Genomic DNA, 144,179 nt, shown 5'->3' with positions numbered 1-144,179 from the left:
TTTTCTTAAAAATAGTATATTGCCTTGATAAATTATTGCCTGTTATGTATATGTAATTATGAAGTCATATACCTTCCCCACTCCTAGAAAATTATTATTAGGCTACTTTATATCCTTTTTTAAATGTCATTTTAAGGTTTTCTGTAAGTCTCTCATCTTAATTTGTATAAAAATAAATATATCTCATATTATTAATGTAAGCTCCATGATTAATTATAACTATATTTGAAGGCTTTCATAAATTTGGTAAAAATTTAGTATGTGTTAAATACAGAACCCTAATTTTGCTTACTAATTTTCTCTAAGATAACTTTGGTCAATGACATTGAAATGTATATTTACATAGAGTATGGTATCATACATGCAAATGGCTTCATGAAGGTAGCAGACACACCATGGAAGAAATATTAAAATACTAAAATAGAGGCAACATGCTGGACACAGACGGAGCTTCTCTTGGCTTTGTCATTTAAGAACTGTGTGAGATAGCATGGCACCCTCTGTCTCTCTGGAGAACAGCTTCTCATTAGTGGGATGACAGACTTAGATGATGCTTAACATTCTTTCTTGCAATAAAATTCTGTGAACCTCATTCTAAGCCTGAAGGTTAATTTCAATAACGTTTCCTGCTGGGTGAAATTTCCCAAGAAGTGACCCTTGATGCTTAAGCTTATAGAATATAAGGTCAGTGCACCAGTCAGGGTGAGGCCAGTCAAATGGAACCCATTCTAATTTGTTCATTAGAGGGCATTTAATATGAGAAAAAAAGTTTAAAAGATTTGAGAAGAGCAGAAGAGGCAATAATAAGATGCTACTCCCAGCTCCTGTGGTGGAAAGACAAAGGGAGAAGGTGGTGTTACCAGAATCCAACAGGAGGACTGTCAGAAAAAAGTTGGGATCCCCATGGTAGGAGCTTTGTTGAGCCAGTGCTGGAATCATGGTGGGAAGAGTCTCTTGAATGAGATGGACACATGTTGGCAGAACTCCATGAGTGAGCTTGAGCCAGAAAGAGATACAGCTAAAGCCAGAGATAAATCCTGTTGTAGAGCTACCAGAGAAATTATATGGCTTCTCCCCTCCTCTGCTCCATCTAATTCTTTTCCAGAGCCTCCTGTTGCTCAAATTTACCTGGAAGTTGGTAGAGAAAGAGTCCTCACTAATGTAGGTTACAGGGGTCAGTCCCCTGTAATGAAGAACATAAGAAAAGGTTTAACTGCTTAATGCAGTGAATACTTGGTGTCTATCACAGAATTGCTCACTTCTATTTTCAGTGAATTCCCTATCTTAAATGTCAGTCTGAAAGGTCATGTTCTTGTTTCTTAACCCCAACTTTGATGAATCATCTAAGGCAACTTTGGTGAATCATCTATGGCAATTGCACCTAAATATTCCTCCACAATTTCTATCATCATAATCACCTCCACGCCAAATAGTGATAGGATGGACAAACCCTTCATGAAGGGAGCCAGAATAAATAATTTGTTTTTGAGCCAGTCATCAAGAATGCGACTCTTTCTCTAGTGGGAAAAGGAGGGGTATGGGCCTTCTGTGGCAACAGGAGAAGCATATCATTTCACTTTCACAGGCGGAAGCAAGTGTAAGAAAAGGCAACTAGCCTTGACCCTGGTGGCGCGTCTGCACTGCGGGCACCAAGGAGGGCCTCCCACTGAAGGCTGCATTAGTAAGTAAACAGCAATAGTGCCTCATCTGAATCAGATCAAGGAGATTTCTTTCTTGTTCTAGTTTCTTACCAACCAGTAATAAGGTTCCATGGCACTGGACACTTGACATAATTTCCCAGATCATCTTTCTACTTTTGTCCACTTGAACCTAGTAGCATGATTCTCAACGGATTTAAGTTGATGGTTAAGCTTCTAGCCTAGATCTTCTCAATTTTAAAGCAGGAAAAAAACTCATGGGCGTGGACAACAGTGTGGTGATTGCCGGGGGACAGTACAGGGGACTAAAGGGTAATGGAAAACTACAATGAAGGTTAAATTTAAAAAGCATATACATATTTCCTGATATCTTCATAATTTACAAATTCTGATTCAATAGGTCTAAACTGCACTCGCAATTCTGGAGTTCTAGAAACCTCCCAGGTATTGTCAATGGTGTTAGCCCTGGAGCCTCACTAAGTTTCGTTGCCGTTGTTGAGATTAGTGGTCTAGGAAGTACTCCTCAGAATTGTACCCAGAGACCACATTCTATAAACCCACAGAGTAAATCCCGAAAGCAGCAACAGAGGCATATACTCATATGTCTGCGTGGGTGTGGGATCTAGACCACTGTCTCTGATCCTCTTATTCTACCTGAGGACCTGGAAATGGCAGGAAGGTTACATAACTCTGCTGAGACTAAATGATCCTGGTGTCCTTGCAGTAATAAATGAAGATGCTTCACTTTACTCTGTGGTTGCTCTGTTTTAATAACTAGCAAGGGGATATCCTTCTGGCAGAGCAAACAAGCTAGAAATAAACTGAGATGGGAGTAACTGAATGGGTCACAGCTAAGTCATGAACCATGTTGATTTCCTCAATTTACTGTCGCTTCTTTGGTGCCTATTAGGGCAGCCAGCTGGTTTTCCTCTCAGATACCATGAGCATATCCAACTTGGTTTTCTCTACTGCCACAGCTATTATGAGGATTGTCCCCACAAGGAAAAAAACTGAAAGATGAATGTCTTAAAATTGAAGATTCCTTCTTAACAACTGTAAGGAAATTTGACAGCTCTAGATTTCTGAAAATAAGATTATGTTATTTCTCAGGGAGTTAGTAACGGCTGATAGATTTGTGTTTTGATCTGTGCTGTCTCTACATTGAAAATCTAGCAATTTATCTTCTTATTTATTTTCATGGACTCTCCAGATATTTTAAAGGAAACAATGAAATTATTTTCTAGGGAGCAATAAAAGAGTGCTGTTTTTATTTCACATATAGACTGAAGTGAGTGATGAGTAAAACTGTTGGTATCAGTAAAAGAGAAAAAGTGGTGAAGTTCCTAAAGGAGAAACAAGCAAATGAGCAAACAAGCAAATGAAAAACAGTAATAAATTAGGAATTGGCTGAGGATGAAGAAGAGACTTAAGAAGAATGTCCGGGTGGCACACGAGGTTGGGACATCACCTGAACGCCCAAAGGTTGCAGGTGTGATTCTTAGTCGAGGTGTATATGGGAGGCGACCAATGTCTCTCATGTCTCTCTCTCTCTCTCTCTCTCTCTCTCTCTCTCTCTCTCTCTCTCTCTCTCTCTCTCTCTCTCTCTTCTCTCTTTCCCTCCCTGCCCCTCTTTCTAAAATCAACAAAAGCACATCCTCTGGTGAAGATTTTAAAAAAGACAGAGACTGTCAGGGCATTAAGCTTCTTTCCTCATAATTCTTAGTGATTTTGAGGTCCTTTGTTGACAATTAAAGGGATTATATATACAACTGATGATTTCATGACTGAATAGATTTTTTTTTTGTCTTTATCTGATTGGAATGTCATTATTGGAAAAGAGAAAGGAGACTCTGGCAAATAAACTTCAGTATTCTCACGTGGGAAGTCAGATAACATACCCCATTCTCGAGACAGCTTTACTAACTAACTATATAAAATGCTTAGCATTTTGACTTGCATAGAACAGAGCCTCAAGAATTTTCAATAATCCAAATGAGTAAGTTTCTATCTCTTCCTCTGCCTCATTTAATCCTAGAACATTTTTAAGAAGTAAGTCTTGATTCCTTTTGAAAACAAGTGCCTGTACTGAAGCTTAGAGAGGGGAGGTGGATTTGTTCAAGGTCACATAATTGGAAATTTACAGAATTAGGTTTAAACCTCAGTTCTCTGATTTCAAAACAATGCTCTATTCACTTCACCACTCTGCCTTACAGACACACGTTTTCAAGATGTGACTCTTGGAGGCCTCAGAGGAATATGAGAGAGTCCCCTTTAAGGATCTTGGAGCGTGGTGTTATATGGATGGTGGATGAACTTCTCTCCGTTATGCCTAGAGGTGTCTGATTATGTCCAAAGCCTTTAAAAAGAAATTTTATTTGGCTCATTTCTAGACCAGAGATCATCAATCTCATTAATATTTTGTCATCTGTTGGTAGACCTGTTGATTTCCCTTAACTGTTCCATAAGCAGTCACTTATTCTGCTTGTAATTTAGCAGGCTGCTCGATTGTTGCGGTTTTATCTTCCCTTCTGCACACTTTCCTTCTCTTCACCCTCACTGAACCTTAACACTTTTATGTGAGGACTAGTGAGGTTTGTTCCCTTTACCGCTTCACTTCTTCTGCTCCCTGCACCATGCAGGATTGATTACCTTTAGAGCTGGGTTGAGTTAACTCCGTTTTATTTATCTTTCGAGATGTGTCTTTAATTGCTAAAGGGACTGCCTGCTATTTCTTTTCAAATTGTACTGAAATCGCGGACTGAATTCCACTACAATTACCTGGAGGCAAATTTGATGGAAAATATTTCATGTTACTTCCTGAGGACCCTAACGAAACACACACTGTTTGTTTCAAACTACCAAAGCTGGCTTTGGTCCTAAATAAAGTTTCTGAAATTCTTTTCAAGCCACGCATTTAATTGTTCGTATTTTGGAAATTGCTGGCTTTTAAACAGCTAGGTTCTCCCAACTGTGCTTGTGAATTATTTGATCTCATTTAGAAGCAAATCACTCATGCCCTTTGTCAGGGGACTATTGTTGATACAATTAGGTCTCCTGCATCTGTCAGGTACTGTCTCAATTTTATGTGCAAAGATCTTAATACAATGGGTTAAGTGCATGCCCCTGCCTGGTTAAACACCATATTGCTCATTGTTTTCTGGGTGGCAGAGAAAAAACCCTCCATCTGCAATTACTCTTCCATTTTAGCCTGAAAGACCAAATACAATAAATACTGCCTTCAGGCTCTGCCACATACCTGTGGGTTGGACTTGGAATCTAAATACTCCCTTTACCCTCAGTTTTGTAAAAAGCTTAACCAAGGCAGACACTCAAGTGAAGCTGGTGTGAGATATACCTGGTGCTGCCTTGAGAGAGTGTCTGGAACTTGCCTTTTCCTGTGTGGCTGCAGTGGTGAATTCCCTGCTCACTGACACACGGTATCTGCTGTAGATACTCAGGTTGCCTTCTGGGATGTAGGTAATATTTGTGGCTTCTCATCGTTTTTTGAGGATGTGTTACAATCTGTGGCAAAGTGAGTGCCCAGATCCATCTGCAGATGTTGCCAATTAGGGCCAGTGCCATTTTCCACAGCTGTGGGCCTTAACTCTGCCACTGGCAGGCTTAGAACTCTAATTCTTGCATCAGTCAGAGCCTGTGCTGATGGAATATTTGCAGCTCCTTTCTTTCTGGATGAGTGAGCTCTAGAAAAGGTTTGTTTTTTTCCATGAGAGCTCAGTCTCGTGTCCCGACCTCGGCTTGTACTAATGGTATCTAGTTCCCATTCCAGTCACCTTCTGGGCCTGGCTTTGACTGGCAGTTAGGGACCCTAAATCCCTGGCCTGACTCTTGGACCCCAGGGATGCTGTTGATACTTCTCTTGAGCCATCGCCCCCCTCCCAGAGAGGGCGTGATTTCTACTTGCACTGAACACTTCTGCCAGTGAAGCCCTGCCCTGCCTTGCCCTGCATCCTGAGGGCAGATCTCTTGGACCTGAGACCTGACTCAGATTGAAATCAAGAGCGCTGCACCCTTTGGGCTTGGTGATCTATATTCTTGGCTCCCCTCTAGACTGAGCCAGCCACATATTTCCATCTGTTTTTCCCCATCTCCTTTTCATTCCAACTTTAGTATATGTGTTCTTAAAGTGAGCATTTCCCATCCCTTTTCAAAGCTGCCCTTGGCTCATGATTTCTTTTTGCCTGGGACCTCCAGCATACAACCTACTATTATATGTACTATTTAGTTGAATTAATAGCACCACACATAATGATAACAAAAAAGAAAAAAATATTTAGAGTTTTCTAATATCTTAATAATTTCTTTAAAATTTTTTTCTGGACCCCTCCCTGAGATTATCTTTAAGATTTTTCTGTTTTAAAACAAATATTTTTAAAATTTTCATCATTTTTTTATTGTTATTCTATTAGAGTTGTCCTAATTTTTCTCACTTTGTCTTCCCATTCTCAAGCTAATTCCCACACATGGACATCTGTGTGGGGACAAAAACAAATATTTTAGAATTAAATTTATTGGGGTAATGTTGGTGAACAAATAATAATATATAATGTTAAGGTGCACAACTTTATAATACATCTGTGTACTGTGTTTTATGCTCACCATGTGAAGTCTAGTCTCCTTCTGTCACCTTGCATTTGACCCCCTTTACCCGCTTTGTCCTCCCTGCACCCTCAAACAAATATTAACCAAGAACCTAATAGGTGGCAAATACTTCTGTGCATTTTCTTGTCTTGCAGCTAAGTAACTACATTTTGAGCTAGTATCTGTCCTCCTATTGGGATAGAAATAAACTGAGGCTTAGAGGGAGAAGCAATTTAGCCTCAATCACACACACACATGGTATACAAACATGGCATGATTTAATCCTAGGTGCTTGTAACTTACAAGCAATCATTCCCTCTTCTGAGCCAAATTCCTTAATTTTACAGTTATGGAGAATAATGCTCAGAGAATTAAGACACTTGTACCAGCTAATTGATTGCCTTATATATAGGTGTCCTGACTTCCAAACCGATGCCTTTATTAGACCACATGCCTTTTAGCTTAATTAGTTAAAGCTATTGAAGTAGATTATACTAACACCCATGTAGTGGTGGAACATCATCCTTTATTTTCTTTGCCCTTGACATACCCCCTACCACCTTCTATGGCCCTTGATTCATCCTTTGTATATTTTTTTCTGTTTATCTGAATATGCGCCCCCCGTACCCCCCATGTTTAGGGCTGGCAGCCTCAGGGGATATTTGAATTGCTTGGACCTGAACAAAGTTGCTGGGTTTTTGTTCATTGTTTTGCTTTTAAATAAAATCCTGACAGAATTAACTCCTACCAGGTTAGCCCTCTGGTCTCCCTATTTCTTATACCATGAAATTGTTGCTGTTTAAGCATCAAAAACCTCATCCTAAATCAGCCAAACAAATTAGTTAATGTCAATATCCTGAGGGTCTGAAAGAGTCAGTGAAGCATAGAATTTTTGAGCTAGAAGAGATTCTCAGTGTAGGTCTAATGGAATTTAAAAAGTGGTTCTATTGAAATTTTGGCATTGTGCCTAAAAGGAATCTGATAGATTCAGTGTCTGCTTTCAGTTACCCTTTGATTCCCTTTTACATGTGTCCATGCAGGTATAGACTTGTGCCCTCTCAATCCATTTCTGTGAAAAAGTGATAGAATAAGGTGTGAATGGCCTGGAGAGCAAATCATGGATCTGTTCTGTGTAGGTAATGCCAATGTATACTTCCAAACCAAATGCTTTTGAAAATTCTGTACTAGCAAGAATGATCCCTGTGACAGCTGTCTTTGTAGTCAGCTAAATAGAAAGGCTGACTTATGTAATTAGAAAGAAATGCATGGTGGAGCTCACCTTGGAAACCTTGGATCTGAATGGCAGCTATTGGTTTCTCTGCCTTCTTCACACTCCTAAATACCATTCAGCGCCAGTTTGTGCAAAACTCTTTGATTTTCTGAATTAAAGCCCAGCAAGCAACCTATGAACAATATGAGTGAAATGTTTTGCTACAGGACTGTGATACCAAAAGAATTCAAACAACCACACTATATACCGACATTTACCGGTTTGCACATCTGTGACTGTGTTGTCACCGTTTCGTAATGTCACTGTATTATGAGTCACGTATTTGAACAAGATGATAAGGGACTAAGTCTCCCAAGCATGTTTATTTTCAAATTATTTCTCATGACCCAAATTCATTGGGTTTACAGGACTCATAAATTGCACTGGCATTTAGAGAGGAGACATTATGCCCAGAAATAGTGTGTTTATGTTAGGTAAGCCCAAGGCTTAAAATATATTCAATATTGCTTTGGGTGAGCAGAGGCTACTGAGAGAGAATAATGTACTTTCCAGTCTCTTACCACATGAAGGAGAGAGACATCTTTGAACCACGGAGCTGAGCAAAGTCCACATGTATAAATGACCTCAATTTTGCAGCATCAGTAAGGCTTTCTTCTTTTCCTGGGGAACTTGAAGATAGGAGATGAGAAAAAGAAGTATCAAAACCTCTGTTAATTCTTTAAAGATATGTATCTATTGCATACCAACTACTTGCTGGGCTCTTTTTTAAGCACTTGGAGGTACTGGTGAAGAAAATTGACAAAAATTCCATGAAGCTTACATTTTAGTGGAAGGAAATTAGCCAGGAATACACTAAATAAAGCAAATCCATACCATGATAAAAGAAAAGAAGCAATGTGGGAAAAACTAGAGCAAGGTAAGGGGGCTAAAAGGGTTGCATATTTACATAGAATAATCTAGTATCTTTCTGAGAAGACAGCACTTAAATGAAATGCTGATGGAGGAGAAGTGAGCCCTGTGGATATCTGGGGGAAGGGAGTGTCAGGAAGAGGGAACTGCTTGCACAAAAGCCTGGAGGTGGGACTGAGCCTGGACAGTTCCAGAAATGGAGGAAAAGCTAAGTTATCTAATGGGAAGTAAGCAATGGGATAAGAACAGAAAGAAAACGTTTGGGTGTGGTGGGGAGTGAGAGAGGACTGATCTTGTGGCTCCGTAAGCTTTAATGCTGACTCTGATCTTCTGTAGTGCTTGGCGCAGAGGAGTAGCATGAACTGATTTTCAGTAGGAAAACACTGGCTGCTATGATGAGTGGAGTGGCATGGGGAAGTGTAGAGACAACATGATTAGTATTCTAGATGGTAATGCCAGGTTCACCTGCATACAAGAGTAATTGAATTTCTATACTGGCAGAGCAGCCAAAGTTGTTGCAACATAGATGTAAATGTGTCAGAAAGCAATAATTTACTTGAGTTTTAATGCAGAATTAATGCTAATGGAGACGGAGTGCTTGGGAGGACTAGCTCTTCCATTTTTCCATGATATGGGGCAATGTAAATAGAATTGCTCTTATTGTTAGAGACCAGGAAGTTTTTTGCCCAGAGTGATTTGAACTGTATCACATGGTCTTCAAACTGCTCCTCACTTCAGTCTGGTGAGATGAATAAAAGTATCATGTTTAGAAGCTGTTATTTCAATAGTGGCAAGAAATCATTCAACCATAGAGAGATACTTATATTCCAGCATGAAATAATAGAGTAAGCTGTTGAGGTCAGGGGTAGAACTCAAGAGACAGGACTTGGAAGTGAAGTTTTGGTGGGTGAGAGGGGGACGACTGTCTTGTGAGTTTCATTATAGACAGTTCTAAGCAACCCAGCACAAGGTAAGATCTTCTAGTTTTGGGAGGGGACAAGGCCACTGAGAGGGAATATGAGGAATTACCTTAAAAAAAGTTCACCCAAGTCGCACCCCAAGCACTAGAAAAAGCTGGCATCCATGTGTCTGGCAGCTGATCTACTTGATTTCATTGGGTGTGCTCTGCAATGCAAGGATGGAAACACTTGGGTGGAAAATTGCCTTAGCCTTTTATTTGGAAAGACACCTTTTGATGACAGTAACACTGATCTAATTTTGATAGTTGGACTAAAGAGAAGCGAGGAGAGATGATAAAATGAGAAAGAGTTTCCATGAGTGGAACTGAAATTTAAAAGAGCCGGGGAAGAGCAAAAGCCTTGGAGTGAGGCAGGAGGAGCTGGGGAATCTGGGCCCCATGAAGCAGCACAGCCTGAGGCTGACATTGTCACTATGGCCATGATCCACCAGACCCCCATATCCACGGCCACTTTGGAACATCCTCTTAATTTTGATTTTGTACTAAAATCTTGTTGAACCAAGTCCTTCTAAAAAGGTCTTTAAAACAAAATATATATGTATTTTTTCTGTATGACACTTTTCAACAAGTAACTAAGGCATGTAGGAATGGGAAGGGGACACACAGGAGATTTCCAGCCAAGATGGAGGACTAGACTGGCACACTCCATCTCCCTCCACAACTAAGAAGGAATACAACTACTGCAAAACCATAAATAACCAGAAGTTCCAGAAAATAAATGGAAGTCCAACGTATAAAGTTATAAAGAACTGGTGCTTGTCTGGATGGGTAGGAAGGGCAAAGCCGGAGCAGAGAGGTCAATCTGTGCTGGCAGCAGCAGCAGTGGTGATTACGGCAGGACAATGGTAAGCACAGACACCCATATTTAAGGGGAGGCGAGAAGCGCCTGAGGAGCACCCTCAGCTGCAGACCAGACTCATCAGCTCACAATTCCAATGCCGGGGAAGACAAATCCTCATTGCCTTGGAATGTGAGGCCAGGAGAGAGTGGGGATGGAGGAGGAGGCTCCTGGTCTCTCAGCATAGAATCCATCTTGGACCCCACCCACCCCGGAAAACGGCACAGCATGGTGAGAAGGGTCGCCCGGTTGTGACGAGTGCATGGAGCTCTGCCTCCTATAGCATAGGAGGTGTGACAGCCCTGCCCAGGAAGCAAAGGTAAACACAAAACTGTCAGGATGGCACAGATCATGATAGAGATCCCAGTGACACAGCCGACCAGACAGCAACTATCTAATCTAACAAAGAAGCAGATAAGAAATCTTTCTGAGACACAGTTCAGAACTTTGGTTATAAAAATGCTTACAGACCTAACAGCAGATCTTAAACAAGATGGGGAAGGAATGAAGGCTAGTCCTGCTGAAATGAACAAAAACACATATGACACTAGTGGTGAGGGAAAGAAAAACAGGGATCAAATCAAGAAATTGGAACATAGGGAAGGAGCAAACAGTCAACCCAAGCAGAAAGAGGAAACGAAAAATGAGGAAAATGAGGAGAGGCTTAGAAACCTATGGGACAGCTATAAGCAGGCCAAATCCAAATCATAGGGTTGCCAGAAAATGAAGAAGAAGAACTAGAAATTGAAAAATTATGTGAAAAAATAATGAAGCAGAACTTCCCGAACTTGGGGAAGGAAATAGACATATAGGTCCAGGAAGCACAGAGAGTTCCAGAAAAACTGGACCCAGGGAGAACCACACTAAGACACATTATGATCAAAATATCAAAAATTAAGGATGAAGAGATAATCTTAAAAGCAGCAAGAGAGAAGAGAATTACATACAAAAGGGTCCCAATAAGGCCATCAGCTGATTTCTTAAAAGAAATTCTGCAGGCAAGAAGAGACTGGCAAGAAATATTCAAAGGAATGAAAAGCAAAAACCTACAGCCACAATTACTCTATCCAGCGAAGCTGTCATTCAGACTATAAGGGCAGAGGAAGTGCTTCCAGGACAAAGTAAAACTGAAGGAGTTCATCAGATCCAAACCACTGTTATATGAAATGTTAAAAGGACTTGTTTAGGAGAAGGAGGATCAAAACTATGAACATTACAATGAAAACTCTATCACAACAACCAGCAACAGAAGCTAGGGAACTGAAACAAAGGCCAACTAAGTAGGCAACAAGAGTGTGAAAAGAATTGTAGGTATGGGGAACATTTTGTGGGGAGGTCAGCAGGGAAGAGGAAGGGGGAAAAGGAAGGGAGATGGTGCAGGAATTAAGAAGCATAGTAGGAGAGAGTGGAGTAGACAGGAAGATGTTGAGAGGAACTATATGCACAATCAATGGGCATGGACTAAGGGGCGGAGACAACTAGAAGGCAGGGGTCACTGGGTGGAGGGGAATAAAGGGAAAAGAAATTGGGACAACTGTAACAGCATAATCAACAAAGCATATTTTTAAAAAATGGGAAGGGAAAACTATACAGAATATGTTTTGTCTCAGGTGGATCTGTCACTAGCAGAAAAGGCTGGACCATTAGCTTCTTTAGTCTCTGGATCATAGGCCTATTTGATACCATTTCAGGGAAAAGTGGAAGGACCATTATATCCTCTCTTCCCTCAAATATTTTTTCTAGCTCTGTGTGGATTTCATAAAATATTTTAATAAGAGTAAATTCTTTCTATTTAAGAAAATAACTTAAGGAAATACATTTAGAAGAGAGAATATTGATATTCTATGATGACTAAGATAGCTTTCTCATTTCATCTTAAAGTATCACAGAATACCAGGCTAACAAGAAATGAAGAAAACTCTGCAGCAGGTGCAGAATCTTAAGCTGTTGTGTCGTGTGCAGGCTGATGGAAAGCTGTCCAACTAGGGTGATGAGATCTACCTTGTCTTTCACAGTTTCAGTTGCTGTGATAATCCCCTGCCTTATACTTTATATCTTTCTCTTCTCTGCCCTTTGCTTGATGTCTTTTTATTACTTATTATTGTAGTCTTGGCCTAGTCTTCAAAATTCACTAGTTTAATACAATAGGCAGTGTCACTTTTATGCAATAATTTTATCACATTGGTAAGAACTCCCCTTTGACTTTAAGGAATCACATAAAAGGCATTCAAGGTTACTACCTGAGAGCACCTGTCCATAAAGATGCCAGGAAGGACTGCAGCCTCTGAAGGAGACATTGGCTGCCACCTATCTAGAGTGTTAGTGCCAGGAAGAAGAAGGTGAGGGACCACGCTTTGTGGCATGTAGTTAAACGGGGGTTCAATGTGCACTCTCTGGCTATTCATTACCCAACAACCATTCTCTTTCTGCTTTTTTTCTCCCTCTGTTTTGGCTACACATTGAACAAATATAATGACAATTTTGTGATGAGGCTGAGAAACATAATATATTATATTTTCTTAAAAAACGGCCTTAACAAGACTTTTGGTCCTGCATACTCTCCTGGAACTTTGTCTTATCCCTGTTAGAAGGTGGAGTATATTTCTTCTTCCTTTTTGAAATTAGAGTACTATTTTGACTTCTTCAATAAATAGGATGTTGCAGAAATGATACCACCTGACTTCTGAGGCTCTGTCAAAACATGGACTATGGCTTCTGTGTGTGTCTCTCTCACCATGCTCACTCTCAGGACCCAGCCACCAGGTGTAAGGAAGCCCCACACTGAAGGAAGAGCTCACGTGTAGATATCCTGACAGTCAACCCCAGCTAAGGTCCCAGATAACAGTTGGCATCCAGTGCCAGATATCTGAGTGAATGAAATTTCACAGGAGTCTAATTCCTAGCCATTGGACGATGCCAGCTGGGGCCAAGTAGAGAAGAGGCGAGCCGTCACCGACAAGCTCTGCACAAATTACAGATTTGTAAGCAAGATAAATGGTGTTTAAGCCACTAAGTTTTGGGATTGGTACAAAGATGTAGATGATGGGTTCGGGAACCAAAACATGTATTTCAAAAAGAGGAAATCTTAGTCTATAATAATGACAGGTTTTTTTTCCCCCTTTAAGAAGCAATAATGATACAACATGATTATAGCAGGCATAGCTGCTTTGTCCTTTAAACTAATTTACCTACAATACTCCCCATAAAACATTTCTGACATTAAATCATGGGATAGTGAAGTAAAGAAAAATGTGTAACACTCTGCTAGGGTTTCTAACATAGACAAGGAAAAAAATGCATATATATAAATGTATAATTGAATATATATTACTATATATTAAAATACATATACATATCTATAAAAATACCCAGACACTACTGTGCTTTACCCCGAAGATGCAGCATTAGGGGTTCTGGCTTTATTTGGGAGTCCTCTAATCTAACACTTCCCACTGCAAGGATGGGCCCAGGCTTTTTTGTTTCCTGTCTCCCATTTCCTGTGTAGTTGTCAAAAATGAGACTCAGAGTCACCAGAGATTATCAGGTGCCTTCGAAGTAGCCAGAAGCTTTAGAGTTTGCTTAACTGTAGATTATTGCTTTCATTTAGCTTTTGGCCTTTGAGGCCATCCATTGCACTCTTATAAAGCAAACTTTTTTTTTTTTCTAATCTAGTATTTTTAGTTGTTTATAGCAGGAAGATTAATTACCGGTGTATGTGAGCATGGATGTACCAAAAATAAAAAATTGACATCTTTTTAAATGTTTATTTTAAGAATAAATAGTTTACATTGAGTAATTCAGACCCTCTTGTTTGTTTCCTCTTTGGTGTCATAGTATCATTTTTAAGTAACTTAATTGGGACAACAATTCCGTTAATAGTCAAAGCTTGAGGTTTATTTTCTGCATAATTCTTCAAATAATTAAGAGCTTGAAAATATATAGCTTCAACTTCTCATTTTTTCAAACTTCTTGAATCAAATGCACAACTGCATAAATTACCTCCCTGACTCAGCTTTCTTTGAACTTGATTTGAGGCCTAAACTTTATTGAAATCATTGTGGTTGTTTTTTTTCTTCATGGACTTGATCTTGAGTGTCATGATGACACTCTCAGGTATCAGCTGCACTTTAGGTTACTTTTTAAACCTATTCTATTTAGAAGCAGTTTCATAGCCCTGAAAACCAGAAGAATTAAGGCAGGTAGAAGCCAGCTGTTTAAACATCTTAAGTTTCTAAGGAATTCTATGATCCTTGCTAAAACCTATGGACCTTCTTGCACATAGTGTTAATGTGGTGCTTCCATTAGACAACATGTTCAGCTACAAGAGTGTAGAGAGAGATGCCAGCTAGAGCTGCTGCTGGATTTGACACTTTGTTAAAATTTTAAAGCTTGCACACTAGAGACAATTTCTTAAATGGCACTTTTTGCTTTTAAGGCAGAACAGACATTATCTCAAGTTAGCTCATTTGTGTTTGAGTCTCTGTGATTTTTAAGGGCATTTTTTTTAGCTTAAAGACTTAGAAAAATGAATGTCTTATCTTTTATGACTTGAAGGTCTCAATGAGCAAATCATAAATCAAGTGTCAACAGATGCTACATGAAGCACACCTGAAACTCAAAGGTTCAGAACTTTGAATGGTAATTTTGTCAGGAAATATATATAATTTCAATGAAAGAAACAAAAGTTATTCAGAGAAAAAAATGAACCAAATAGAAGGATTGACTTGAAGGAAGGTCATTCAAAGTAACATCTGTGTCGGAGGAGGTCTAATATGAAGTGAAATGTATTCACAACGATAATTAGAGATCTTTTGATTTTTTAAGTAACGCCAATTACCTGTACTAACTTGGAAATATGATAAAACTAATGTGTAAAACTTTAAAAGTCTTGATAATGGTGCAATTTTTCTGAAGTCAGATATCCTCCTCCAGGCTTATCAGGGTAATCTGGCTTACTGAAAACTGGAAGCATTGCTTTGAGAAATATGGGAGAATTGGAACTTTATTTTAAATGAATTATCTGTCTTTCCTCAAGTTGAACTTCATTTAAAATAAGCTTAAAAGTTTCCGACTTTTGACATTACAAAGTCCTATCAAAATAACAGTAAATCAAGAATAATTTAAATGCAAATCCTTAAAGTTTGTTAAATAAATAGAATTAACCAACTCTAAGAACACTTGATCCAAGTTTTATAACATACAATGCTGTGTATAAATGGCATTTGAAAGCAAGACACCTAAGGTACTTCATTAATTGGACCTATTCAAAAATTAGTACTCCAAGTAGAAGCATTTAGAGGTAACATTGAATTGTCAAAGCAAGCAGAAGTTGAGATATGCATTAACTATGTAAACATTTCAGGTAAATTGAACCTGTCCCTTATCCATAGCTGCCGAAAGATAAACCAAGAAACCCATTTCAGACAAGAGACTTCAAAATCAAGGTCTTGAGCAGTGGTAATTAAACTCAGAGCTTGAGAGCCATATGCTTGACCAGTGAGAGAGGAAGCAAGAACTAGGAGCAATAGAAAGATCATCCTGCTGCCCTTTTAACAATTCCCTCCTGGTTTAAATAGACTGAAACACAGCAAAGTAATTAACTGAACCCCTTTTTCAAAGGGTTTTGGGATTGACAATTCTACATAAATTCTTCCTCATTTATATCCATTCATTCTTGTTGCATTAATTCATTCAACAAACAGATGTATAATGGACACTGTTCTAGGTGACAGGGCCACTGAAGTGAACAGAATCAATGGTGTCTGAAGTCACGCACAAAATCTGTTGTCCTACACCTGTTGATTCTTTATTCACCACTCCAGTACTTATTCTGATTAAGCCAATGTATTTTCCCAACTATACTGAGATCCAGATTCTTGTCCATATCTGAGGCATTTATAATCTATAGGTAGATAAAAAACAACAGCTGCTATAAAGCGATGTTATGAGTGCCACCATACCACTGCCTCATATTGCTAGTGTCTGGGAAGGCTCCCTAGAACAGAGGATTCATGTCTTGAGGTTTGAAGGTGATTGCAAGTTAGTAAAAAAAGGAAGCAGGTAGATGTATAGAATGATCTAGGTTTTGTTAAAAAAGCATGTACAAAATTACAAATGAAGAATGTGGTTATAACACAGCTGGGAATGGGGATTCTGGTTAAGATGAGGGCAGAGAGGCAGATACACTCAGGGTAGTTTGAAGGGCAATGTTAAGAAGTTTGACTTGTCACCTGAGAGCTTTAGAGAACTAATGGAGGCTGTGTTTCTGGAAGAGACTGTGAGATTTTTGCATCCTTGGGACGTCATCCTGGCTTCAGGGTAGAGCCTATGCTCCAGCTGGATTATCTATAACTGAATTAGTTACTTGAATGTAGGTTCTGGCTGCCACGCTCTCTGTTTTGACTGTTCTGTCTATAAGAGTGCATTTTCTCATTTCATCTCTTCCTAATCACAGCTGTTTCTTGACGCCCAGTTAAATTCTCACTTCACCATTCTGCAAACTTCAAGAGATGTTACTGAGTACCTGTGATATCAAACAGACATGGTTCTTACCTTTGTGGAGAATTTTCTGTTTATGACAACTGCAAATAAATTCTCTTTAATTCACATTTCTGTAAGAGTTTGTTCATACCACTCATGCGACACTTATTAGGAATTCCATTTCTATTTCTGTCAGGAAACAGGCAACCCACTCAAATCGAGCAATTTGCAAAGAACTGAAGGATAGGACTATGTACAAACATGTAGGAATGTGCTCTGATCCATGTTGTTGTTTAACATCCCCTCAAACTTTGTGACATAAAATAATAAGCATTTATTATATCCATGAATTCTGTGGGTTAAGAATTAGCATAAAAAGAATGATTCTTTTCTGCTCCATGATGTCTGGAACTTCAGCTGGGAAGATTCAAAGCTGGCTGGGGTGAGATTCATTTGAAGGCATCTTCACTCAAATGTCTTCCACCTGGGCCAGTGCTGTTGAATGGAGCATGTATATATGGTCTTTCCATGTGGCTTGGCTGGGCTTCTTCACAATGTCATTGTCGTGGGACAGTGAGACTTTTTATATGGTATCCTGGTGCTCCAAGCAAGACAGAAGCAAAATGGCCCTTTATGAGATAGCCTCAGCAATCATAGTATACTGGTTCTGCTGCTGCATTCTATTAGTTATGAGTGAATCTCCAATCCAGTCCAAGTTCAAGTGAAAATGTCTTAGGCTCCATTGAGCAATGGAAGGAATATCAAAGGATTTGCATACATGTCTTAAAATGTCATAGCTGAGTTTATGGAAACTAACAAGGGATGGTGCATGACCTTAGGTCTAGAACTAGCAGTTACTGAATGTCTACTTCTACTGCAAAACAAGCAAAGGAAGGGAAAATTTACCAGAATCACAAGCTATAGGAGAGAACCACATAATGGTACAATGACCCCCAGTAGAAAGATATAGCTAAATGAGGGCGAGAAGAAAGAACGGTAGAAAGTGGAACTGAAAGGACAAATGGAAGATATCCAATGCATTCTTTTATTTTAGTTAAATACTCCCCACTTTCAAACACATATCCCTATCCTTCTTCCCCCATTTGACAATGCACAAACAGATAAGGTATGCTTTATATAGTAGGAGCTTAATACCTGTCTGTTGAGCAAAGAATGATTGATAGCTAATTCTATGAATAAGTGCACCGAAAATATTTTTATATCAGATTCCCTTTTTCATTCCATGTAGATTTAGAGATGATACTACTTATATACTGGATAGTAAATATGTTACATTATTTTCACTATATACATTTTTTTAAAACCTAAAACATAGGATTTACAACAGCTTTTATCAACAGCATTTAAAATGGAAGCAATAATGAACATGGATTCATTTATAATAAAGGAACCATATTCCTAACTTATAATGTGAGCCAAGAGGATAAGAGAATTTGGGGGCAGCTTAATTCTGTTGGTCATAGTGATCCAAGGTGTTATTGCCATTTCTGTGACATGAATATGGAATGTCTTTTTTTGTGTGTATGTGCGTGTCAGTTTTCTAATAGAGAAGGACATTAAGAAATTAAGGGAGAAAAGAAATTTACTGTTAAAATATGCATTAAACTCTAAGAAAACCAAGAAAAGTTGGGAGTTGGTGAGGCAGTATAGGTAAAAGATGTCATTTTGATAAACTGAGGTAAATGAACCCTGTTATGTACTTCTATTGGGGTGGTTGTCCACTGTTAATGAAGAAACTAAAGCAAGGGAGAAGGTGAGTGACTGTCACTAGGCACATTCCAGCTGAAGCCACAGGAAGGCTCAGAGCATGCATTATTCTTACTACTTACTAGTGTTGCATTATGGATTAAATATAATAATATGTATGAAAACTATATGGTACAACAGAAAGGTAAGTTCTTATTTCAAGATATTTAGGGCAATACTGGGGTAAAATCATAGCTGCTGGTTCAGGAAAAAGTTCTAAAAGTACTAACCAAAATCATCAAAAAGCATCTATTATGTACTTGACTCTCAGTGGCCTTCAGCTCTTCCAACTGGATTTTTATTGAATGATGTATATAAATGTGTCCTTCTGACCCCTAATAAACTTTGGCTGTGACAAAATAGCCCAAGTAAGTACCAGATCAAGGACAGAGATCGAGATTCTTAAGCTTCATTCTGTGGCCTTCCCCGTAATCATGCTACCTCCCAATTCATGAATAGGGAGTACATTAAAAAATGAAAGAAAATAATGTACTATGTCACTGGAAAGAGGTGCTTATTACATTTAGAATGTGCTCAGGGCACAAATTATATACATGAGACTTGGCTCTCAGTTTTTAAAACCATGCTTTTACAGGTTTCCTGAAAGGGCCTACAGTGGTACATTTATTGTAAGGAGAAATCCTACTCTGTCATATCAGTGTTAATGCTCCTTATACATTGATAAATGTATTGTATTTCTTCATCCCCTCCCCCAAAAAACTGCTGAGTATTTTGTGGGGAGAATAATTTTTTACATGAAGACTAAATTATGTTAGGTTGATCAATATGAATTCAGTATCTTGATTAGGAGTAGTATTGACATTTTTAAAATTCCAGTTCTATGGCATCTTCTAACATCTAATTATAGGTAAAAATGAGCTCTCAGGTGACTGATCAAAGGATAATTATTGTTTGGCTTGTAGAATTCAAATGCCAGCAAAGAAAGCAAAAAGCCTGGATGCATATTTTAGCTGGCAGAATACAGTTGATTCTTAAGTTCTTTTTTTCCCTAGCATCTCCTATCTTGACTATTACATATTGTGTCCCTATACTCCACACTGCATTTAATTTAATGGCACACAACTCTAATAAATCAGCATGTTCCATTCAAATTCAATAGTGATAATGTATATTTTTATTTTCATACAGCACTATGAAACAAAAACATTTCACAAAAATTTATTGCCTCATATGAACCAGAGGTAGCTTATGTGTTATAACAATAGTTTACTTTCTCTGCTGTCATTAATATATTGTGTTTCCAAAGTTGAGTTGAGGACAATTATTGTCAATTTAAAAAAGAAAAATAATCTTACCTAACTAGTGATATGCTATAATGTAGGATGAAATTATATACTATTGATTTCACTTGCAGAAGGAATAGTTATATGGTAGTGATTCTTATTATGATGTTGCTTTGTTCCAAAAAAAAAATCACTATACACATGTTTAACTCCCTTCAGTGAATAGTTTCCTAAACTTTTATGTTATATTTCAAATTAAACCTTCAAATTGAACAAACTCATATTAGAACACATCTTCTTCCTTCCCAAATCTGCATTTGCCATCCCTTGTACCTAATTTCCCTGATTCTGTCAATGGAATAGCGTTCTAGACTTAGATTAATTTTAAGCTGATTTCTTTTATTGACCACACTCTCTTTTTAATTAGTCATTACATCCTATCACCTTTCTTTCAAATATCCACTCATCTTTATATATTTTCTACTTTAGAATTCATGCTGTCATTATAATTGATGCCGAAGGTAACTTGAAGAATTTCCAGGAGGGTCGTCGTCGGCAGCCGTCTGTCTCGAGAGACGATGGCGTAGCTTCTCGAGAGTCTATCTGCACCGCCAAGAATGGCTGTGCAGTCCGATTCGGGAGTGACAATCCCTGCCGCACTTGGTACAGGTGAAGGCAGATGGCTGTTGTTGCTGCTGCTGACGCTGCTTCTGCCTCGATCTTTTCTGGACCACCTCCTCGTTGCGCGCAGCCTCTGCGCGTGACGTACCTTGCCTGACCGCGAGCCTCCAGGCTAGGCGGTCGTCTGCTTGAACTTCCCATGTGTTGAGATTGATGGAGCATTGTGTCATGTCCTTTTTGCAGATGTCTTTGAACCGCAGTTTTGGGCGCCCTGTCATCCTCTTGCCTTCTGCTAGCTCGCCGTAGAGGAGGTCTTTGGGGATACGGCCTGCATCCATTCTTTTGACATGGCCGAGCCACCTGAGGCATCTCTCGCTAAGAACTGCATGCAAACTGCTCATGTTGGCTCGCTTCAGCACCTCGGTGTTGGGGACCTTATCCTGCCAGGCGACATGCAGGACGCGTCGGAGGCACCTCATGTGGAAGCTGTTGAGTTTCCTTTCGTGCCTTGCGTAGGTGGTCCACGTCTCGCTGCCATAGAGGAGAGTGCTGAGTACGCAGGCTTGGTAGATGCGCAGTCTGGTTTTCTCAGTGAGGCTGGAATTGTTCCACGCTCGCCGGTTCAGTCTGGCCATAACTGTGGCTGCCCTGGCGATTCTCCGGTTGACCTCCAAGTCGACTGACAGAGAGCTCGAGATGGTGGACCCGAGGTAAGTGAAGTCGTTGACAACCTCCAGGGTGTATCCGTCGATGGTGATGCATGGGGGAGTCCCCGTGCCTTGAGCCATAACATTCGTCTTCGTCAGGCTGATGGCTAGTCCGAACTCCTTGCATGCGTGGGAAAGGCAAGTGACTAGCTGCTGGAGTCCCTCTTCGGAGTGTGATGTCAAAGCTGCGTCGTCGGCGAAGAGCATCTCACGGATGAGCACCTCTTTGACTTTGGTCTTGGCTCGTAGACGGGCCAGGTTGTAGAGCTTGCCATCGGATCTGGTGTGAATGAAGACACCCTCGCTGCAGTCCTTAAAGGCGTATTGGAGGAGCATGGAGAAGAAGATTCCGAACAGCGTAGGCGCGAGGACGCAGCCCTGCTTTACTCCGCTGCTGACTGGGAAGGCCTCAGAGGTTGCGCCGTTGTAGGACACCGTGCTGTGCATGTTGTCGTGAAAGGACATGACCACAGCAAGCAGATGTGGTGGACAGCCAATCTTCCGTAGCAAGCTGAAGAGTCCGCTTCGACTGACCAGATCAAACGCCTTCGTGAGGTCAATAAAGGCGAGGTAGAGTGGTTTATGCTGCTCGTGACACTTCTCCTGCAGCTGGCGTAGGGAGAAGATCATGTCCACTGTTGAGTGGCCAGCTCTGAAGCCACACTGGGACTCTGGGTAGACGCGGGAAGCAAGGGTCTACAGGCGGGCAAGAGCGACCCGGGCGAATACTTTGCCGACGACGCTGAGGAGAGAGATGCCCCGGTAGTTGTTGCAGTCGCTGCGGTCTCCTTTGTTCTTGTACATGGTGATAATGTTGGCATCTCTCATATCCTGGGGGATGTAACCCTCCTTCCAGCAGAGACAGAGTAGATGGTGGAGCGGCTGTAGCAGGACTGGTTTCCCGCTCTTTAGGATTTCTGGAGGGATTCCGTCGCTTCCTGGTGCTTTCCCACAAGCGAGGCAGTCGATGGCTTTGCCGAGCTCTGCCGCAGTAGGTGGGGTGTCTAGCTCCTCCATGACTGGTAGGTCTGGGATGGCGTTAAGAGCAGTGTCTGTTACGGTGTTCTTCGTTGCATACAGCTCAAGGTAGTGCTCGGTCCACCGCCGCATTTGCTGTTCCTGGTCAGTGATGACCTCACCTGTCTTGGACTTAAGGGGGGCGATCTTGGAGGGGATTGGGCCTGTTGCCTTCTTGATACCCTCATACATTCCTCGTGCGTTGCCTATATCGGCGGCTTCTTGAATGCTTCTGCACAGGTTTAGCCAATAGGTGTTGGCACAGTGGCGGGCGGTCTTCTGGACTTTGTTCCTGGCAGCCCGTAGAGCTTGAAGTGTACTGGGTGTGGGCGTGACCTTGTAAGCCAGTAGGGCCTTCCTCTTAGCCTCGATCACGGGTTCCATTTCTTCCCAGTGAGCCTCGTACCAGTCAGCGTTCTTCCGCTCTTTCTTCCCGTAAGCAATAATGGCGGAGTTGTATATGGCGTCGCGGAGACGTGGCCAATTGGATTCGATAATGTCATCTGCCGCCACTCCCTCACCGAGTGCATCTTCCATCCTGTTGATGAATTGCTGGGTCTTAACTGGGTTGCTGGCACAACTGGTGTTGATGCGTGGGCGACCCTTCATCTTGGAGTGGTGCAACCTCTTCGGCATTATGCGCACCTTGCTTACCACGAGGGCATGGTCCGTGTCGCAGTCTGCACTGTGGAAGCTGCGGGTGAGGAGGGTGCTGCCAATATCCGTTCTTCTGGTGATGACGAGGTCAAGCTGGTGCCAATGGCGGGAGCGGGGGTGCCTCCATGACACCTGGTGGATCTCTTTGCACTTGAAGAATGTGTTTGTCACGCACAGGCCGTGGTGACACAAAAGCTCAAGCAGTCGCTGACCATTCTCATTGATCTTTCCTCTCCCAAAGTTTCCAAGGCAGGTGGGCCAGGCCATGTGGTCGGCTCCTACTCTTGCGTTGAAGTCTCCAAGGAGATAGAGAGCGTTACTTCTGGGAATCTTGGATAACGCTTCGTCCAGTGCATGGTAGAACTGTTCTTTCTCTTCGGTGGTGGCGCAGAGGGTTGGGGCATACGCGCTAAGAATGCTGACTGGGCCGAAAGTTGTTGACAATCGGAGGGTAAGTAATCTCTCTGTGCCTCCTGTGGGTGGCTCTATGGAGTTAACAAGCGTGTTCTTCACAGCGAACCCAACACCGTGCTTCCAGGAGGGTGGGGCACCAATATTGGATGCTAGACAGCCAAGAATTACACAGCCACTGGAAACACTATCTATCTTGCAATCTTTATTTGAGCAAGGAAGCTGAAACTCAGCTAACTTGAGGGTTTTGCCCAAGGTCATAAAGTCAGTAACTGGCAGAGGTGGACTTAGAATTTCAGCTCTTATTTATTCCAGTCTGCTGCCAACCTACCTAAAGAAGAGGGACTTCTCTAATTATAATGCTTGATATTGCTTTGTGTGTGCAAGTTTCCCCAAGAAACCATAATTTCATCAGGACATTACTTAAATGCTTGTACAGTAAGCATAATTCTCTGTGAGTTAGAGGGAGATACAGAGGACATCAGGAGGAAAACAGAGAGATTTTGTTTACCAGATGGTAAAACTCTGCTCTCTGGGTATGATCGTGTGATCTATAATTGGGAGCTCAGTTTGTATTTAGTTGATGCAGAAAAGGGGTCATGTTAGATGCCACAGAGGAGTCTATCAGAAGGAATACCAAATTTTGGGTTACAGAAGAATCTGCAAGATGTTGGGGGCAGAGGGGTGGTATGTTATAGTACTTCAGCTAAATGTATTTGAAATAATGCTCTATGAATCTTTTCATCACCAAAGAAATGCATTGTAATTCTGAGTTATACTCTGAACTGAGACTTGTAAGTTTGTATTTACATAATTTTTTTACATTGGTTTTTGGGTTTAGAGTAACACTGTATACATAGAAAATATTTATCTAGCTTGTCTGGCAATATTTGAAAGTGTTCCTAAAAAGGTTAAAATCAAGTACTATTGCACAATCGAGTTATGCTCATTATTAAAAGTTTAATATAATGTTATAATATCTAGTTTTAAGCTCCTTTGTTCTCTGCAATGCAAGGCAGGTAATTATTCTACTAGTAATGGCATACTATACTTTCTTTATCAAGAGCTTAGCCAAACTCTACTTTGATCATTTATGTTCAATTAATTTCCTCTTTTGCTTAATTAGCTTGTTATTTTTTAAATACATCCTCTGCTATGGAAACACAGACAGCTTCTACTTCAGAAGTGGACCAAAAATGCCTCAGGTTATTATTTCTAGCTTCAGATTTCTCAGACTCTGTGGCTAGAACATCACAGGTTGTCTCATCAGGCTTCCTCGTTAAAGAACAACCACTCCATAAGCCATGAAATTATCTCTTCTTGTGGCTTGTCTAAGGTCAGTGATTTTTTCTGGGTTATTACTTTCTCAGATCTTTTGCTATTAAACATTTTTGATTTGCATAATTTCTTCGATGAAAATAAAGTAATTATTTTCCAAAAGTTTAATAGCATTTTCTGTCTTTTGTTTATATTTATAACTTTATATTTGGGTTTTGCAACTACTGTGTTTCCCCGAAAATAAGACAGTGTCTTATATCAATTTTTGCTCCTAAAGATGCGCTAGGTCTTATTTTCAGGGGAGGCCTTGTATTTCTAAGCTTGAAAAAAGTTGCACTAGGTCTTATTTTCGGGGGATGTCTTATTTTCAGGGGAACAGGATATGTAATTTTTTCAGTTAGTGGTTAATTTATCGGTTTAAAATCAGTTATTGATCCTTTGTATTAGATATTGTAATTATTATGCAGGTAGTTGTTAACAGTGTCTACCCTTAATGCCCTTAATGAGTTTATGATCTAGTAGAAATAAGAAATGTACACTCCTACTTTGGTATACATTGTTTTAATTCCAAGTCTGTCACATAGACACAAATATTGAATAAGCTATAAGATCATAGTCACATATTTCCTACTGTGGTCATTGTAGGCATTAAACAAGAAAATATATACAAATTACTTGAGGTAATAATGCAAAATTTACTATATGCTAATTTTTATATTTTCATTATACATGGTAGAATTATGTGTTATGGGAGACATCAAGTAGGTATTCTGAAAACTCCGCTGAATCACAATATCTCTTAGAGGACTGATACCATTCTAATTTTTTTAATTGGGTATATAATAGGGTGATAAATGTTAATCAGACTTCTGATAGGATATACTCCTTTTATCCTATACATTTTCCATGTTCTTGTGTAAATTTCTACTGGTTACAAACAAATGAAATAGGCAAAGAGAAAGTGAAAGATTGGAAAAGGGAAAACAAAAGAGGAAAAATAGACAAAATCAGGAAAATGACATAGAAAAAACAAAAATAAATGTGGGCAAAAGACTAAAAGTATCAGTAGGATGCAGAGCACTAGTGAGAGAGGAATAGTATTAAAAAAATTTCAACTGAGTAAAGTTTAAAGATATATTGGCTTAATCAATGATTTATGAATTGGACAGCATCGGATCTAGCAGGTAGAAAGGAGCTCTGAAGGGTGGTACAAAATAAAAGACTTCAGTAGGCAGAAGAGCAGGGGAATGAGGAAGTTGTGCCAGGCAAAAAGCAGGTTGGGTATGGAAGGTTTCTTTCCTTTAGGGGACAACAGGTATGTCTGGCTGATTACCTCATGAGTACAGGCGAGGCAATTCTCGATGGACTGACTTAATATTTCATTTCTGGGAGAAATAAAACTGTAATTAAGTATCAGTTTGGAGTTTTGGTGATGAAGAGTTTAGCATAAGTGACTCCATTTTGGGACTGTTGTCTTGTTTTTAACAACAGAAAAAGGAGAATGAGACTTACATATGAAAACAAGTAAGAGAAGTTATTATTAACTTACCTCCAGTGTATTTGCCTAAAATGAAGAAGAAAATCAACATTATTAATTTTAAAAAGTAGGGACTAAAATGGTGATTACTGTCTAAACATTTTCAAATTTTTGATTGTGGCAAAAGAGGTTTAATATCTCTTATTTATAAATCCACATTTACACATACTTATATATCACTTATTTTTTTATATATCACTTATTTTTTTAAGGTTAACCCTGGCTGGTTTGGCTCAGTGGATTGAGCGTCGGCCTGCGAGCTAAGTGTCGCTGGTTCGATCTTCCAGTCAGGGCACATCAGAGAAGGAAAACTCTGATTCCAAAAAACCTCCGCTGCCTTGCGGCATACCTCTTCAGGGGAAAGGCTAAGGGAGTAAACCCCGACAGAAAATCCGGAGCCGGAGTCCCTAAGGCGGTTTGACGTTGTAGTCAACACCGGCAACTCCTGCGGCGCACCTGAAGCCAAGCTGTATTGACTCCGTCTTTCCCTTGGATCCTTCAGCTGCGAAGAGAGGGGGGGTCTGCTGCATGGGCAACAGCAGATCCTCCATATCACCCTGCCCAGGCTCTGTAGCTTCAGCTTCACTGGAGAGGACACTCCAGCGTCATCGCAAGATGTCGATTCAACACGGGAGGAGACAGATACCGTGTCACTCCCGAGTCGGACTGCACAGCCATTCTCGGCGGTGCAGATAGACTCTTAAGAAGCTACACCATCGTCTCTCGAGACGGACGGCTGCCGACGATTTTTTTAAGGATAAAAACATCAATGGCAGAGAAGGGACATATATAAAAATGAAAGATTATAACTGATATTTATAATTGACAATTACTGCTGATTATCTACCTTTTTTTTTTCAGAACCCAACATTTTGGGGTATGGGTTGGCACTATTTTCAGGAAATGTTAGCCTTTAGACAATCCCACTTCTCCCCAGTGTTCTGATTTTGGGGAAATTTGGTCACTAAAAAAACCCTGGTGTTGTAGAATCTTAACTTTTAGAATTATATGAATTATTACACTTGAAATTCATAGCTGAAATTTCTTCACTTGGAAATTAGTTTTCTAAAAAAATAATGAATTTATAAAATTACTATAATTATGTATCTAAAAATACACAGATACATATATATATATGTATATATATATATGTATGGCTTAGCATTCAAGATCAGCTAACCTTTGTTTACCTTTGAACATACAAATTAATGAGTAGGTTATATAATTTGAAATCTATTAGAAATATAATTATATATTAAAAGCAGATAATAATTTGTTTACCTACATACACATAGACATTTTAGAACCAATTTGTCAATATCTAAAAAAATAAACATAACAAAAAAACCCAGCTTGTTGGCATTTTGATTGAGATTGCATTGAGTCTATAAAAAAGTTGTGAAAAACTAATACTTTAAAAATATTGGATATGGTTATTACCAGGGGGGAGAGCAATGAGAGCAGGTAGAAGAAGGTAAAGGAAAAATCAATGATGAAAGGAGACTAGATTATGGGTGGTGAACATACAATACACTGTACAGATGATGTATTACAGAGTTGTACCCTTGAAACCTATTTAATTGACCAATGTAACCCCAATAAATTCAATAAAAGTATATTTTTAAAATGAATAAAAATATTGGGTATTTCATCCTTGAACACAATAGAACTCTTCATTTATTTAGATCTACATTAATTTACTTTATTAATGGTATGCTGTGTTCATCATATAGATCATGCTCTATATTTGTATATATGAGGTCTGTCCAGAAGGTATTCAATCATGTAATATGAAAAATAGAGACATTTATTGAAGAAGATACAAGATATGAGAAACTTTGTACACAGGACAATGATGCCTCGATCCCCTTCAAAGTAGGCACCTTAGGACCTCACACATTTCTCCCAGTTGCCATCAGCTGCTCCATTGTAGTTTCCTGAATCTCATAGAAGGTCTGAAATCTCTTCCATTTCAAAGGTGATTTTAGTTTTGGGAAAAGCCAGAAGTCCCAGGGCACCAAATCTGGGCTGTAGAGGGGCCGAGTCACCTGGATGATTTGATATTTCACCAAAAAACTATGCATGAGTTGTGCTGTACAAGTGGGCATGTTGTCATGATGAATCTGCCAATCACCAGGTGCCATAGCTGCAAACTTCTGAGTCATCTGAATAGTTTTTGTGGGGGAATGTTCAATCTTCATACAAAAATTTGATGCAGATATATTGCTCTACTCACTCAGTCATTTTGAATGTGACAGCCACACAGTGCACATGCTCACTCAAAGGAGTCTACTGCCCCCACTGACTAGTACAGTGAAGCTGTCATTGTTCATGCATGTGCATTCTGGTCTACTCTCCTTGGCTGGCAGGTTACATCAATGTTGTGCAAACTGTTCTTATTATATTAACTATGGCTGGGCTTTTTTTGGACAGACCTCATATATATATCATTACTTTTTGGTGCTATTGAAAATGGTATTCTTTTTAAAATTTTAAATTGCGATTTTTAATTGCTGATAATAGGAATATGATTGGCTTGTATGTTGACCTTGTATACCACAATCTGTAAAGTGTAAATTTAATAATGTAAACTCATATGTTAATTTGCCCTACTTTTTTGTTTATTAAGGAAAAAGTTGGGTTATTGATTTAAGACCCATTTTCTTCTTTAATAGAAGAAATTAATGCTATTTTTTCTCAAGTATTGCATTAGACAAATCCAAAAACTTTTGATATATTATATTTTAACTTTTATTCAGTTCAAAATATTTAAATATATTTTTAATTATTCTTTTTAGACCTTTCACATTTAATATGATTATTGATATGATGAACTACTACTATTTTGCTAGCAGTTTCTTACCTGTTTCACCTATTTCGTTTCTGTGTTCCTCCTTTTTTTGTAGTACTTATTTATATAATTATATTTTGCGTATTGACTTACTAATTATAACTTATAATTTTACTATTTTCTCTAAGAAAAAAAATATAACAAGCCACAAGCCTATGGTGAAACACTATAGAATATATATTCATATGTATACACACTTATATGTGTGTGTATGTGTGTATATGTACATATGTATGTATATATATATGTGTGTGTGTATATATATACACACATAGAATATATGTTCTCCTCTTATTTTAGACTGTTACCTTTTAGCACAATTAATAATAAAAGTAATTTTAATTTTTTCTTTATTTGTTTAGTTTTCTGTGCTTTTTTTCTTTTTTCTTTGTATAGATTCAAGATTCAGTTTGGTATTACTTGTTTCTGTCTGAAAACTTTCCTTTAACAGTTCATGTGGAGAAGTTCTGTTGGTAATAAATTCCCTGTTTTTCTTTAGAAAATTTTCCTTTGCCTTGAAAGGAAAATTCCACTAGACACAAAGTTCTAGATTGATATTTTTTTCTTTCATCACTTAAATATTTCACTCAACTGCTTCTTGTTTGCATGGTTTCTGACAAGATGCAAGTTATCCACTGTAATGAACATTCTTGTTTCTTCATAGGCAACGTGTCTTTCCCACTCCTACCCAGTCTTCTCTGAAGATTTTCTTTGTTTTTGGTTTTCTGCCCTTTATATAAGATATGCTCAGGTATAGTTTTAGGGAGTACTTATGGATGTTTTGGGGGGAGGAGTTTGGATCTGTGGTTTGGAAAATTCTTGCCCATTACCACGGATACATTTCTTTTGTTCTTTCCTCTGGTTTTCCATTACAACTATGTTGCAGTTTTGAAATTGTCTGACAGTTCTTGAATGTTCTGTTTTTTTTTCTTATTTTCACTTTTTGTCTCTCTTTCGGTTTGAGTTTGAGAAGTTTCTGTTATACTAAAAATGTGTTCCTAGTCATTATCATTGATGAAATGGGATTATGTCTGCCTTGTAGGTAGATTGGGTATGTTAGACATTATGGAGAGCAGTTCAGATGTCTTTAGTCTGCTGCTTTAGGAGTCAAAGTCTTTTCACATTTTCTAAAACAGTGTCCATTAAATTCATGTTTTGAGGAGTTTTTTGAAAAATGAAACTAGTAAAACTTAAAATTCTAGCTAAAGAGAATGCAGGTACTTTAATATACTTACTAGACTGACACTCCTCATTTGGAACAGTCATTCTTAGAGAATTACAGTTTTGGAACTCATGGAAATGAAGAGTAAGTTTGGGAGAGTTGATGTCCATCTAATTGTCTTACTTAATTGACCCTATCTTGATGAAGATGGACAAATGTAGACAAATATTCTCAATTTTTAATTTTTTTTCTGAGGTGGAAAGGGAAGTAAAAACTAGCATGTTGGAGAAAGGGAGAGAGTCTCTTTTTGGAGATTTTATGGTAGGAGAAGATCTCCATGTATAGTATTGATGACATGGTGAACAGATTAATGGCATATTTTATTTTATCATTATTATTACTCCTATGAGTTATTTGAACAACTTAATTTTTTTTCCTTTCATGTTCTTCATTCTACTGCAGATATTTATAAATCACCTTTGATATGTAATGCATTCTTTATTTTACGCACTGGGATACAAAGATGAAAATATGAACTCTCCTGTTGGTCCAATCAGGTGATAGTATATACTTCATAACTAAAAATTCTTAATTTCTTCCTCTTAGGTTCTTATGTTTATCTATAGCCTGGAGCATTTTTTCAATATTATGGAACTTGGATTTTGGTGTTGACAGAATAAAAGTATCGCTTTAAGGCCTAACTCCAGGAAGTCTTACATTCTCTTTTTCTCTATTTCAATTTTGAATACCTTCAAGCTGAGCACTTAAATAAATATTAGCTACTACAGTTTGAGGATTTTACTTTGATCTATATATTTGATTTATTGATTGTTTTCAGTTTGTAGTAATATGTCACTGATTAAATTCACATTGTACAATTCAGTAGCTAAAGTTCTTAGATTAAAAACACATGTGACTCAAGAAAAACCATGTTTTATAGACATTTGGATACTCTGTTTTTTCATGGTTCAATAAAAACCTCAGCCTATTGAATTTCAACTCCAGTGCAAGGCTCATCTCTTTAGTTAAGCCTTTTTCAATCTGGCTATGAGCATCCTTTCTCTTTGAGAAACTGAAAGCTCAGCGTTTCTTTCATATGCTGTTTTATACCTAATGTGTTTCCAGTGGCAATAGTAAACACAACTATTATTATGAATTTTATATATAAATATGTATCTTAGAGTCTTCCAGAAACAGCAGCAACAATAACAGCAACAACAAACTCTAGTTTTAGATTCTTGCAGTGAGAAACACATATGTATTCAGTTATATCTACAAATTTTAAGAATGGTTATATTAAATTAATAATAATAACCTAAATATATATATGTATATATGTATATATATGTATGTGAATAGCTTGAGAGCAAAAGCATGAAAGCATAGAAAACTATAATATGTAAAAAACCAGGACATGGCTTTTCTATATATCTCTTAAAGAAAGAAAATAACAATGCGATTTACCATTTAACACTTTTTCTACCAAAGAATCTTCAGTCTCAAATACCTTTATTTCTCTGCAGATATGAGTATGTGTGTAATTGGTTCACCCTACTAAATGCTGCGTATTATGTTGTAGACTAAACTTGACCCAGCTCTCTCATTTGGGTCCAGTCCAATTGACTTTTAAACATCTTTTCCTTAATGTCTGGTATAGCTTAAATTCATCATGTCTAATACTGAATTCCTCCACGTGCCACTTGCTTGATCCTTTTTTATACCAAATAAATTAAAGCTTGAGACTCATGGAAGATTTTCCCCTTTTCCTACCTGCTCAAGACAGAAAGCTCTACCCTTTATATATGACCTATTCTATCAATTAAGTGGATTAAACAATACTCTGCACCTTACCACCACCGTCTGATTTTTGACTTTCAACATTTCTCATCTAAATTTCTGAAATACCCTCAAACTCATTCCTTTGGTTTAAAATAAGTTTTTCTGCAATCCATTTTTCAAATTTCTACCTTGCCTTCAGAATAAAATGTAAGCTTTTATACATAATATTCCAGAATTTTCATGACATGCTTTCACTGTATGCTTGTTTTTACTTGTTAGATTTAAAAAACTGGTCATTTATGAAGCAGCTTTTAATCTCATCCTCAAACTCTTTTCTGCCTCTTTCTTTCTTCTTTTTTTTTTTTTTTTTTTTTTGGTTTTTGCCCCTATTACCCTTTTAGCCAGTAATGTCTCCTATACCTTCACTAACTTTTCTAGCACTTAATTTGGGATTTTGTCCCTCAGATACACCATGATTTATATACTTCTACTGATCTGTGGACTCTATTCACTTCCATGTCTACTTTACATTATCTGATCATCAGAAGGATCACAACATGAAGCTCACCATCCTGAGATACAGCTCCTCCCTGAAGAGTCTTTCCTTCAGTCAACATCTTCACTGGCTTTCTATCCCAGTCCTTATTTGGTGTTTCATTTCTTTTTGTAGTGATTGCTGTTGGTCAAGATTTTAATAACTAAAGTTTTATCATCCCAGTAAACCCATTAATCTACATTTGCTCCTTTTCCCAGAGAGATTTCTACATTGGGTGGCATGCTAGACTCAAGGATCCCTAAGGTCCCTTTTCACTGAGATTTTTAGATTTTATTATTCTGAAGTCTTTTACTTTCTGTCTACAATATTGTAATGGAAAAAAAGATGCAGGGTTGTATACCCTGTAACCTGGAATTCTCTGTGTCACCTCACATTGTTTTTCTACACACATCCTCATAGCAGTCCTTGTTTTTTGTTTTTGACTCCCCTTAAATATGCTTCAGATTCCCCGCCTCTATTACAATCCCCAGGCTTTCCACCAACTCTACTCTTACCAGCTTATCAGGTAGTCGTATTTTAGGCCTTAGCCCTGAACTTAAAATAGTGCCAGTCTTTTCAGCTCATTATGAGTATATGCAAAGCAATGCTTAAGACATTCTTAACATGGACATTGAGAAATAGAAAGGCCTCAATAAATGTCACTTACTGTTTAACTCATTAAAATGTAATGTTCTTGTAAAACTGCAAGACCATGGTTCTGCATTGACGCTTATCTGTGGGGCGGGGCATATGTGTGTAAGTGTACAAAAAAGTAAATAAATAAAAGAAAGTGAGTATGAGACTGGGGGATGTGAACAAAACTGATAAACTGAGCTTTGACGTGTTTGATCTTCAGTGGTCTCAGAACTCTGTTTCAGATAATGTAAGATACAAAGATCTTGAGAGAAAACAAAGAGTCCTTTATTTAAGTGCTATAAAAATTCTGCTGCCTCTTGAACAATTATTGAGCCACTATAAGAATTAGTTTCCTTAAGATAAAGAACATATTATTTTATATGTTTAAACATATGGGTAAAAGGCAGTAAATGAGCTTTGTTCCCGAAAATGTTCCCGAGCTATAACTTTGATCACCATGGATCTGTGGTGTTATGGAGTATATTTGGAAGGAAACTCTCTAATCCTCATGACTCACAGAACCTGCCATTAACAGATATTGGGGGCTTACTTTGTATCTGTAATTCTACTACCAACTCTAATCAGAAAGGTGGAAGTATCTCTAATAAAAGCTCTTGTCCAAACAGGTAACCAAATTAAAGATATGCTCACTTAAATTGGTTTCTTTTCTATCTTATGTTTCTGTCTGCTTCTCTTTCTTGGTTTTCCTGGCTTGGCTTAGAAGTCTGGAGGTATAGGCTAGTTATTTACCCACTTCTCAATACTTTATATTATATTCAATTTTGTAACTGGTCCATACCTTAGACACTCAGTATGTACTCAGATTTGGATATCATGAGAAGTAATTATAGATTTCACTTTACCCATAATTTGAATATGGACCCTCTAAAACTAAGCCTTCCTATACTTCTAATACTGTCTTTCCAATCCTACTTGAGTAAAAAAACAGATCCATATAAAAAAATTGTAGCAAATTAAAAAGGATCTCTAACTGTAATTTAGAGCTACATGAATGTGTGGTAAATGGAGTAAGTTTAAAAGGAAAACTTCTAATGCCAATGACTTCTTCTAGAGCCTTCCATTAAAAATAATTTGGGGCTTACTTTTGTATATCTTTTTCTACCTCCCAATCTTACTTTGAAAGCTACCAGGGCCAGTGACATAAACTTCTACAATAAAGCCTAATTTTTTAGAACTGTTTTTCAGCTTGATCTTCATTCATTGTATGATGGCAGGAAAAACAAATCTCTCTTTTTCATCTCTAGGTATGTGTGTGTGTATAAGTGTATGAATTAAAAGAAATGTAGTAATATATGTGTTACTCAATACTTATTAGTTTATAATTATGATGAAATTATTACTATGAAAAAATTAATACATTAATTCCAATCTCTAGAACCACATTCTCAAAATCTCTTATTTCCTCCTTTTACAAACAAGAGGACAAGGATAAATGGAGGTAAATCAATTTGCTCAGGGCCATCAAGCCAGGAAATGTGAAAGCTAGTAGTCAAACCCAAACCTATATATATGATTCTTAATTTAGCATGTTCCATTTTAGTACATTGTTTTACTGAATCATGTAAATTGAACATGGAAGAGAGAAGCCTATCAAGGGTACAGATATTGGTGAATTTAATGTAATTCTTAGAAAATTTAGGGCTAAGGGAAGTGATTAGGAAGTGATTAGAAAATAATTGACTAAAATATATTTTGGACATTATTTCAATATTAACTAATTTTCTCCTTGGTCTTTGCTATCGTATAAGTGTTTTTTTCTTGTAACATAACTAACAGAGAGCGTGCAGGAGGATGACCTCTATGCTTATGGCCCCCACGAGGGATTAGGGGGTTACAGCTGGGAAACACTCTGTATGTATATGCAATACCTGAGGGATTTAGAGAGAGAACAAAGCAGTTACTCTCCCCTGCCTCTCCTTGTTGTTTAGTAACAGATTTCTTCTTGATATAGAGATAATTTTGATCAAGCACTAGAATCAAAGATAAATTTATAGACAAAATAAAGGAAAAGGTTGGATATTAGAGAATGATCTGAGACCTATACTTGGGAAGTGTTCAGTTTCTAATATTAGGCTACTGGAGAGAGCAAGAATAACAAATGTAGCTTGTCACTCACACTAGAAAGTATACTTCACCCAAATATTGTAGTTGCAAATAAAACAAGCAAAGTTATGTGCTCTGTGAAGGTAAAGGGTTAAATATTAGTAAAATTTTTACTAAAAGACTTTAAAAATAATTTTGTTAGAATGGATTCTAATCTGATTATAGGGAAGTTGTAATATGATTGGAAATTAAATTTAGATATTAGTTCTTATATTTGAACAAGTAAGTAGGGCTAAAATTTTTATAATGAAAAACATCATACTATAAAATCATAAAGCATTACAAAACTCAAGCAGGTATTTAATATCTATCTACACACTATCTAGGCACATTGTAATATTACTTCTGAAAAACAATGAGAACCAGAAAAATCTTAAAAACAGAAAAAAGAATTTAAAAGAAAAACTACCAAAGTTGATGCAAGTAAAAAACTTATCCTATGAACTTATGAAAAACATGTAAGTAAGAAGGATAAAACCTGCAGAAGAAAGTAGAAAAATAATTTCAAAATCTAGCAAGTGCAGGTTTTAGATATGAATTCCTAGCACCTTTAAGGCACAGTTTCCCAAACAGCTTGAGTGGCGTACTGCGATGTTTAGGTCAGTGTTCTGGCATCTTAGGGACTTAAGTCATTATTAAAAATTAATAAGATTCCCACCACCACGAAGATATTTTGTTTATGTGAATTATATCTATAAATATTTACTATTTTTGAAATTAAAAGTGAGAAATTTAAGAAGTATTTTACTGTATTTAGTGATGATACGTTAATATTAACACAAAACATATTTTGTTAAATGCAAAAAGTACCTTTTCCAAATAAGAGAACTCAGAGGAGTAGTGTCATTATTCTACATTTTAAAAAATCTCTCTACTCTCTGGTTTAATTGAGTGGAACTTGATTATCATATATGATTTTTAAAATTCAGTTTGTAGTAATATAGTGTTTAGATTGAAATGTGAAAAAAAAATTTGGCCTCACAAATATGTATTTGGAAAAGGAGACATATTTTAATATTTTTTTCACATATTGGAAATATTTTTGATACTACACCAAAACTTGACAGATGACAGTTTCTTAAAAGTTTCAATGTGGCATCTTAAACCTGTAAAAAACATTTCCACTCAGTTTAATTAAACTTAATTGGTCTAAGATGTCAAGTGAATATTTTATTCATGAGAGCTTTTTGATATAATACATTGATCAAATGGAAATGCCATCTTCTTGAGTTACACAGATCTTGCAAATGTTGATACTTTTCACAATACAATATAAAAATAACATTTGCTAAGATCACCGCTCCTGTCATGTGAAAAATCTTTAGCTCGTGAAAGATTCTTCCTTCGCTTTATTGTGCAGGATTCAAATTTCCAAAAATTTTATTTTTGCTTGAAAGCTTCCATTTCAGCATTGGCAACAAATGCTGTGAGTTTTTCTTAAAATGAAGTGCATACTTCATATATTTTTGAGAAAATATTTGCCAAACAACCTTGTCTGAATAACCGTATTTTGTCAGGTATTCCTTCTTGTAAAAATATATGCAATGAAAACAGCAAGTAATTCAGTCTGTAACTCAAAATGAAATCACAGAAAGCTTCTTTGAGATACCACTGTACTTTTGATATAAAGCAGACATGCTCTCTATATAAGTCCTACTTTGTCACACAGAATATTTTAAAAAATATATTCAAGTGCTGATATTTAATTAAATAGTATTTTTCTGATTGATCAATAATGTTTGTAAATGAACCTGGATGTTTCCTTTTTCCTTTGTGTGATGGTGAAAAATACAATGAATACAGGTACCGTTTGGTGTTACTGCTTTGCCTCATGCTAAGATGCCTGCAGTTTTGACCCATTGCTGTTTTTGCTTTTAGGAGTGCATAAAACCACAGAACAAAGGAGGCAAGTAACACTTTACAATTATTATGAAAATAGTTTTTACTTTCTGGACTTGTGAAAAGGTCTTGAGAATTGCTTAGGATCAACAGAACACATTTGGCATCTTTGGGTCTAGAGATAATGTTACAACTTTGGCAGTGATAGAAAACGGAAAATTATAAAAATAATTTAAAAGTAATAGATACAGCTTTACAAGATTGTAAACATTTTATAAAGCCTAGAATTCACAGATATGGAAACATGGCACAGCAAAGACATAATTTAGTGAATCAGATTGTAGATTCTCAGTCTTGAAAGAGTTTAAATATATTCTGGAATGAAATAAATGAAAAAATGGCATTTTAAGTGGAAGGAAAGATGGTTTATTCAGTCTATGGTGTTTTATAATTGGTCTTATGTTTGGTTGGAAAAAATATCACATATCAAATAAATTCTAGAGTGATTTAATAATAAAAAGTAAAATGAAAACTAGTCGAAAAGGAAATTAAGCCTGTATTTGTGAAACTTTTGAGGGTATCTTCCTAAATAAGGTTAAAAAACTATATATACAGAGGGGTGGGAGTTTGCCACAAAGTAAATAATAATGAATGCCGGAATGTCATAAAAATGATGTATATATCTTATACTTATTTTAATAAAAAAGACAAACTACCCAAAAGATCACTGAATTCTCTTAGAGGTTTTTCATGCTCCTGCTAGTTTTATTATTCTCCAATACTTAATATTCCTCATACTTTAAATGATGTCTCATATCTAATTGTTTTCCTAGCTGTGCGTTGCTAGTGTCAAATGTAAATGACTGTATAATAATTTTATATCTGGTTCTTTTTGCTAAGCTCTCCTATTATTACAATAATTGTTGATATTTTTCTACATGGAAACCTTAATTTATTTTTCTCTTATTGCATTGGCTTAGATCTTCAATAAAATGTGATAATACACATTTTTTTAAGTTCCTGATTTGAAAGGGAATAATTCTAACATTTAGATGGTACTTGCTATATGTTTGCATTTTTATATTTCCTTTTATTCATCACTTATTAAAAATTTTTTAAACATAAATGGATATTTAATGTTTTGAAATGTTTGCGGTATCTGCTGTGATGAATATACATTTTGTCTCTTTTAACAAATTAATTTTAAAATTTTCTAATATTAAAATTTTACCATTTACTTTATGAGTTCATTGAGATTATCTTTTTGCCTTAGTGGTCAATTTATATTCCTTCAGCTCATGAGAAGTAGATATATTCTCTGTTTTTTGAAGATTAATTATTATTATTTTAAACCAATGATATTAGGTCCTCTCTACTATTTTCTTCTGTATATGTCTTGTAAGAGAATGGTTAGAAAGATTATAATAAATACTTTTATACTTTTTCTTTTCTTTTTCTATTTCTTGTAGTCCAGGTTTTCTTTATATAGATGTTATCCATATTTGTTACATAAAGATTCATTTTCATTATGAATTATATTTTATATTGATAAACTATTACATTTATTTTGCTTAGACACAGGTTAACCTTATTTGATGGTAATTTTGTCGTGACTTTAAATTTTTTTATACAAACACATTCTTTAATGTTTTTAGAAGAATTCCCAGTGGGAAGAAAAAGCGGGACACCATCTAGGTGTTAATAAGGGGAATTACATAGGGGTAAAGTTAGTGGCACAGATCACACTGAGTTTTCATTAAGAATGCTAATACTTTTAGGTACTGGCAATGGTTTTTGTACAAATAACTGAACTTCTTTAAGTCTCAATATCTTCATTTTAAAATTGAAATAAAGATAATGTGTAACTCTTAAGCTGATGTGATGATTGAACATGCTAAGTTACCTAAATCATAGTGCTCGTATAGAGTATTATTACTATTATTATTAGCCTATCTACTGTATATTGGACTTCAAATAGGCACAGAGTTACATAAAGTAGATAGAAAAGAGATACTCTGGGAAGAGAAAACGGTCAGGACAAGGATTTTGATTTGTGAAACAAGCATATTTAGTAAACCTCTGCAGAAAAATCTGTATTCAGGACAGGGCGAAATAATATATAAATTAATCAGGAACTGTTGGCTGATATGCTGTTTGCTTTTTATTTTGTTATATTTATTTTAAAATATATTGACCTTTAAAATAATATCCTTGTAGTCTTGGCTGGTGTGGCTCAGTGGATTGAGTGCCGGCCTGTGAACCAAAGGGTCACCAGTTCAGTTCCCAGTCAGGGCACATGCCAGGGTTGCAGGCCAAGTTCCCTGTTGGGAGCACGTGAGAGGCACCCACATGTTGATGTTTCTCTCCCTCTCTTTCTCCCTTCCTTACCATCTCTCTAAAAATAGATAATTAAAATCTTTTAAAAAATGGTATCCTTGTATTATGGAATATGAGCATGGTGATGAAAATATATTTTTCACTACAGTTTATATTTTGACCACCTTTGTTTCCAGAAAATTTGTAAATGTTTCATGAAAGACTGCTTTTGGATGTGTATTTGTTTTATATTATCTGAGTATCTGGCTGCAGAGAAGCATTATCTATGTCCTAAATACTGAGTAATTGATAAACTTAAACCCTGTTTACTGAGTTGAAGTTAGAAATTGACCTTATGGGATCAATTATTAGCTGTCTGAAAAAGGAGCATTTAAGATAAGCAGGACAATGAATTAAAAGATTTTAAAATATTGACTTGTCAGTATGGGAAGCCAGGGTGCTTGGTGGTGGCAAATGTAGCTCAGCCCCAGAGTGGAAAACCACTGGGAGCGTGGTGGCACGCAGAACCCACTCCACACACAGGTTTTCCCGCAGGGAACCAGGCCTGTGTTTATATAATAGTTAAAAAGCTTGCTTTCTGCTCATCCTGGGCTGAGAACAACAGATATTCAGCGTGTAAACTTGAAACGGTCTCTTAGAGCCTATTCTGGGCTAGTTTCTAAGAACAGGATGTGGCTAGACAAGTTATCCTTATCATCCATGCATGTGTAACATTCTTTTCTCTAATATGTAAAAGTAATAATCATATAAGGCAATGATTGGCACTACGATTCACAATTTTCTTAGATGTAATCCCCCTAAGAAATCAATAAAAGCCTGTTAAGGCAGGGGCAAACCGCGCTGTTTCCTCTAGAAAGTGGCCAGTTCTGTCCCCTCTTCTCCACAGGATTCTTGCAGTCACTGTGCATTTATTCCTTCATCCACAATGCCGTGGACTCTGCTGGTCAGAGGTCCATGTCATGTCAGTACAATTTTAAAATCAGAAAAAATAATTCTAAGAAAGTATTTTTTAAACTAGAGACCAAGGATAATTGTATGTAAACACACACACACACACACACACACACACTACTTAGCTGAAATAACCTTGCCTCACAGTAAAATGTTTTTAGCATTTTAAGTCTAATATTTCTATTGTTGATTTTGATAGTGCTTATTAAATCACCATATTGGGAAAACTTTCTCTCCTTGTATATGTGAGGTTAATACAATAATTTATAGTATAATGGAAAAACTGAGCATGAAAATAGCACTATTCTTGTTGCAATAGCCATTGGGTTCTAGGCAATATAAAGTGACACTGAAGGTCAGTCTCTGGGTGGCAATCCTTCTATTGTCAGATTTGCAGACCTGTACCTCCAAGGGTCCACTGTGCTCTCCTTGTCTTCGCTTTTTGTGGGCAGGAAAACACATCAGTTATTTTGTACATGGCAGCATTTTAACATGATGAAGAATTTAAATGTTTTTCAATAAATTTTCTCACAAATAGTTTTAGAAATTCTCATGTCTTTCTAGCACCATATCTTAGACAATGTAAAACTCTGACACTCAAGTTTTACAGGAAAGATGTAAATATCTTAAAGACAGGCTTTTTTTCAAAGGTGTGTAAAATAAGATCAATAATGATGTGAATTGACAGTCACACAATTTAACAGGAAGTCATCTGACTGGTTGAATAAAAAAAGAAAATTTTTTTAGAGGACAATAGTTGTAAAAGTAAAAAAGTTTTCACTTTTTAACTCATCCAACTTATAGGCATTCATTCTATAGACGTACCTGGACAAACGTTTATGTGTAGAGATATGAATATAGACATGAATGCTCATTGTTGTCTGTTGTAGCAAAGACTAGAAATAATTGGATTGTACAGTATTAAAGGTTATGTGTTTAAATATATAAATGTAGCTATGTGGATACTGGTATATTTGTTGACATATTTTCCTATATTGCATTTGTATCACTATCCCATTAATGTTGCCTTCCAATAGGTGTAGGCCACGTGACAGTTATGACATCTGTCTCTGCCTGAACATGGGCAAACAAAACGTCGGCATCAAAATCTGCAAAATGGGTCTCAATAGGCTGGAAGAATTCAGAACTCTTTACGTCGGCAAAACAAGATGATGATGAACTGGGGTTGGAGAAGATAAGAAATTGAGATCTTTAGTAATATTCCTGAAACAAAAGTCAAAATACACTCTTAACACATAGTTGCTAAGCCAGCTTAAAAGCCCAGACCATTAATTTTTAGTTACTTAGGGGTTTGTTTAAGAAATACTTCATCAATAATGTTCTTGATAGCAGGGGCATAATATTATGCTGAAAAATCTGCACATGGCATATTTTACTAAGGCAAATCAGAGAATGCCTGCAATGAACAGAAGAGTTGTCATATATTGTCATTTTCCTGTCGCAAATACTTATGACCTTAATTTCACATAGCAAAATCGTTTTACTCCTTGCAATTTAATGTCACGCAGTGGTCTACTTCAGGTGGTATTCTTCGGAGCTCTCACAGCAGGCTGATCTTTTTCTTATGTAAATAGATGATTAAGCGCCTTTGTTTTATTGTCTAATTGTAAACCAACCATTCGATATGTATGGATTTCTTACATCAACGCTTTAGAGAATGAGGGCTTTTGCGTTAGTGGTGTTTGTGTATTACTGTTCAGAGCTAAGACTGTGTATTGATGAGCTATCGCCCTCTGCAGCTCTGATAACCTGCTGATGCCCCGTTCTTTGAAATAAACCAATGTTTTTCTCTATTAGCTCTTCGACCTTACAGTGGTTTCTGTTACATTTTCTTGTGGGTAAATAAGGCTATCTATCTGAATTAAATTTGATTTGCCTTCTTGCACTGATCCTGACACTCATTTTTATTTTTACATTTTAATATCTCTGGAACTGAGACATTTTTCATAGCTGATGATGCCTTATAATTGATGTCAACTAGGAAGATGTTGTGGTCAACACATGTGAAATTCTTCAGCACAAACAAGCAAGCACCAAACCATTTTAGATTGTATATAATGTAGTACTTATAAGCTTCTTAAATGTTTATCAAATTAAAATATGCACAGGGCTTAAAATAAAACAGGATAACAGACTATATTATGAGAAACATTATTTTTGACTTTATAGCTATATCTTTAAAAAGCACTTACCTGTTCTTTCTTGATTTATTAACTTATTGTCTATATACTCCTTGCTATAAATGAGAATTTTATTTTTTATACTCTCATCCTCATTTCAGTTTAGTTCCCCAATTTTCCTCCTACCCTCAGCTCCTTATTTCTATCATTTGTACTTCAACTCTTATATTGCCTAGGTTGACTGTATTATATTATATTTCATAGCTGTAAATAATGCATCAAATCCTTAACCCTAGATCAATTCTCTCTCACCGCCCCGCCCCCCAAACTTCAGAAAAATGTGTTTACATGATGGTAATAGAATAAATATTATCACTGCAAATCCTGAGTAGAACGCTCTCATTATGTTACTGAGCAAAGTGGGGCTTGTTCAGAGGGCACGTTGGTGAATTACCCAACACTTAATGTTGAGAAACACAGGTCTTTATTTACAATATTCCAACTTTGGTGGGTCTGGGAGCACTTCAGATCAGAGCTCTGTTCTCCCATGACACCCAGCACTTCCCTGGTTCACCAAAAGGCTATAACCAAAACCAAGCCCAATAGTTCCCCATTCCTTATCTATCAGCTCTCTCCTTCAGGATCTGAGGTACATCATCATCAACCTCCATATAATAGTCCAGGAAAGCATGTGCTGTGTTACACTGGATCATGGCGAAGCCCAGGAAAGGCACAAGTGCTAAGAGAGTGTCCTTTCCATGTGTCCTGAATTCCAAGAGTCTGGATAGTGTCCAGGTCTGCAAGGCAGAGTCCTTAGTGGCTTCGGAGTCAGCTAGAATGGGTACAATCAAAATAGCACCAGGCTGCATGGCCAAATCCTGACTACTAACTGCATAGCTGCTTGCTCTTTCTCACATAGCGGCTACAACATCCTCCTACATCATGGCACCCACTTCCATCATGCTTCTCCCACATGCTCCTTCTTGAGGCTATCCACCCTTTCTTTTGAAATCCTGAAAGTCACGTTCACCTTTTGCCCTGGGGCAGTAACACAGCTATTATCTAGCTCTCGGTTTGCCATAGATATGCAAGGTACCTTAAAAGCTATATTATCTTCTTCCTCCATCCTCCAAACCATGGACTGTGGGGAGTATCTGTATACTGTTTCAATTATATTTTATTTTCCTTTTCCACAAGTAAGATTTTTGTGCTATTCAAAAAATATTAGTATCAATTCTTTTTACTTGTATTTCACCCATGTTACTTCAAGTCGTGCCTTTCGTGCAAGTGTTAATTTTTTAAAAATTTAAGGGCTTTTAATTGCCATTCATTCTTCTTCTTGGGAGAAATATGCCTCTTTTCCCACACATGTGATATCTTTCACCCATTCAAATTTTGTTTGGACTTCACTCTATTCTTCTAGAAACTCACTGTTTTAACTTCGCACATTTGCTCTATACCATGATTTTCTTGCCCAACATTTAAAAAAGTTTCTTGAAATTTATAGCAGGCTTTATTCGTTGTTACACATCTTCATTATAACCTCAAATTTTTAATTATTCAATTTCATTTATGAAATCTCCCATCTATCGGTTGCCTTCCCATTTTGTTCTGGAGACTTTATGAAATTCTCTGTTTTTTCTTCTTTCTGAATTAGATTTTTACTAAGTCTTTTGCAAAGCTGTGACTTTGTGACTTGCATTCACCTATTTATTTTATCTCTTTATTATCATTTTTGTTTTATTTCAATGCATCTTCAAGCAATTTTGCAGGAGGCGATGTGTTAAAAGTTAAACTTCCTGATTTTTTCATGTTTGAAGAAGACTGCATTCACCTTTAATTGAAAGCAAGGTTGAATATAGAACTCAAATATTTTTTTCATGGATCTTTGAACATACTTTTTCATTGCCTTCTAGCAAACAATATTGTCACTGAAAAGTATCCTGCCAGTTCGATCCTTTTTTCTTGGTAGGTGGTCATTTTTCTTTCTTTCTCTAGATTTTAGTACCTCATATTATTCTTTGAGCTTAGAAATTTCACATTGAGGTTTTTAAGTGTGTTAATTTTCATTTCATGAGCCAGTTACTGTGGGTAATAGTAGTTAGAAGATTCCTGATTCCTGATTTCCTTCAGATCTGGGTCATATTCCCTATTACCACTGTTAAAAAAAAAAGATTAGTTCATTATCTGCAGTCTCTCATTGTTAGATAGCAAATATCAATTACTGAACCCATATTTTTACATAGAATGTTATTCTGCATTCTTGGAGATTTCTCTTTGACTTGATTATTGAATGATTCCTATAATCATTATTTTTGTCATTATAATTTCAGTTATTCAGAGTTCTTTCTTTTTTTCTCTTTGCTGTTTTCCTTTACTGTTATGGCTGCATTAACTGCTCAATATTTTTAAAAGCACTAACATTTTAAAGTTATTTTACCCAAATTATTTTTTATATATTTCCTTCTTTTTTCATCTATTATCTCTTTCTTTCTTTCTCTCTCTCTCTCTTTCTTTCTTTTTTCTTTTTTTCTTTCTTTCTTTCTTCTTTATTTTTGTGTAATAAAAATTTTAATAAATTTTAAATCATTGGCAGGCATATTTTCTTCTTATTTTCTCAATTTTAAAGCAAATTAATGAGTCTTTGTTGCAAAGGCACCAGGCAAAGTACATACAGTCACACACTCCTGGTAGGAGTGTAAATTTATAGTTTCTCTGGATGGGCACTTAGCAATACATTTCAAAAATCCTAAAAATTCTTTTGATCCAGAAATTTCACTTCTAGGAATTTATATTGATGAAATAATTAGAAAACTGGTTAAAGATTAATGTGTGAGATTATTCATTGCAATATAATTAACACAGGAAAAGACTAGAAACAATATAAAAGTCTTAAAATAGAAAATTAACTAAATTTTGGTTCATGGATACAATCGAATACTGTTACAGAGTGGGGGTCTCCAAAAATCCCCATAGCCTGCAGATTGGGGGATGGGGAAAAGGAAACAGCTTTTAAGATACCTTTGCATAACTATGGAAAGAAGCTAGTGTCTCAGTTATGCAAATGAATTTGGTCCTTCCCAGGACCCAAGAAGATGGGAGGAGTGTTGACCATGGAATGGTATAGAAAGAGCATACAGAGCCTGCACAAGTTTCTGTGAATGGTCAGAACTGGTTACCATGCCCACCGTGTCATAGTACGCAGTCAGGGATTTAAAAATAGGTGGCAGACATTTTAGCTAAGATCTCCATGCGGTTTTGAGAAGAGGAGAGGAGATCCACATGGTTTGCATGAAGAAGATCTCCATGCAGTTTTGAGAAAGGAGAGAGGGGATCCACATGGTTTGCAAGGAAGGTAGAGAAGGAACTCCATGCGGCTTGAAAGGAAAGGGAGAACTCCATGCGGTTTACAAGGAGGCTGGGAACTCCACGTGGTTCTGCATTAAGAGCTGGAGGGCGGCACAACACAGGCAAAACCTCCCCAATCAGGCTCGAACGATTGGGAGCTGCTGGTAAAACTCAACTGTGTCTGGGAAGTAGGAAGACTGTATCTCTGATTTCTCTAAAACTAGCCTGGTTTGGTAGGGGGAGGCAGAACTATGTGTTTGTGGGTGTTTTAAAGAAAATAAGACAATGGCAGAAATCCGCAAATAATCTAATCTAAATCTATATAACCATTAAATAAACAATTCTTTTTTCTTTTCACCAAACTCTGGTAGTGAGAGTTATGCTTCTGGTGGTGGGCAATCGGGCACCTAATAACTGAACAGCCCATGGGTTCTGTTACAATACCAAACTATTATAAATGATATTATGGATTTATATTTATTGACATGGCAGAATGTTTATGATATTTATAGGTATGTTTAGTCTTTTTTTAAATATGTGAGCGTGCTCTGCCATGGTCAGGATATAATCAAATGCAGTTTGTTTATTCTATTTGTACTTAGGGATGAGTCAATAACTGAGATTTATGTATGTGAATCCTTGTTGGCTGGCAGATTTGTTTGAGGTATGGGGATACTTGGATGCCCCCAAATATCTTGGATACCAAAGCCCATATTACCTGTCCTAATTCTCCCATAGTCTCTTCCATTTGTTTGGAAAAGAATCTTCTTTCTTTATTTTCATTTAACCTTCAGTATAAACACCAAGTTGTAGCATGCTTTTATCTGATTGTAGAAGGAAAGTAAAAGCTTCATTGAAGAAAGTCAGTTAATTCTTCTGTTTACCATATCACCTTTCCTTTTTGTTTTCCAAATACATGAATTTTCAAGTTCTTAATCTTTTCAAGGGATTACTAGCAAGGTCAGCACATGCCTTGGCTGTTGTCTTCCTTTTGGGTGTTCTGGAACGTTTCTTTCTTTTTTTTACTCAGCTTTTTAACTAATATTTATTTATCTACTTTTTAAATTCCAGGGGGGAAAATTGAACTCTTGCTTCAGCTGACCATATCTGAATTGATTAGATAAAATATGTGACATATGTTGTTAAATGGGTTTTATTTTCTTTAATACAAATAGTATTAATAATAAATAGAAAGAAAACAAGGCAGTCTTCAGTGGTGGGTCAGGACATAGTCTCTATAAAGAGGATCTGGAGGCAAATTAAGGCCCAGTTAATTTAGTGATGTGTGACCTAATAAAATATTTCACCTCTCAACACTCTTTTATCACTTATTAATGACATAAATAATAGAATTTACCTCATAGTACTCTTTTGAAATTCGAAGAAAATTATGCATATAAAGAACACATGGGGTTTTGTGCATGGTACACAAATGCTAAATGTTAACTGTTAGTCTTACCTGTATTATTAGTATAAAAAAGAAAAATGCTATTACCTTATCTAGTTTATTGCTTTTATTTTTGTAAGCTTGCTTTAAGAGCTTGTCTATCTATAAAAACAACTTTTTTCAGAGTTTGTTCTATTATCAAATGTTTATTGAGACAGAAAAAGGAAAAGAAAAGAACAGGTGTCTATCTTTAGGAGCTGCATACTATTGGAAGAATAAATCTTCAAGAATGCCCTTACAGTTCTGTGCAATAAGTACTATAGTATTTATCCACAGGGTGCTGTGGAAAGACAGAGGAGGATGGCTAAGTCTCCCTAGAGGAGAGACAAGGTCAAAGTGCTTCAGCTTAGCAATTAGCTAGTCAGCAAGCAGGGTAGAGAACCTCAAACAGGGAGGAAAGTAAGTGTAGAGGCTTCAAAAATTAAAAATTCATCAAGAAGCTTAGAGTATTTTGAGCTGAATTACATTAAATGAACACAATTAAAGTGGCTAAAATAGAACTGAGGTATTAAAAATGGCATGTGTAGATTACTACACTTTCAACTGAACTTGAAAAAATTCAAGAGGATAAATGTATTCTCCTCCATGGAAAAACGTCAGTATTGATAGCATTACAATTTACTAAGATTTCCATCTTCCTTTAATATCTGTCACTTTGTAATATTTCTCCTCTATGCTCTCCTTCTCTTTATTTTTCTTATTACCCCTTAAGCATTATGCATATTACTGCTCAGCCAAACCCTCAGGGAAAGCATGTTGCTGATCCCTGTGCTAGCCCAGCTGTCTAGCAGTAAAGGCTATCATCTCATTCTGTTCACATTTTTCAAATGTACTCAGCAATTCTGCAACCTGACAGGCAAATGGTCTGGCACAAATTCAGATCCTGACACTAACCATGTTAGGTGACATGAGTATGAACAGAAAAGCAAAATAATTCCATTCCCAGCTGGCTATTGAGCACCCATATACATGACAACAAATTATTGTCATGTTGGCACTGTTAATATGTCTCAATCTGTCATAGCACTGAAGAATTCAGAGCCCTGATTCTCTTTGAAGTCTTTGCTTCAAAGAACAACAACAAAAAAATTAGAGTCCGTAATCCCTGTCTTAGGCTGGTCCCAAACAAAACCAAAGTTTAGTGAACTTCAAAGAAAAAGGCAACTGCCCATCCTTTGGAAAAAGAGATGGATGAGAGCAATCATGTGGCATATATAAGAGTAAGGATGAGAGTAAACAATGTTCAGATCAATTCAACTCAATCAGCCATGAGTTTAAAAAAAAAAAAAAAAAGAAATCATTAAACGTAGTCAACTGCAATACAATAATTTACATCAAAAACTGAAGATGACCAAACAGATCTTTTTTTAGAGTGCTCCCAGAGTCAACTGGTCACTGATCTAAATAACAACAATAAAATCTCTCCAACAGATATTTCCAAGAGTCAAATCTCTTAGAATATGTGAAAAGGAAAGAACTTTACTGCCTCAGGACTGATGAGGAGGTCAGAAAAGTTGGGAACTGGAGAAAGTCTACTACTCCACCAGTCTGCAAATGCATCAGAAACAACCATGTTCCTGTACAGAATATTTCTCTCTTCAGAGTGTTTGCCTGCCTCTATTCTCTTTCATCCAGAATGTTTTCTGTCTCCATCTACTCTCAGTTGGAACAGATATTTTACTTAAATTAACAAACAAAATAGAAGCAAGCTAATCAGCAATGCAAGCTGATTTAACTGTGGGGCCCAATAGAGGTGTTTTAAGATGATATTGGAGGATAATATTGTGTGTCAACTGTAACTAAAAAATTAAAAAACTAAAAAGATGATATTGGAAGGATTTGGATCAAGCCTAATCTATTAGATGTTTTTACTTAATGATCAGGGAGGACACAAAACAGTGTTACAAATTTCTGTGTTATTAAATTGTATGGTGTTAAACCGTATAGAAAGACAGGAAATAAATTAAGTCAAAAAATTAATATGGACAAATAAAAAATAAATACAGACAAATGACAAAAGAAAAAGAAAAGAACATTTAATACTGAATAAACACTCATAAATTCTTACATGGTTAAAATATTGACCCCAAAATTCTGCCATAGCTCTTTGTTTATCAGATGATGGAGTCAATGAGAGATCATTTCACACTTGCCAGAATGGCCATCATCAATAAATCAACAAACAACAAGGACTGGCGAGGATGTGGAGAAAGGGGAACTCTTTCGCAGTGTTGGTGGGAATGCAGACTGGTGCAGCCACTGTGGAAAACAGTATGGAGATACCTCAGAAAATTAAAAATGGATCTGCCTTTTGAGCCAGTGATCCCACTTCTTGGAATATATCCAAAATAACTCAAAACACTAATTTGAAAGAACGTAAGCGTGATATGTTCATTGCAGAGTTATTTGCAATCACCAAGATATGGAAGCAGCCCATGTGTCCATCAGTAGATGAGAGGATAAAACAACTACGGGACATTTACACAATGGAATACTACTGAGCCATAAAAAAGAACAAAATTTTACCCTTTGCGACGGCATGGATGGAAAACATTATGCTAAGTGAATTAAGCCAGTCAGAGAAAGACAAATACCATATGATTTCACTCACATGTGGAATTTAATGAACAAACTGTACTAACAAGGAAAATAGAGATAAGCTCATAGATGGAGAGCAGATGACTGCTGGGGTGGGGGTGGGGTTAGCAGATGGAAGGATTGAGCAAAAAGAGAAAAGGACTCATGGACATGGATGACAGAGTGGTGATTGCTGGGGGCCAGGGGGCTGTAAGGGGACTAAATAGTAATGGGAAAAATACAATAAGATTCAATAAAAAAGTGAAATGATGGAGTGACAGTCGTAGTCAGTAACTAAATAAGATTCTAAGAACTTTGGGTCATTTAAGTGATCTATACTAAACAATTTATTTGCATATTTGTCATTCTAAAATATGTTGCTTCACATAGCAACCTAAATACTTTTAATATGATAAATTAATTCTGTTGTTTTAATAATTTCCTAATACTCCACAGTTCTGAAAAAGCTCTTTGTAGTTTTCCAAAATGTGCTGCAAATTTAAATGTGAATCAAGAACGGCAATGATAGTCGTCGTCGTCGGCAGCCGTCCGTCTCGAGAGACGATGGCGTAGCTTCTTGAGAGTCTATCTGCACCGCCGAGAATGGCTGTGCAGTCCGACTGGGGAGTGACAATCCCTGCCGCACTTGGTACAGGTGAAGGCAGATGGCCGTTGTTGCTGCTGTTGACGCTGCTTCCGCCTCGATCTTTTCTGGACCGCCTCCTCGTTGCGCGCAGCCTCTGTATTACATAAAAATAATGTCATTTTTGCTCTGAAAAATTGTTTGAAAAATAATTATACTTTCTATGTAAGGCTACCTGAAAACAGGAAGCTATTGGCAAATTATACATTTCATTACATTGAACAATGTGTAGTTGAAGAAATTGAAAGAGACCTATTAGGTCAGGCAAATTTGTTCAGCTATCAAAGTGGAGAGCTTGTGAACTGTGGTGGACAACTTATATTCAGAAACATTATGGAGTAGGAGAGTTAAAAATTTGGCTTGCCAATCTGTTAGTACAAATTTGAGAACTGAAAATACCAGTTGAATTTGTGAGAAGCTCTGAAGGAAGAGTGAATGTTCCCTTATGAAGTATATTCTGCAAGGGAAAAGAAGAAGACTGTTCTAAAGCATGAAATGATAGAAAGCCTTCAATGTCAAATTGCTGGCATACTGGTCTATAGATTAGTTGTGACAATGCTAACATAATAAAGAGTAAAAGCATTTAAGCACGAAGAGATGTAAATTATAAATATATGGTGAGTCTGGTGAAATAGAATGACAAGATTTTTTTCTAAGAAAAAGTAAGAACTGTACCGAAAAATTCAGTTGTGTTAGGAATATTATCAATCTAAAAACATTTTATATTAAGTAGAAATGGGACCATCTAGAGTAGATACATGACTCAAATACCCTTCTAAGAAATGCTCTTTAATACTTGTCTTAAACAAACAAAAAAAAGAACCAGTGTGAGAGCCAGGAGGATCTGTGACTTTATCATAGCTCTGATGCTTTTGAACTAAAGTCGAATGGTTAAAAAGGGGAGACTGAATAGTGTTCCCTGAAAGGAGTTTACGTCACAAAATCACACATGTCGTGGTATCCGTGCACACTTCTCTCAACTCCTTTGCAAGTCATTACTCGGAGTTCCATAGGTAGCATTGGTACAGGGCTAGTGCACATGGAATAACTGAATTTTGGTAGAAAAATAGCAATGAAATTCAAATATAAGTTAACATACTTGAAGTCTTGAAAAACTATATTTTACTGATTTAACAGCAATTGATGAAGCCAAACAATTAAGAAAAATTAAGAAAAAATTATTTCTGGTAGCATTTGCAAGAAATCTAGAAAGTGACTGTTTTTTATACATTTTCTATTTGAATTTAAATAGATGATCTTCATTCATTTGGTAAATATTTAATAAGCAACTACTCTTTGCAAGGTACTCTTTTAAGTGGAATCAAAGAGACAGTGGCAAATACACATTTACAACATTATTTATTCCAGATTTTTTTTACTTAAAATAGTCTCCCATAAATCATTAACTAGTTTTCCAGGTGTATCTTTATTCAAAATACATTTATTCAGCACACTTATTTTCAACAAGAAAACATCAAAATATGATCTAATGGACTCATGAATCTCTCAAGTTAGTTTTGTGTTGTTTTGGTTTTGAGAAAAGTTGTGAATTCTGGATACAAAGACTTTAAAGTTATCCACATAGCGAAATATCTCTCTCATAAACAATAACTGTGACTTTTTAGGAAACCCTTTTTAATGACTATTGCAATTCTTAAGAATCTTATGACCATTGACCATGGGAATTTTTTCTAGTTTTTAAATATGTGAAATTTTGGGACAGTCTACAAGGAAATCAGCTGACTTCTTTAAGAGAGCTAAAGAAGGACATCCAAGATGATCAATAGAGAAAAAGTTCTCACATAACAGTGGCTGGATCTCATAACTGTGACTCTCTAATTCCTTCTTTTTCTTGCTGTTTTCACCATCTCGCTGTTTTTGAAGAAAAGCCACTGGTTCTATTACTACAAAAAACATACCAGATCATCCACAGGTTAGCAATGAGGGATAGAAACATAAAGTTGGAGTCCTCCAGTACCAATATTTGAAAATCAGTGTTCAATTTTATTAATAAACCAGTGAATTTCCTCACATAGCTCCTCTTTCATTGGATGCTGTAAACCAAGGTTCAGGAGGCAGTAAAATGATCCAAACTGGGAGACTAGAATAAGGAATCAAATAAAAAAGCCTCTGACCTTTGGCACTGACAGCTTGGCTTCTTAATTTCAGCCATTCTAGTGGGGGTGTATCTCTTTATAGTTTTAATTTTTATTTCTTTGATTACTAATGAGCCTGAGCATCAAAGCACATGGTTTTCAGTTGTTTATATGTCTTCTTTAGTGAAGTATCTGTGCAATTCTTTGCTGATTTTTAATTGGGTCTTTTGTCTTTTATTATTGAATCGTAAGAGTTATTGATATGTTTTGAAAAAAGTCCTTTGTCTGATGTATGCATTGAAAATATAGTCACCGGGCCGCGGCGGGGAAAATGGCGGACGGAAAGGCGGGAGAGGAGAAGCCTGAGAAGCCGCAGCGAGCTGGAGCCGCCGGAGGACCTGAAGAAGAAGCAGAAAAACCTGTGAAAACTAAGACTGTTTCTTCCAGTAATGGAGAGGAAAGTTCCAGTCGCAGCGCTGAGAAGCGATCAGCTGAAGAAGAAGCTGCAGACCTCCCAACAAAGCCTACAAAGGTCTCCAAGTTTGGATTTGCCATAGGTAGTCAGATGACAAAGAAAGCCTCAGCCATATCCATCAAACTTGGGTCAAATAAACCTAAAGAAACTGTTCCAACTCTTGCTCCAAAAACCCTTTCAGTAGCAGCAGCTTTTAATGAAGATGAAGAAATGCCTCCAGAAGCGAAGATGAGGATGAAGAATATTGGAAGGGATAAACCAACATCAGCAGGACCAAACTCCTTTAATAAGGGAAAGCATGGGTTTTCTGATAACCAGAAGCTGTGGGAGCGAAACATAAAATCTCATCTTGGAAATGTCCATGACCAAGACAATTAATGATCTGTTTTGAAATTGGGGTGTGGGGTGGGTGTGAAGTTAAAAGGAACAGTTTCCTTTTTAAAGAATGGTATAAGACTATCTTTGGAGCCGCCTTATTTTTTTTTTAAAGATTGAATGGTACACTAATAAATGAGAGTTTGAAATTAGACGTAATTTATGTTTTATATACAGATTTCAAGACATTTGCTAATTTTGTAGTTTCATGTGATTACTTTCCAAAGGTTACAGATAATTTTAAAAAAATCAGAAATGGTACCTTTCTAAGAATTGCATATTTTTTTAGACACAACTATTAGCACATTAAGAGGAAAGCAAAGAGTTATTGTCTGTTTAAACTGCAAGTAATCACTCTCTTAACTTAACTCCCTTATTAACCTAAACTTTCTGGCTCCCAGGAACAGCCTTATAGAGAAGGGAGTATTGTATTGGGAGGAAAATGTTACTGGAGTATTGACTGAAAGTAAATTAGTAAAATTAAAATACTGCTTTTTTTTTTCTAATGGGCATTTGTTTTGTTTCAAGTCATAAATAGGTAATTGCATTGCTATCTATGGATACAGAAGCTTAGCTCTTAAAAAAAATTTTTTTTTAAATTTTATGTAAACCGTTGAGTATTTGATATAGCCCACTTCACCTTAATGGGTCTTATCTGCCTTCATTAGTCTTCAAAGAACAACTGTTTGCTACCAAAGGAAATCAGTATTTTGAATGTGCTTCTCTTGGTTTTTGTTATTAGCTTAGTTTCTGTAAGCATTTCCACCAGACCTGAGGCAAGTCATAGGAAGCTGTTTCTTTTAAAATACAAAGCACCACCAAAAATTTTAAATGTACATAATACTTAAATATTTGGCTGTTTTTATTTTTTAGAAAGTAACAAATAGCATAAAAGCAAATTGTATGAAGATGGAAAATGAGAAAGATGCACTTTCTGTAACTTTGTCAAACATTTAAGTTACTAACTTGTGAAATCCACTTTGATTTCTACTTACTATAGGAATTCTTTATTAATACAATGGTTTATTTTAAGTGTATATGTTAACCGGTGGCCTCTCAAAAGCACATTTTAGATATCGAAAAGAGAGGGACAGAAAATGCATCTTTAAACATTTTATGGAATCTTTTACCACATATACTTTGTTAGAGCTATGTGTTGTAGGGAATTTTTTTTTTTTTGTATTTTTGTATATGACTTATTCTTTAATGTGACAATTAAACACATCTTTAAAGGCATAGTCATGGGTAAAAGAAAAATGCAGTATAATGATTTTCTTGAAAATTTCTACAATGTTAAATTTGCAGGCAGCTTCTGACTGTCTTAGTGGTGGTAACTACTCACTCAGCTCTTTTAAAAAGTAGTAACTCCGGAGAAGCAGCCTGTATATATTCCTAATATTTTGTTCACTTTCATTCATTAGTGTAAGCCCCAAGTAAAACAATGGAAATGTATATAGAACTATTAGTTCTTACTTATTTGATTTAATGGTATCAGGATATGTGAATTTAACTTGCTTTAATGTAGGCAAACTTTGTTTTTGTCCATTTTACTGTTTATGTTAAAATAACATCCCTCTCTGCATATTTGTTTCTTGACTCAAATATTAACCTGTAGTCAAGATGGGAGAGAGAAACAACTGAGATGAATGTCTTTACTACAATACCAATAAATTTGTCAAACTCAAAAAAAAAAAAAAAAAAAAGAAAATATAGTCACCAAATCTGTGACTTACCTTTTCATTTTCTTAACAGTTATCTTGCAAAAGGCAGAAGATTTAATTTTGGTGAAGAGCACGTTATGAATGAGCCATAATGCAGTACAGTTTGTCTCTTGGATTTCTGGGATGTTTAGAGTTTTAGCTTTTACGTTTAGAATTATGATTTCTCTCCAAAAGTTTTGAAGGTACAGAAAATTTTCTCCTTTCAACAGGTTGTCAGTCTTACTTTTCAATTATGCAATGCATTAATTTTTCTTTTATATTTTAGTTATTTTAAGCAAATTGGAAGAGGCACTTTGATGACAGGTCAGCCATTTGCCACTCACTCTAAATGGGAAGTCTGATACTTCTTAGCAAGTTTTACTTATTTTTAGAGTAGATCTTCCTAATTTTATTAAATCGTAGTAATTTTAAAGTCTTATAAAATGATCTATTTTATTGTTAATGTCAGATTTATTAGCATATTCTTGTATAAATTAGCTTACATTTTCTTCTATTATGCTTATATTAGTATGTCATTGTCCTCTTCTAAATTTTTAGTTTTTTATATATTTTTTAGATTTGACTAGTTCCTCTTTTATATGTTATAAGGCACTAGCTTTTATACTCATTTACTACATCTGCTGTTTTCACTTACAATTTAAATAGAAAATAAGATATTTTTTGCAGACCACTTCTCATTAGAATGAGCTTAGAGTGAATCCGGTGCTATTTCTGTATATCTCATGTGTATGAGTAGATATATGTAGAAAAATGCTTTGGTTTTCAATTTAAGTGTTACTTTCATGTTGAAAAAGAATAGAGCTTATTTTTTGAGAAAATAGAGCTTAATATTTTCAATTCAGGTGTTAGCATTCAAATACATTTCACCAAATAAATCAAGTGAAATTGGCATAATTAAACATGATGTAGGGTAAACAGAAGTTAGGAATCAATAAGAGGTTCAGTCTGAGATCTCATTATTAAGTGATTTATAATAATTTTTTCGTTTTTCAATGAACATCAAATTCTATTAACAGGTAATGAGATTTTAGATTCTTGAAAAAATGATGAGTGTCCTGAGAGGTTTAAATGTGTGTTATTTCCACACATTGTTTAGAAATTGGTTTTGTCTGAACAAAATGATCTCTTGAAAGTAGGACATGGCTTGATGGTGGGAAAATTATTGCTTTTTAAAAATGTTATAGAGTGGATCTTACTAATGAATAAGAATAACATGTTTTAATGATGAGTATTAATGAGGCAAAATAACATCCCTAAATAAAAACATTAGGTAACCCAAATAGTTTATTATTAATCCACAATTTTTATCTACTGCATAATTTAAAATTTCTTAGAATTGCTTTGAATATCTTATCTCAAGTTTTATAATTTATTTTAAAATATAGTTGAAATAAAATATTATGTTTGTTTTGGGTGTATAAAATAGTGGTTCAACACATATATACTTTACAAAGTAATCATCATAGTAAGTTTAGTAACCATCTAACAACATACATAGTTAATGATATTGTTCACTGTATTCTTTAGGTTGTACATTACAGTCCCATGACTATATTTCTTAATTCCCTCTCTTCTTTCCTAACCATCTTCTCACCTCAATCTCTTTTTGTAATCATCAGTTTTTTCTCTGTATCTATGAGTTTCTGTTTTATTTTGTTTTTTCATTTGCATTGGTTTTGAGATTTCACATATAAGTGAAATTATATGCATTTGTCTTTTCTCTCTGACTTATTTTACTCAACATCATACTCTCTAGGTACATCCATGTTGTTGCAAGAACAAAATTTCCTTTTCTGTGGCTGAAAAAATATATATACATTATGAAGACAGGGAGGGGAAGAGAGAGAGAGAGAGAGAGAGAGAGAGAGAGAGAGAGAGAGAGAGAGAGAGGAGAGTCAGTCTGAAATAGTATTCAACCGTTGTTAATATTGTTAATATAATGAGAATGGTTTACATGACATTGATATAACTTGGCAGCTAAGGAGAGTAGACTGGAATGCACATGTGTGAACAATGATGACTTCACTGTACTAGTCAGTGGGGGTGGTAGACACCATTGAGTGAGTATGTGGGCTACGTGGTTGTCACATTCAAAATGACTGAGTGGGTAGAGCAACAAATCTACATCAAATTTTGTGTTAAGCTTGGACACTCCTCCCTGGAAACTATTCAGATGATTCAGAAGGCCAAAGCTATGGGCAACTGGTGATTGGCAGCTTCATCACGACAATGTGCCTGCTCATGCATCATGTCTCGTGCAGATCAAATCACCCAGGTGACTCAGTCCCCCTACAGCTCAGATTTGGTGCCCTGCAACTTCTAGCTTTTTCCAAAACTAAAATCACCTTTGAAAGGAAAGGGATTTCTGATCATTGATGAAATTCAGAAAATTATGATGGGGCAGCTAATGGCGTTTGGCAGAACTGTGTGAGGTCCTGAGGTGGCTACTTTGAAGATGACTGAGGTGTCATTGTCCTATATACAATGTTTGCTGTAGCTTCTTCAATAAATGTCTCTATTTTTCATATTACATAGCTGGATACCTTCTGGACAGACTTCATTTATATATCACAACTTCTTTATCCATACGCCTATCAGTGGACACCTACATTGCTTCCATATCTTGGCTATTTTAAACAATGCTACAGTGAACACAGGGTTGCATACATCTTTTGAGTTATTGTTTTTATTTTCTTTGGATAAATACCCAGAAGTGGGATTGCAAGGTTGTAAAAAAGTTATGTTTTTAACTTTTTGAATAACCTCTATAATGTTTTCTACAGGGCCTTCACTAGGTTACAATCCCATCAACGGTGCAGGAGGGTTCCTTTATCCCACATTCTCAGCATCACTTATTATTTTTTGTCTTTTTGATAATAGCCTTTCTGACTGGTGTGATGTGGGATCTCATTGTGGTTTGGATTTGCATTTCTTTAATGATTAATGGTTTTGAGCATCTTTTTTGCGTTTGTTGGCCTTCAGTTCTTCAGCCCATTTTTAAATTGGATTGTTTGTTTTCTGATGTTGAGTTGTATGAATTCTTTATATATTGGATATTAATCTCTTATTGGATATTTAATTTGCAAATATTTTCTTCCACTTAGTTTGTTGCTCTTTCACCTTGTTAATAGTTTTCTTCACAGTGCAAAAGCTTTTTAGTTTGATAGTGGCCAATTTATTTACTTTAGTTTTGCTGCCTTTGCCCCAGAAAAGATGTCAAAAAAATATTGCTAAGACTGATGTCAAAGAATTTACTGCCTATGTTTTCTTCCAGGAGATATGGTTTCAGGTCTTATGTTTAAATCTTTAATCCATTTTTAGTTTATCTTGTATACAGTGTGAAATGTGGTCTTCCTTCCTTTCTTCCTTCCTTCTTTCCTTCCTTCCCTCCCTCCTTCCCTCCCTCTTTCTTTCTTCCTTTCTTTCTTCCTTCCTTGCATATATCTGTCCAGTTTTCCCAACATCACTTATTGGAGAGACTTTTTCTCATTGTATATTCTTGCCTTCTTCATCACTGATTAATTGACCTTATAAACATGACTTTATTTGTAGGCTCTCTATTCTATTCTGTCCATCTATACTTCAATATAATAAAGGACATATATGACAAACGTACAGCTAGTATCATACTCAAGAGGGAAAAGCTGAAAGTTTTTTCTCACATCAATTACTTTTGACATCTATTTCCCAGATCCACACATCTGTCATTTCTCAGTATTCTGTTTACAATAATCCATTGGAAGCAGAAAATGTAGCAAAATAATTCTTATATCTTATTAAAAAGATATATTTTTGTTTCTTGAGTTTTTGTAGTCTATTTGATTTAAACTTAAGTAGAAGAACTTTAGAGTAAGAAGATGGCAGAAGTAGTAAAGTTTTTCATCTCCCTGGTTTTTTTCTCTCACCTTCCAAACTAGCATTTCAGTTCATAAAACAGTAGAAACAAAATCAACAATAATCAAAAAACTAAACTACATAGATAACACTTAAAATATTAAGTGACAAAATAAACTCCCAAATAATAGTGTTTAGGACCAATCCGCTAAGATCCATAAGACCAAGTTGTGCAGGAGGAAATGTGAATAACAAAGAAAACTTAGATGTCCTTGAGTGACAGATAATCTGACAGCAGTTCACAACAAATGATCTTCAAACTGAGGGGTTTCTTTTCAGCGTTGAAAGCGTGGTGAATCTATACAAGAATAGTAAATTCTATGTAGGCAGTGCAGGTTCCAAATCACAGGTGAGTGTGAAGAGACTTGAAAAAGGCTGGAGAACGCCAGGCAGTACGGTTCCAATTGATTATTGGAATGAATTATGTGAAACGAATCATGAAAGCTGATGTCCAGAACAAAGCCATATTTTGAGGGGGAACTGCTGGAAATAGAGTCTAAATTGAATAGGAGATATTTTATGAGCAGGAGATAAAGAAGAGCCAGATACAAGAGTGTGTATTTAAGAAAGATAAAAAAACTCTCAGAAGGGAAAAAACATTATTGTTGAGTAGTTAGTGGTTAACAGTAGAAGCATAATGTCAAGAATTATGAAGACAGCAAAGCTATCTGAAATGTTCCTCATCTGTAAGAGTATAAAAACCCTCAACCCAAGTCAAGTAACAAAAGAATTGTGCTTTAAGCTTAAACTATTTATTATTAAAAACAGTAACAGTAGTGAGGAAAAGACTGGTTTATAGACAATGAATGTATGAAGAACAACATGCCCCCCAAAATGTAAATATTTTAACATAGTAATTAAAAGTACAAAAATTAAGATATAGATAAAATGAATAAAAAGCATATTAGAAAAATTTAGAGGTGACACGGTGAGATATAAAAAGACTTCTAAGATAGCTGATAGAGCTCTGAGAGAATTAAAAATCAAAGAATAAGTATTTCAGAAATAAAGACTGAACAAGAGAAACACTATAACTAACAATGTTAAAAGATAAATAGAAGACAAAAGGAAGGAAATATCTTTTTATTTAATCAAAAAGGATTAGATAAATAAATAACAGATTTGAGAGAAAGTGGGAGAGAGACTCTGTATCTATTACCTATTTATTATCTCTCTATCTACCTATTTATCTAATCCAAGGTATGTGTAATAAAAATCTTTGACCAGAAAATCAAAAGCCAGGAAACAAACAAATAACAAACTATTAAAATTATAATTCAATAAATAAACATTTAAAAAAACCTAAACTGGCTTTTTGAAAAACCACACTGAATAGATATATTCAAAATAGCAAACACCAGAAAAACGGTGTCTTTTTTTTTTTTTTATTTTGGTTTTTCAATTACAGTTGTCCCCTTTTCCCCCAATTTCTCTCCCCCACCCAGCCCACCCCCTCTCCCGCAATCATATCCCTCCCTGTTGTCTATGTCCATGAGTCTTTTATACAGGCTCTTTAATTAAACCCTTCCCTTACTTATCCCCCTTCTCTCCCTCTCCCCTCCCCCCTATTGACTGCTATTCTGCTTTTTGTTCTATTTAGTTCCTTTGTTTGTGTTGTTCTTTAGTTTCCTGTATTAGGTGATATCATATGGTATTTTAACGGTGTCTTTAATGAATAAAAAATAGACAAAATGGACAAATCATTTATAAAGGAAAGAACAATCAGATTTACATCAGGTTTTCCAAGAGCAAACATTTTGCCAGGAGAGAATGGAGTAAAATATTAAGATATCCACAAATGAAACATCTTCAAATATAAAAACATGAATTGAGCATGCAAGAAGTTAGGATACATTTTTTTCACGAGCCCATACTAAACTAAAGAAAATCAGACAACCAAAAGACTGTAGAGGTATTAGAATAGGGACTGGTGGCAAACAGTCAATATACACTTTTCCTTATAAAGTAATAAAATGATATGAGTAAACAGTATATTGTAAATATATACTCTTGGTAATGTATATACCATATAATATGTATCATATAATATGTATTCTAGATACACCATAATAGTCTGTGCTCTAATAATGTACAAACAACATAACTTTTTTTTATTATATTTTATTGGTTATATTGTTACAATAGTTCCAATATTTTTCTCCTTTGCTCCCCTCCACCCAGCACCCCCTGTCCTCCAGCAATCCTCCACCAAATACATGTCCATGGTTCATACATACAAGCTTTCCCGCTTCACCTTTTCATATATTCTTCTTCTTTTTTTAAATAAATAAATTATTAATTAATTATTTTAACCCTGGCTGGTTTGGCTCAGTGGATTGAGCGTCGGCCTGCGAGCTAAGTGTCGCTGGTTCGATCTTCCAGTCAGGGCACATCAGAGAAGGAAAACTCTGATTCCAAAAAACCTCCGCTGCCTTGCGGCATACCTCTTCAGGGGAAAGGCTAAGGGAGTAAACCCCGACAGAAAATCCGGAGCCGGAGTCCCTAAGGTGGTTTGACGTTGTAGTCAACACCGGCAACTCCTGCGGCGCACCTGAACCCAAGCTGTATTGACTCCGTCTTTCCCTTGGGCCCTTCAGCTGCGAAGAGAGGGGGGGTCTGCTGCATGGGCAACAGCAGACCCTCCATATCACCCTGCCCAGGCTCTGTAGCTTCAGCTTCACTGGAGAGGACACTCCAGCGTCATCGCAAGATGTCGATTTAACACAGGAGGAGACAGATACCGTGTCACTCCCGAGTCGGACTGCACAGCCATTCTCGGCGATGCAGATAGACTCTTAAGAAGCTACACCATCGTCTCTCGAGACGGACGGGCATGGGCAACAGCAGACCCTCCATATCACCCTGCCCAGGCCCTGTAGCTTCAGCTTCACTGGAGAGGACACTCCAGCGTCATCGTAAGATGTCGATTCAACACGGGAGGAGACAGATACCGTGTCACTCCCGAGTCGGACTGCACAGCCATTCTCGGCGGTGCAGATAGACTCTTAAGAAGCTACACCATCGTCTCTCGAGACGGACGGCTGCCGATTTTAACAATAAAAAATAATAATCCCTCCCTCTCAGATATTAAGACCCTTTGTAATCTTATAAAGGACAATGGGCGAAGGTCTCAAGCTCCTCTAACTGCTTCAAGCTGGACATGGTCATCATCCTACCTACCCTTGGGTCCAGAAATCCCTAATAAGAGTGGGGGATGTAGAGGGGAGGGTGGCCTTCCCACATGGGGAAGGATTGTGCAGACTCCAGGTCAGTTGGCTGTCCCCGGACAATGGCATGCTTGGTTTAACAGGCTGGCATCCTTGTTGTATTCTGGGGGCAACAGATTTGGCAAGAGGGTTAAAATACATCATTAAATCCATAACTACTAGATGACAAAAGGCAGGGATTAATTTTTCAATGTCCCACATTAGGGGAAAAAAAGGGGGGGTGGCTTCTTTGGAGGAAGGTGTGCCAGGCCCATCTCACCTGTCCAAAATCCTTTTGCCCATTATACTTAGTTTGGGCTGAGGGAAATATTTTAGGTTTCCCCCCCTCTCAGACCTCTGGGCCCTTTCGGTCCAAGCCATTAGGATAGAAAAGAGGAACCAGTTTTAAAGTGAAGCCCACAGACCACCCCGTTCTTCACCAACCCAACCACTTAGTTCAGCCAAACTGTTGAGTCTCAGGAGGCAGCGCTGCTGACAGGATTAAGTGAGGCCTATACATACAGACAATCACTCAGGTAATGAGATCGTAGGCTTATGCCCTTTGAAAACAGAAAACACATGTTAATTTATGTAACATAACCCACAATCAAGTCTCTAAATCTGTAAGACTGTCTTATTGGAAAGACACCCAGTTGCAAGGCATTTGACATTCTTCTTGCCTATAATTTAAATATCTTTGATGATACCACAGACATAGTTTAACTTTCAAGTGAAAACATATTTTAAATGAAAAGAAACTTTAAAGACAGTTAGCTGCACAACTTTATAGTCTACCACTGATCATTGTGATTTTCCTTGAATAATGATTTTTCTCCCTAAGATTACCCTCCTTGTCATTAAAGGGACTATATTAAGTCCATTTTTAATTTATCCTGTTCATTTGCATAAACACAACAAGAGCAGCAAATGATCACTTACAATCTTTAGTTCTGCTTTGCTGGAACTTACTCAAGGAACATTTAGGGTGACCTTCAGTCTGCCCTTCAGGGCACAGAAGCTGATCCACCTACCTGCCATTCAGCCTTGCCTGTAAACACCTGTCTTTTCCAAATCCTTCTGGTTTTCCATTATGCCTTAAGGTCCATTCTAGCCATCTTTCAGGAAAACAACCTTCATTCTTTCCCTGGAAAGATTGCTGTGGACCACACAACCAACCAAGACACCAGGCCTTTTATCTTGTGGGCTTTTATTACCTTCGAAAGTCATTCCCAGTTCCTCAGGGCTTTTTGGTAACAACCAGAGCCCAAGCATGTCTTCTTTAGGCATGACATTCCAGTCAAAGTCTTGGTAAAAAAAAAAAAAGAAAAATAAAACCCTCTATTAACAACTGGTCTTATTAGTTTTATGCAAAGAAACTTATGTCATTACTTACTTGTTTAGAATGTCAAACTCTGGAGGGATCAGATAGGGAGAAAAATATACAATGTCAAGGAAAATCCTTGTCCTTCTAATATTCACTGAACTGGCATTTCCATTCTTCATATTTTCATTTTTCTCCCACTCAATTTTTTTGTTTGTTTTTCCATTACTGTTGTCCCACTTATTTTCCCCCTCTTGCTACCTTGCACCCTGTTCCCTCCTTCTCCAACATTTAGTCCCCACTCAGTTGTACATGTCTGTGGGTCATTTATACATGTTCTTTGACTAGACCCTTCCCTTTCTTACCCCCTTCTCTCCCCCCCCCCCCCGCCTCCCCCCTTGTTACTGTTAGTCTACTCCTTGTTTACATACCTCTGGTTCAATTTTGCTCATTTGTTTGGGTTGTTCATTAGTTTCCTGTAATAGGTGACAGCATAAGGTATTTTTCTTTTGTTCCCTGGCTTATTTTGCCAAGAATAATTCTCTCTAGTTCCATCCATATTGTTGCAAATGGTAGAAGTTCCTTCTTTTTTTCTGCTACATAGAACTCCATTGTGTAAATGTACCATTGTTTTTTGATCCACTCATCTACAGATGGGCACCTAGGCTGTTTCCAGCACTTGGCTATTGTAAATAGTGTTGCTATGAACATAGGCATGCATAGGTTCTTTTGAATTGGTGTTTCAGGATTTTTCGGATATAGTCCTAGCAATGGAATTGCTGGATCAAAAGGTAGTTCCATTTTTAGTTTTTTGGGGAAATTCCAAACTCTTTTCCATAGTGGCTGCACCAGTCTGCATTCCCACCAGCAATGTATCAGGGTTCCCATTTCTCCGCATCCTCTCCAGCACAAGTTGTTTGTTGATTTGTTGATGATGGCTATTCTGACTGGTGTGAGGTGGTATCTCATTGTGGTTTTTATTTGCATCTCTCTGATGGCTAGTGGTGTTGAGCATTCTTTCATATGTCTATGGACCCTCTGTATGTCCTCTTTGGAGAAGTGTTTGTTCAGGTCCTTTGCCCATTTTTAAATTGGGTTGTCTGTCTTCTTGGTGTTGAGTCATATGAGTTCTTTATATATTTTGGAGATCAATCCCTTGTCTGAGATGTCATTGGAAAATATATTTTCCCATATGGTTGGTTTCCTTTTCATCCTGCTGATTTTTTTTTAGCTGAGCAGAAACTTTTTAGTTTGATGTAGTCCCATTTGTTTATTCTTTCCTTTATTTCCCTCGCCTTAGGAGATATATCAGTGAAAATGTTGCTATGTGGAATACCTGATATTTTCCTGCCTATTTTTTCCTCTAGAACTTTTATGGTGTCACGGCTTACATTTAAGTCTTTGATCCATTTTGAATTTATTCTTGGTGTATGGTGTAAGTTGGTGGTCTAGTTTCATTTTTTTGCATGTCCCTGTCCAGTTCTCCCAACACTATTTGTTGAAGAGGCTCTTTTCACTCCATTTGATGTTCTTTCCCCCTTTGTCAAATATTAGTTGACCGTATAGACCTGGGTTTATTTCTTGGGTCTCTATTCTGTTCCATTGATCTATATTTCTGTTCTTATGCCAGTACCAGACTGTTTTGATTACCGTGGCCTTGTAGTATAGTTTGATATCAGGTATTGTGATTCCTCCTACTGTGTTCTTCTTCCTCAAACTTGCTGTAGCTGTTTGGGCTCTTTTTTGGTTTCATATAAATTTTTGAAGTATTTGTTCTAGGTCCATGAAATATGTCATTGGTATTTTAATAGGGATTGCATTGAATCTATAAATTGCTTTGGGTAGCATGGACATTTTAATGATGTTGATTATTCCCATCCATGAGCATGGTATATGCTTTCATTTATTTGTATCTTCCTTAATTTCTTTCTTCAGTGTTATGTAGTTTTCTGAGTACAGGTCTTTTCCCTCCTTGGTTAAGTTTATTCCTAGGTATTTTATTTTTCTTGTTGCTATGGTAAATGGGATTTTTCTTTCAGTTTCTATCTCTGAGATTTTATTGTTGATGTACAGAAATGCCTTTGATTTCTGAATATTGACTTTATACCCTGCTATTTTGCCGAATTCACTTATTAGTTCGAGTAGTTTTTTTGTGGAGTCTATAGGGTTTTCTATGTACACTATCATGTCGTCTGCAAATAATGACAGTTTTACTTCCTTTTTCCCAATTTGGATTCCTTTTATTTCTCTTTCTTGTCTGATTGCTGTGGCTAGAACTTCCAAGACTATGTTGAATAGGAGTGGACATCCTTGTCTTGTTCCTGAGCTCAGGGGGAATGCTCTCAGTTTTTGCACATTGAGTATGATTTTGGCTTCAGGTTTCTTATATATGGCCTTTATTATGTTGAGGTATGCTCCTTCTATTCCCATTTTACTGAGAGTTTTCATCATAAATAGGTGTTGTACTTTATCAAATGCTTTTTCTGCATCTATTGATATGATCATGTGTTTGTTTTCTTTCATTTTGTTTATGTGGTGTATTATGTTTATTGGTTTGTGAATATTAAACCATCCTTGCATCACTGGGATGAATCCCACTTGATCGTGGTGTATGATCTTTCTAAGGTGTTGCTGGATCCGGTTTGCCAATATTTTGTTGAGGATTTTAGCATCTATGTTCATCAGCGATATTGGCCTGTAGTTTTCTTTCTTTGCTGTGTCTTGACCTGGTTTTGGGATTAGGGTAATACTGGCTTCATAGAATGAGTTTGGGAGTCTTCCCTCTTCTTGGATCTTTTGGAATAGTCTGAGGAGGATAGGAGTTAGGTCTTTCCTAAATGTTTTGTAGAATTCACCTGTGAAGCCATCCGGTCCAGGGCTTTTGTGTGCCAGGAGTTTTTTGATTACTGCTTCAATTTCACTAGTTGCGATTGGTCTATTCAGGCTTTCTGCTTCTTCTTGATTCAGTTTTGGAAGACTATATGTTTCCAGGAATTTGTCCATTTCCTCTAGGGTGTGAAATTTCTTGCCATACAGTTGTTCGTAATAATTTCTTACAATTCTTTGTATTTCTGTGGTATCGGTTGTGGTTTCTCCTTTTTCATTTCTGATTTTATTTATTTGGGTCCTCTTTCTTTTTTTCTTGATGAGCCTGGTTAAAGGCTTGTCAATTCTGTTTATCTTTTCAAAGAACCAGGTCCTACTTATGTTGATCTTTTGAATTGTTAGTTTAGTCTCTATGTCATTTAATTGTGCTCTGATCTTCATGATTTCCTTTCTTCTACTTGATCTGGACTTTGCTTGTTGTTCTTCCTCTAGTTATTGTAGCTGTAGGGTTAAGTTTTTTATTAGAGATTCTTCTAGCTTTTTTAGGTAGGCCTGTATTGCTATGAACTTTCCTCTCAGGACTGCTTTTGCTGTATCCCATAGGTTTTGGGTTGTTGTGTGTTCATTATCATTAGTTTCCAGAAACTTTTTGATTTCCTTAATGTCATTGTTAACCCATTCATTATTTAATAGCATGTTATTCATTCTCCATGAGTTTGAATGTTTTTGAGTTTTTTCCTTGAGGTTGATTTTCAATTTTAAGCCATTGTGATCTGAGAAGATGTTTGATATAATTTCCATTTTCTTGAACTTGTTGAGGCTTGTTTTGTGTCCTACCATGTGGTCTATCTTTGAAAATGTTCCATGTGAACTTGAGAAGAATGTGTATTTTGCTTCTTTGGGGTGAAAAGTTTTATATATATCGACTAAGTCCATTTGATCTAGTGTGTTGTTCAGTGCCTCAAAATCTTTAGTGTTTCTTTGCTTCAAAGATCTGTCCATTGTTGACAATGGGGTGTTGAAGTCTCCTACGATGAGTGTGTTGCTGTCTATATCTTTCTTGGAGTCCTTCAAAATTTTCCTTATATATTTGGGTGCTCCTAAGTTGGGTGCAAATATATTTATAAGGGTTATATCTTCTTGATGGATTTTTTCCTTAAGTATTATGAAATGTCCTTCTTTTTCTCTTTTTATGGCCGCTGCTGGGAAATGGGTTTTGTATTCCTACCCCAGCTTTTTTTTCATTTCCATTTGTTTGAAATTCTTTTTTCCATCCCTTCACTTTCAGTCTGTGTAGATCTTTTGTTCTAAGGTGGGTCTCTTGTAGACAGCATATATGTGGGTCATTCTTTCTAATCCATTCAGCTACCCTATGTCTTTTGATTGGAGCATTTAATCCATTTACATTTAAGGTTATTACCAATAAGTACTTATTCATTGTTGTTTTCCCTCTTTATACTCATGTTCCTCTCTGCCTCTCTCTGTTTCTTCATCTTCTTAAAGCAGACCCTTTAGCATCTCTTGCAATGCTGGTTTGGTGGAGATGTATTCTTTTAGTCTTCTTTTGTCTTGGAAACTCCTTATTTCACCTTCCATTTTGAATGAGAGCCTTGCTGGGTAGAGTATTCTTGGTTGTAGGTCTTTGTTTTTCATTGCTTGGAATATTTTTTGCCATTCCCTTCTGACCTGTAGTGTTTCTGTTGAGAAATCTGATGATAGCCTTATTGGAGCTCCATTGTATGTTATTAGTTGTTTCTCTCTTGCTACTTTTAGGATTCTCTCTTTGTCTTTGAATATTGCCATTTTAATTATAATGTGTCTTTAAGTGGGCCTGTTGGGGTTCATCTTCATTGGGACCCTCTGTGCTTCCTGGACTTGCGTGACTCTTTCTCTCCTCATGTTAGGGAAGTTTTCTGTCATTAGTTTTTCAAAGAGGTTTTCTATCCCTTGCTCTTCTTCTTCTCCTTCTGGAATTCCTATGATACGGATATTATTACGTTTCATGTTGTTCTGCAGCTGTCTTAGAACCTCTTCAGTCTTGTTCAGTCTTTTTTCATTTTGTTGCACTGTTTGGGAGTTTTTGTCTACATTGTCTTCCAGCTCGCTGATCCAATTTTCTGCTTCCTCTAGCCTGCTTTTAATTCCCTCTATTGTGTTCTTCAATTCAGAGATCGTATTCTTCATTTCCTCCTGGCTCTTATTGATAGCTTCTATGTCCTTTTTCATGGTGGTGTAATTCTCTGTAAGTTCCTTGTAGTTTTTCTGGAGTTCCCTGTAGTTTCCCTGGAGTTCTTTTTAGTTTCCACTGACCTCATTGAGCTTCTCCATAATCCATGTTTTGAATTCCATATCTGATAGTTTGTTCCCCTCTATTTCATTTAGCACTCTTTCTGGGGATTCTACCTTTCCTTTCGATGGGGGTTGTTTCTCTGTCTCACTATTTTTGTGACTCCTATTTTTTGTTGATGCTTCTTAGAATGATCTGCACTTCCTGGATCTGCCTCTGATGGCGTCAGATCATGTACCATTCTGGCCCGAGGCAGCCTGTTGGAGACTTCCAGGGATCTACTCTCTTTGTCTGTCTTCTTTAGTTGTTAATCTATTCTATCTGTGATTAGCCATCAGGCTTAAGGACCGTGGGTGTGGCAGTTTAATTCCTGTAGGCAGGGCTTTTGCTTCCCCTCAGGCTGATGCTACTTGGAGGGGAATGGTCTGCCTGCAGCATTGGGGATGAGTCAGCACTGGGACCTGGTCGGCTGCTCCCCCAGTTCTCCCCTCAAAGCCACCGCGCCAAACTCTCCCCAAGTGTCTCCAGTCCTCTCTGCCTTCCCTCTGCTTGAGCCCAGGGTAAGTGGGGGCCAAAATATTTTCATATGTGATACACTTAAGAGCTCTTTTTCTCCTGCTGTTTCTCTCTGGCTAGCAAGAAACCCTGTGGCTTTTTCCTTTTCACAGCTGATACTATTTTACTTCCCACTCTGTTGCTGTAGGCTGGGGAGCCCAGCTGGGGGTTTGGACCCTGCCCTTCTCAGGGGGAACCCCCGGCTGCTGATCTGTTTCTCAGTCCCTTCAGCTGCCACCCGTGGGAGCCCAGCCAGCCCTTCCGCGTCTCCTCACTCCCTACTGGTCACATTGTGATGTAGCAGCCTTTTCTATCTCTCCGTGGTTATAAGACTTCTTTCCAGCCAGTGTTCGGTTGGTTATTCCAGATGATTTCTCCAAAATATAGTTGTAAATCCAGACTGGTCCTGGGAGGAGGTTAGTGTAGCTTCCACTTACTCCGTCGCCATCTTGGATCCTCCACAACATAACTTTTTTAAGTGAGGAAAATGGGAAAACTACATAGAAAGTAGATTAAGCCTATTCATTGTTTCAGATTAGGTGCAGAATTAGAGGAGAGGGAAGACTAATATGACTAGCTAATTTCAACAATGTTCATAGCTGGGAACCAAGACTGATATTATAATAAAGATGTAATAAAGATGACCATTCAGATAAACATTCCACAATTGCATAATCAAAGGAATAGAAAACAGCTTCATGTTCATTATATAGTATACTGGTGTTTGCAATTGGAAAAGCAATAAGGGATATCTCTAAATACTTCACCATGAGATCTCCAGATTATATTAAATAAAAAAGAACATGGTAGGGAAAAGGACATATAGTGAACCAGCATATATTCATATATCTTCCCATCCCATCTAACAAAATTGGGTGCTTTTTATATTAAAATGGAAATATAAATAAGAAAATAAGTGTAAAGGAGAGAGTATAGTAGAAGGAAGAGCAACAGAAACTGGATTTTCTTGAAAGTAACTTATTTTGTGGATAGTACTATTAAAATTTTTACTTATTTTACATGATTATAATTATAAAATGAAATTTACTTATAATTTCTAAAAGTTAAAAAAAGATGAATATAACTGTACATCAAGAATTATTTTAAATTTTTATATCTCAAATGGTATAAACTTGAGGAGAAGTAGACAAAACCAAGTTCTTATAATATTTTCATTAGTAATTTTGTTGGTATAATGTTGGTATTGTGATTCTGACACTGCTTGTAACATGTGATGAAGAAAAAAGAAAAGAATTAGTTTGCTGCCATTGAAAATTGAGATTTTCAGAATGGGAAAAAGAAGAAGCATATACAAGAATAAAGAATTAAGTTTAAATTCCCTGAATTCTGAATTTAAATAGGAAATTCCAGGGTAAACTCAAGAAGTATTTTATCAAAAACTGTAATTTTCTTGTTCCTTTCAATGAAAAGGTCTAGAAACAATGCTTGAATTATAGCCTTCAATCATTAAATTTTACTAAAAAGAACTAAAATTTTTTTGTGAAATAGCTGATTTCAGACCTAGGAAGATCTAACATGTGCCAGGAGAATTTTGTCATTACCAAGGGGAAAAAAAAAGAAACCTATAAAAGAGTTCTGAATTTGGTTCAAAGGATCCAGAAGTCAAACTATTTAGATTTCACTAACCAAATTTGGGTCAATTTGAACATGAATACAAAGCAATAGAAATTTATTAAAACATTTCAAATATATTTCAATCCATGAGTTTATAATGCTACTTTAAAAGCCCATTAACACATTTGAAGGATGCTAAGGAACTAATTCATTATTTTTGAAAACCTGGTAAATAGAGGGATCAAGAATTTGTCTGGCCCTCCTTTACTATGCAAATAATAGCTCAGGATAACCAAAATAGCTGATATGGGCAAGAATATCTTCAGAGAAGCAAATCTGATAATTGGGTGGTTTGGCAGAAATGTTAAACAACCCCACAGAATGTAATTTGTAAAACCCAGCCTGTGACCCAGTTTCTTCAAAGAACAAATTGCAAAGGGGGAAAAAAAATGGTTGGAACTTGCCACAGTGGCAGAAGGGTGGTTTCTCAATTTTCCAGTTCCACTATGTGCATTGCCAAAAGGTGCACATGAATTTCCGTGCCATCCTGGGTTTGGGAGTAAATATTGAAGGTTTTTGATCTACATTATAGAACATATTGGGAGGTGCGCTGTCAGCTGTGCCCTGATGTAAACAGAATGTTCACAAAGACTGGCATCTGTTTTATGGATGCCTGGGGAGTTTTGGTAACCAGCTCTCTGATGGACAGCATCTCAAGAACGAGAATTCTGGCATAGTTTTCAAAACCAAAATATTTTAATTAGAAGTAGCAATCATGAAACAAAGGTTTAGGAAAAAAATGCCTATAAGGTCAAGCAGCTTAAGAAATTTCATATTTGCTAATTATGTGTCCATAAGATTTCCTACTTTGTGTTAGATATTTAGAGAAATGAAGTATTACATCTAATATTTGAAATAAACATATACATATGAAAAAAATAAATTTTAGCTTGCTTCTTTGCTACAATATTTTATTGAATAGGTAACACGATTTAAGTAAAATAAGATTCTTATCAAGCAGTACACAAAAGCAGACATCAGTGTTAGATTGCATGGAGCTTGTTTTTTTTTTTTTTATTTTAAATTGTACTTATTTTTAATGCACAAGTAGAGCATAGTCAGTGGCTATACCAGCCAAAATTCCCAAATTACAATGGCCAAAATAGTTTTCTGGCGGAGAGTTCCTGTGGGGTCTGAAGTCATCCTTCCGTTTTTGTTTTTGTTTTTTTTACCCCTATTTTATCTTAACCAATCTGGAAGACCCTAATGGGGCACATTTTTGGAAAATGATCTTCAGAAAAGTTCATTGTTCCTAGAAGACAAGGAGGCAAGACGTTGCCAATTCCTAAATGTCTATCCTGAACCAGATGAAAGATTCCAAAACAAACAAACAAAAAGCTAAGGACAAAATCCCGGAGAATCTCTCTTTTTTAAAAACAGGCATTTTGTTTTGGAATAATGTTTAACTTCCAGAGGAGCTGCAAAGGTAGTACACTGAGCTCCATACCCCTACACCCAGTTCCCCCGTTGTTAACGTCTAATATCATTACCATTTACCAAAATAAACACTGATGTGGGTAAATTACTATGAACTACATTCTAGACTTTGAATTTCACCAGGTTTTCTATTGCTGCCCTCCCCTAATGTGCTTTCTGGTTTACTTTCCCCATTACTGTGTTACGTTTGGTTGTCATATCTCTGCAGTCACCTCAAGTCTGTGATAGTTTCTCAATCTTTGCTTAGTTTCATAACTTTCACAGTCTTGGGAAGTGCTGGCCAGGCATCCTGTAGAAGGCCCCCATATCTGGGTTTGTCTGTTTATTTTCTTGTGATAAGACTAAAGTTGGTGTTTGAAATGACTGTAACATGTCCAGCGCCCTTCTTGTCACATGATATAGAAGTATATGATATCCACACGGCATCACTGGTGATGATAACCTTTATCACTTGGTTAGATTAGTGCTTGTCAGGCTTTTGCACTGTAAAGTTACTATTTTACCTATTCTCAGCTTTATTATTTAGAAATGAGACACTAATCTACTTCGCTAACAAGGTAATAAGGGATGAGCAATCAAGTTTCACCCAGGATATCTCTTACCCAACAGGTACATTTTTGCTTAGTGCAATCATTGTTCAATTATTGGTGAATGGTTTTCAATGAAAATACAATAATTTATAGTTCCTTTCATGATATCTTTTTGTATACTTACCCCATATAAAGTCAAGAGAGTGAATTCATCTTTGCTTAACTCTGTACTTCATTGAAAACTCCTCCACATATCAGTGTGCACCAGTATTTTTAAAAAATAATTTATTTGTTTGTTTATTTATTTACTTATTTATTTATTTTTAGAGAGAGAGGAAAGGAGAAAGAGAAGGAGAGAAACATCAGTGTGTGGTTGCCTCTCACTTGCACCCCCAACTGGGGACCTGATATGTAACCTAGTTATGTGCCCTGACTGGGAATCGAACCAGCGACACTTGGTTCACAGGCCAACGCTCAATCCACTGAGCCACAGCAGCCAGGGTTTGCATCAGTATTTTAAAGTATTATAGTTATCATTCTTTTAGCATTGTGATTATTTTAAAATTGTTGTGTCATTCCTCTAATGTGGGTTCAGAAAACCTTGGTTAGCCAAATATTGAAAAAAACACACAGTGTTATTGCTCACATATTCTTTCTTCTTTCTCTTCTCTGGTCTCTCTCTCTCTCTCCCTCTCTCTCATTGCTCTTTACAATGGTGTTTTTGCATAGTCTCCCACCTTACAACCCTGATTTCCTGATTTACTGGCTAGTAGAAAAAAATCTCCCATTGCCCTCATGCCTCCTGATTTTCACTTATTATTCTGTTTTTTTCTTGTTTATCTTCTTATGACTCTAGATCTTGCTTTTCATTTTTGTCATCCTCATTTAGAAACCTGATTCTTTTTTTCTTTTTTCAAAAATATTTTTATTTTGGGATTGTTTTTCATATTTTTATTATTTATTATTATTCTACAGAAGTAAAATTACTCTAAGTGGGTATAAAAGTTTATTTTTTTAAAAATATGCTCTATAGATTATGATGTTACAGTTGTCCCAATTTCTTTTCCCTTTGTTCTCCTCCACCCAGTGACCCCTGCCTTCCAGTTGTTCCCCCCTTTAGTCCATGCCCATTGGTTGTGCATAGAGTTCTTCTCAACATCTTCCTGTCTACTCCACTCCCTCCTACTATGCTTCTTAATTCCTGTTCCATCTCCCTCCCTTTCCCTCCTTCCCCCTTCCCGCTGACCTCCCCTCATAATATTCCCCATACCTATAACTCTTTTTCCTCTCTCGTTGCCTACTTAGTTTGCCTTTGTTTCAGTTCCCTAGCTTTTGTTGTTGGTTGTGATACAGTTTTCATTTTAATGTTGAAACCTGATTCTTTTTGTGTGACCATTGCCCTTGGTGTTCTTGACCCTGACTCCGACTGTCACATATTTTACTAGCTCACATAAACTTGTGCCAGCCTTTGTGGAACCCTGGCACAAAATTCCACTTACATAGTTTATGAAATAGCTAAATGTAAAGATACATATAGAATTATGGAAATGTTAAAATGGAAACAAATAAACTGAAGCTTCAAGAAGACCATAGCTTGGAAGGTGGGTCTGTATTCATGGTGCTCCTGAGGAATCTTGGCAGTAGAATTTGGGTATCAGATATATCATGGCTCAAGGCTGTCTATTGGATTAATTACTTCTTTGCAAGGTAACCTCCAGCTTGGCTGATCCAGAGTTTCAGCTCTCTTGTACCTGGCACAGGGCTTTGACTTGCCAAGACCCTGACTTTTCCTCACAGCATTTTTTCCAGCTTTTGTTTTACTACCAACTGACAAAAATATTCTTATCTCCTCTTAGGTCAAAGTGAGAGGGGGAGGGTGATGGGAGTTAAACTTTCTGAAACAGAGGATACAGTACATAGCCCCCAGCCCACCTAAGCACTGGCTGCCCTTGAGTTAGGCAGGGCTTTTCCACTTGTCTGCCAGCTGTCATTATGCAGTAGCAACACAGAGTTCAGGGTATTCCTCCTCAACTGTTGCTACAAGGAAACTCAGTTCCCCTTATAAGGAAGAGCAGACTAAGCTGATTACAAGCAGTCCATCTGTGCTGGCATGAATATCTTTTCTGACAAGCATCATGCCTTGTGGATGTAAACATGGAAAATTCTTCTGTTATCTATAAAATGTCAATAAAGTGGACGTATCCAAAATGCTAGTTATTTTTAAAGATACAGAGAATACCCGTGTCTGGAAGGAGTAAACGGAATGTTACATGAGGTGTGATTTGAAGACTACTGAAATGTCTTCCTCCCCCAATATTTCTTCATTTTTCTTCTATCGAACTATTTCCTCATACTCTTGATAATGGTATTCATCTCCAAGAGGACACCTATCAATATAGTAGTAAAAGCTTGTTGACAGAGGGAGCTACTGAATACTCTTTCTTCTTTGCAACCATATTTTATAACGCTTTCTTACATAATGTTTAGCATATGCCACTTTACTTACTAATACCATCCTGGTCTGAGGACTTCTGAGAACAGGAGTTGCCTTGTCCATGAGTGCTCAGAAATTTTATTATGGTGCCTTGCGTATATAATTCACCATTAATATGTGTTGAATTGAATGCAATGAAAGAATAACTAAAGAATCTGTAATCACATTAATGCTTTTAACAAGACTCAGTTTAATAGATTAGCTATCTAAGTATGCCTAGAGAATGACACAAGAGCTGGTGAGTTTTGATATGCTGCGGGTAGCAGGTTGGAGCACAGATTCAGGGAGGGCATGTTTAAGATGTTTTTAAAATCATTGGTATGGCAGGAGATATTCAGAACTGAAAAGCAGTTAGAGGGAGTCAAAATTTAAAGAAAAAAATGAAAAATACTTCAAAATGACTTAAGAATTCTGAGGTCTTGGTTTTACTAAGAATTTGCAAAGTCCGGAGATTAAAATACTGAAATATTAAACTTTTTTTTTCTTTATAGTTCATAAAATCTGTATCATCAACTCCAATGAGAATAATCAGTATTGATAATTTCAGCGGTTCAGGCTATTAACAAAGTTAAAATAGGGCACAGATTAAAAAATGCCAGATATATAAGATTTCCTGAAATACAGGGTAAAATTGACTTTAATTTGCTTTTGATTTATTTTGGTCTTACTTTTGTTCTTGTCATTGCTGTTGCTTTAAGAAAGGGAGCTTGTCCATATGCTGTTGTGCCTTTCCAAATTATGAGCCCAATTAAGGTTATTGGCATGTCACATAATTATTTCAACAAAAAGTTGTTTAAGTCATTCAATTACCTTTTGCATGTCAGATGTTAGAAATGTTGTTACTATGAATAATCTCTAATTATTTAAGTGTTATGCTTGATTAATATATCATTAACAAAATTTATTAATTAATGTTCTGGGTGAAAGAAGACTCCTGTTTAAACTGTGTAGCTTAAGATACAAACTGAAAGAATCTCATATCTGTAAAAAAAAATTGTATTCTTACAAGTTTGTTTTGTTTATTTAAATGGACAATGTCACTTCAGTGTCATAGATTTGTACCTTTTATAACAATTCATTAATTTTTTAATGAAAATTAATCTCAGGCAAGAAAATATGTGTGCACACTTTTGAAGTTCTTTAGAAAAGTCTTTCTTTGTGAGAGAAAATGGAAATTCTTCGGTCACCAATTATATTTTTGACACCAGAGAGCTCAAAAAATACACAATATTCTACTTGAAAGGAGCTGATATTTGATGTTAAAAAATATTCACTAGCTAACATCTCCACATTTTTTATTGTAAAACAATGCATTTGCATTTAATGATATTTTTTAAATCTATAAAATAGAGATAAACTCTTGTAACTTTAAGATACTTATCTCTGGGAGTCTCATAAAGTGCTTGGAGAAATGTAAATTGAGATAAACTCTCTGGAAGATAATTTATTTTTTATTTTTGAAAGAGTCATACTTGGACCAATTCTAAGTATTGGTTTTTTTTGTTTTGTTTTGTTTTGTTTTGTTTTTTTCATGTGAAAAGGAATCCCAAGAACTTTTTAATTTGTTTGCCAGTAAGTTCATAGGAGTTAAAAAAAATGTCAAGGGATCAATAGCTTGTCATGTTATAAATACATTATCTCTTTTTCCATTACCAACCTTTTCAAGAATTGTCAATATGTCCTACTTATGCTTCCCCAGTACTAACAATATGCTTTCTATCCTCACTACTTCATTAAAATTTCTTACTAAAGAATTCTTAACAATCTGAACTAGGGGCCCATTCATATACTTCATTGTCCTTAATATTTTTGTGATTTGGGACTTAGGTCCTTTAAGCCCTTCTGGAAAATATCTTCTTCTGTGGTCCCCAGGATAATGTTCAGCATTGTCCTTCTATGTCCCTGGCCCTCCACACTTCCAAGTAAGCACAATTTTTTTTCCTTCTCTTGTATGGCTTTCCACCTAGGGCTTTAGATGCATCATCTCATTTACTTCTCACAATTCTATAGGGTATTCTCAAGCTCAGATTTGTGTTTCCCGAGTACAGTGACACTGCTAAAAACTCTGCTGAGACTGTCACCTCTTGGAAGCTATTTTTTCCGTGCTTTCTTGTCCTCTTGACCAACAACTAATGGGCAACTTGGAGATCAGCAAACACTCTGAATCAAAGCGGTAAAGATAGGATTCATTTTACTGTGTTTCCTTTCTCTTAAGGATCTTGGCATTTCAAGTTCTAACTGCTTTGGTTGTTCTTCAATGTATGTAAATATATTTCTTAAATATATTTAATTTAGTTTTATAGTAGTTGAGGAGAAGATTCAGTCTGATCCAAACTGTCCCTTTAAGACTGGAAAGGAAAGTCTTCAGCAGTGCATCTTGAATGGCAATCTGATAACTCTATTTTACTGGCCTATGATGAGGTCGGAAGATTGTGCCAGGTATATCCTAAAACCACTTCCTAGAAAGTCTTACATATTCCCTACCCCACAACCATCAGCCGAATCAAACAGTTGATTTACATTTCTTGCATGCCTTAGTTGATTTACATCTGGGAACAAGCTCCTAATCTCATCACATTGTAAAGAACAGCAGCTGTTTAAGAACTTGACTGGTTGCTAGTTGCGGGATCAGAAAATGAAACACAATGTACTCAAGAGTAAATTTAGCTGTATGCTAGTAACTTATGACATATTTATTGAGAATTTCTTTTTGTTGAATGCTTATTCTGAGACTAATCCATTCATCAAAGCTCTGATAGTGACCTGTAGTTATTCTGAATTCTTGGTAATTTTGATGTTATTTCAAATTAAAAATCACTAACCATAAGAGAGATGCATATTAAAACCATAATGATATACCACCTCACACCAGTCAGAATGGCCATCATAAACAAATCAACAAACAAGTGCTGGCGAGGATGTGGAGAAAAGGGAACCCTACTGCACTGTTGGTGGGAATGCAGACTGGTGCAGCCACTATGGAAAACAGTAGGGGATTGCCTCAAAAAACTAAAAATGGAACTGCCTTTTGATCCAGTGATTCTATTGCTAGGATTATACCCGAAGAATTCTGAAACCCCCATTCAAAAGAACCTATGCACCCCTATGTTCATAGCAGTGCTATTTACAATAGCCAAGTGCTGGAAACAGTCTAAGTGCTCATCAGTAGATGAGTGGATCAAAAAACTGTGGTTCATTTACACAATGGAGTACTATGCAGCAGAGAGAAAGAAAGAACACCTACCTTTTGGTACAACATGGATGGAACTGGAGAGTATTATGCTTAGTGAAATCAGCCAGGTGGGAAAAGACAAATACCATATGACCTCACCTAATACAGGAAACGAATGAACAAAACAAACAAACAAACAGGCAAAGTAGAACCAGAGGCATCTAAACAAGGAACAGACTGACAGTGACTGGGGAGAAGGGAGGTGGGGAAGAAGAAGGGAAGGAAGGAGCACGGTCTAGTCAAGGAACTAGTGTGAAAGACCCATGGACAGGGACAACGGAGTGGGTATTGAATCTGTGAGGGGCAGTGGGCAGGGTGAGGGGGAAAAATGGGACAACTGCAATAGAAAAATAATAAAAAATTATTACAATGAAAGAGCCTCCCCCTCTCTTGTCATAGGCTAATTCTTTTTCCATCACCCTGAACCTCATCTGTATCTGATTGTCACTCTTACTCAGGACTTACTCCTCTTCTCACTGAGCATTTTATAGAACTCTTATGGTTCAAATTGTCCATATTCTGATGGTACTTCCTAACCACATCTTTATCACTAACCCTAACTTCTCTTCTGAGTTTCCTATCTCCATTTTGCATACTTGTATGTCTCCTGCAGGCACTTTATTTCTGTGTATATAAGCTGAACTCTATTTACTTTGCTAATTTCCCAAATGCATTTTCTTACTGGAAATAACACCATATCCTCCTTATCAACCACATCATAACAGTGGTAAAACAGACTAGAATTTCTTCATTCTTGCAGCATCTAATGCATTCCCAATTTCATCTGAATTTACCTTCCAAATATTGATTTTTTTTCCCTACTGCTCTTAGTCCCATTATCACTAGAGTAATTCAGAATATATTCTCTCAATTATATTGCTAATGTAGTCTTAAAATTAATATCCATCAACATTATGACAAGAGTAATTTAAATATTCAAATATTATTTTGCTCAATATCTCAAAGTTCTCCACTGTATTCCCAGTAAGGATGAAATCAAGTTATCTGTGTGTCTTCCCTGGTATACCATGCCCCTCACTGATCTCCTAACTTCCTCCATATCTACTCCTCACATTCTGTCTTCTCATCACAATAATTTTCAATCAAACTCTGTTGAATGTAGGCCTTTTATCCCCCTACCCCCTTTTCTAGGATTTCTTCAAAATAAGCTCTCTGTTTATGACATCTGACATCCAGCTTTCTTTTAAGATCAAAATCCTCTTTTTAGGTGTATCTAGAATACTGCTCCAATACAAACCATGCACTCCCATTAAATGGGATCCTGAATTTTATTTTTTATTTTACTAAGTCAATACATACCATGATATGCACATTAAATAAGGTCTTAACATATTTTAATACTTTGATCAAAATGTTAGTCATAGTGTAATCTTAATTTAATGCATTCATAGACTATTAAGAGAGCTGGTGATTTGACAACAGGAAATCAGGGGTTTGACAAACTCCAAATCTCACTACTAGTTTGCCAAATTAACCTGGTCTTGTTAAATGGTTTTATTTTCATTACATTGTAGTTCTTGGTGCTATTAATTGAATGCATTTTATCAGAGATAACCAGTCAAGAAGTCCTCCATTACAGGTATGCTATGAGAAAAAAGAAAGTAAGTCCCAGTTCACTGATATTTTTAAACAACACAGTTTTATTGAGATATGATTTATAAAATATATACTTCATGTAATTGTGTACTTAACATATATAATTCAATACTTTTTAGTATATTTACAGGGTAGTGCAACCATCTAATTTTAGAATATTTTTGTCCCTCATAAAAAGAACCCAGTACCCAATAGCAGTCAACCCCAATATCTTCTATCTCCTACCCTTTCCCCATTAATTTATTCTACTGGGCAAATGGGACTTTCTGATGGGAGTGTGTTCAGGCTATGGAGATGAAGACATTATTCTGGATGACCTGAGTGGGTGCTAAATGCGTCACAAGTATACTTAGGGAAGCAGATGGAAACAGCAGATCATGTAATGATGAAAGCAGAGAGATTAGAAGATGCTACATCTTCTAAGGTTTTGAAGGTCGGAAAGGGGCTATAAGCCAAAGAATTCATCTCTAGAAACTCGAAAAGGCAACAAAATGAATTCCCTAGTTTCTCCAGAGGGAAGGAGTGCAACCCTGCCAACACCTTAATTTTGGCCCAGTGAAAAATAAATCACCAGGTTTTTGATGACTTTTTATGGCAGCCATAGGAAAATAATATAAAGACAAAGACTAAACAAGAAAGAAAAATATAGACTAATGTATACAAAAATCCTCAACAAAATTTTCCCAAACCAAATCTAGCACCACATAAAGCACTATGAATAAATGGAGTTCATCCAAAAAATGCGAAGTTGATTTAACACGCAAAAATCAATTAATGTGAAGCACCATATGAATGTAATAAGAGAAGATAATGTGTGATCATCTAAATATGTCTGCTTTCACCACAGAAATTTGTTAAGAAAAAGAAGTGAAAACATCTAACTGGGAAAGGAAGAAGTAAAACTAGTTTTCTTTATAGATAACAAAAGTCTGTATACATAAATTTGTGAGAAATCTACTTGAAAACTATTAGAACTAACATTTCTAATTTATGTAGTATGTATAAAAACTATTAAACCCACAAAATTATTTTTAAAGATGTACTATTTTCAGTGGCTTTTGCTTTTAAGGGTTTAAACTCTAAAATTCAGACTTGAACCTGAAACTATTTTGTTCAAACGATATTTAGATATGGAAGAGATATATAAGATGATGATCTCATAAATAAACATTTCTCATAAATAAAAGACTAAAGAATTAAACATTTAGATTTCATAGAAAAATGAGAATTATAGTAGCTGAATAAATACGATGACTTCAAGTTATTGTGTCCATATGCCCAATGTAAAAATCTAGATGAGAAATAACCTCAACAAAAACAACAAAAAATGGTGTCATAATGGGGTTATTAAAAATTTTTTTGCTCCCAAATAAATTGTGTGGATGTTTGTAAACACTTGATTGACTTTTATTTCATGTCTTTAGGTCATATGACCATAATACCATCTACTGCATTATGCAATACATTTTAATGGAAAGTACAATATACCAGAGATTTAAAATCCAGGTTTATCAACCTGTCTCTGGCTGGTTTAACGTAGAACTGTTAAAATGTTTCTTAACAGCTTTGTGTTAGCTTAAATCAAATGATGGCAATTATTGTACTTTATCTATATCAAATTAATAAAAACTAGACACATATGAAATGTTTTGAAGTCATTTTGAATAGTGCTTGATACATTCAAGGTAAAAGTGATTCTACTTGGCTTTAGAAGTATCCATTCCATTTTTATGGAACCTCTTTTATTTACTTTTTTTCTGAGAACATGAGAGAATTACTGGCTCTTAGGGCTTTACAGATGGCCAACCGCAAAAAAAATAAATTAAAAAAATAAAAACTTTTTTTATTGTGCTCTATGTGTACTTGTTTGTCCCATAAAGGAAAAAAGATGCTTCATTTTATCATAATCACTACCGATTTTTGAGACTTTATTACCTGCCAGAAACTGGAAAAACCTTGTTTCTAATCCTTAGCACAGTCATTTGAGGTAAGCAAGATTTCTACTTTACAGATTAGAAAAGTGGAATACATAAGCATTGAGTAAGTTTCCAGATCAGATTAAAATTAATTACAAGGTACAGGGGAAAATTAATAAGACAAAAGCTCAATATGTCTATGCAACATCTTGGTGGAAATTTTCAGGGAAGGCATGTTGTGTTGTCAATATTCAATGTCTTTGTAGGCCCAATTGTTCACTATAAAGAAATGTGTTCTTAATCCCACCCCCTTGGACTTTATAGGGACTGTGCTTCATGAGCAAATGGCTGGGTACTAGGACACAACCAATACCCAGTCCAGGAGAAAACATTCTCCATCTGCTATGGGAGTACAATAGACAACTTGTAGGCCTATGTGAGTAATTCAAGTAAAGTTGGGTCTATGATGTCAAAAACCTGGAAATATTTTAGAAACTTTATTAAAGCAAACCTTGAAGGAAATTAATATTAACCCATATTTTATTCACGCATTTAAATATTTCATTAAGATCTCTATGCACAAAATGACAAACTGAAAAAATAACTGGGAAGAAATTGCTTTTAAGTTGAAAAAATTTCATGTAATTGTTGAGCTATGACAACAAACTAATAAAAAAGCTATTTATGGCTGCTTTGCAGATAGCTCCTCAAATAGCATTATATCACATTGATGGAAATAAAACATTGACTTTTATCACATTGCCTTGAGGAAGGCAATATGGATGGTTAAATCAAATAGCTTACTGTAATTTTGTCTGCCCTGTTCCTCTGCTCATGATTTTACTGGCAGTGACCACTCTAATTTTTTCTATCGATCTTTGACCAGTGGATTCCCCCATAGAGACATGGGTTAGATTTCTAACTTGACAATGCTATATACACAAGCACACTTGAAGAAAATACTAAAATTGTGAGGTCAGGCTAAAATATAACATATGCTATTAAAAATTATGAGATGGTATGATTCAAGCTATGTATATATATTTTCAAAAATATGTTCTTACTCTTCTTTACCACTAAATGAGAATGAATAATGAAATACTCTTTGAATAAAGACTATTAGAAATCAATAAAATCATCAGTAAGATCAGCAAAATAAAACTTTACCATCCAGAGAGACAGTTCAACATCCTCAGCATCAGTGTGTGTGGGCTTTCTTTATATCCATAATTTAATATACAAAAAAGATGAGAAGATATTTGACAGATTCTTTTCATTTAATATATATAAATGGGAAACCTCTATGTGGAGATTGCTGCCAAGTTAATTATTCTAAATTTTTACTCATTACATAGCTCCCTATTCAAAGAACTCCTGTTCTTTGAAGGTGACTGTGAGGTTCTCGGGCATTTATGACCTTAAGAACAGAACCTGTACCTGGTTCACCTAATAGTAGACCATGAATACTGTATTGTACTGTCTTTCCTCAATCTTATCATACCTTTCAGGTCAAGGATAAGTATGATGTACGTCAGCACATTTGTGTTTCATTCTTTCTTTAAAGTATATTTTATTGATTATGCTATTACAGTAGCCCCAATTTTTCCCCCTTTATCCCTCTCCACTCAGTAACCCCCTTCCCTCCAGCAATCCTCCTGACCTTAGTTCATGTCCATGGATCAAGCATATAACTTATTTGGCTTCTCTGTTTCCTTTACTATTCTTTTGTTGATTTATTTTTTTCATTTTTTTATTGTTGTTCTGTTACAGTTGTCCTATTCCCCCCTCCCCCCATCACCCCTCTCCCACAGTCAATCCCCACCCTGTTGTCCATGACCATGGGTCGTTTATACTAGTTCCTTAACTAGACTCTTCCCCTTCCTTCCCTCCTCCTCCCCTCCTTTACCATTCTTAACATCTCCCATCTATTTTGTGCCTAATGTTTGTGTGTTCACATTAGGATTTCATTTATTTTCGTATTTTCTCTAATTTATGTTCAATCCATCTTGTATCATTGTGGAAATTGTAAGCTTCTTGTTGGTAACAACAAGACAGCATTGTGTAATGCAGTGCACTTAGTAGGTATTAAACAAATACTTGGTAAGTTTGCATTTACAGTAATTTAAAGTAAATATTTCCTTTATACTCAGTAGATCTAAAAATATAACTGCCTCAGTTGCATGATTAAATCTTCTCTCAGTATCTATTTGCTAGTCACTCTAATTAGATTTATTCTGTTTGAAGAGACTCAGTAACTCTAAATGCATTTTGAAATTTGTTCAAAATTGCCATTGCTAAGGTAGATTTCGGTAGTGATGGGAACACCTGATGTTAATAGTATCCTTACAGTGTGACAGGGTTGTCAAAGTGGAAAGTAAATGGAATAAATGGAAATGAATCTTAAAATGTAAAGTGAGATCTAAACATCAAGTATTATGACTGGTATACCCATATTCTGTCCCAATGGTATATCAATCCTTGATCTACCCTCAAACTAGAACCACATGAAGAGTGAGATAAAGTATTCCATCCCTTGTGAATGAGGGCAAGATGTTATTTCTTAATTCCTACTGCTCCAAATGTAAATCAATAACGCACTAATAAGCAGAAAAATGAGATTATTTTTTCTCAATTACCATTCACTGCCCTTTTAAACAAAGAGAAATAATTGATTTTCTCTGGTTTCCCAGAAGTAGCTGGCAGAAATAGAAGTGGTATTCCTGACCTTCATGTTGTTGTAGAATCTGTGAAATTAAATCAGGATGATAGAAAGTGGAAAGAAAACAAGTGTTTGTATTGATCTATAGAAATCGAGTAAATTGGGTAAATATTTGTCAGTATGGTGAGATAGGGCAGAATAGGTAAAATATATTAGAGTCAACCATATTCTACTCAATTTTTGGCTATGCATTATGAAATAAAAATCTAGGCACATGGATTAAAATAAATAAGAGTTTTTATTACTGATGACAATATATTTATAATCACCAACTAGATGAAAATGCTTTCAGAAGCAGCAGACACTTGTTCACCTAAAAACCTATCTGTCATTTGGAAATAAGGTTAATTATGAATTGACAAATATTGTGTCAATTTTAAACACCTTAGTGTTTCTTGTTAATATTGAAGAATAATTGGAGCCACAGGTAATCTCTCAGTCACTCTGTAGGACTAACAAAGCTGGTAATTTTTAAAAAGTTGTCTGACATATTCTTCCTAATGAAACACAAAAAATTAGCTATTGAAATATCAACATAATTAAAGGGTTCTCATGAAGGATTTGTAGTTGACTAAGCCTATATGACAATATTAGGTCTTCATTTTTTTATGTTTTAAATTTCTCTTATTATAAGTCTTCTCTCTTTTGTGTAACCTATTTCATATTAGACTGTGAGTGTCATGCCCTCTTCTTTAAAGCAATTTTATTTCCAGATTCATCTGATGATTTTTTTAAATTCAGGATTTCTACCAATTTTTCTTTGTGGATGAGGAAGCTGTTGCACAGTAGTGCTGGCTGCATGAAGAAGGTTAATGATATCTTGTCGAAGTGATGGCAGAAATGGGTGAGTTGTACTCTGTATGAAATGGAGCACAGCAGCAATAAATAATGTGTTCATTTGTGGTCATTTGGGGTAGTGCAACCTTAAGGAGACGCTGAATGTGCTACAGTTAGAAGAGGCTTCTTTGGTTCAGTTTTCCCATTGCTAAAGGTACTGAGAACATGAAAGGCCTTTAGATATCAGAAGATGTTGCATGTTGATTTATTCAGAAATGATATTCAAACTCTAAATGTTAAAAGTACTTTGCCAAATTAGCACAAAAAAAATTGAGAAAACTATTTTAATGCAGTATAATGAATATTAGATTAGATTTGCTTGTAGTTCTATCTATGAATATAAAAGTTAAGGGCAAAAATACATGTGCCTGGGGTTAGAAACTTGAAAAACCAACCAACCAACAAATGACTAACACTGATTTCAAATTTATTCTAGTGAAAATTTAGTCTTATTTTGTGACTTTCTCTGACTTTCCTAGTATATCTTGAACAGATGAGGACGGGTGCTATTAATTTTTATGTCCTTATAACTTAATGCAGTGCCAGAATGTAGTGAACAAAGAGTAAATATTTCAGGTATAAGTAAATAGATGAGTCAATGGGGTTTTAATTTAATAAAGACATGTGAGAGGTTTGAAGATTCCATTGGGAAAAATGTGGGGTTTGGGTTTAATTATTTTCTCCAGACCCATTTGTGGACCCTGGGTGACATGGTGTTAGGGTTAGATTTAAGGCCAGGCTTAAGAGGCACTCATGGGTAGCAACACACAAAAGTGCAGATTACACAGAGTCTTCAAAGCGGACTTTGTGGGTAGTCTAATGGAGTGTAGCATTAATACCTTTTTATGCCAAGATTTTGTTTACCCTCTTAAAGCATCAATATTCAATTTCTTGGAAGGAATTTGATGAATCATCTGTAGCAAGCACTTTGTCATTCCCATTTGTATACCACATCTTGAGTAGTTCATTATTCATTGGGCATATTTGAGTATCTGTGTATCACCTATCTGTCATCTACCTACCTGCCTATCTATCTATCTATCTATCTATCTATCTATCTATCTATCTATCTATCTATCTGTCATCATCATCTATCCCTGGCAGCCATTCTAAAAGATATCTATAAAGGTCATTTCAAAAGGCATTTGAAAAACTGATAATTTCTTTGTGGTTTACAATGAAGAGTTCACTACATTTAATACTAACAGGGAAATTTGCATTTTGTTTTCCAGTTTGGTACAGCTTATTGTTTCCCTGGAACTTACATAATGACGTACCTAAATGAGAAAATAGAAGATTGCCAAAAAGTTAAATTAGCTGATCTGATTTCTCCTGGGAAAACTTCCATCAATGGGCTTCCTTATAATATAATAAAGCATTAAAGAGCATGTATTGACATAGATTTTAGGTTGTGGGTATCTGAGTATGCTTATTTACTTTAGACCCAAATGGTTTCACTCTTTCTCTTTTATTTTATTATTTTTTAAATATATTTTTTTATTTTTTATTTTTTGTTTTTCAATTACAGTTGTCCCATTTTCCCCCCATTGCTTTCCCCCACCCAGCTCACCCCTTCTCCCACAGTCATATTCCCCCCATTGCCCATGTCCATGAATCATTTATACATGTTCTTTGACTAAACTCTTCCCTTACTTATCCCCTTTCTCTCCCTCCTTCCTCCCACCTAATAACTGTTATTCTGTTTCTTGTTCTATTTATTTCATTTGTTTGTGTTGTTCCTTAGTCTCCTGTATTAGGTGATATTATATGGTATTTTGCTTTCTTTGCCTGGCTTATATCACTAAGCATAATTTTCTCTAGTTCCATCCATGTTGTCGCAAATGGCAGGAGTTCCTTCTTTCTGTCTGCAGCATAGTACTCCATTGTGCAAATGACCACAGTTTTTTGATCCATTCACCTACAAATGGGCACTTAGGCTGTTTCCAGCACTTAGCTATTGTAAACAGGGCTGCTATGAACATAGGGGTGCATAAGTTCTTTTGAATTAGGGTTTTAGGGTTTTTCGGGTATAATCCTAGCAGTGGAATTGTTGGTTCAAAAGGCAGTTCCATTTTTAGTTTTTTTGAGGTAATTCCATATTGTTTTCCATAGTGGCTGCAGCAGTCTGCGTTCCCATCAGTAGTGCACTAGGGTTCCCTTTTTTCCACACCTTCACCAGCACTTGTTGTTTGTTGATTTCTTGATGATGGCCATTCTGACAGGTGTAAAGTGGTATCTTATTGTGGGTTTTATTTGCATCTCTCTGATGGCTAGTGATGTTGAGCATTTTTTCATGTGTCTATGGACCCTCTGTATATCCTCTTTGGAGAAGTGTTTGTTCAGGTTCTTTGCCCATTTTTTAATTGGGTTGTCTGTTTTCTTGATGTTGAGTCATATAAGTTCTTAATATATTTTGGAGATCAGTCCCTTGTCTGAAGTATCATTGGCAAATATGTTTACCCATATGGTTGGCTTCCTTTTCATCTTGCTGATGTTTTCTTTTGCTGAGCAGAAACTCTTTAGTTTGATGTAGTCCCATTTTTTAATTTTTTTCTTTATTTCTCTTGCCTTAGGAGATATATCCATGAAAATATTGTTACGTGGGATATCTGAAATTTTCCTGCCTATGTTTTCCTCTAAGACTTTTATGGTGTCACGGATTACATTTAAGTCTTTGATCCATCTTGATTTTATTCTGGTGTGTGGTGTAAGTTGGTGTCACAATAAAATCTATGTTCTCAATATCAAGTAAAAATCATGCTGCATACTCCCAAATCATGTCTCTTAACCAAACAACAAACAAACAAACAACAACAATAAAATGGTTCCTCAATTGGAACTAACCAATGCATTTATGTACTCTTGAAAGATAGTTTTATGGGGGACACAATTCTAAGACAATGGTTATTTTCTTTCAACACTTCTGCCAGTCTGATTGCCATTCCTTCAAAATTAATCTCTCTTCATTTGGACTGATTTAGTATTCTTAACTAATGAACGTCTGCAGTTTTGCTAGAATGTGTTTAGGTACGGATTTCTATTCTGCTTAGTATACAATATAACTTAGAAAGATAGGAGATAGATAGATAGATAGATAGATAGATAGATAAATAGATAGATAGATAATATAGATAGATATTCAAATGTTTCAGTTGTTTTGAAAAATTCTCAACCATGGTTTCTTCTATTATTACCTCTCTCCACCCTCTATTCTGTCTTTCTTGGACTGTGGTCAGGTGTCTTTAGACCTTCTTATTCTGTACTTCACAACACTTAAACTTTGACTTCACATTTTGGCTCATCTTATCTATGTACTACATTCTCATTAATTTCTTTAGTGCCCATTTTCAATTTAGTGATTCTTTTTTCTTTTGAAGATGGAATAACCTGTCATTTAATCCATTCATTGAGTCTAATTAATTTTATTTTATTTTAAATATATTTTATTGATTATATTGTTATAGTTGCCCCAGTTTTCCTTCTTTTCCCCTCTCTGCCTGGTACCCCTCTTCCATCTAGCAATCCACACCGCCCTCCACCCTTAGTTCATATCCATGGGTTGTGTGTGTAAGTTCTTTCTCTTCTCCCTTTCCTATACTATTCTTAAGGTCCCTGTCCATTTTATTCTTACCAATTAAGCTTCTTAATCCCTGAACCATTTCCCAAATTCATTCCCTTCTCCCTCCCAGCTGATAACCCTCCAAATCATCTCCATATCTACAATTCTTTCCTGTTCTAGTTGCTTGCTTAGTTGTTTTTGTTCTTATATTTTCTGCTGTTGATAGTTGTGAGTTTGTTGCCATTTTAATGTTCATAATTTGGATCTTCTTTTTCTTAAATAAGTATCTTTAACATTTCATGTAATAATGGCTTTTTATTTTTATATATTTTAAAGTCTATTTAAATTTTAAATTTTATAATTTAATAACTTCACATTGATCCAACAAATTAAGACAGGGGAATTGAGCATTTGCATCTCTGTATCAACAGTCATTAGACTTGGTATTAACCTGGGAGGTGATGTAAGATTGGGTAACACAGATCCCTTTGGCTAAGGTATATTCATGGACAAGGGCAAAGTACAAGCTGTCAGTAGCCTGCACCCCCAGGAGCTAGGGGATTCATTGCCTTGTTCCTCAAGGGAGTAACCTAGGGCACCACAGCCCCCACTACAGTCTTCTCCTTGCACTCCTCAGACCTAATTACTATTTAGTGATGCCATCTAATATGGGAATAACTCTTCTAGGATTTTGGTTGACCCCAAATTCTGAGGAAACAAATAAGGAAAATTGGAGGGATAAACTACAGCCTCTAGCTGCTACAGTTTGTCTCAAGGCTGTGCTGGACAATTTTCTTATTTTTCTACTAACCATTCTAGATTTCTCTAACTAGCACCTCTGCTCTTTTAAGGTGACTTACCTGGTTAAGTTACACAGACATTTGTTTCTGAGGACTGTGAAGGTCGCCATGTCCTTCTCAGGTTGTGACTGCTCTACTTGTTTATTCATTGCTCAAATTGACTGCAGTATTACTAAGTAAAACTCAAGTGGGTTGCCTGAATGCCACACATATTCTTTCCTCTCCCTATTGTTTAAAAACAACCCCCTTCCTTCTTGTGATCAGGGTCAGTTATCAGCCAGCATGGTGACTCTTTCCCTTGTCTCCTTGTCTATTGCCATGAAGAGTTCAAAAGGATTGACTGGCAAGCATAGATTGAATTTTAATGTGTTTCTTGCTTGATAAAAGCCTCAGTTCTTTGGGGAGCTGGGTCTCTAGACCTAAAGAACCTACATTTTCCAGGATAAGGAGCATAAATTCCCCAAGTAGGTTACTGGGAGAAATGGTAAGCAGTGCCGATCCTATTTCAAACCCTTGGGTCCTGAAAACAGAGGGCATCACTCAAAGGTATATATTGCATCCTAAATAGTTCCCCATCCTTGCAGGATATCCTTTCTAAGCATCCTTCAAAACAAAATTCTATCACTCTACTAGGCATCGGATGCCATGGTCATATGCCCACTGCTACATTGCCTTTGCTGTAAAATTGTTTCCTTTTCCCAAGACATTGTTGTGTAGGTTCTCATGTCAATGGATGAAACATTAAATAGTGGTGCTAGTCAAGGCTCTATTGGCAAGTTAGCCAAACATATTCCTGCAATATGGTTGAGCTCAATCTTGATGAATAGCTGCTCTTTCCAAAGTAGAAGAGGTCCAATATAATCAACTTACCCTGAAGTGGCTGATTAGATATCTCAAGATGTAGTGTTATCCTGGGGACACAGTATTGGTTTCTGTTACTGGAAGGTTAGAACATGGTCGTGGGAGAAAATAGATTAGCCTGGGTGAATGGGAATCCATTTTTTTTTTTTTTTTGGCTCATGTATAGTATCCATTTGTGTCACCATAGCTACTCTGTCCAATAGCCCATTATGCTAGCACAAGTGTGGACAATGGCAGATCCTGGCTAAAAAGCAACTGACAAAATCCTTTTCCCTACTTGATCGTTCAATGCCTCTCTCATGGTGGATCCTTCTAGATGGGCATAAGTGTATGGTATAAATATAAACATCTTCACACTTTGTGCTCATTTCCATAAACATAGCAATATCCATTTTCTCCAGAACATTTTAGACCCAGTCTTCCAATCTTTCTCTATCCAGGATTCTAATCAACTGGCCAAGCCAATCACCACTGCCTTAAGCCACCTTTATTTTCACACAAGGTTGTATGCTGAGGACATGTTCTTCAGTGATGTCTCTTAAGTTCTCTTGTGACTGGGACTGTAATAGTCGCCCTCCATTCTCAGCTTGCATTCATGTACCAAGCCAACTTATCCATGAGCCTTGTCTGGACATTTTTCTTCTTCATTAGCTGGTCACTGGGGACCAGTGGTTATACGATAATAGATACAAGCTAACAAATAATGCAGCATCAGTGGATTAAAAGGTTCTGCTTTAACTGCTTATGAACTTTATCTGTGCCCTCTCACCCTGCTCAAGTCCAGTCCTGGCTATGTCTTGTCTTTTCCTGAAGTAATGCTGGGTCAATGCATCTTGTGTTTATAATGATCAGTTTCAGTCACAGGGTCACTTGGGGTCCCATGGACAGTTTCCCCATCACTGTCAAGCCAAATACTATTCCAGATTTTGTTTTGCTTAGTGTAGATTTCACTGCTACAGATGAAATGACCTTGGCCTGGCACTCTGGGTCCTACACTGTGGCTCTTCTATTAGAGTTTGACATAAACTACAACTAAACCCTTTTATACTACACATCTTTCTAATATCATACCATCTATCAGGTGACACAAATCAGTTCTTAAAACTGCTCTACTAAAGCTTGTTCCTCCTACAGATAATTTTCTGCCCTGAAGCCCATTCAAGACAAGAAGCTTTACTTATCACTAGATAAATGCATTGGAGTGATATCCTCAAGTGTGAAATATGCTTTTTCTATAACCAGAAGCAGTATTTTAAACATTGGGCTTCTTTTTGATTGGTGGAGGTTGTAATATAAAATAATTTGTCTTGAACATTGAAGGGAATATTTTGGCATGACACCAACCGTTGGACACCACTTCATTATTGTGGTAAGCCCCTGAATCTTCACAATTTTTATCTTTTACTCTCCAGAGTGAATATGTCTTAGCATGCCCTTGGACATACTTGCCAGATTTTGCTCCCCTGCTCCAGTGTATGTGATATGCTGAATAGAGCAGACTAATTTCATGTCCTGTAAAATATCTAGATAATCCAGGGTCTTTTGGACTATCTCATGACAAAATATGTGAGAATTAATACACATTAATTAATTGGAATGAAGAGTAAGTGTATATCATTGTTCACCCTGCATGCAAGTTAACTGCTTCTGATCAAAGATAGCAAAAATTATTCACTCAAAACCACCATGCACATAAGGCTATGATAATCTGTTTTCGGATAGCTACCTTATCTGGCAAAGTAATTGCAGTTTGGGTTATTACCTAGTAAGGTTTGCAGTAGTTAGCTCTCATAAGCCAGGATTCGTGTTTTGGGAGGGGAGGTTATATGAGAGGAGAAAAAATTATTGAATTAAATGGAGGGGATGTTGGAGAACACACTAGTGACCTTTGAGTCTGTAAGGATTACACTAATTTCTGCCGTTCTTTAAAGAATTTAATTTTGGACTTCTTCATCTATTTTAAATGTTAATTTTTATTAAAGCATAATTTATATACCATGAACTTCACTAAGTTCAAGTGAATAGTTCAATAAATTTTGGTAATTGTATACAAACATGTAACTGACACTATAATAAATATATAGATAAATTTCTTCACCTTAAATACATACTTGTGCCCCTTTGCTGTCAATCCCCTCCCCAACTTCTAGGGACCAGGAAACCATTAATCATATTTCTGTCATCATAGTTTTGCCTTTTCTAGTTTTTCATATAACTGGAATCATATAGTATGTATTATTTTGTGTTTTATTTTTAATTAGCATAAAGATTTTAAGATTAATTCTTGCTATTGTAAGTATCGGTAATTTACTTCTTTTTATCACTTAGTAGTAATCTAGTCTCCAGTAGATGGTGTTTGGGTTGCATCTAGCTTTTGGCTATTATAACTAATGCTAACATGAACAGTTACATATATGTTTTTGGTGAAGATCTGTTTTCATTTCTCTTTGATTAAATTTGATTAATATGTAACAGTAGAATTGCTGGGAATAATAGTTTTTTTTGTTTAACTCTATGACATACTGCCATACTATTTTCTAAAGTGGTTGTGTAATTTTTAAATTTTCATTAACAATATATTAAAATTCTTATTCTTGCACATGCTTGCCCACATTTGGTATTGTCAGTATACTTAACTCTAGCCATTTTAGTGAGTGTGTAGTCATACTTCATTATGGGCTTAGTTTGATTTATTTATTTATTGTTTTTCTATTACAATTGTCTCATTTTCCCCCCATTGCTACCTCCTACCCTGCCCACCCCCTTTTCCACATTCAATCCCCATTCTGTTGTCTATGTCCATGGACCATTCATACTAGTTCCTTGACTAGACCGTCCCCTTCTTCCCGTCCTTTTCCCCTTTTCCCCTCCCCCTGGTCACTCTCAGTTTGTTCCTTTTTTACCTGTCTCTGGTTCTATTTTGATTGTTTGTTTGTTTTGTTTATTAGTTTCCTATATTAGGTGATATCATATGGCACTTGTCTTTCTCTGCCTGGCTTATTTCACTAAGCATAATTCTCTCTAGTTCCATCCATGTTGTTGCAAATGGCAGGAGTTCCTTCTTTCTTTCTGCTGCATAGTATTCCATTGTGTAAATGTACCACAGTTTTTTGATCCACTCATCTACAGATGGGCACTTAGGCTGTTTCCAGCACTTGGCTATTGTAAACAGTGCTGCAATGAACACAGGGGTACACAGGTTCTTTTGAATTGGTGTTTCAGGATGCTTTGGGTGTAATCTTAGTAGTGGAATTGCTGGATCAAAAGGCAGTTCCATTTTTAGTTTTTTGAGGAAATTCCATACTGTTTCCCATAGTGGCTGCACCAGTCTGCATTCCCACCAACAGTGCACTAGGGTTCCCTTTTCTCCACATCCTCAGCATTTATTGTTTAGTTTGAATTTTTTGAAGCTATTGATGTTGAATATCTTTACATTTGCTTATTAGTCCTTAATATATGTTCTTCAAAGTATCTGTACAAATATTTTACTTATTAATTTATTTTTAAACATTTATATTTAAATGATTACTTATATGTTTTTTCTTTTTTAATTTTATTTTTTCTTTATTTTTACTGTTGAGTGTTGCAGGTGTTCCCATTCTCCCTCCTTTACCCACCTCCTCCCAGCCCCCACATCCCTTTCCTCTGACTATCACCACACTATCTTATTGTTGAGTTGTAAGAGTTTTTAAATATCATTTAGTTAGAGGCTCTATGCTAAATATATATTTTTTAAAACTTTTCTCCATGTGTGGATTGCTTTTTTGTTTTCTTAATGATGTCATTCAAAAAATAGCCCTGACTGAATAGCTCAGTTGGTTGAGCGTCATCCTGATACACCAAGGTTGCAGGTTCGATCCCCACTCAGGGCACATACAGGAATCAACCAAAGAATGCATAAATAAGTGGAACAACAAGTCTATATTTCTTTGTTTCTCTCTCTTTCTCTACCCCTCTTCTCTCCAAAAAAAAAAAAAATTAACAAATTCAAAAAATAAAATAAAAACAAAAACAAAAGCTTTTAATCACAATAAAAGCTGTTTTAGAAATTTCTATTTTATATTCTGTGCTTTTTGTATCCTGTTTTGTAACCTAATGTTTTACTCTAGAACTATGTCAGTTTTACCTCTTACATTTAAGTCAGTAATCCATTTTATGTAAATGCTTACATGTATTCGAGATCAACTCATGACTGTAAAGAACCAGTCATTTTAGCCCTCTTTGGACAACTTTGATGACCATTAAAGCTGCACATTTCTCTGTGCATATATTTAAGTTTTTTTTGAGCCTCCATCATAGGTTCTCTGCTTCATCTGTACAATTTTGTTTCCTTCCCTCTGTTCCACAAATATTGATGCCAAGGGTGCTTCCTAATAAACATCTTGTGCATTGAGCTTTTTCTTAGGTCTGCTTCCTAGAATATCCAAACTATGACATTAAAATATGAGATAAATTTATACACACATGAAGTCACTGCTTGCATCTCCTTTGTATCTGAGTAGAGTGGTAATTTTGGAGCCTTGCTAGAAACATTCAAGATATTTATAGGATAAAGAAATGCCATTAAGTTGATTAAATTTTGAATTTCTGTGGTTGTGCTGAACTTTTTTTCATTATAATTTGTGTGGGGAGTACATGAAAGAGACTAAGACAAAATTAAACAACTATTCAATGCAATTTTGCTACATTAATAAAATTGAATATTCAGTCATGTAAAAATTTGACCATTTTACTAAATTCAATATGCTTATTTACTTCTAAAATATTTTGTACTTTTTATATACACTGCCGGTATAACCCTGGTTGAAACAAATTCATGTTTTTTTGCTTTATCCTGCCCAAATATTTTTTGAACAGATAGCTGAGTATGGAAAATTAGGAAAAAACAAATTACTTGGGAGTTGATTACCGGGTCCCTACAGGCCATATAGCAAAACCCTTCCCTTCGTTAGCAATAGTAGCTAACTTTATGTCTTTAGATGTCTCACTTCTTCAGTCCAGCACGATGTGAGACTGCTTTCTCAGAAATAAGAAACCAAGAATATTCTATGTTTGTATCATCTTGTTTTACAAAAATGGCTTTGTCTTAGACATATTCATTTTGCTATCTGGGATCCCCTCAGGAAGGTTCATTTTAGAAAAACAAGAATCCTCATACGTCACTATGAATAAAAACCAATGCACAAGCCTCTGAATCCTGAAGCTTTAAGTTCCTATGGCTGAATTCTAACTATAAATTGAGTTCATTTCTAATTTTCCTGGAGTTATACTAGCTTCAGTGGAACACTGTGTACTGCAGTATCCTCTTGTCACCGAACCTGGGCATTTTCTTTGTGGAGAAATTTGACTTTATGGAAATTTAACATTCATCATATTGGACTAGCCCCTTTCTCTGAAGTACTATAATGGCTGCTATGGATCTAGAATTTATCGTGTACCAGGCATTATTCATGCTATTTACTTGTCTTGCCTTGATGACAATTATCGAAGGTATTATTTTTCCCAACACCCATTTTACAGTTAAGGAATCCATAGGTCACACAGTTTGTAAGTGAACCTATGAGACACAGTGACATTTATGTATGTATGTACGTATGTATGTATGTATGTATGTATGTGATTCATTCATGCAACAATTCTCTACTGATTCTCTACTGAACTCCTACTATGACCAGAAACTGTTTTAGACACTGGCTGTTGAATAGAAAACAAAGTCTTTGACCTCAGAAACCATATGAATTTAAAGAGATATAAAATAGTCTAATAAATATTTTCCAGGTCACATGATGATAAGTGTTGTGAAGAAAAATAAAGCAAGGGTTACATAGTCCTCAAAACTGCCCAAGAAAGCAAAAAATACCTTTATTTCTTATAGTTGGGACACTGAGAAGTACCTTGTCCAATATTAGTTTGTGCTTGTAAGTGGGTTTCTTTGAATTCCTAATTCTGCTAATTCCGGGATCTGGGATCTTTTCAATATCATGTGCATCCTTTTCCTCATCTTGCAGCTCCCTTGTTTCTTGTGCTTCTACAGTCCTCTTTAAAACTTTCACTCCAGCACAGACTCATCTCCTTTTTTTCCTCCCAAAAAAGCACAAAGGTAAAGTATTTGTCACCAGAAAGTGCAAGAGAGAGAGGAGAGAAGGAACAGCTCAGAACTAAACCTAGTATGATGAGTAATTGTGTAGTTTAGCAAGATTGTTTCTAAAATGTCTCCCACCCCCTGCAAAAGTTTTCCTTTTCTTTTGAGTTCTTCTGATGTCCATGATAACCTAGGGAACTATCTACTCATTTATTTGTGCTTACTCTTTTCTTATCTTGTCCTCCTGTCTGTGCTATTTTGGGAAATTACAGAAGTATTCAGTTTAAGGTGTTAAAATGTGAAATGGCTTAATTCAATAGGACACCATGATAGACTTAATTTTTAGAGTTGACTTCAAGGTTCACCATTTGAGTTGACACATAGAAAGATTTTTCTTAGGTGTATAGGAAAGCCTGAATTTTCTCAGGAACTGTTTATTGATCTCATAAAATTACACTATAGTAGCAGTATAATTGGCTTGTGTGGAAGGGTTGAGTGAAAAGTATTTTAACCACTCAATAACATCAATATGTTCTTTTGTATCTTAATCTATTTATACCTGTGATTTTCTAGCTTAAAAGGAAAGGAAGTATAGTGAATTCTTCTAGTCTTTCAGGATACGGTACAGATTACATGATTCTTCTCTGTTTGTCTAAAGACCTTTGTATTTAGTTCTGTTATAAAACTTAGCATGTTGCATTATAATTACTGTTTTAGATATGAGTTCACATATATAAGAATTTAAAACCCAATGGATTTTTCTTTTAATTTTAATTTATTTTTATTTTAAATTTCGTTTTAATTTTTACTTTTAATTTTAAAATAGTATTATTATATTTTATATTCATATTCTTATCTATATATCAATATTATACTACATTGTTTCATATTGGTACTCTTCTCAGGAATTTAGTCAAATTGTTGACATTCATGGAATGCTATTTGCATTTAACATATTGTTTATAAAGGAGGTATAGATGTGGTTTAGTACTTCTGATTTCATTAATACTAATGAAAATACTGATTTTCCTAAAGGAAGGATTCACTATTATCAGTGATAAAATTTATTATCAGACTCATTCTTTAAAGCAAGAAACTATGTTTTAATTAACACCATTATTATCAATGTGCAAATGAAAATGCAATAAATTTCTAAAATGTGTCTGAGATTTGCCTTACTGATCATTTGAATTCCTTTTACTCATTATAAGAAAAAAAATCAAAGTTTGATACTGAATGATTTTGCAAAATTGTTTGTTACAGAAACTGAATGAAATCATAGACCCTTTTATTGACTTTTTTGACAAATATCTGCTGGGACAAAATGGTATTTTACACATGTAGGCATATGGTTTTTTCAGATTTGGGGGGAAATTTCAGTACATTCATAGTCAAGCTGATAGGAGATTTTTTTGAATTTCTATGATTTATGAAAGGTTTATGAGTAGGAACCCCCTAAAATAATAATACTGTTTCTTATAAATATTGATTAGTTAATGTTATTACAGAATGCAGAAGTCAATGGATATTTTAGGTTGGGTAAAAATCAGTGATTGATTTAACTTCTTCTTAGACCCAGGGCTCCTCAGCATTAGACTTTTAAAACAGGCAGAATTCCAAGTCAAAACCTCTTTAGCTTGGCTTCCAGCTTGCCTGGTACTAACTGGAACCTGGGCAAACCTCTTAATAACCTCTTTGAACTTCAGTTTAATAATCCGTGAAATGGGCATAATACTATTTATATCAGAGGGTGCTGTGAAAATTAAATGCTATAGTATACATTGAAGCATTCTTGTAAGTATAAAGTGCAATATAGGATGGGAACTTAAAACATTAACCCTTCTTTATTAACTCAATTGACCACATTATAATTGGCTCTGTTTGGAGTAAAAGGTCATATCAACAGCCTAGCCTAACTATATTCTTATTTTTCACATTCTTTCTTAGAGCTAAATTATGTTATGTTCATATAGATATTCAAGATTTACTTGACAGATTTTTAGACCAAATGTGGTTGTTAAGATATTTTTTCTTCTTTAAAATTCTACTTTTATCACTTCTAAAATGTCACTCTAAGGACACATGCTGACAGATAATTGAGCATCCTACTCTGGAGCAATGTAGAAAGCAAATGTGTTTTTGAGGGAAAAGAAAATTAGAAATATTAAGTTCATTAGGAAGCACATAAGTTTTGTGATCTGCATGTTAGCAACACCTGCCTACCTAGAGAGACTTGTCTTATCAGAATTATCACACCAATGAATTTCAAAGCAGGAAATATTAAAATATGCTTTGAAGTTAAAAAAAAATCTGTATAGAGGAAATGAGGTTACTGACATGATCTTGATGGATAGAAAGAATGGAAAGATTTAAAAACAAAAAGAAGTGAGTAACAATACCAGAGTTCCTTTGGCATAGTACTTTTCAAGTCAAAAGTATCCATTTAAAAATGAATGTGAAATGGCATATATTTCTTAAATAACTTTACTGAGGTAAGGCAAGGCAACATCTAAAGTAGAGCACATCACTCACACCTACACACATACACACACCTACAAAACATATGCAGAACTCTCTTATCACTCTTTGGACTCTGCTGTATCATAAGTGTATTAAAATAAAGATGATAATATGAAATATATAGCATGAAGCTACAGCTAGCTATATTAGATTGCTTTTACTTTGGTCACCAGTTAAACTGGAAATTCCTTCAATGAGAGAAGAGTCTCTAAATATTCTCAATTAAGTATCTTGATTAAAAAAATGTGTCATCATTTCAGAAAACCAAAAAATCTGGAATGAGCCATATACTTATTTTAGTATTTCTTGTCTTAAAAGCAATACAACTTCAAGGAACAAGGTTGTTTTATGCATAAAGTTGACTGATCGTGATTGCTCACAGTCAAGGGCAAAATTAACTGGAACACCTGAAGTCTGTCTTATTCGACTTTATTATGGGGAGAAAAAAATAATAAAGTAAAATTTACAAAATATATTGTCAGGTTAAAATTTGAACCATAGTTTATAAATAGGTTTTAATACTATCTGTACCAGAAAGCAATTTGAAAAGTCAAAAGACAGTTTAAAAATATTATCAGCGTATCACAACCTGGAGTCTATAGAAATGCTCCTTATCACTTGGGTAGTGTTGAACTTAAGGTATAATATGTTATGTCCACATTTGGCAAAAACTAAGGACACGCTATCTAGAATCCAATAGGTACAGATGTCACTAAGTCTCTTTCATGGGAAGACATGATACTACCAGAGGAACACTCCAAAATTTGATTGGGTACAAAGTCTACCAACAGGGTTAGTCAGTCTCCTCTTGAAGGACTACCAAGTAGAACATTGAGTGAAATAAATAGGAAAATACTTAAGTGATAATGTATAAGCAGGTAGTTGACAGTTGACTGGAAAACAGCTCTATTTTGTTGCTATAAATGTTTATTTAAAAATTATGAAGCTCTATAAACCATTGCTTCTCATGCTTACTCTGATAAGGTCATGTAACTTAATAAATCATGTAGTGGTATATATACATTGCTCCATTGATTTGACTCAGTACTGAAATTATAGCATTGAAAGATGTGTGATCTGAGCAAGTTGAGATTGGCTCTCTTAGTATCCTGTGTGATTCCCTAGAATGGTGGGGTCATCCAATAGGGAGATAGAACACTGAAACACACTTTATATCCCCATATCTTAATAAATGGCTGATCAGTGAAGCTTTCACTTAATATGCAGTGTCAGAAAAAATGGATGTAGGTGCAGTAATATCTGTAGATGCACAGACAATGACTTACACTCACTTGACTATGAAGTCTTTCTACTGGGTTTCCTTAACAATAATGACAGATTGAATTGCATTGAAGTAATTCCATTTGCTCAAAAAATACATATTCCCTCACTTTTCGTGGGTATAACGTTCTAGATCCCCCTCCCCCCACGATAGGTGAAAATCCACGAAGTAGTAACCTTACATTTATTTTAATATTTATATATATTTTAAGGCTTTATAAACCCTTCCCACACACTTATAAACCATTCCCAGTTCCTTATTAACCTTTTCCACACTGCTATAAACACTACTTATGTTCTTAAACATATTCTACACTCTTAAACCTACATAACTTTAACAACATACATATACAGTACCGCAAAATCCCGCGATATAGCGAAAAATCCGCAAGAAATAATTAAATATAACATTTAAAAAAAACCCGCGATACAGTGAGGCCGCAATATAGAGAGGGACTACTGTATTAAATATATATTAAAAAGTAGAAAAATCTGGTTTTTAATTGCAGGAATTTTACAGAAAAATTTTCTAGAATTAATAATGATTACATCTAAATAAACAACAGTTATTAGATATTCGTTTTTAAAAACAAGAAGCTATTTGAGATTATTTAGATGGAAGATTGTTAAAACTCTTCAGAATGGAAGTTTGAATTATGGTTCATTAGCACAACTCTACAAGCTCAGTTTGAGGTCTGTATGCACCCACATTCTGCAAAGCCTTGAAGAGTGTTCAGATATAGCATTACTAAATGACTTTTTATAAGCTATGGCTAAAAAAAGAGTGTTCCACTAGACAATAATGCTGAAATATGTCAGATCAAGATATTTTAGGTTGTTTTCCTTCTGGACATGGAAAAGAGGATGTAAAAATTATGCACTGACCTGTGAATTAGGCTGCCTATAGGGAATAGATTTTTTGTTTTTTTCTTTCTTTTCATCATTGCAATTCCTTTCTTAGAGAACACATGATATAACATTTTCTTCATATATTAGACTTAAAAGCAGATGACTTCTGAGAGATGTCTGCTGTAAAATTTTCATCTGTCAGCACACTTATGGAAAATGTTTTTCCTTTCCACTATAAGGCAACATTTGTACAGCATTTTCATACCCTGTCACCCAATTTCCAATTTGCATGATAACAACATCATAATAGCATAAGAGATATTAAGGAAAAAATAACTTGAACTGCTTATGACTCCAAAATTGAAGAGATGCTATAAAAGCATGCTTGACTGGAAAATAGTTCCATTATCCCCTTTAGGTAGGGTTGTGATGAAAGCTTAATGACTTACAAATATTAGTTTTCCTTACCCAATGAGATCAGAATGTTTTTCTTTCCTCTTACCAAGGTGCCCCTGTGATCAGTTGCAGAGCCTTCAGAAGGTGATAGAAAGTTTTCAGTCGTATAGAAAGGTTGTAGAAGTACTATTGGCTGTGGAGCATTTATCCTAGTAGTTGGAGGAAGTTCTAGAGAGGACCGTTGTATCAACTTTGGACACTACAGTGTAGATTTGGTATATGTGAATCCATATTCTCAGAGCACGGTTTGTGTACATGAATTTCTTTCTTTATATCTAGCAGCTGGGCCATGATATTGTGCCGCTCATGGGAATTCTCCTTTCGCCAAGGTAGAATTCTCAGCCATGTCTCTGTTACATTTGCTCAGGTCCAATACATTTTCTGGTGAGAGGATATTGCCTGTTACGTATTAAAAGAAATTGGAAGAAACTATTTTCCTTCTTATTCTCTTCTCTTTAAGACTTGCTGTTGTTACCTCTGTTGATAAAAAGAACAAGTAGAATAAAGCTCACATTATTCTTCCATTCGATACAACTAAATGCTCAAGTAGAGAGGAACCCTGCAAGACATTCCTTGGTATCTTATTGTTGACAGAAGCAATAAAGATAGGAGACCTGATAATATGAAATATTATACACAATTTCTCTGAAGAGCCTTTTGATCCCCCATCTAATTGAAATGGGATGCTTGTAAATCTAGATTTCTGTATCGTTTCCTGAATTGCTAAATCAATATTTCTTTTCCTGAGGCTCTAATATGCTGCATCCTAGGTAATCTTGTTAAGCATACTAAAAGGTTTGAGAAGTACTTATTTGAGATTCATGTCCTATTACAGTTGCTGTCAATGTCTCCTGGGACACTTGTGAAAACCTAGGGATCTGTGTGCAACAGCAGAGCGGCTAGGTAAATTTCAGTTTTTTATTTGTCCTCCAGCAGCTGATTCAGGAATGCTAGGTTTGCCTGCCTGAAAGCAATCTTAATTGTAGCCAACCACAGAAATTGCGCATTTTCTTATTACCATTAAGTCCAATCAAAGATTTCATGGTTTGATGCTTGTCAGCATAATTTTGTTGTTTTCTTTCATGTCAGTCTTTACCCTTGTTCACAAGCTTAATGGGTTGTTCCTCTAACAACTTGGTTGTTTGCATAGGAGAACAACAGCAAAATAGTATCAAGTTCAAAGACTAAAGTCAGCTGTTCTACATCCCTTTCAACTTCAAGCTGTGAGTGAAGAGCAATCCTGGAAATAAGAGAACTAAGTTCTCTAGTTATATAATGAGATAAATGTTTTATGCATTTGTACCTCAAAATAATTGTTACCCAGAAATTTGAAGTTAATGGTGTTTTCCTATGACTATTGCCTCTCCAGGGAGACAATGATTCTTTCACTATATTTTCAAAATATGCTGCTGATCTTCAGGGAATACATACCATCCTAAATTACATACTAAATTGTCTTTATCATTTAGTTAAACAGTTCCTTTGGTACTAAGTCCCTAGGTCATTTTTTTTATGATGCGTTAAATTCAAGATTTCCTGTTTCACTGTGGTAGCACTGAATATTGTTTAATAAACACTGCTCATTTAAATGTGGGCTGTTAGGACACTATTATAGTACATTTTAGATGGGCTGTAACATATTTTAAAAATATAGCTTCTATAAAAATGAATAAATTCCCTGTACTTATATAATATTTGTTCATATCATCTTTATATTTCACAACTGTGTATTCTGAATTTTTAAGCTGGGAGCTTTAGTTTTGGAGGCCAGTGTTTGATGATCTTGCATTATGCAAAATAAAGGTCATTTTTTTTTTATATATTGATCTCTTGACTATATAAAATCAAGCAATCGCAATAATATTAATATAATATTTCAACATGTGTGATAATTTTGGTAAACTATTTATTCATAATTTTTTTCTTCTGGAATTGTGAGGAATCATTTCATCTATTGTCAGTGGTTTTCTTATCTATGAAATGATGGCAGGAGGACTAGATTCTTTGGTAAGGTGCTTTCCAGTACAAACATGCTCATATTTGGGGGTTGCTTATAAAGAGTCCCCCATGGCACACATACATCTATGTGTTCACTCACTCAAAAGTCCATTGAGGGGAGTTACTTTATGCTGAACATAATCCTGAGTAGTGAGTATTGAAAGGAAAATATCTTTATTTTGCTGCGTGTGTGTCTTTGCCTCTTTACACTCATTTTCTATTGTGCACATGCATGTGTACACTGTTAACTCTGGAGCTTTGAACACTTCTGAAATTCTGAACCTCGAAGCATAGTTAATTTTGAATGGACTTTAATTTTAAAGACCTTACCTAATAAAATAGAGGAACCCGGGAGATGCAGTTTCAACCCCCCAGACTTAGCAATCCAAGACAACATGCTTGAGGCTGAGAGAGAACAGTTCAGGAAGTGGCACTTAGATGTAGAAATTACTTATATAAGAAGGAATTGAAATAAGAACACATATTTCCAACACGAGGAAAATGATTAAACAAAGTAAATTATTATCCACAGCCAAATGTTATTTCATCACAAAGAGTCATATATTAGAGGAAATTGCATTGGTCACAGAAAACATAATTGCAAGATCTCATTACAGTGAAAATAAAGCTTCTGAGATGTAAGTATAGAATCTAGTTACCTATCTTCATAATCTGGAATATGCTATTCAAAGTCATTAATTATAGCTGTCTTTTCATAGAAGAAAAGTTAATAAGTTGTGTTTTATTCCTTAAATATTCCTTAGTTTTCTAATTTTTCTGTAATGAGCATGTATTATATTCAGAGTGAGAAAAATTATTTCACAAATTGCATATATCTAACCCCCTTTTAGATATTATGCTAAGTGTGCACAATGAATTTTACTTTCATTTCCCTCTGTGAAACCCAAATGAGTTATTCCAATTTTTACATTAATTGTACTTGTCTTTTTTCCCCTTGAAAATTGATGTCACTTAGAATAAACATAGGAGAGTATTGCAGAGAGCAGCCAAAGAAGAGGAAATGATCATCAGAGATTTATCTTACTGTTGAGAAAATGATACTTTTTTTTTTTTTTACATGAAGATTCAAGAAAGGGAAAGTAAAGGTCAAATGTAAGCTTTGGGACAATCTGTCTAATTAAAATCCAAACAGTGAGAAAACTATTGGCAAGAATTGAAAAGTAGAAGTACAGCTTGACAAATAATCTGTTCAGAAAAAAAATAAATAAAAAGATGCATAACCCATAGACATAGACAATAGTGTGGTGACGGCCAGAGGGAAGGGAGACAGGGGCTCGGTGGAGGTGGGCAAAGGGGGGAGGGGAAATGGGGACATCTGTAATAGTGCCAACAATACAAGTAAAGTTAAAAAATAAGAAACAGATTTAAATTTGAGAGTAAATATTTTCATTAGCAACATAGAAACATGAATATATTTTTATATTCCTAATTAAAATGTAGTCACATATATGACTACATGTAGTAGTCATTGTCCCTTTCCTAAAGGAATGTACATTATTTGAAATGAAAATAGTTAGTTCCTAAATGCAGAACCATACAAAGCACACTGTGTAGAGCGTCTATAGGTTATGAGAGGTTCAGGAAGAAAAGTGTTTGGGGTCAGAAAAGTCAAAATTCCTTCTATGGAAGAAGGTAACAACTAAATGACAAGAAGAATTTAGAATGTTTTAATTACTGTTAACTAAAAATAGTTTATTGCATTACATAAAATAAGTTATCACCGCAGCCTCATGAGGTAGGTATTGTTATTGCTTCTATTACATCAGTGAGGACACTGAGGCAAAGTGAGGTGAAAAGACTTGACCCAGGTCACATAGCTAGTAAGTGGAGGATCCAGGACTGGAATTTAGACACATAGACTATAGGGACTTGCTGTCACTGCCACTCTGCCTTGCAGCTAAATTAGTAGTTTTGCAGATTGGGAGACATTGCTCATTGCAGAATGCACATGGAGTTATGTTTTAACTCAGTCACACTTTACCAACCAAATCATTTTGTCACTTGTTATCCATTTAAAAGAGATAAATTATACTCTGAATGATAAACTCATCAATTTCAATTAGCTAAGCTTTCCTTAATGATAAATTAAGCATTCCTTGTGACTGAAACACTTCTACTTTCTGTGGTGTGTTGGCCATTTCTAATGGATGAGGAAGCACGTTTCCTTATAATTCGCTGTGTCAAAAAATCTGTCATCTTCTATTCAAATTCTTCTTTTCCCCTATGACCTCTGCTTTAGCTCTGGGAGGAAAACAAAGAATGCAGTAAAATTTTATTTTAATTTACAGGAGCATATGTGTCATGACTGAAGTGTCAGAAACAGATACACACACAGAGACACCTTTTACATTAAAACTTCTGTTATTTCCAAAATTTGCTAAGTCAATATGCTAAAACTGTATTCATTTTAATTTATGTTTATAGTATGTGAAAAATTTCCTTCCTTTGAAAACCAAAGACTTTTAGTTAAAATTCTGAGATTTACATTAACCAAAAGGAAGTTGTACCCATACTTTTATATTTGCTTAGGGTTTGCCTCTTCATAGAAGTCAATTTGACATATTATCCAGAAGCAAGTATTCTGAGGACTTACCTCATTGTTTGCGGAGGTACAACTAATGTCAGGTTTAATGCTATGTATTAAGCTGCTGGTCTCTACAATTTAGCTTATTTATTTGCAACCCTACTTTTTTTCCAGTAGTGTTACATCACAACTAATGCCATTTCATTAAATATTTATTGAATTTCTTCTTTGTTGTCAGGGTTTAAGAATTCCAGTAGGTAGAAATCAGATTCTCCATCCGTAAGAAGCTAAAACATAGAAACATTTTCCAGAAAGTATTGTTTGAAATTTGCAGTTTAGAATTCATTGCAGAAAACTTGAAGGAATAGTTTAATCACTTTCGCTTCTTGAAATGTTGTTGAAAGGAAAAGAGTAGGTCAAATTTCTAAGACTGTGTTAATTCTTATAATGTACTAAGGTTTTTGCTAGGGGATTGATAGATATTAATTATCTTGTGTAACCTTTACAAAACACCTGAAATGTGCTTAAATTTAATTCTGCTCAGCAGGTAAGAGTGCAGGAAGGTCTTACATAGGTGAAATGACTCGCTAGACAAAAGTCAGGCAACAGCTGAATGGCAGGGATGAGATTTGAACAAAGATGGTTTAACTCCAAAGCCTGTTCTCCTTCCACTACATGCTTTAAAAATTAGACACATTGACGGGAGTGAAATTCCTTTTGTTGGGTAGGGAAGAGAGATGCTTGAGATCTAATGCAAGTGAAAATCTGAACTGCAGTAAAAGTCAGTTAACTGAAAGCTCTTCTCATTAGCTTGGGAGGGATAAAGATGGAAAAAGAAATATTGCAGCTAGAAAGTTGATTAAAAGTTTCTACTTTGAGAGTAAATGAATTAAAACATATGTGATTAATGACAAATTAACACATGATAATCTATACCTTAAAATGCAAGACAGAATGAATATAGAGTTGCAGACAGACAGGAGAGGGAACTATTCAGAGGAGAAATGTCACTGTCACAGGGAAAGCTAACATTATTTGTTTCTACAGTAAAGAGGTCAGCAAAAAAAAAACAGCTAGCTCCTATAAAGGGATTAGTGCCTACATGCCTTGCTTTTACTTTTATATCAATGCCTTCTCTGAATATATATCGGGAACAGATGACTGACTTTGGCTGCCTCCAGACACCCTGAATCCTGCTGCTTCTGTCTTTTGACACTTAACCTAGTTTTATGACTGCCTCTGAGTCCCTTACCTGCGGTGTGTTAATACATGGAGCTCTCTTTCATTCCTGACTGTAATGTCACAGACCTTTGGCTAGGAGTTGTCCTTTAAAAGTCCTGCCCCTTACCTGTCCATAATTCACTGCAAGCATCTGTGCCCCCCTTAAGTGTTGCTAGATCCAGGGCACCACACTTCTAAGCATAATCTACCTTTGATCCCACTTCTGAATTGCTCTTCCGTGTTCTGGGCCTAACCGAGGCTATTATAGATTACAATGATTCATTTTACTTAACATCTAAAATCTTAACAGACAGATACTCATTGTATGGGGAATCCATGTAGTACAAGTACATTTTTAAAATACAACTCATTTATAGGTCCCCTATATATTTTTTGTTCCACGTTTCAAAACCAATTAATAAACGTGTAGTTCCTTAAACTTGGTCTGGCTTATACTTAACACACACACACTTAATCTCTAATATAGTTAAATGACTATACACTTGAATTGGAATTTTAGAAACTAACACAGGAAGTTAAATTTTAAAAGTACATATTGTAGTATGAAATACTATTGTTTTGAATTTATCATAAATAAAGATACTTGAGAAAAAGATTGTATAAAGGTGTACATAAGTGATTTTAGTGGATTTGAAGTTTCAAGGACTACATAGATAGGAGACACAGATAGGCTCTTTATTTTCTAGAATTTTATAATTTTATCTGATAAGTTTGGAGGCATTGGGTATAATATAATAAACAACATGAGAAAGGAAAGGGAGTAGCAAGATTGAAAAGAAAAAAACAGTTAAGTATTAAGGACAAAGAATGTGCCTGAGAAGATTAAGTAATGATTAGAAGACAGATGAGAAAATGAGGACATTTTTAAGTAGATTTTTGAGCAAGTTTAAAAACCACTGTTTGAGATAGAATTATCTGCATTAAGTTTAAGTTATCCACAATACAGTTTGAAAAAAGAAAATCAGGTCAAAGAAGTCCTTGAGTCACCTAACACTGTTAAATTAAACAAGGGGGTCCTTAGACTGAAGTGGCTCTCAGGCCACAGCAGACTATGAAAGCAAACCAAAGCTCAGCCTGTAAATGCCTAAAGGTCAGGACTCTAATCACAACCAGCCAACCAGGCTTTCAGCGACAGCCAACCCATAATGTCCTGGCTTTGCTTCCAGACCTTCTCTGTATAAGCCTTTCCCCACTTCCAGTTTGGTTCTGCCAGATTTGAATCAATTTGTGCTCAGATAAACTCTGAAAAATTTTAATTCATGTCAGTTAAACTTTTAACACCACCAAATAACTGTAACTATTGGACAAAGGCTTTACTAACTTTGGGAGGAATAAGAAAATTGGATTTTGTGGTGAATGGGAAAGGTTAAAGATAATTAAGGCTTGAAAGTCAGAGATTTATGACAAGGAAAAAATCTATAACAAAACCCTCTGAGAAGCACTGAGAAAAGGCGACCCATCTATGAGGCTTCATGTAGCTCCAACTTACAATCAAATCCTCTTTAAATGACAGCTTTCAAGTATGTGATTCAAGACATGGTAATTTTTTTTATTATGGGTTTAATTTTACTGATGAATTATTTGCCTTTTTTATGCCCTCAAGATTATAACATCCATGATTGTAGTTATTATTAATAAACATTTGAAGACGAATAAGCAGATTTGCATCTAGAGAGAAAATGTTTATTGGAGTACTTATTTGTTTGCATAAGTATGTAGCACAGATAAACTCAGCTGAAAAAACTGGATTAAGCAAGCCAATAAATTTATGTAAATAGAGAGAATATTCTAAAATGTTGAATTAGTTATTATTTATATAGAATAAAATATAAAGGATAGTCTCACAGTGTAAAAGTACTTTGGTCACTATTAATATCAATGAAATGTGACTGCTAAGAAAATAATAATACATTTATAAATGGAAGGTACATATTGAAAAATCTTTGTCACAAAACTAATTCTGCATTGTAATTAACATGGGGTCCCTAGAGATATGTTATTAAAAAAAAGATAATTGAGATGAAAGTATGTCTACATTATTGCTGTTTAATTTTTAAATTTCATTCATAGTCTTCTGTATTCTGCTTTTTCCAAGCCATAATTTTTGAATTTATATTTTCTAATAATATTAATTATGTATGCTTGTGAACATTACCAAATCCTTTTAAAAACAACTTAAAATACTTATACATCTATACTAGATTTTTATGTGACTATCAAAGAAAGGATGCGGCAGATTTAATGTACTGATTTGGTATGATTTTAAGACAGTCTGTACTGGGAAAAATAGAAAAATGAGCAGAAAATATGTATGTACATAATAAGTTAAGGGGGAAAAATACCAAATAAGATGACACATAACCAATGCCGAGCTGCCTTCTGTGTTGCTCCCATATCCTACAGAGAAGAGAAGGCTGAAAAGCAAAAAGCCCAGAGCACAGCTACAGATGGAAGTAGAGGAGAGAGACCAGGTCTTAGAGGCTGTGGAAGAGAACAGGAAGAATCTATTCACTATCCACAGAGCATCTAGATGATCTTAAGAGATTATTCCACTTGAAACATGAAAAGGTAAAAAATATTGTGGCAACTGTGTAAACATACCATAGGTGAAAGAGGAGAAGAAATCTAAAACAAACAAACGGGTGAAAGTCCAAGAAAGAGAAGGAAACTTCCCAAGAGAGCTCCCCATTTCCAAAGAATTTAATGTGCCTATTAAATAGAATATAAGAACTCAAACATAAAATCACAGACATGGACTGAAATGAATGAAATTTTTAAGTGTATAAAAAAAGAAAACCAATGACAAAAAGACCAACATTAAGACGTTAATAATACCTCCCACCTGTCCGTTGTCCCTTAATAGTAAAGGGTAAAGGGGTCAAATTTGCGGTGATGGACGAAGATTTAACTTCGGGTGATGAACACAGAATGAAATATACAGATAATGTATCACGGATTTGTATATTTGAAACCTATGCAAATTTATTAACCAACCTCATTCCAATAAGTTTCATTTAAAAAGTTAATATTACATTTAAAAGTTTGAAGAACAGACAAGATATTGCTAATAAAAATTAATTAGCAATGTAAAAGAAAACCTTTTAATTAAGGTAACATAAAGAAAGGATGCAAAAACTATAAATAATATAATGGATATTAGAGCAGTTAAAATCTATTGTAAATATCCCAGAAATAGAAAGCCAAACAAATGGAACAGAGAATACTGAAATGTAACAGGAGAAAACTTCTTGAATGAAATCTGATGGTCATACCAAAAATTTTGTTCTGATCATAATAGATATAGGAACAATTAACACAGAGACATATGATATTTACATCACCAGACTTCAAGAGAAGAAAATGAACTCTGGGAAGAAAATACAGAGGGAAAAAAAAACCAAAACCAAGCTGCTCTCAGACGTCTCTACAATATTCAATGCCAAAGGCAATGAAGCAATACCCACACAATTCTGAAAAAAAGAAATGCTAGAAGATATATTCACATATGTCATATCAGTGTAAAAGCTACAGACCGATACTTTCGAATACGAAATTATTCAGGAAGTAAAATATTCTTGAGCTCTCACTGAAAAACAAAAAATAAAATGACTCAACAATGAAATCAAACCACTTAAGAAATGGAATCAAAGTAGAACACTAAAGAAAGAGATTTTTTTATATTAAAAGAGCCCCTGGTATGATAAAAGCATTTAAATGTAGACAAAAGACTAAACATTCAAGATTAAAAACAGTGATTAGACAAAGAGGATGAAATGTTCCCAGATCAGCCCTCATCATACTTGGTTATCACAGGGTCTGGCACCATGAGGCTACTTCCTAGCATTGAATGGCAGGCAGGCAGGTCTGGTTTCTGGACTCATAGTAATAAACAACTGTACTTCTGTTCTTAGAGCCAGTGTCTTTCCAAAAATTTCATAAAATGAATGAATAATACAAAGATGAATTGAGGAACAACTTTTAAAATGTCTTTATGATGAGGTGTAATTAGTATTTAAATTAAGCCATTTGACTTTAAATGTCTATTTTTAGCTATTTGAAATTAAGCCAGTTTTGTGACTCACTCTACTGGCAACAACATGACTAGATGACTTCTTTTGGAATTTACTCATTGACTTTCATTATGAAAAGGATAAGAATGTAATGTTCTCTGAAAAATCATTCCCCCAAATATATTCAGTTTGGTCATTGTATGGTTTGAGAAGAAGGAAAAAAGGTATATGTGTATATTTTAGATAACCCAAAGCAGAAAAATATCAACAGAAGGGTTTATATTATTTAGATGAAATTGATAGCTGTTAAGAAATTAAGTAATCAAATAAAATTTACAAAAGAAGCAATAAATTTACTTCATAATGAGCACATCACTAGATTTATAGGTAGAAATTGGTGAGTTTTTTAGGCTGATTTGTTATTACTTTTCTGTGAAGTGATATTCTTAAACGCAAGCAGACTGATTAAAAAAATCACTTTCTAACATTCAAAAGCTGAAAAGTGAACAAACAATTCCTAAAGTTGGAGGATTTGGATGTTTGGACTAAGAATATACAAACTTTAAGAATTATCTATCTGCCTGTTGAATGCTATCCTACTCATTAGCTAATTTCTGACTGTGAAGACCAATGTGAAGTTAAAATATACCTTTATAATACTTTCTCTGAGAGAAAAGGTAGCATACGTTTGTAATGGAATGTTTTGACTTAAACATTTTTGATAAATATTATCTTCTTTCTGTTGTCGAATAAGATTACTTAAATAAATAATAATACGATTTATTCTAATTTTGCACTCCAGCTCTTTGTACTAGTTTCTTGGAATGTCCAAACAATGTTAGGGTTTCAAAGGTAACAACACACGCACCTGACACTCCAAGGGCTTATGGTTCCTCCCCCTGTTCAGTCTACCCAGTTAACTCCCAAGCCCTCTCCTAGTATTGTCTCTAATCCTTTCATTCATTCATCATATAGCTATCATGTGCCTATTGAACGATACAGAAAAATTCCAGGCCTCCAGAAAACTTTCATTCTGGTAGAGTAGACAGATAAAATAACCCTGTTAAGAAGTCTTCTTTTCCTGTTGCAATAACATTGCCTTTGGGCTAGACTGGGGCTTCTTCACCTCCGCACTGATCACATTTTGCCTGGGTGACTCTTTGCCGTGATGACCGTCCTGGGCACTGCAGATGTTTGGCAGCATCTCTGGCCCTTACTCCCTGGATTCCAGCAGCATCCCAAGTTGTGACAACCAAAACTACTTCCAGACATTGCCAAATATCCACGGAGGAGCCAAATGACCCAAAACTCAGAATCACTGCCCTAGACAGCTCACTGGGGCATCCCTTCAGAAACGTCCCATTGTTATGCTACGCCAGTGCGGTGTCAGCATCTACTGCTAGCCGATGCTCCTTTTTCTGTTTGTTCTAGACAAGTGCAGCCACTTTCCAATTCTACAATTTTATAGGCCAAAAGATCTTCACACCTGGGAGTAGATGCTGACTTGGCAGCAAATATGGAGGAAGTTTCTGTCAAAGTAGTTGTTTTGTTTCAATGTTAAATGTATTTTACTTGCATTCTGAGTGTGGATGCTACACATTGATAATCCATTGCTGTCTCTAATTGAATCAAGGCATGGTTGCTGATATGTGTCTTCGTGTGTCCCACAGTATTTTTGATCAATACATGACTTTCTATAAGCCTATTTCTTGATATATATCTAAATATACTGGTAACTTAATCCTCATTCAAACTACAAATTGTTTCCTATATAGAGACTTATGGGTCTTCACTTTGTCAGAACACCTTCTCCTTACTGGCTTAAAACAGGATCAAATCAATGAGAAAATTAACTATAACATTTTTCAGAAACTAAAGTCTATATCTCTGTAGCTTATTACAGTATTGGGTGGGGGGCATTGAGTTACTCTGTGATGGAAAATTTTTATATTCAGGTTTTTCTCTAACTCTGTGGCAAATTTTGGAGACCTTGCTCTGTACACATATCTAAATTGAACAATCCTGTTTTTAATTGCAACTTTTTCATCCTCTTTCTATTGTCTATGGGAGGATAGTCATTAGTAGTGCTTACATTTCCATTACAACAGGAAAAAAAAATAAGTGTGAGTGTATTATTTTATTATAAGCCATAGCTGGGGATCTATTTATAGTCCGTCCAAAACAATATGAGCTCCTCTGCAATGCTGCTCAATTTAAACCCAGCACCAAGTGGCACTCAAAGAGGGAACTACCCTGATTTTCCCAGCTTTGTGGATTCATGTGTGTGCTTTTCCTTTGCGAACGGGTTGTGGCACAGGTTCCAGTGGCTCACGTGTCTGTGCTCGGCTCATTCCAGGTTTCCTTATACTTCTTTCCCTGCTGAAGACAATTACTGAATGAGCGATCTGATCTGTTCTCAGTAAGCCAGACTGGAGGAAGCCATTTTTTGAGTAGCCGTCCACTACAATGGTGACAGCAGGTGACCTGAGAGTGTCTTAAATGTGCACACGTGCGTGCGCACACACACACACACCCAAGTGACTTGTGTCTGCCATATGGTTGATTCAAGAGCTGTAGGACTGTTTAATTATTTGTTTTATTTAGAGAGAGGGGAAAGGAGAAAGAGAGGGAAAGAAACATCACTGTGTGGTTGCCTCCCACTCGCGCACCAAACTGGGGACCTGACGTGCAACCTAATCATGTGCCCTGACTGGGAATCGAACCATGGACACTTGGCTCGCAGGCTGATGTTCAATCCACTGAGCCATAGCAGCCAGGGCTTAGGACTCTGTTTATACAGTAGTATCTTATCCCTCATGTTGAATCGGGTCCTTGGTTCACATGCTCCCTTTGACATATGTGATTAGAGAATCTAATGAATTTTAGTAAAGTCTTTTGAGAACTTTGTCACTACTTTGTAAAATTAATGCAATATCTGAGACTTCTTTTCTTTTTCACGTTAGAAGAATTTTCAAGAAAAAGGTTAAGAACATACAACCCAGAAATCTTCTCTTCTAAAATCTCAGAACATGTTAGTTTTGACAAAATTTCAAGGCAATAGCATGACACTTTCCGTTGTACTCTGCTCAGTGGTCCCAAATAATGACCATGAAATTTTCCTCCTGTTTCTCCACTCATCTGTAGTCTGGAACTTCTAACAGCACCTTCTTTTAGCTGTAGCAAAAATTACTACTAGGCAACAACAGATTTTAATGGCTGTCTAGTCTAAAATATGTAAATATGTGTTATTCTAAAATATTAAAATTACAACCATAAATCTCCTTTGAATTCCTGAAGGATTTTTTTTCTTTTTTTGCACTCTACCAGCCCTTTTATCCCGAAATACAAGAAGATAACAACAAAAAAGGAAATGACAAATCTGAACTACAGATGTTTTCTTCTTTCTTTCATTTCATTCATTTTTAATGCAGATGATGGGATCTTTGAGACTTAGAGCCATTTTTGACAGCTTTTTCATGTTTAGTTGAGCTGTGACTTATGCTGTAATTTAGGTTTGAGGCACTCTTTCCAAGAATAAGTCATTTGTTATCCATGTATTCTTTAGTGATTAAGATGTGAATAAGCAGGTGTTATTGTCTCTTTATTGTAATTTATACAGTCCTATAAGTATATCTTTTTTAACCAAAAACTCAGTTTTCTTCTGACTTTAGTCAAAAATAGTTGACTATATTTTGTTTTTAGTGCAACATATTTGAAGAATGTGAAGGCAAAGAACCTATCAAAATGAAATCGCATTATTTATTTAAGAAAAAATTCTTCAAGTACATAAATAATATATCTTGTGTGTTTATGATACTAGCTCCTTCTTTAGCACTTGTCTCAGAACTAGTCCCCAATATTCTACACTATCTAGATGCACAATAAATAGCATCTCTCTAAAGAAAGTAATCAATTCATGGGCTCTTTCTGAAAGCTAAGACAGCATTACAATAGAGAAAAACAGTATCACAGATCCATAGGCTATTCTTCTTTGCAAAATGAATTTTATTACAGGTTTTCTGCTTTGTAAAAAAAACAAACAAACAAACAACAACAACTCTAGACGGCACTCAGTGTATTTCGGTGTGTCATATACATATAGTCTGTCTGCAAAAGGCCAGCCATTGTTAATATAATAAGAACAGTTTGTGCAACGTCGGTGTAACCTGGCAGCAAAGAGGAGAGTGGACTGGAATGTGCGTGCATGAACAATGATGACTTCACTGGACTAGTCAGTGGGGGCTGTAGATGCTGTTGAGTGAGCATGTGTACTGTGAGGCTGTCGCATTCAAAATGACAGAATAAGTAGAGCAACAAATCTGCATCAAATTTTGCATTAGGCTTGAACGTTCCTCAGTGGAAACGACTTGGATGACTCAGAAGGCCGCAGCTGTGGGCAACTGGTGGTTGGCAGCTTCATCAGAACAACATGCTCACTCAGGCATCACATCTCGTGCAGAGGCTTTTTTGGCAAAACATCAAATCACCCAAATGACGTAGGCCTCCTGCAGTCCAGATTTGGCAATCTCCTACTCCTGCCTTTTCCCAAAACTAAAATCACCCTTGAAGGGGAAGAGATTTCAGACTGTCATTGAGACTCAGGAAAATACAACAGGGCAGCTGATGGCAATTGGGAGAACTGTGTGAGCTCCCAAGGTGCCTACTTTGAAGAGGACTAAGGCATCATTGTCCTATGTACAATGTTTCTTGAATCTTCTTCAATAAATGTCTCTATTTTTCATATTACATGGCTGGAGACTTTCTGGACAGACCATATATTCCATTTATTCCTTATTCCTAAATTGCTGCTATTACCTTCTTGTTGCCCCCTAAATTTGTCTTCTTATTGTGTGGTGAGATTTGGGATGGGAATGAACACTGAGAGACCAAAAAAATGACAGAATGACTGATACACCCTTCTTTCTTTCATGGCAAAGAGCACTGAGTGTGGCATCCCTTCTAAGTAGAGGCCAGCTTCAAAGTTTGTTTTAAAATCATCATAGGAAGCTTTTCCAAGTCTGTAGAACTCAAGAGGTCTTTACTTACCTCTTCCTCTTTGTGACCACTGTCCATGGAATGAGCACTGAGCTAAGTACTGAGGTAATGAAGATATCTTGTTGCTCTCTGAAATTCATTTCCTTTTTTGTCCCAACATGTTTACTTTTACAGATTTTGAAAACTCTGTTACTTTACCGACAAACCCAGCCTCAACTGATCAATTCTCTGAAATAAAATTCTTGCTCTGTATTACTAAAACCTCATATATGTTTTAACCAACTCAATTGGCACTAACACAATAAATGGAGTGCTCCCAAAGAGCAAAGACAATGCCTTACACTATTATGCCATTTGGTATTCATTATCATATCCAGAAATGTATGAAAAATTCTAGTCCCAAATCCACTAACAATCAAATATGGAACTTTAAATTTATCCACATGTCAAATGTCCATAAATAAACAAACAAATAAATGTAATATATGTACAATCCTGTGTTAATATAACAAAACATTCATTGGATTATTTCTGCTTGGCTGCAAGAACTGGTTAGATATCATCCATTAATTTGTTCAAAAATAAAAATTCTGCTTTCCAGAAGAGGAAAGATGGATAGACATTTCTCAGTTTAAAGTTTTATTTTTATTTGTACTTTGAAATAAAAACATCCAAAATAATTTATTCTCTATTGTTTTAATCAATTACCATGTGAATGAAAGAGTAGCAAATTAATGTTAATTAATAGAATTAGAAATAGTCAATAACTTTAATTAAAATGTTTTGAATGTTTTGGTAATCATGAGTATTTATGAATTTATAAGTATTGGTAAGACTTGATGTGATAACTTATTTTCTTTACCCTAAACTCTGACACTTACTATGTAAGACAAGCAACGCCCTTAGAAGGTCTGAACCTTTGTAAAATGAAGAAATAATTCTACCACTTTTATTTTGTATTGAAACCAGCATATAGACTCTTATATGTGCATAAGTAGAAATACATCAGTATAAATAGGACTAGCTAGAGTATATGAATCATCTCACTGGCTAAAGAAAATTTAAATAGGTCCAAAAATAACAAAATTTTCCTAAGTATGTAGATCAAAGCTATGGTTGAGTAGGCTACAGCAAACCGAACTGTGCCACTAAATAAATACAAGGAGAAAAGCCAGGTAAAATATACTCAAAGAACAGCTTGAGGTCATGCAGAACTATTTAGTTAACAACATCAAGAGACCAAGGTCCTGGAGAAGTAGAAGTCATAAAGAGAAGAGTTCAACTTTCTGTCATACTTTATCCCATATGGAATTTGCCAAATCTAGTGCTGGGTAAGAAGTTGAAAAATCAGGCAGAGGACAGCTAGCTACCTGCTGAGAACCAGAGAAAGGAGCAGAGCTTTGGAAATCTGACAGTGCTGGAGAACAGAAGTCCCAAGACAGGCAGGGTTTGCAACGCCAACATCCAGGGGAGAAGGGAGTAGCTGAGAAGTGAGACAAATTCTCTGTTTGTTTGTTTTTTTTTTCCTCATAGACTTTATTGAATTCTTAATGTGCTTGGAGGAAGAAACTAAGAAACTAAAACAATACTTGCAAATCAACACAGTTATCATAAGTCTCTTGATAAAGAGGAGACAAAAATGAGAGTTCTTGAACGATAGAGAAGGGCCTTTAGTAGTTACTCTCTGGTGGTCAGTTGAGATCTATGAGAACTAACCTAAGGAGCTGCTGTGACCACAGATACATAAATCTTCCCCAAAGTGGCACTATATCCTCAAATTAGATTATTCCCTGATTGAATAAAGTAATCCACTCCCTCACAGGCTGCCTAAGGCAGGACAGGATCAATTCAGTCTGAAAGAAGGGAGTCCTATTTAATGGCTCTAAATATTTTATGTGCATTATTCAGCATACAATGATAAAATAACTATGCATTCCCCTTCTCAAGAAAATAACAGAAAAACCATCAATAACAACAAAGCACAGATGATCCAGGTGTTTTACTTGTGAAACCAGGCATAAATTTGTGATCAATATGTCCAAGAGCATAGAATTTTATCAGAGAACAGTTTATCTAATGGAAAAGAAAAAACGGAAATTCCTGAGCTAATATGTAATAATGGTAACTAATGACTCAACAGATATAGTTACCCACAGATTAGACAAAACTGAAAAGTGGTTAAAATAATGATGGATAAAAAAATAGGTGAGTAAAAATAATCTCTGCTGAAGGAGAAGAACATGTGGAAAGCATAGAAGAACCTGTAAGGAGACATGTGTGACCTAGTAAAGACAACTAAAACACATGTAATTGGAGTCACAGAAGGAAAGAGAAAATAGAGGGAAAAGCAATATTATGAGATAATGTTTAAGACTCCCCCAACTTAAAACGACTTGAAGTATGCAAACCAAAAGTATTATGAATCCAAAGCAAGTTAAATATGAAGAAATTCAGACATCAGCATATCACAATAAAACTTGAAAGAGAAGACAAATGGAAAAGTCTTGAAAGCAGAGGGGTAAAAGAATATTGAGACTGTGAACTGGTTTTAAACAGACACAAAAGAAGTGGTTAATGAAATGGAATGGCATCTTTAAAGAAAATAACTGCCCCATTAGAATAATATAGCAAGTGAAAATATCCTTTAGAAATAAAAAAGATGAAGATATTTGCACCCAAACAATGGCTAAAGAAATTATTCTCAGCATATCCACACTTACATAAAAGCATGACAAGGGAATTCCTCAGACAGAAATGTGATCAATCGAAGTTGGAAGTTAAATGCATGAGGGAATGAAAGCTCTAGAAAAACTAATTATATGTGTAGATATTTATTATACAAACAATAATATTAATGTATTGGTATGCATATAATTTACATAGAGTTAAAATGCATGGCAAAATAACACAATAAGAGGAAGGAGAATATATAGAGTAAATGTATTGAAAAGTCATTGTACCCTGGCTGCTGTGGCTCAGTGGATTGAGTGTTGGTCTGCGAACCAAGTGTCGCTGGTTCAATTCCCAGTCAGGACACAGGACTAGGTTGCATGTCAGGTCCACAGTTGGCGGCATGAGTGAGAGGCAACCACACAGTGATGTGTTTCTCCCCCTCTTTTTCCTTTCCCCTCTCTCTAAAAATAAATAAATAAACAAACAAATAAATAAATTTATTTTTTTAAAAAAATGGTCATTGTATGTTCAGGTAAGAGGTAAAGAAATAATTTATTTCTAATTGTAATAAATCAAAGTTGCATAATATAATCACTGAAGTCATTGTAAAGAATTATAATTAATAAGCTAATTAAAAGAAAATGGATCGATAGTGAAATAATTAATTCACAAAAAGGAGGAACATAAAATGGGTGGGACTAATAGAATAAAATAGTAAAAGCTAAATATAAAACCAAATATGTCAAACAATACATTTAGTGTAAGTTTACACAATGCTGCAATTAACATAGTACAGTAAGACTTGATTTTAAAAAATAGTCACATTTACTGACAAAAGCACTAACTATAGTGACACAAAAAGGTTAGAAGTTCAAGACTGGGAAGAGATATATCACGCTGAAAGAAAGCTACTATGTTAGTAATGGAAATAGAGGGAACTGAATGATGAGAAATGTAACAAGAGATAATTAACAGAACTTCATAATCATGCAAGGGTCAATGTGCTAAAAAGATAGCATTATTACCTGTATGAACCTAACAGCAGGGATCCAAGATATATAAGATAAATACTAACCGAATTACATGGGAAATAATAGATCTAAAATCATAGTGAAAGACTTCAACAGACCTCTCCAAGTAGCTTACAATACAAACAGACAAAAAACAAATCAGTAAGTATATACAGAATATAAACATTGTGATAAACATAAGTGCCTAGTTATGCAAGTAAACCACTGCCTCCGACACTGACATTTTCAAGTGCATATATAACATGCATTATTCAGTTATGAAATTTTTTTCATATGTACTTGAAATGTTGATATATTCAACTGTAATTTGGAAACTAAGAAATGCAGCTAAAAATTCACAACCAATAAAGATATAGTAATGGAAGTTGCAAAATATTTTAAACTAATTAATAATAGAAATTTCACATGTGAAAATTTGTTATAAATATGTGCTTAAAAATTTTATGTCATAAATTTTATATATTAAAATGTTTATAATTATTCATTATATTTAAATACTCCTTATATCATGTTAAAAATAAGTGCAAATTAATTTAAGAAAAGTAGGAAAAACAAAATACAAATAAGGGCAAAATTATAAAATAGAAAATAAATGTATAATCTAAAAAAATCAATTTCTTTTCCTGGAGGTAATTATAGTTTTATTTACTTAATATTTTGTTGTTTAGTCTTCTTTGCTAGCCCTGGCTGGTTTGGCTCAGTGGATTGAGTGTCGGCCTGCGAGCTAAGTGTCGCTGGTTCGATCTTCCAGTCAGGGCACATCAGAGAAGGAAAACTCTGACTCCAAAAAACCTCCGCTGCCTTGCGGCATACCTCTTCAGGGGAAAGGCTAAGGGAGTAAACCCCGACAGAAAATCCGGAGCCGGAGTCCCTAAGGCGGTTTGACGTTGTAGTCAACACCGGCAACTCCTGCGGCGCACCTGAAGCCAAGCTGTATTGACTCCGTCTTTCCCTTGGACCCTTCAGCTGCGAAGAGAGGGGGGGTCTGCTGCATGGGCAACAGCAGACCCTCCATATTACCCTGCCCAGGCTCTGTAGCTTCAGCGTCATCGCAAGATGTCGATTCAACACGGGAGGAGACAGATACCATGTCACTCCTGAGTCAGACTGCACAGCCATTCTCGGCGGTGCAGATAGACTCTTAAGAAGCTACACCATCGTCTCTCGAGACGGACGGCTGCCGACGAGTCTTCTTTGCATATTCTAATACAATTTTCAGACTCCTCTTACAGCTCCATAAAAATATGTCTAAAATGTAATATAATTGTCTTTGTTATTAGTTACTTTATTTTTATTTCTCATTTATATTTAAATTAAGGTCTTTTAATGATAGCTTTTGGAGAAATCACATTCCCTCTCATTTTAACTTAGGATAGTAAAGGGAGTTTTCAAAAATAGTGCTGTGGTTCTGTTTAGGATTGAGAACACTACTAGAAACATGAGAAGACCACTCCTTCGTGCCTTTATTTGAATTGATTTGATTTGATTTGATTTGATTCAATCTATTTTGTATTTTGTTTCATTACCATTTAGTCCCCTTATACTCCCCCGCAAATTATTATACTGCTGTCCATGTCTAAGAATCCTTTTCCTTTTTGCTCAATCCCTTCACCTCCCTTACCGCTTTCCCCCGCATCCCCAAACTGTCATCTGCTCTCCATGTGGAGTCTGTCCTGTTTTGCTTGTTAGTTCAGTTTCTTCATTAGATTCTACATATAAGTGAAATCACGTGGTATTTGTCTTTCTCTGACTGGCTTATTCATTTAACACAATGTTCTCCAGGTCCATCCATACTATTGCAAAGGGTAAAATTGTCTTCTTTTTTACTGCCAAATAGAATTCCAATGCATAAATATCCCATTCATCTGTTGAAAGACATTTGGGCTGCTTCCATATCCTGGTGATTGTAAATAATGCTGCAATGAAAATAGGAGTGCTTATGTTCTTTTGAATTAGTGTTTTGGGTTCCTTCAGATATATTCCCAGAATGGGATCTCTGAGTCAAAAGGCAGATCCATTTTTATTTTTTGAGGTATCTCCATACCGCTTTCCACAGTAGTTACACTAATCTGTTTTCCCACAACAGTGCAAAAGGATTCCCTTCTCTAAATCCTGGCCAGCACTTGTTGTTTGTTGATTTATTGATGATAGCCATTCTGACAGGTGTGAGAAGGTATCTCGTTGTGGTTTTAATTTGTATTTCTCTGATGATTAGTTATGTTGAGCATCTTTTCATATGTCTATTGGCCATTTGTATGTCCTCTTTGGAGAAGTGTCTATTCAGCTCCATTGCCCATTAACTTTTTTTTTTTTTTTTTTTTTTTTGGTGTTGAGTTTTGAAAGTACTTTATAAATTTTGGATATTAACCCCACATGAGATGTATGAGCAAATATATTCTTCCATTCTTTGGGTTGTCTTTTTATTTTGTTGATGATTTCCTTTGTTGTGCAAAGACATTTTAGTTTGATGTAGTCCCATTTGTTCATTTTTCTTTTGTTTTCCTTGCCTGGGAGATATATCCGTTAAAAAATTTCTAGAGTAATATCTGAGATTTTGCTGCCTATGTTTTCTTCTAGGATTTTTTGGTATCTGGTCTAACATTTAAATCTTTGATCCATTTTGAATTTATTCTTGTGTGTGGTGTAAGAAGTTGGTTTTATTTTTCTGCATGTTATCTGTCTAATTTTCCCAGCACCGTTTATTGAATAGACTATCTTTAACCCATTGTATGTGCTTGCTTCCTCTGTAGAATGTTAATTGACTACAAAGGTATGGGTTTATTTTGGGGTTCTCTATTCTGTTCCATTGATCTATGTGTCTGCTTTTATGCCAATACCAGGCTGTTTTTATTACTATGTACTTGTAGTATAATTTGATATTAAGTAGCATGATTCCTCCAACTTTGTTCTATTTGGTAGGAGACCACTCTTTCTGGTTTCAAGAACTGTAGCCCAAGCCACAAACCAGGCCCCTCAGCCTGTAAGACTTGACTGGATAACCAGGAAGGTCAGAGGCAAGCATGACTCAAAGGCCGCTCAGAGGATTCCCATGGGAATTAGATTTAAAGAATGCATAGTATGCTTTAAAGCTTGCTGTTCTTTTCTTATCTCTTAGTTAACTATAAACAGTGTGTAGCAAAGAATGTGTGAAGCCTTATACCTGATGTCAGTATGGTGCTGGAATGTTTAACAGGCCTTGACATAGAATGGTCACTGTATTTTTTGCATTGATATCTGTAATCAGTAACTGTCAACTGTAACCCAAGTGTCTGGAGCTAATTAATGATTTATGAATCTTAATCTTGTATCTCCCAAATTCCCTCCTCAATAAAAGGGAGTAAGAGGGAACATTCAGGGCTCTTCACTAGAGAGTTTCCGCCTCTTCTCCTTCCAGACAAAAGACAGTGTCCAGGTAATTTTGTTCTCTCTCATCCGTGATCCTGAAACCTCTGCTGGACAGGGTGTTTCAACAAAGCTGTGGCATTGGAGGCAGTCCACCTCACTTCTTTCTCAGAATCGCTGTTGCTATGAGGAGCCTTTTGTGGTTACATACACATTTTTGAAATATTTGTTCTAGTTTTGTGAAATATGTCATTGGAATTTTGATAGTAATTGCATTGAATCTATAGATTGCTTTGAGTAGTATGGACATTTTAATGATGTTAATTGTTCCTATCTATGAATAGAGTATGTGCTTCTACTTATTTGTATCTTCTATAATTCTTTCTGCAGTTTTTATAATTTTCTGAGTACAGATTTTTACATCCTTACTTAGGTTTATTCCTAGGTATTTTATTCTCTTTGAAGCAATCGTTTTCTTAATTTCCCTTTCTGTTAGTTTGTTATTGGCAAGTAGAAGTGCAACTGATTTCTGGATACTAATTTTGTATTCTGCTACTTTGCTGAATTCATTTAACAATTCAAATAGTTTCTTGGTGAAATCTTTGAGGTTCTTTATATATATACAGTATCATGTTATCTGCAAAAAAAGATTTTTACTTCTTCCTTTCCAATTTGGATGCCTTTTGTTTCTTCTTCTTGTCTGATTGCTTTGGCTAGGATTTCCCATACTATGTTGAATAAGAGAGGTGAAAGCAGACATCCCTGTTTTGTTCCCGATCTTAAGGGAAATGCTTGTAGTTTTTGACCATTGAGTATAATGCTGGTAGTGGGTTTGTCATATATAGCCTTTATTATGTTTAGGCATGGTCACTCTATACTCACTTTGCTGAGAGTTTTGATCATAAATCGGCTCTGGATTTTATCAAAAGTTTTTTCCATATCTATTGATATGATCATATGGTTTTTATTCTTCATTTTGTTTATGTGGGGAAACACATTTATTGATTTGTGGATGTTGTGCCAACCTTGCACTTCCAGAATAAATCCTACTTTATCATGGTGTATATTTCTGATGCATTGCTGTATTTTGTTTGCTAATATTTTGTTAAAGATTTTATCATCTATGGTCATCAGGAATATTAGAATATAATCCTATAATTTTCTTTCTTTGTAGTGCCTTTATCTGGTTTTGGAATTTGGATAATGCTGGCCTCATAAAATGAGTTTGGGATACTTCTCTCCTCTTGAATTTTAATTAATAGTTTCAGAAGGAGAGGTTATTCTCTAAATGTTTGGAAAAACTCACTTGTGAAGCTATCTGGCCCAGGGCTTTTGATTGTTGGGAGTTTTTTAATTACTACTTCAATTTCATTAAGCATAATCTGTCTATTCAGATTGTCTGATTCTTCATGATTAATTTTGGAAGATTCCATGTTTCTAGGAATATATCTATTTTTTCCAGTGTGTCTAGTTTGTTGGCATATAATTGATCCTAATGTTTTCTTACAATCCTTTGAATTTCTTTGGTGTCAGTTATTTCTTCTTTTTAATTTTCAATTTTATTTATTTGGGTCCCTTCTCTTTTTTTTCTTGATGAGTCTGGTTAAAGATTTGTCAGTCTTGTTTATCTTTAAAAAAAAACAGCTGTTGGATTCATTGATTTTTTTGTATCATTTTTTTAGACTTCTTTTATTTCTGCTCTAGTCTTTATTGTTTCCTTCCTCCTACTCACTTTGGGCTTTGTTTATTGTTCTTTTTCAAGTTATTTTAAATTAAAGTTAGCTTGTTTATTTGAGTCTTTTTTTTTTTTTTTTTTTTTGGCCAGGAAGGTGGGGGGGATAGGCCTGTAATGCTATGAATGTCCCTCTTAGGATTGCTATCCCAGTGTCCCACAGATTTTGGATTGTTGTGTCCTCATTTTCATTTGTCTCAAGGTATCTTTTGATTTCTTCTTTGATTTTATTGTTAACCCATTCATTGTTTAATAACATGTTATTTAGCTTCCATGTCTTTGCATATTTTTTGATATTCTTATTATTGATTTCTAGTTTCATAGTATTGTGGTCAGAGAAGATGTTTGATATGATTTCAATCTTCTTAAATTTATTGAGACTTTTTTGTGTTCTAACATGTGGTCTATTCTAGAAAATGTTCTGTGTGCATTTGAAAAGTATGTATATTCTGATGCTTTTGGGTGAAATGCTCTGAAGATAGCAATTAAATTCATTTAATCTCATGTGTCATTTAAAGCTTCTGTATCATTGTTGATTTTCTTCCTGGAAGATCTATCCATTGAAGTCAATGAAATGTTAAAATCCCCGACTATGACTGTATTTCTGTTCATCTCTCTCTTAATATCCATCAAGATTTGCTTTACATATTTATGTGCTTCTATGTTGGGTGCATAAAAGTTTACTAGGGTTCATCTCATTGGGTTGCTCCCTATATCATTATTAGTGTCCTTCTTTGGCTCTTGTTATAGCCTTGGTTTTAAAGTCTATTTTGTTGGATATAAGTACTGCTACCCCAGCTTTTTATTCTTTTCCATTATCATGAAGTAACCTTTCTGAACCCTTTACTTTTAGTCTGCATGTATCTTTCTATCTGAGATGGGTCTTGTTTTCTTATCCATTCAGGTACCCTCTGTCTTTTGGTTGGAGCATTTAAGCCATTTACATTTAAGATGATTATTGATAGATATGCATATAGTGGGATTTTATTGTTACACTCTTTTCCTCTGGGTTTATTTTTCTTTCTCTTCTTTTCAGAGTAAGCCCTTTAACATTTGTTGCAGTACTGGTTTTGTGTTAACAAGCTCCTTTAGCTTTTTCTTATCTAGGAATCTCCTTATTTCTCTTTAATTTTCAATGATGACCTTTCTGGGTAAAGTGGCCTTGGTTGTAGGTCCTTGCTTTTTATCACCTTGAATATTTCAGGCTATTCCCTTCTGGCATGAAATCTTTCTGTTGAGTAATTAGATGTCAATATAATTGGTGCTCCCTTGTAGGTACTTACCTGCTTTTCTCTTGCAGCTTTTAGAATTCTCTCCTTCTACTTAAGCCTTGTAATTTTAATTATGATGTGTCTTGGTATAGGTCTCTTCAGGTTCAAGTTGTTTGGGACTCTCTGAGCTTCCTGGACTTGTGGGACTTTTTCTTTCACCAGATTAAGAAAGTTTTTGGTCATTATTTCTTCAAATAGTTTCTCTATCCCTTGCTCACTCTCTTCTTCTGGTATTCTGATGGTGCAGATCCTGTTATGCTTTCTTTATGTTGTCCAAAATGTTTCTTAAGCTCTCCCTATTTTTTAAAATTCTTTTTTCTTTTTGCTGCTCTGCCTGGGTGTTTCTCTACCTTGTCTTCCAAATCACTGATTCTATCCTCTGCTTCATCTAATCTACTGTTTATTCCTTCTAGTGTATTATTTATTTGCTCTTGTATTCATTTTTTATGGTTTATGTCTTTTTTTGTGCTTTTGAGTAGCCTTATAATCATTAAACTCTCTATCTGGTAAATTGCTTGCCTCCATTTCATCTAGTTCTTCTGGAAAATTCACCTGTTCTTTCATTCAAGGTCTGTTTCTTTGTCTTCCCATTTTAGCTGCTTTGAATTTTCTACCTTAGCTGTTAAACTAATCAGTCATCAAAATGACTGACTGCTAATCTAATCTAATCAAGCTGTAATCAGCAGCCTGGCTTAGGAACCACAGGGTGGGGCAGAGTAATTGCTGCAGGTGGGGCTCTTTCTTCCCCTTAGGCTGATGCCATTCAGAGACGAGTGCTCTGTCTGAGAGAGCTGGCTGGCTCCTGCAATATGGGGAATGACTCAGCACAGGGATCCTGGCAGCTATTCCTGGAGTTTTCTCCCCAATTCCACCAACCCCAGACTCTCCTCATGCATCTCTAGTCCACTCTTCCCTCCCTTTGCCAGTTCTCAGGGTAAGTGGCACAAAAGAAATTTTGCACTTTGTCCCTTTAAAAAGCTCTCTGCGTCTCCAGCTGTCTCTCCCTGGCAGACAAAAATGCTGCTACTTTTCACAGCTTAATGTTATATGGGTTCCTTCCAGCTCTGGGGCTATGGGGAAGGAGCCCAGCTTAGGGTTTATACCCCACACTTCTCAGGAGGAACCCCAGTTGCTGAAATATCCCTCCAGCAGTTCAGCTGCTACCTGTGGGAGCCCAGTCAGCCCTCTTGTATCTTCTCTGCACTCCCTACCAGTCAGGTTGTGGTGAAGTGGCTTCTTCTGTCTGTCCGTGGTTATAAGGCTTCTCTCCAGCTAGTGTTCAGTTGGTTATTCTGGATGATTTCTCTACAATTTAGTTGTAATTCCAGATTGGTCCTGGGAGGATGTTAGTTTAGCTTCCACTTACTCCTCTGCCATATTGGATCCCATCCCCTTGGCCTCCTTTCAGACCAACCTTTGGTACTGCAATGACCCCACCTTTCTGATTTATCACAATGGTCCTTGACTGATATTAATCAATCATGGTACTTTTTCCTGTTGCTTCTTAAACACTTTTTAGTCCAGCAATCCAAGTTTCCACTTCCAATTTCTCCAAGTTGATGCGCAAAATTGAAAATATTTTTCACTTTTTGGTGTTGGTGTGCTATGTCATACATTTATTATCCTTTTCTGACAAACCTGATGTGAGACAACAGGATTTTCTAAGTAGATCTAAGACTTAACCTTATGAAGAGGTTAAATTTTATTTTTTATTTTCTGAATTCTAAAGTAATATTGTTTATAGATAATATTTCTGGTAAATTATCATGAGTTTCCCTTCTCTATGAAATAAACCACTCCAAACTTAATGAGATAAGTTTGCTTATCATTCTGTTGATTAGTTGTACCTTACTTCTGGTATGGCATTATTTCTGATATAGGCCAGCTTGTAATTAGTTGATGGCTCAGCTGGACAGAGATAGTCTAAGATGATCTTCTTCACATATCTGGCCTTTGGCAGGGTCATTGTTCTAGTGGATCTCGGAGCAGCTTGCTTCTGCCACACACATCTCTAATTCTCTCCTGCGCTAGCCTTCTGTATATGGTGGCCTTAAGTTTCCAAGAAATAAGGTAGGAAAAAACCCAATGTCAAGCAATTTCCAAATGTTTGCTTCTTTTACATTTACTAATGTCCTTTGGCTAAAGCAAGTCCCAGGGCTAAGACCAGATTATGCCATTGGAAAAGAGTTGCCTCTTGGTGTGAGGAGCTGCAAACTATTGTAGCCATGTTTTATTCAATACACTACCTTCCTCTAAATTTCTAAGCATTTTAGAATGAAATTGTTATAATTCCCCATTTTTAAGTATAACCTAAGTTTGCTAACATTTAATCTAATAATTCTTTTTGAAATCCAAAATTCAAGATTTTTCCCCTTTGTCAAATGAACACACACACACACACATACACAAACCAACCTTCCAAAGGTCCAGAGTCATATTCTCTAATGAGTTTGCATTATTACTTATTTCTGCCCTTTTATTTACATTTGTTAAGTCGAACCTTGCTTTTTCTACTCCAGAGTGGAGAGCTACAATATAGACCCAATTTAAAAGTTAATTCTGTACATGGGTTTTTAATTACCATATTTACTCTGAAGCTTAGAAATCCTAGTAAAAGTACTGCTACAATCACTTCAGGCTGGCATCCATGGCTGGCATTCATTCGGTCATTTAGTTTACCATGCCAGGCATAAACCACAGACAGGTAAACATAACTAAGAAGAATGTGTATGTTTTCCAAATTGGTTATGCAGAGTAAACAAAATACTTTCTTCAAAGTAGGTGCCTTTATAAAGATGGCCGAATGCTCATTTATAAAATATTTATATAGAATCCTATTTTAAAATGAAGGAAAGTAAATTTTGTTCTCCTCCATACTTTTTATATGCAGTTATCTCCTTTAAAAAAATATAACATTTCTATCAGACTTAATCCTTTGAGCTGTCTAAAGGAGGTTTATAACTCACCAATATCCTTACCCCAAAGTCAAATACCATGCAGAATGGGCAACACAGGCTTCGATAGCCTGAAGTATTTCCTTGGGTAATGGCCTTTCTCTATGCAACTATGAATAGCACCTTTACATACCTAGAATTCTAGAAAAACTTAAAGGGATAGACTTAGTTGGTGCTTCTAGTCATTTGAAAAGCAAATTAATTTTTCCATACCTCTGACTCATTTCACTATAAATGCAAAATAAAAAGAACATTTAAAGCAAGAAAACATGACACAAATCAACTTGCCTATATTTTCTAAATTTTAAAAGTAGACTTTCCACTTTGCCTTTATAGAAAAGAGAACATACTCTCTCCTAAAAGATGACAAGTTATCATTAGAAACTCAAGTACAAACCCTAGAATTAATTATAGTTGTACCTACCCAAGAGTTTGTTTTACAAGTCAATTTACCATATTTTATAAACTGCTATAGTTAAAGGAGCCACATTACATTCCTTACATTGCAAATGTTTAACATCAGAATTTAAATAAACTAATACTTCAAAATTTATTTAAAACAGTTACATCATAAATCCAAATAAGCATAACCATTTTTAAAGCACTGAGTTTCTAATTCTAATGTATCTACTACTGTAATGTACAATAACTAGTGAAATGTAATTTTTTCACTTATATCACTGTTTCAAATATACGCATTTAAAATGGAAATTAGAGTCACTGTATTTAAAACATAGTCTTTGCTGGCCAAGTAGCTCAGTTGGTTAGAGTGTTGTCCCAATATGCCAAGATAGCTAGTTCAATTCCCAGTCGGAACACATACAAGAAGCAACCAGTTAATGCATAAATATGTGGAACAACAAATCTCCCTTTCTTTCTATGGAATGAGTGAGTGAATGAGTGAGTGAATAAGTAAGTTAAGAAATAAATAAAACATAGTCTTTGCTGTTATGAGATATATAATGGCAACCCAGCATTTAGTTTTGATTTATTTAATGTACTCTTAACAGGAAACTCATTAGTTTATAATAATATGTATTCTGACTGATTACATCAAAGGAATGATGGCATTATTAAATTTTGAAACCTATCCTGAGAAACATTTCTCAGATAATTTTTTATTTTACTGATAAAGAAAGGTAAGCTATGAGGTGTTTATTAAGTTTTCAGAGCAAATTAGAATGTGCTGTAAAAGTGACAACTTTATTCAGGACTGCCTTTACTTATTTTCACATATAGAAATTTATACTGTGCATTTAAATCTTTGACAAATTACCAAACAATAGGTAAGGCCTCTGAATGAAGTGTGGATTTATGATTGGAATTTACACATTAAAAATAGGGCACGGAGGTCCCTAATAGTATCTTTAGATGAATGCGTTCCAGTCCTGACAGTGGCTTGAGAGAGGAATCTCAAACTCTGCTATATGAAAAACCCCGAGCCAAGCAAAATTAGGAGACAATAAATCAAAGATGCATTTGTTTTGGCTATAGTTCAAAAATTTATGCAAAGGTTTGCTGGTGTCTACTTGAGCAAAAGGAGGAGAGCAAGTATAATACTAACAGATTTTTATTGCTGAAAAGATGAACTTTACCTTCCAGATGAGAAAAAAATACATTTACTATTCATATTATTTGCACCTATAATTTTTTGCCCTTGAAATGCGTCTGCCAAAAGTGATTTCTTTCAGTAGCCATACATGAAGTTTTCATGGAAAATGAACTCAATTTACCTTGATTACCTTTTAAGATGCATATATATTGCTACAGTAAGCCTTTTGAAATTGGTTCCTTGTCTACTTCATTTGATAATGACAAAATACCCTGAAGCAGCAGCTCAGGAGATGACAAATTGCATTATTTCACCTTGCTATCAGTCAGACTGACTTCACGGCACCAGGAACAAGTGGAGACAGAAGAATAAAATTACAAGAGGTTTTATAGCTGATAAAAAGAAACAAGGGACAAATGTCCATTAGTCACACTTAGGCTATTATATCATTCAGTTAATTTCTCAGGTTTTTTTCTTCCTCCTTGTATAGCACACAGTGAGCACAGTATTTGCTCTCAAGAACTTTGCAGTCTAGTGTGGGTGAAGGAAATGTAAACTAATGATCCCATCGAGGATAATGAAAAACCAACCCCCAATTTCCAGGGGCTTAAATGCAATCTGTTAAAAGTCTGAGCTATGTATATCCTAGGCCAACTGTTTGTTCTCCATGAGATGGCTTATTATTGAAATTTCTTAGCAAAATGTGCTTCTACTCGTCTTTCAGTAGAGAAGAGAAAAATAGAGAGGTAGGCATTAGGAATTAAATGCTTCCCATAACTTATTTCCCAAACAGTTCGTTGTCCATAGCAAGTTATATGGCCATGCCTACCTTCACAGGGATGGGGGAAATACATTTCAAACATAATCCAGAAGGAAAGGATCCATAATATAAGTGTTCACTAATAATGTCTGTCACATTAACTATAAATAAAGTGCCCAAAATGATGAAGATGAAATTTTTAAAAAATTTATAAAAAGCAGTGGAAGTATTATTTTAGAAGACAGTCTAAAGGATTATCTTGAAGAATGATTAAGCATTCATCACGTAGAAATGGCTGTCCAGGTGGGAGGAGGAGTGGCTGAAATGGAACAACCTGAAAGGAAAAGAAGAGGAAGGATTTAATGCTGTGAGAATTGACTTGGGAATTTTTAAATTCCATGCTAAGAAACTTGGAATTTTCCTTATAGGAAAGGGGAGCTCTCCAGAGTTTTCAATGGAAAAGCAGGGGAATAATATTTATCTTAAAAAAATAAATCACTCTTGTTGAAGAAGAGAGAATGAGTTTGAGAAGAATGAGACCATAGGGTACTGCAGTCTAGGCAGGAGATAATGTGACTGTGATATCTACAACCAAAACAATGACACTAGACATGGATTTAAGAGGGGCTAGGACATAGGAACCAGCATGGTCTTTGATGGGCTGCTATCTGTTGACATTGTACTGTGAAAAAAACATGAAGGCATAAGCTCTCTACCTGTAGGTAGCTTATAACCTAGCATGAAACCAGGCATATAAAGAAACAACAACAGTTCAAGTTTAAGTGTTTGGACAGGCAGCACTCAAGAGAATGTCCCAGAGAAGATCACAGCCTTAAATTCTGGAGTCATACCAAAGTTTTCTGATTTTTAAATGGATATAACTCAGAGTTATTTCTCAGATTCCTTCTCTTTTATTTCTCCATATTACATTGAACTATTTTATACATGTCTAACAAAGAATATGTTCTTACCTGTAATGACCTGCCTGCCAGGTCATTCTGAAGCACCCATTTCCACAAACTTATTTTGAATGTTACTATCATCCAGAATTACAACACTTCTGAAATAATGAATTTAGTGTATCTTAATCTCTAACCATATCGTTGGGTGATGAGATTTGAAACCTGAAGTCTTGATGATAGAGGGTCAGTTGTATTATAGTTAAAATAGACAGAAACATTCCTCAGTTTTTCAGTCTTTTATTCTGAAAGACCAACTTAATTTGCACCATATATTATTAGTATTCTTATCAGACCTGGAGACAAACATGATACAGGGGGAATTACAGTATTATTCCTGGCCTTTATTCTTTCTATTTCTTTCTTCTTTGCAGCCATCCTCGATAATTTCTTTGGTGCTCACTGAAAATACCTTCATGCTCTATTTGTACAATAGTATCTGACGAAATTCTGAAATTTCTATACGATTTTCTTCCTTGCTATTTCCAACTTCTACTAACTAGGTAGGAGCATTAGTAACGTCAGTAATTAGCTCTAGAAAATGTATGACCCCTCCTTTTTCAAGCAAAAAACCGAAACAAAAAAAACAAAAAATGAGCAAAAAATACCTTTATGATTTAGTACTACTTAACATAAATAAGCTATTATTTATGGCTTAGAATTTATTCACACAGGGATATTTATAGAACTGCTATTTAATGTAATGGGAATTGACCTGATTATGCCCTACTTTCTTTATGCCATTCACTTACATAGCCCTGACGTTGTTATATGACCACGTTACATTTTAAGCCCTCATCCAGAGAACAAAAATTCCAACTACATAATTGAATAGCATTTGGCATACCCTCATTCATCGACTCGTGCTGCTTTAATGTCTTCAGTTTTACCGATGAAATGGAAATTATTTGAAATTTTGAGCAATAGGGTTAATTCGTCACTAAAAAGAGATTGCTGTTGAAAACCATTTTATTTACTTTATTAGACACCTATATTTGTTGATAAATGCTAATAGTCTAAAATATGCATATAAAGAGATGCTGAGGTTGCATCTAAGCCTCTCAGAATCATCAAAACAAACTGGCTGAACCTATTTTCATCTTAAACTTTTTAAGCACAAATATTTTGAAATAAATAATCAGTCCTGTATAGTTTTATTTTTAAAACAACCATTTCATTTGTTCACAGAATCAATCTCTCTATATATTTGGAAGTTAAAAAGACTTGTGCTATTGATACAGTAATGAATCACAAAGTCTGATTTAAGAGAGACCTTAGAAGCTATTTCTACTATAAAGATGGAAAATTAAGGCCACAAGATGTCAAACGTCTCCCTCCAGATACTTGGACAAAGACAGGCATGATTTAGTGACCAAACCACAGACTTGGGAATTAGAAAGCTCTAGTTTTATTTCTAGCTGTGCCAAGTATTTTTATACTTCAGGTTTCTAATCTCTTGTACATGAGATGACTTGTATAATCTTTAAATTTCCTCACAATTTAAAAGTCCAAAATTTGAAGTTACGGTCACACTAGAGTTAAAAAGAGTAGTCAATGACTCCCTTCCCTGGGGGCTTAGAGCATTAATGTCAATAGAGACAAGTATACAAACTAAACTTCAGCAACAGCTGGAGGAGGCAAGCCATGAATGACCACATTTGGGGGCCAATAGATAGGTGAATGTGGTTGACACCAAGAACAATGCACGAGTGAGAGAGATCAAGTCAAGATCTGGCAGCCCAGGCAGGTCAGCGCCTACAGAGCCTGATGGGTGACAAGTACAAGGGCTAGTGAAATGAGAGGGCACAGAGCAGCCTTGCAGGGTCTTGGGAAACCAGAGACTCTATGTCTCAAGAAGTCTGAATAACCAGAGTGGCTATATCTCAGCGACTAAATATGGGGTTGATATTAAGTCTAGGGCTCTGAGTCTAAGGTCAGGAATAATCTCAGAGGTTAAACAGTCCTAAAACTACAGAGGTTATACCTTGTTATATTCCATAAGGCAATGGATTAGGAAACAAGGATGATTCTGACATGTTTCTCCCTCTGGCAAAGTTATCAAATTTATTATAGTATATATTTAACATTTATATTTCAATATAATATAAATATATTTATGTAAATATATTTAATATAATACAGGTATTATATTTACTGCTTTGGTATTTATCGTATATATGTCTACATATTACAATGTTCCTTACCTTGACATCTCATTAGAAAAGATCTAAGCAGGGATAAAAAAATGGTTAGATCAGAGAGACAACTAAATTTTTCTGAGTATAAAGCAGATATCAAGTAAGGTTGATAAAGTTCTATGAAGGATGAAAGTTCTGATGACTCACAAGTTATGAGGATTTGAAAAATAAAACAAAAGGAACTGGTACTTCCAGAAGATATTTTTGAAGAGGATTTTTCTGAGAAGGACTTTATGTAATTTATAAAATCCAACCCATCTAAAAAGATCTATAAAATATTCATTTCTTAGTAATGGGATATGTATGCTTATGGTACTGGGCAAAGATAAATGCTCTCCTTGTGTGTTCAGTCCCACCTAGACTCCAAAAATATTCACAACCTCGAAAAGAGTGGTTCTTAAGTGGTATTTTAAAACAGTCTTTGGGGAAACTTATTGACAAATTACAGCTATCTCCTTCCAGCCCCAAACACATTCACGTACACACACTGCGTATAGACAAACGTCAGATACTGACAGAGGTATGCTAGCACAACATAATGATGCTGGTATCCCTTTTATTTTACAATACATACTTTAAGAGCTACTTGCATTTTTGTTTCTGCTTCATAGTGATAAACATGCTCATCTTAGATTTTTTTATTACCCATTGTACAAAGGATTTTTATTTCTTAAGTTGTCATTTGCTGTACTTCATTACAGATAATGGAATGGAGTTCATTTCTGGTTCCAGGTGCAAGAATGCTGGTAGTTAAACCTCTCAGGTATGGAAAGGAGGACAGGCTCCTTCCTTGCCCTTCCTGCATGGACTTAGATCTGTGTGCACCTGAGAATTCTCTGGCTCTTGCCCACAGCTATGTTTCCAGCTGGGAGAGATACAGCTCCCCTTAGCAAGAGGCAAATACTTTCCAGTCCTCAAAGGGTTTTATCTGTTCTGCTACAGATAAGCCAAGATGTAAACTTGACCCATTGGCAGCCCACAGGAGACATTTATCTGGAAACTTCCCTTGAGGAGACACAGCACTGCTGAAAACAACAGCTGAAATCAACACCTGACAAGAAAAGGGAAAAACTGGTTAAGCTAGTTCAAACCATGAAATATTTTCCTCAAGTAGAAATACCCTCCTCGTTAGCCAGTGCCCTTTGCTCTTCTTCTTGCTTCTTCATCACTAAAGAATGAGTGCTCATCTGAGGATTTTCTCTCAGGATTCTAATTCTATTTAGCACCCTCTCCCCCATTTTTAGGTCCCCCATTTTTAGGTACAATTTCATTCTTTGCTTTCTCCCATCCATATATCCCTAATCCATGCTTTTCCAATGTATGACCTTTGTCCACTCTGGCAGTTCATACCATTTCCCCTGGAAATTCTTGCCTTGAAACCCCTACCACTCCCAACAAATTATAAATTTCCTCCCCTCTGCTGACAAACTTTCCTTAAAAATTCTGTCAAATGGAGGGCATCCTTTGTCATTTCCTTCACATCTTGGTAAAAAATGGAGAGTGTTTTTCCACTTGTCCAATGCTGTTTTTAGATTTTAGTGTTACCAGTATTACCCGCCAGCCCCTTTTCTTTTGAAATATATCCTCATCTGTACCACTTTTGTATATCATCCTTTGCTAACATGTTTTTAGTTTGCTCTTGCCCAGCTGAGTGGCTACCGTGTGCAAAATGTGATTGATATACTGCATATTTACTTAGAAAAATATAAAACGGAAGTATAGATCGGGTATTATGGAATATCAGAGGAGGGAGGAATTTCTTCTTGTTAGCATAATAAAAGATAGCTTCTGGGAAGAAGAGACAGCAAGATGAAAGTTGAGCTTGTAAACTAGGAGCGAAGACAGGAATGAAAACAACTATAGGGAATGGAGGTCTAAAGCCTCAGGATATATGCTCCAGGACACATGAGCAGACCAGTTTGACACCAGCAGATGCTGAGTTTAGAGAGGTGTATGTGGAGGTGATCATGAAGGTATCAGGGTTGCTTCAAACATAGGTAAAAGGAAGGAAACAGTCAACAATAGAATGCCTAGTTCAGAAGGTGAAAGGAAGGAAAGGAGACTAAAAAGTGATGATCAGAGAGTCAGAGGACAATTAGAAATCAAAACAGCATAGAGGTGAAGAGTCTTATCAAGAAATCGGCTATTCAGAGACTCAAAAACTAAATTATAGCTCAGGAGGATTAAGGTCTGAAAAAAAGTTGTTGGTTTTATCCTTAAGATGTCATTAGTTAATCCTTCTATCACATCACATGATTATCTGTGTGTGTGTGTGTGTGTGTGTGTGTGTGTTAAACATTAAAAGCCGAAACTTTTGGTGAAAGAAAGAGCTTACTGAGCCACATGCTACCAAAAAAAGGAAAAAAAGAGTAGGTCCTGAGACATATGGTCTAAACAACCAGCAGAGAAGAGATGGAGGAGACCAACATGTCTGCCATCCGGGAGCTGAGGGGGGTTTTATACACAGATTTGGGGAAGAAGGATGTGAGTTGTTTTGAAAGAATTTACATTGGTTTTAGATAAGGGGGTGGGGTGGGAAAAGGTGAAGCAGGGGTAGTTATAAGATACGTGTGTAGTCCACAAAGAAGAAATATTTACTATTTCTGGTTTGGTAGGGGGCAGTAGTCCAGAAAGTTCATGCATAAGCAGGATGCGGGAGTGTCTGGCAGTCAGCTATTTTTTTAGATAGCCCTGTGGACCTTGACTCAAACTTTCAGCATACATTCAGGACTGTAAGTAACCTTTTGTGAGGTTTTTCTGGCCCGCAGCTATTAACTGAGTGCTGCCGTTGTCTCTTTCTCCCACTCTCTGGCCTGTTGTAATTTCATTTAGGACCTCTCAGAACTTTTCTCTTGTGATGTGGGACATTTAACATCTAGTTTGCTAGCCGTTTTGAAGTCTGTAATACACTATCCTTAGCTAAAGCTACAGTGATAATCACATTGCATTATGTAAGTGAACCAAATTAACACACTGAGCACTTTATGCTCAGGCAATAATATCTGAATAAAAATAATAAAAATAAAACAATACAAGTAAAAAGTCACTAGTTAATTTCCAAAGGAAGATAGCAATGGAGTCAAGGGCACATAAATGCAATGAGTTAAATAATGAGTTGGTAATGAAAAAATAAAGGAGCAAAAATGGGCTGTACTTTTTGAGATTAAATAATGAAAAAAGGAGACTGAATCAAATTTTACTAATTCAAAGAAAGTATATGTAAGAGTCAGAATGTACAAAAAAAGTAAATAAATAAAAGTGACTAGGTTATAAATTTTGTAATCTTCTCTCCAGACCCTACCTTTCTGATATGAAAGGATTCTTGTTTGGCCTTTAAACTCCCAACTTCTCCTTGCTCTTTAGAACCTGCATGAGAGGACATAAAGAAACTGTAAGAAAAATTTTAAAAAGGTTCAAATAATATGTTACATAAAAACCCAAGCCAGAGTGAGAGTTGAAAGAGACAAAAGCCTATCCAAGCAGGTTTGTGAGAGTTTTGTTTGTTTGTTTGTTTGTTTGTTTGTTTTAAGAAAACCTGGACTTGTATGAGAGCTCTTTGGAGAAAGCTTCCATTTCTGAGGTAGTGAGAGAGAAATATGGGGAAAGAGACCTTTCCAGAAGAACTGATGTGTCTTATGAAAATGTTCCTTCTTTATAATTGCCCCCAGGATTTAATGAGCATCTTAAAATTAACAATTACTTGGAATGCTAGATTAATTATTCTATAATGCCCCATCCTACTAATAGTGGAGAGTGGGGTGGCACTATTATATAGTTGTCACATAGATGTGTATGCTGCATTCAGGGACACTGTTCTGTATGGATTTAAGTGTGTAAGTGTAACATAGTCAAGGGATATGGAAAACACAGGAAGAAAAGATAATTGATAAAGCAGTCAGGGAGCATGAAATCAAGGAGATAAGAAGCCAAGCCTAAAGAAAGGAAAGGAGCCTCATCATCTGTGATGAAAAGAAGTGTGGAAAGTTCTGGGTGAGACACAAAGGAGCTGATGATTTTCATGTAGGGAAATGGATGGAATGCCGTCATCTATACAGAAGGAGGGGTTTGGAAGTTTCAGTGTAGGGGAAAGACTTGGAATTGGCATTTTGATAATTTTGATAGGGAATAAAAATCTGTCTAGAAACATTACCAAGCAGCACAGGAGGGCTGGTGAGAGAGGTACAAGATTCATTGCTAGTGAATCTGATCAAATTGTCTTATGAAACTCACAGCACCATTCAGAAGTAGAAGCAGGAGAATTTCATAGTGTAGACTTTACAGTGAACTATAAGCAAGTAAACACTGATGGTAGTTGGTGGTCTGCCATTGATTACTGATAAGTGCATAGCTCTGAGTTTTCTTAGCTGTATGCACACACTCCTACATTGTATTCTCTGTGGGGATCTGAAACGGGATAGTGATAGGACAAGTGCAGTGGGAATGAAGGTTGCAAGGTCAGAAAAGGGAACGAGGGGTTAATAACTGATCTTGGAATTTCAGGTCTATAGCTCGATCTGCAGATGTATTAAGAAGGAAGAAAGAAGACAGGACAAAAAATGGTCCATATGTAAACAGATTAACGTAAGCACAGCTTTATTGTGGACAGAGGTCCATGGCATTGACATAATCTAAATATAAACCTTTCACACTCTGGAAGTGACTGTCCAAAGGTACATTACTGACCAGAGATATTGAATAGTATATCTCTTTTGACTTTTCTAGTGCTGGGAAATTGAGGTTTCATTGACTGCTGCCTAAAGCACCAGTAGTAGAAGGCTCCTCTTTATGTATTCTTCAGAGTCTGACACAATATATTGGGAACTCAATAACCTTAATAAATAATGATGACACTCAAACTCTGTCACTTTCCTGTTTTATATGCTTGGAAGTTCAGAGCTTAACGATTTTACTTACATTTTTTCTTCCTTCACCTCATTTTTTAAGTTTCAAATACTTCTTAAGTAATCATGTCTTTTTCTAAACACATCTCTTTCATACTTTTAAGGCCTTCTAACCTTGCTCATAAAATTGTCATTTTGTTAGCATCAGCTGATGAGCTCTGACTCTGATTTTATGTTCTTATAAAACGTATACTGCAGATATTTGTAGAAAAAGTCAGTCTTTTGGGAGGTTGTGAAAGAATGGCACTACTACTAGTACTTGTATTAATAGTAATAATTTTTAGCCCATTCCATATAAATCAAGTACAATGGTAAATGTTTTACCCAGGCTAACACAATTCAGTTTTACAACCCTACGAGGAAGGTAATATTGCCCCTGATAACAAAGACAGTGAAGGAATGATTGCGATTGCATATACTCCTTAACCATTCAGTTTGTTTCCTATACTTCCTTCCTTTGCCAAGTGATGCTGAAGGATAGGCAGCTATCCCTCATTTCCAACAATAAACTTTTAATTTTGAGATAATTTTAGATTTATAGAGAAAGCGCAGATCATTCCCATACATCCTGCCCTCGATTTCCCTTGCTGTTAACATCTTCCATTACTATAGTTCAACTGTCACATCTAAAGATGAATCAGTACGTACGCCTTATTCAGATTTCCATAATTGCTAGTTTTTTCTCTTCTAGGATCCCATCCAGCATTCTACATCACATTTAGTCCTCAGGTCTCCTTAGGCTCCTTTAAACTATGACAGTTTTTCAGTCTTCCCTTGTATTTTTTGTGTGACCTTAACAGTTTAATTTCATGGGTTTTTGGAAAGAATACTGGAGAGGTAAAGTGCTAGTCTCACCGGATCATATAAAGGATACCGATTATCACCGTGACTTTTCACTGTTTATATTGACCTTGATCTTTGGCTCAGGTAGTGCTTGTCAAGTTTCTCCTCTCTAAAGTTACTCTTTTTTCTTGTTTCCCTACTCCACACTTTGGAATAAAGTCACCATGTGCACTCCATAGTTCATGAGCTGAGATATGCTTCACCTCCTTGACAAAGAATAACGGTATACATTTTTGGACTTCTGCATGGCAGACTTGTCTAGTCTTATTTATTTGTTCATTTGTTTATTTATTTAATCATTTATTTATAGTAGTGTGAACTTAAAAATAATTTTAATACTTTGGTTTATAATCCGATACTTCCGTTTTTATTTTGTTGCTCAAATCATTACAGCTTAGGCCGTTGGGAACTCTTTCAATTGGCTTTTGCATCCACTAGTCATATTTTCATTGTGTGTTTTTCATGTCCACCTTTTGAAAAGAGAGGGCACTTTGTGAACTCTTTTAATTCTTAAATCCCTATTAAGAGGGCAATCTTATATTTTCTGTGTTTTGATATGTCAGTAAAAAGCAATGCACAAAGTAGCACTCATGTTTAATATTTATCATAATTTGATGCCTACTATAAGCATTTGAATGCTGCATTATGTTATTCTTTCATTTAGACCTTACAGTGTTGGTGTGTGTGTGTGTGTGCATGTGTGTTTTATAATCACATAAATGCTTAATGCTTTAACATGCCAGCCTTTTGCCTGCTATATTTTAAAAGGTGTGAATTTAATAAAAACTGATTCTTAATTATATAACATTACATAGCAAAGAAATTTGCCATTGTCTAGTACTTGGTTAAACTCCTTCCACAATAGTCTTTACAATACATTATTTAGAAAATATATTGAACTATTCATAATTTTAGTATACACTATTTTATTATAATAGATATGCCCTTTGATACCATTGAATTTTACCCCAAACCATAAATATATTATGATCCATTCATTGTATTTTGACAACAGAAATCAAGTTATTATTTTTTGCATTCATTTTCAGTTTATTTGTTTTAGTTTTTAGGTTTATGATCTATTTTCAATCAAGTCTTAGATTTGGTTATTTTTATTTGTTAAATTAAGTATAATTTAGCAGCAGAACAAAATATACTTTGTTAAAATAATCGCATTGTTGAAATATAAAATATTCTGAGTATACTTTTTTATCATAGTTTTATACAGTTTTGATCATAGTATTTTTACTTGAGGATGTTTGTGTATTAAAATTTTAGAGTAAAACAATAAGAACATGAGGATCTTTTTATTGTGAAGTACTTTCTGGAATAATAGCCATTAAATTAACTTAATTCTTTACCAGTGTTCTCTATCACGCATTTAAAATCTTTTCAAGGTCAAATGGTGAGGGGGACAAAACATCATGGTTTTTGTCATTTATTCATTGCATACTTAGTGTATCCTATGTACCAGGCACAGTTTTATTGCATGGGATACAGAAATAAATAAATCAGAAAATAGTGCCTATTCTAAGATGCTTACATATTTTCTGCATCAGCACTGTCCACTCGGGAAATAATGCAGGCTTTAAATGTTAGCCACATAGGTAATTTTGTATTTTCTGGTAACCATGTGAAAAGAGTAAAATGAAAACAAGTGAGATTAATTTCAATTATATATTTCAGTTAATCAAATATATTTAAAATGTTATCTTAACATACAATAACATAACATAGAAATTTGTTAAAGAAATATTTTACATTCTTTCTTTTCCATACAAAGTTTTTGAGATCTAGTGTGTGTTTACACCTAAAGCATATCTCAATTCAGATTAGCCACTGTTCAAATGTTCACTAGTCACATATGTATTGGTCAACTGTATTGGTTACCCCAGGCTGATACCATAGACACCATAATCACAGATAATTGTAGGAAAACTTAATATATTCTTGGAAGATTTGAAACTGATCTCTTTTATTCCAAATCATAACAGAATTTGAAATGTGAGTGTGCATTTTTGATATTCTAACAGAAAAATCTTCAAAAGTTTTTAGTTATTAAATACTTTTAGGATGAGAGCAAGAGAAAACCTTTATTATAAATGTTTTTAATAATTGGATACCAGTAGCACAATTTCTAATTTATTAAGGAAATTGAGGATAACTAAATTTATTTAGTATTATTCACAGAGACTGCAAAAATGGATCTACTTTTGAAGGTTCAAATGTGCACATTTTCCTGGTAATCATTTAGGTTTATCTACAAACTCATAAACAAATTATGCAGCCTCACAGTCCTCTCTCCCATTCAGTTCTATTTGTTATCCCTCTCCTGTTGCCTTCTGAGTCACTCAAATAACCTTGCTTCCTTGAATTGTGTCCTTTATTTATTTCTTAGACAAGGTCAATGATTAAATAATTACTAAAACTCTTCTAAATCTTTAAATGTTTTACACAATAACCAATGTTTTGTTTTGTTTTGTTTTTTGCCCCATGTGACTTCTATTTTTTTTGTCAAATGGAAAGATTAATATGGGAGGTAATGAATAGGTGAAAAATTTCAGGACAAGGGGAAGAGGTGATGCAAAGACTTGTAAAATAAAAAGTTGGTCAAAGTGTTTTGATCATAATCCTTATTTTCAAAGTTTAAGTTATTTTCATGGACATACTTCCTTCATTTATAACAGGAATGTTTTTGATTTTTTTCCAAACCTCCACTACTATTAGAATAAAGACAGATGCTCAGTGAATTTGTCTATGGCCTTATAAATCATTACAAGTATGAAAAAGATGGACTTTTGCTGCTCAATAAATATTGAATTTGTAGACAACATTTAGATTTAACTTGTTTAAAAGAAATATAACAATATTATATGTAATGAGTGTAACAAAAAATTTATTTTACTAACAACATCCCCAACACTTCTTCCACAGAAATCTGCTACTCACTGTGTGCAAAACTTCTTCTCTTCACTTTATTTAACTACTTGATCATAGGTTAAGAGGTGAAGGATGGGGAGTGGAAGTTCATTGTAGAGACCCTTGAGTGTCTCTATCTGTTTGTTAGTGAATAGTCTTCCCAGCTTCCTCTGTGAGTTTTTCTCTCCTTGCACTAATTAAGAAGTTGGCTCAAGACTTTTTTTTTTATTATGTTGAGGTAAATTGTTGTATTTACATCTAGGCCATTAATTTAGTGTCTTAAGGAAAAGCATTCATCTCCAGAATTTATTTCCTTTCTGCTCTAAACAAGTTAGGTTTGCCTGAATTTTATGTCAGAGGATAATTATTT

The 144,179-nt window shown here is 35.7% G+C and overlaps 1 pseudogene; it reads left to right on the top strand.

Moving 5' to 3' along the window:
* Positions 1 to 52,720: 52,720 nt before the first annotated feature.
* LOC150005824 (PEST proteolytic signal-containing nuclear protein pseudogene) lies at positions 52,721 to 53,755 on the top strand (annotated as a pseudogene).
* The last annotated feature ends 90,424 nt before the right edge of the window (positions 53,756 to 144,179 follow it).

This window comes from Furipterus horrens, unplaced genomic scaffold (assembly GCF_987537825.1).
Source record: "Furipterus horrens unplaced genomic scaffold, mFurHor1.1.pri manual_scaffold_6, whole genome shotgun sequence".
In the NCBI taxonomy this organism is placed as follows: domain Eukaryota; kingdom Metazoa; phylum Chordata; class Mammalia; order Chiroptera; family Furipteridae; genus Furipterus; species Furipterus horrens.
This window is presented reverse-complemented; position numbering and strand designations above follow the sequence as displayed.